Consider the following 125,943-nt stretch of genomic DNA (forward strand, 5'->3'; position numbering starts at 1 on the left):
AACAGGAGGCCCTATACACGCTCACTGGGGAGGATCCTGAAATGCACCCTTCACCCTGCAGTGCTCCGGAATGTGCCTGAATTTCCATCAGTAAAAGGTACTGAAGTGACTATCGTCTCTGTCCCTGTTCTTGCTCTGACCTGTCTGGGTCCCACCTGTCCTGCATCCCTTCTCCTACTCTGCCCTGAGGCCTAGCTCCACCTGTGGAGAGCTATACCACGCAAGCTGTCTTAACACCGGCCTCAGTGGGCAGCCGCAGCGCTGGTGATCCTCACCAGACACCACAGGTGGCGTCACGAACTTTTATCTAATTATTCACCCTTTTAAAAGAGAGGCCCAGAGTACGGGCCCGGGAGCCGACTACCGCGACATCCCCTGAAACTAACAACGAGGCCCGGGCGCCGAGTCCTCCCCATCCCCTGGGCTCAACATCTCATTAGAGCATATGTACGAACATCATGGTGGAGGATGTTCTTTTCAGGGTCTCCATTTATGAGACAGGACAGAGATCTGCTCTACCATGTAATGATATATGTTCGCTGCTGCTTTTGTTGCTGCTGCGGCTGCATGTAGTTAAAAGAGTGTCATACATGGATATTGTCAGACAGTGCTTGTAAATACAAGCAATTTTGCAATTTACAATGCATTAAAATATTCAGCCGTACTGTCCACTGATAAAGTGACAGTTAGTCAGCTAGTGGTCGTAACCATGGATACCTAAGGACCTGCAATGCCTGCACATGAGGAAACAGACATAGCGAATCAGAAAAACTAGACTACATTTCTAATTGGAGGTATTTGCTAATATTATTATTATTACACCTAGTACATATTGGGATAGGATCTTGGAGATGGGAATACCCCTTTAACTTAAAATTATTTTCATAATAGAACAATACATTTTATATTTTCAGAAATTAAAGAGATTATTTATTTTAAAGTGACCATTATCACAATCATTTTAGAATTTGCGAATTCTCCCACTAGTTCTGGGGTACAAATCAGATAATGTTGCCACTAATGAAAATAAGGTACAGTAACTATTTATGATAAGCTTAATGAAGAAGCTGGTAAATAATAATTTTGCAATGTTTACCCTAGGTTTTTTCCTCTTGCTTTTGCAGTGAAAAACGCAGCATTTTTCTGCCTCAGCAAAATAGATGAGATTTCTGAAATCTCATTCATACATTGCTTATTTTTTCTTTGCAGATTTGAAACAGTTTCAAATCTACTGCATGATAATTCTTTCAGTGTTGTTGCAGCATTTTTCACTCAGCCTAATGACTGGGGAAAAAACGCACGCAAAAACGCACATTTTTATATGCAGCATTTTTCCTGCCAAGAGACACATTTTTTTATACTGAAATGTCTCCAACAAATACATACAGTGTGCACATACTATTAGAGAAAATGATTTATTTTTAAAGCATCTAAATACTAAACATTGATTTGGGTTTAACAAGTACAGTCAGGGCTGAAAGTGTTGGCACCCTTGAAATTGTTCCAGAAAATTAAGTGTTTCTCCCAGAAAGTGACGGTAATTAACATGTGTTTTGTTATACACATGTTTATTTCCTTTGTGTGTATTGGAACACAAAAAACAGGCAAATTGGACATAATTTCTCACAAAACCCCAACAATTGTTGGCACCTTTCCAAAAATGTGGGTAAACAACTTTGTTTCAAGCTTGTGAAGCTCTTTCAAACTGACCTTTGGCAAGTTACAGGTGTGAGCTATATGAAAATCACACTTGAAACCAGATAAAAAGGGGAGAAGTTGACTCAATCTTTGCATTGTGTGTCTGTGTGTGCCACACTAAGCATGGACAACAGAAAGAGGAGAAGAGAGCTGTCTGAGGACTTGAGATCCAAAATTGTTGAAAAATATCAATAATCTCAAGGATACATGACTTTGATGTTCCTTTGTCGACAGTGCGCAACAAAATCAAATGTCTGAGGACTTGAGATCCAAAATTGTTGAAAAATATCAATAATCTCAAGGATACATGACTTTGATGTTCCTTTGTCGACAGTGCGCAACAAAATCAAGAAGTTACAAACCATGGTACTGCTAATCTCCCTAGACATGGATGGTGGAAAAAAATTGATGAAAGGTTGCAAATTGCAGGCTTAGGGTGCATCAGTGTCAGAGCGAACTATCTGTCGGAATTTTCTATTAAATTAAATGCTATCGCAGGAGACCCAGGAGGACTCCAATGCTGACACAGAGGCATAAAAAAGCTAGACTGCAGTTTGCCAAAATGTATGAGTAAGCCAAAATCCTTCTGGGAAAGCATCTTGTGGACAGATGAAATCAAGATAGAGCTTTTTGGTAAAGCACATCATTCTACTGTTTACTGAAAATGGAATGAGGCCTATAAAGAAAAGAACACCGTACCTACAGTCAAATATGGTGGAGATTCAAAGATGTTTTGGGGTTGTTTTGCTGCCTCTGGCACTGTGTGCAACGCATCATGAAATCTGAAGATTACCAAAGGATTTTGAGTCGCAATGTAATGCCCAGTGTCAGAAAGCTGGGTTTGTGTCCTAGGTCATGGGTCTTCCAGTAGGACAATGATCCCAAACATATTTCAAGAAGCACCCAAAAAATGGTTGGAAACAAAGTGCTGGAGAGTTCTGAAGTGGCCAGCAATGAGTTTGAATCTAAATTCCATTGAACACCTGTGGAGAGATCATTGCTGTTGGGAGAGGGCACCCTTCGAATATGAGAGACCTGGAGCAGTTTGCAAAAAAAGAATGGTCCAGAATTCAAATCGAGAGGTATAAGAAGCTTGTTGATGGGTATAGGAAGCGATTGATTTCAGTTATTTATTCCAAAGGGTGTGCAAACAAATATTAAATGGAGGATGCCAAAAATTTTGTCCGGCCCATTTTTGGGGTTTTGTGTGAAATTATGTCCAATTTGCCTCTTTTTCTCAGCTTTTTTTGTGTTGTTCCAATACACAAAGGAAATAAACATGTGTAATTGCAAAAATTTTCTGTCAAATATACTTCATTTTCTGGAACAATTTCAAGGGCGCCAAGACTTTCGGCCATGACTGTATATGCCAGTCACATGGCTGAATACATGCAAAAGTGTTAAAAGTAGTACTAATCTATGAGATAAAAATTGTATCTGATACTACAATTTGTTGCAAAATCTGCCCTGCAGACCAAAATCATAGCATTCAGAAACGTTCTAATAAGCCAGAATGTATAAGGATTCTGCATCACTGCAGAGGTCATGAGGCTTTGTATGGTGGATAATGTGGTGGTACTGGATAATGTGCCAAATTTGTATTTATTTAGGTTCTAATGAAGGAAGAAGCTATACTTTGTCTTTGTGGGGAACCTGAGGATTGGTGTGCCGTACTAAAGAATGCCGATTTGCACTTTGTTAAATTAATAGAAAAAATTATACACAGTACATGTTTTTTTAAAACACTTATTAAATGGTAGGTCATGTATATATTACCCCACAGTCTAGTCCTGTTCTGTGTTCCAGTAGTGTACATTTTGTTCCTCTATGGATAGTTATATTTGTATAAATCTATGTAAATTAATATAGTTGATATACAGTGCCTACAAGTAGTATTCAACCCCCTGCAGATTTAGCTGGTTTGATAAGATGCAAATAAGTTAGAGCCTTCAAACTGCAAATGAGAGTAGGTTTTATGAACAGAAGCATTAATCTTACAAACCAAAAAGTTATATTGCTCAGTTGAATTTTGTTAAATTTTAAACATAAAAGTGTGGGTCAATTATTATACAACCCCTATGTTTAATATTTTGTGGAATAACCCTTGTTTGCAATTACAGCTAATAATCGTCTTTTATAAGACCTGATCAGGCCGGCACAGGTCTGTGGAGTTATCTTGGCCCACTCCTCCATGCAGATCTTCTCCAAGTTATCTAGGTTCTTTGGGTGTCTCATGTGGACTTTATTCTTGAGCTCCTTCCACAAGTTTTCAATTGGGTTAAGGTCAGGAGACTGACTAGGCCACTTCAACACCTTGACTTTTTCCCTCTTGAACCAGGCCTTGGTTTTCTTGGCTGTGTGCTTTGGGTCGTTGTCTTGTTGGAAGATGAAATTACGACCCATCTTAAGATCCTTGATGGAGGAGCGGAGGTTCTTGGCCAAAATCTCCAGGTAGGCCGTGCTATCCATCTTCCCATGGATGCGGACCAGATGGCCAGGCCCCTTGGCAGAGAAACAGCCCCACAGCATGATGCTGCCACCACAATGCTTGACTGTAGGGATGGTATTCTTGGGGTCGTATGCAGTGCCATCCAGTCTCCAAACGTCACGTGTGTGGTTGGCACCAAAGATCTCGATCTTGGTCTCATCAGACCATAGAACCTTGAACCAGCCTGTCTCAGAGTCCTCCAAGTGATCATGAGCTAACTGTAGACGAGCCTTGACATGACGCTTTGAAAGTAAAGGTACCTTACGGGCTCGTCTGGAACGGAGACCATTGCGGTGGAGTACGTTACTTATGGTATTGACTGAAACCAATGTCCCCACTGCCATGAGATCTTCCCGGAGCTCCTTCCTTGTTGTCCTTGGGTTAGCCTTGACTCTTCGGACAAGCCTGGCCTCGGCACGGGAGGACACTTTCAAAGGCTGTCCTGGCCGTGGAAGGCTTACAGTAGTTCCATAAGCCTTCCACTTACGGATGATGCTCCCAACAGTGGAGACAGGTAGGCCCAACTCCTTGGAAAGGGTTTTGTACCCCTTGCCAGCCTTGTGACCCTCCACGATCTTGTCTCTGATGGCCTTGGAATGCTCCTTTGTCTTTCCCATGTTGACCATGTCTGAGTGCTGTTCACAAGTTTGGGGAGGGTCTTAAATAGTCAGAAAAGGCTGGCAAAAGAGATCTTTAATCCACACATGTGAAGCTCATTATTCTTGGTGCCTGAACTACTTCTTAATACTTTAGGGGGACCAAACAGAATTCTTGTGGTTTGAGGGGTTGAATAATAAATGACACTCTGAATTAACTTTTTACGTTTTTTTTTTAAAAAAAAAAAAAAAATTTGCTGCAGTGCATTTCCCACTTCCAGGCTGATCTACAGTACAAATGTCACAATGCCAAGTTAATTCCGCATGTGTCAACCAGCTAAATCTGCAGGGGGTTGAATACTACTTGTAGGCACTGTATATGCAGTACTTATGTACAAGAATTGGTGCTCCTGTAATTCAGCCTATATATTAGCTTATTACATTTAATACATCATTATTTTGCCTATTTATGGAGGTATTTGTATTTCAAACACACTCTGTGGTAAAGGCAAATGACAAGTCAATCCTTATATTTCCAGTTTTCACATTGTGAAAAATCTAGAAGACAAGAAGCTTCAGTATAGAACTCTAGCAGAATACAGACCAGTATATCAAGTTAAAAAATATAAATGAAGCTGGAAAAATCAGCCGGGAATATGTATCTATTGCATGAGTATGTTGCATCAATCGTGAACCAACATGGCCCTTTGCTCCTTTCTTCCGGGAGGCACTAGAATTTGGACTCATGGCTGGCTGCACCACCTGCTTCTCTACATCTTCTGCTACAATGTGAGTTTTGGTGTATCCAGCCAAACTGTTAGAATCAGGATCACCATAAATTCCATCCATCATCATTGTTTTTGTGTGCGACATTCCACATGTACAGGGAAACTGAAAAGCAAAAGTTAATATGTTATAATATACTATAGACAATTATAATATAATATAGACAATTTCTAATATCAGATTGTATATTATTAACATTCAATCGCAATGTATTAATGAGAGTAACTGCCCAGCTAGACATAACAGAGAAAGAGCATTGAGCTGTTGAAAAGTAACAAGTTTAGTTTAGTTTATTGCTAAAACAATTATGAGGAAAGAAAGAGAAGAGATACCAATAATTATCCTTTAATAGAGTGTGGGCTTCTGCAGTCCTTTCAGGATGCAGTGAGAAATTAAGTAAAAGGTCAATGGAATAGTTGTAACAATTAAAAAAAAAAATCCAATTTGACAAGCGATAAAAAAACTGCTTCAGGCCTCTTCATATGTCAGTGTTTCCAGTACGTGTGGTGACTGTTTTCATATGTACCGGAGACACTGATACACGTAAACCCATTCAAATGAATGTCCGTTGGCAAAACACGCTGACATGTCAGTTTTTTACACGCTGCACAGGCCGCAAAATGTCCCACAATGATTACACACAGATGACATGTGTGTGTCATCAGTGTGACATGTACTGGCACCTGGGAATCAGCGATACAGTTAGCGCTGTTCCCAAGCGCCGGGTGCTGAAGGCATCTGTCATCATTGTTCCCTGCTTGCACTGCGATCAGCACCAGCAGGGGACAATGTTGACAGTTGTATTGTGCTGTGTCTAGAAGGTGTATAAATAAGAATAAAATAAAATCCTTATACTCACCTGTCCGAAGTTGAAAAATACAGTGTCCCACGCTGCAATCCATCTGACCAAGAGGCGACAACACACGCTGAGGAGCAGAGAAGAGTGACTCCCTGCAGCGAGCGGGCCCCTGACCTGTGCTGAGCTCATTGAGTGATAAGACACCGCTCACTGAGTTCTGTGCAGCGAGTCATTCTCCTCTGCTCCTCAGCATATGCGGTCGCATCAAGCTACTACAGACGCAGATGCAGAATTGTCAGTCAGATGGATTACAGCGTAGGACAGTATATCGGACAGGTGTTTTTTATTTTATTCTTATTTTTACACTTTCTGGACATAGCGGGGGCACAATACAACAATCAACATTGTCCCCTGCTGGTGCTGATCTCAGTGCTAGCAGGGGACAAAGATAACATATGCTTTCAGCACCTGGCGCTGGGTTCATAACTGGCTCAGTGATGGTACTCAAAGAGTGGTAATTAATGGTTGCACATCCACTTGGAAGTGGGGTACCACAAGGCGCAGTCCTGGCTCCAGTGTTGTTCAACATTTTTAGAAATGATTTAGATAAAGGAACTGAAGGCAAACTAATCAAATTTGCAGACGATGCAAAGCTAGGAGGGATAGCTAACACTAGAAAAGACAGAAAGGATTCAGAAGGATCTAGATAAGCTTGAACAATGGGCGGCTAATAGAATCTTATTTAACAGGGAGAAATGCAAGATTCTACATCTGGACAAGAAAGATGAAAATGACACTTACAGAATGGGCAGAATAGAACTAAGCATACTAAGTATACTTGGGTATACTAAAGGATCACAGATTGCACATGAGTCAACAGTGTGATGCAGCAGCAAAAAAGGTAAACACAGTTCTGTGATGTATTAAGAGAGGCATAGAGACTAGATCACGTGAAATCATTATCCCCTCTACTCCCCCTTGGTCAGGCCTCATCTGGAATACTGTGTCCATTTCTGGGCATCACATTTTAAAAAATACATCGATAAACTGGAGCAAGTCCTGAGAAAAGCTACCAGGATGGTGAGCGGACTGCAAATTATGTCCTATGAGGAACGGTTAAAGGATCTGGGAATGTTTACCTTGCAAAAAAACAAAGCTAAGAGGAGACTTAATAGCCGTCTACAAATATCTGAAGGAATATCATAATGTAGAGGGATCATCCTTATTCTAATTTGTACATGGAAACATGAGAAGCAATGGAATGAAATTGAAAGGGAGAAAATACAGATTAGATATTAGAAAAAACTATTCGAAAGTAAGAGTGATCAATGAGTGTAACAGGCTGCCACAAGAAGTGGTGAGTTCTCCTTCAATGGAAGTCTTCAAACAGAGGCTGGACAGACATCTGTCTGAGATGGTTTAGTGAATCCTGCATTGAGCAGGGGATTGAACACGATGACCCTGGAGGTCCCTTCCAACTCTAATATTCTAGGATTCAATGTTATATCACTTACTGTATACACATTGTAATGCAGCGCCTTGCTGCATTGCTAAAATGTCCAGGGGGTGTGTTCCGGCTGACCATGTACCTCCCCTCAGGTGACTGATCACATGACTGTGACATCATCACAGGTCCTGTGTGCACAGACTGATATATAAACCCTGGTAGTTTTGAAACAGGTGTGAAAAGGCATGAGGCCTGATCCCTGTGTGTGGGACACCATTAGCCTGGAGAGGCTGGAAGAGAGAGGCCTGGAGAGGCCTGGTGAGGCCTGGTGAGGCAAGAGGCTAGATCCCTGTGTTTGGGACGCAGTAGCTGTGGAAGGCAAAAGGCTTGGAGACCACGGCTGGGGAGCCTTAAAGCCACAGCTGTGGCAGAACAGAGCTGAGAGAAGCAGCTAAGACCCGGCAAAGGTAAAAATGGTTCTTTATATGGACATTGATGTTGTACCTTGCTGAAGTCTGTATCTAAAGCCAAGCGGGCATAGCTGCCACTGAAAAGGCTCTAGGACATTACATGTGTAACATGCCTGCGAGCCACTGAGATGGACTATGTTATAAGCAGTTTATGACGTGTAATAAACTGCTGGACTTTAGTTTACTGGAAAACGTGGCTTGTGTGCTTGAATTGACCCGGTGAAATGAGTGCCCCCCAACATGATCAATACCGCTACCTTACAACATATATATATATATATATATATATATATATATATATCTATTTCAGGGGGTGGCATGCGCCATGCGCACTAGTGATCAGTACCTCTTGGCTTTGCCTGCCTTTGTTTGCATGTCATGAAGTTCAGATTTATATTACTAATACTCAAAGACAATGAAAACAAATACATTTATTTAATGAATATTTGCAACTACTGTATGTGCACTGCGTCATCAAAAAGGTAATATTCTTGTGAATTACATCTTTAATGTGGGTATATTAGCTAGAAATTTCTTCATACAGGTCATTGCACTTCAATGAAAAATGTCTATTGCTTAAAGCATAATCTTCAAATGTACAGTAAAAAAAATTACAGATATAAAAAAAGAAACCCACAGAATTTCAATCGTTACCTTCATTTGGGGTCACTAGTATTTATTTTATCTGTCATCTGTGCTTTCAGCAAGTTCACACATGTAGTAAAGCATAAAAAATATAATTTGATATTGCCATAATTGTACATAATTCTACTTGCCAAAAGAATTAGTAAGGGACACAATTTTTTGTATTATGTATTCAAAAGGGAGCCATAAAATACTACTGCTCATTCCGCAATAAGAGATACAGCTACATTGACAAAAAAAAAATGGAGAATGGTTATACAAAAGCAAGTGATATTTAAAAAATATTTGTTGCTTCCTGTGGTCTCTTGGTGCCAACAACCACCAACAAGCTCTACCTTGACCAATGTATCAAGATAAAAGCCCAAGGCAGAAAATTTAATTTTTACTGAAGGAAAGCTGTGACCCTGGATGAACGATCAGTACAAATGTGATAAATGACCTACCTTTTCCCTTAGTTTCCTTTCTTTCCGTTCTGCCACTGTAGTCAGGTAATTCACCGCAGCATACTCCAGCACCGATAGAAAGACGAACACAAAACTGACCCACAAGTAAATGTCCACAGCTTTGATGTATGATACGCGAGGCATAGAGGCATTGACTCCGGTAATGATGGTGGACATAGTCAGCACGGTGGTTATGCCTAGGTAATACCAAATAGGGCAAATTTATTTACTGTATAATCGACCTCTGCAATGACTAACTTTTGTCTAATTTTTTTTCAGTGTGTTTTTGCCATGAAAAAGCAGAGTTTGAAATTACCAGCAAAGTGAATACAGGAAAAATATATATCTTTGTACCGTGTTAGCCAGTAGATAGAAAAATATTTAGATTTGAGAGTTCTAAGTGGTTTGTACCTTTTAATGGCTAATTGAAAAAATCGTAACAAATTGCAAGCTTTTGAGACTAATAGGGTCTCTTCATCAGGCATAGTATAACACAAAATCTGAAGAGTCACATATTTATACACAACAATGCACAGAAATAAAGCAATAGATGAGACAAGTGACGTAAAGCAGAACTATTAGTATGGGAGAGTGATAAACAGTTGTGGCCGTAAATATCGGAATTGTTTATCGATAAGGACTGTGAAAGTTTTATTGTGCTGTGATTGAAGTCTGGTCCGGTGCTATGATGACCCCAGAGGTCTGAGGAGTACATTCCTTAGTTGATGTAGAATGACATAAATCCATGCGACACATTGATTCCTGCACTGAGTGTGTCAATCTGGTTCTCAGTTGCTCTTGGATGATAGCCCTGATTCAAAAAGGTTTTCTGAGGCAACCAAGTTATTTATCTCTATCCATAGGTTTGGAACATATCCGATTGTAACTGATGGCTTGGCTGTAGACAATACAAATTTTTATGTGTTTTGGATGGAAACTGTCCCATTTAAGGTATGTTGGACGGTTGATTGGCTTCCAATACAGGGATGTCTCTATTTCATTGTTCTGTAGCTTAATGATAGTGTTCAAAAAGTTAATTTCAGTACAAGAGTAGTTGAGTGTTAGGTTGATGGTGGGATGAAATTGATTAAAGTGTTCATGGAACATCTTTAACTGTTGCTCAGACTCCGTCCAGATGATTAAAATATCGTCAGTGTAACGATAGTAGGCCAGAGGCCTGATGGGACATGAGGACAAAAAGTCACTTTCAAGCTTGGCCATGAAAAGATTTGCGTACTGTGGAGCCATTTTACTTCCCATCGCTGTACCAGTCTTCTGTAGATATGTTGTTATTAAATTCAAAGTAATTGTGGGTGAGGATGAATTAGTTTCACCAAAGAATCAGCATCAATTCCTGTATTACAGAGTCACCAGAATATCAAGGAATCACCTCCTACTCCTACATTACAAAACTAAAAAAAAAGCAACACAGTGCCTCTAGAAGGCATCTACAATCCAAATCTGGAGGTGCTAAGGTGAGCTGCATGGAAACTACAACCTTTACTACAAAAAGATGCCTGATTACAATCCATATTTCCAGACTCCCCACTTCTGTGTTTTAGGCAGCCCCCAAATCTACGAAGCATCATTGTCAGAAGCTCCCTGTCCTCTCCACCAGCTACAGGAACCTTTCCCTGCAACCAGAAAAAAAATTAACACCTGTCCATTTATAAAAACCACAGACAAGATAAAGATCCCCAACTCACATCAGGACTACAAGATCTCAGGTACTTTCAGCTGCATCACATCTAATGTGGTGTACTTAATTATATGTACTAAATGTCCACTGGGGGTCTGTATGTATGGGAAACAGGGCAAAAACGTACAACAAGGATGAATTCTCATCGCCACACAATAAAAAAAAAGGATAAATCTACCTGTGGCCAAACATTTTTGTATCCCTGATCACAGCATCATGGATATGAAGTTACCAGTATTAAAAGGTCATTTCAAATCTCAGAGAGACAGAAAAGTCTGGGAATACAAACTAATGACAACCTTTGATACACTCAGTGCAGGAATCAATGTGTCGCATGGATTTATGTCATTCTACATCACCTAAGGAATGTGCTCCTCAGACCTCTGGGGGCATCACAGCCCCAGACCCGTGGGGACATCACAGCCCCAGACCAGACTTCAATCACAGGACAATAAAACTTTCACACTCCTTATCTATAAACGATTCCGATATTTATGGCCACAACTGTTTATCACTCTCCCATACTAATAGTTCTGCTTTACGTCACTTGTCTCATCTATTGCATTATTTCTGTTCCTTGTTGTGTATAAATATGTGACACTTCAGATTTTGTGTTATACTATGTCTGATGAAGAGACCCTAGTAGTCTCGAAAGCTTGCAATTTGTTACCATCTTTTCAGTTAGCCATTAAAAGGTATCAACCACTGAGGACTCTCAAATCTAAATATTTTTCCTGCAAAGTGAATGAAATTTCTGAAATCTCATGCACATGTTGCTTACTTTTCCTTGCAGACTTGAATCATCAATGTGTTTTTTAAATCTGCAGCATGTCAATTCATTCATGGTTTCTGCAGCACTTTTCACCCATTTACATGAATGAGAAAAAACACAAGCAAAAATGCATCAAAACTGCATGTAAAAATACATTACAAAATGGCGTTTTCCCTTCCAACACCCTGTTTTTTGCAGCATAAAAATCTACTACAAATAGCCAAATGGGTGGAACTAGATGGCTTATTATTTTATAACGTCACCAATCATCTAGATTTGCTTCAAACATTGATCACAGTTTATTGGTCAATAAAACCTTTTTTAAGTATTTGTATAACCAAGTCTAGGAGGGCATTGTCTTTGGAAACTCATATGTGTAAATTTCCTTTGAAATTACTAAATTTGTGATAAAAATTACCTAAAACCTTAGCCTATACTATGAATATTGTTCCATTTGTGTGACAGAGGGATGCATAGAATGTAACTCTGCTTTACACTGTATAGAGATATTTTTGCTGATTTAAAGAGGTTAGCCACCTTTTGGGACAATGTATGTAATTTGTGCTAACAATTGTTTTTGCAATTCTTTTCATTAAAAACTTTGCAACATTTGACTTTTACAGGCTATTTTTTTCCTGCACATTCGACTTTAATATAGTGTGGGGTCATAAATCAGCTGAGAGAAAAAAGACTGATAAAAAAGAGTTACGAATTCCTTGTTAGACTGTGGGTTAAGTGTCAGCAATAGACAGTGCAACACAGAAGCTATAGAAGGCTAATGATGCAAAATGTTTATTGAAACACAATTGTAAAAATGGTTTTGAGCCTCAAATACATGGCATTTAAGTAAAAAAAATCCTGAAAGGTGAACAACCCCTTTAGAGTGAACATTAATGGCTAAATATAATGTATTAGGGGAACTCTCATTGACCTTCAGATTACAAGCTATTATGAAATTCCCTATTCCAGCCTTGAGTGTTAAATGGAATCTGTCAGCAGAATTTCTCCCCCCAAACTATTTATATGCAAATATAATTATTTTAAAAACAAGCACAGCAATACTTTTGCATGGCCAGTCAGATGTTTTTGTCTTCTGCTCCCCTTTTTCCAAGAGCCATAACTTCCTTATTTTTCAATCCACATAGCTATGTGAGGCTTGTTTTTTGCAGGACAAGCTGTGCTTTTGTATGACACCAATGATTTTATTGTGTGATGCACTGGAAAGCGGAAAAAAAAATCCAAGTGCGTTGAAATTTAAAAAAAAAGTGCAATTCCACAGTTTCTGGGGCTTTTTTTAGTTACCATGTTCACTATACAGTAAAACTGACTTGACATGGCAATATTACTCTCCAGGTCAGAACAATAAGGCAGAAACCAAACATGTATAGTTTTCTTTTGTTTAAGTGGTGAAAAAATATTGTGAAATTTGTAAAAAAAAGAAAAAAAAAACTTTGCTTGTGTCATCATTTTCCAAGATATAATGCTGTGTGATGGCTTATTTTGTTTGAATGCAGATTGCACATTTTCTGTTAGTACAATAAACCTCATTTCAAGGCAGAAACATCACTGTGTCCAACAGTTATTACATATATCAAACTGAAATAGCTGTTGCAAAAACACCAATTTTAAGAAAACATTAAGCTTAAGATTAATAGGGGTGCCCAAACTTTTTCATATAACTGTACATCATATGTCATGAAGGAGTTAATGAAATGTTGCTATTGCTATAAGAAGTGATTCAGTTAATAACATTACATTGTAGAATATCTATTAAAGCAACTTTCTAATATATTTATGCAACTTGAACAAAGGTAAACCAATCTTTTAACACTTTATATACAGTTAGGTCCATATATATTTGGACAGAGACAACATTTTTCTAAGTTTGGTTCTAGACATTACCACAATGAATTTTAAACAAAACAATTCAGATGCAGTTGAAGTTCAGACTTTGAGCTTTCATTAAAATTGGATGAAGGGTTTAGGAGTTTCAGCACCTTAACATGTGCCACCCAGTTTTTAAAGGGACCAAAAGTAATTGGACAGATTAAATAATTGTAAATAAAATGTTCATTTCTAGTACTTGGTTGAAAACCCTTTGTTGGCAATGACTGCCTGAAGTCTTGAACTCATGGACATCACCAGACGCTGTGTTTCCTCCTTTTTGATGCTCTGCCAGGCCTTCACTGCGGTGGTTTTCAGTTGCTGTTTGTTTGTGGGCCTTTCTGTCTGAAGTTTAGTCTTTAACAAGTGAAATGCATGCTCAATTGGGTTGAGATCAGGTGACTGACTTGGCCATTCAAGAATATTCCACTTCCTTGCTTTAATAAACTCCTGGGTTGCTTTGGCTTTATGTTTTGGGTCATTGTCCATCTGTAGTATGAAACGACGACCAATCAGTTTGGCTGCATTTGGCTGGATCTGAGCACACAGTATGGCTCTGCATACATCAGAATTCATTTGGCTGCTTCTGTCCTGTGTCACATCATCAATAAACACTAGTAACCCAGTGCCACTGGCAGCCATGCATGCCCAAGCCATCACACTGCCTCCGCCGTGTTTTACAGATGATGTGGTATGCTTTGGATCATGAGCTGTACCACGCCTTCGCCATACTTTTCTCTTTCCATAATTCTGGTAGAGGTTGATCTTGGTTTCATCTGTCCAAAGAATGTTCTTCCAGAACTGTGCTGGCTTTTTTAGATGTTTTTTAGCAAAGTCCAGTCTAGCCTTTTTATTCTTGATGCTTATGAGTGGCTTGCACCGTGCAGTGAACCCTCTGTATTTACTTTCATGCAGTCTTCTCTTTATGGTAGATTTGGATATTGATACGCCTACCTCCTGGAGAGTGTTGTTCACTAGGTTGGCTGTTGTGAAGGGGTTTCTCTTCACCATGGAGATTATTCTGCGATCATCCACCACTGTTGTCTTCTGTGGGCGCCCAGGTCTTTTTGCATTGATGAGTTCACCAGTGCTTTCTTTCTTTCTCAGGATGTACCAAACTGTAGATTTTGCCACTCCTTGTAGCAATTTCTCGGATGGGTTTTTTCTGTGTTTGCAGCTTAAGGATGGCTTGTTTCACCTGCATGGAGAGCTCCTTTGACCACATGTTTACTTCACACCAAAACCTTCCAAATGCAAGCACCACACCTCAAATCAATTCCAGGCCTTTTATCTGCTTAATTGAGAATGACATAACAAAGGGATTGCCCACACCTGTCCATGAAATAGCCTTGGAGTCAATTGTCCAATTACTTTTGGTCCCTTTAAAAACAGGGTGGCACATGTTAAGGAGCTGAAACTCCTAAACCCTTCATCCAATTTTAATGTGGATATCCTCAAATGAAAGCTGAAAGTCTGAACTTCAACTGCATCTGAATTGTTTTGTTTAAAATTCATTGTGGTAATGTCTAGAACCAAAATTAGAAAAATGTTGTCTCTGTCCAAATATATATGGACCTAACTGTATTTAATGTGTGTTCCTAGTAGTGCAGGTCAAAATGACTGTTTTTTTATGATAATGCAACAATTGTCAGCAATTCTGTTTCTATTTTGTCTTACCCAAAGAGACTCTGGCAGGGACTGCTCTGCGATCTATCCAGAAAGAGACCCAGGAAAGCATGACCATTAGAGTCGCCGGAAAGTACGTTTGTAGGAGGAAGAAAAAGATGTGCCGTCTCAATGTGAAGTTAATGTACAAGCGATTGTACCATCCTGTGAGAAAGAAGAGAAATATTTTATTCAAAACGGGTGAGGTTGTTAGTTATTGCATTCACACTATAGCATAACATTGGGAGTGCACTAGAGGGAAAGCGCTCGTACAGAATCGATCTATTATACATGGTGGCATATTTGGAATAAGAATTAAAAATATCTCTTGAGAAATCACTTAAAAAAAGGAAACAAGCATGGCAGGGGATTTTGAGATCTCTATCAGAAAAAAAAAGTTTTGATGCTATTAAGAATTTTGGACAGATATGGTGATACAAAGTAAGCATTTGCTTTAAAGCATACCTGTCATTTCCTGTGACTGTCAAGTGTGATTGTACATGAGGAATAACACTTTCTTACTTTTGTTTGATGTTTATACTGCCTTTATAAGCAGTTCTCCTTTCTGCAGGCTGTATCTATAATTTTCTTTTATTTGTATGTGAACTAACCGGCTATGATTAGCTTTTATGAAGTCTCCCACATGCAGTTCACAAAAACATGAGGGATTCCTGCTCTATTGCGCCAATATGGAACATGTTTAGAAGAAGCAGCAGCAAAGAGGACATAATACAGCAGTACTGAGCAGCATAGATGAGAATTAAGCACTGGAGTGAGGTAAAACACAGCAGTACTGAGCAGCGTAGCTGTGAATTAAGCACTAGAGTGAGATAAAACACAGCAGTACTGAGCAGCGTAGCTGTGAATTAAGCACTAGAGTGAGATAAAACACAGCAGTACTGAGCAACATAGCTGTGAATTAGGCACTAGAGTGAGGTAAAACACAGCAGTACTGAGCAACATAGCTGTGAATTAGGCACTAGAGTGAGGTAAAACACAGCAGTACTAAGCAGCGTAGCTAGAGTGAGGAAAAACACCAGAAAGATGCAGACTCCCCTCTGTGTGTCTCTCTGCTGCCCTCTATCACTTTGTCCACGTCACCCTTGTATAGACTATATAGGCAGCTGTAATCTGATCCCTCATGGAGCAGGCAGCAATTGTCTTGAGCAAGCTATATTTCTGAGTGTACTATTTAATTATGCAGAGTTTGTGAATTGACAGTAACCATTTAAGAATAAAACAATACCCTTATCATTGTGGATCAATGTTGAAATAAATAAATTGATCTCATTCAATTCATCACTGACATTTTAGTTACCTGTACTGCTGTAGAATGCGAGTCTAGATGTGGTGTGAAATTTCTGAATCAAGAATTGAGATAATGAAATCTTCTCATCTGTTTTTAAGGACTCATTTCCCTTTTTCCAGTAAAGCATCAGATCTTCATCAGTATAGGCATCTATTAATAAAAAAAGACAATAGTTGTAAACAGTCCAGAACAGTCTCTTTTCCCTTTCATGAGTCACCCCACTCTTCAACTCCTGACCCAGCTGCTCCGCTCCTACCCCTTGTCAGGGAGTTTGCAGTGAGGTAGAATTGTACTTCTAATGATGACTCATTCAGGGGAAAGAGACTTCCTGTCTCTACATGTCATAGACCTAAATGGAAACAAAAGAATTAACTGGGTAGAAAGTCAAAATGAGCAATTGTAAGTACACAGTGCTATATAATATGATGACTGGAATATACTAAGAGTATAAAAACTTTGATGGGAGTGCTTTTTTATGTCAATTCTGAATGAAAGGATTAATATTTTATCTAATCAATACATGTGTGGTCAAATTGGGACTTACCCCTTTTAGAACATTGCAAATTAATTTATCAACATGATTTGAAACCAAACATATTGCAATCTCTGGTCAATTGTTTGTTTTTTATGTGGTCCAACATGGCAATCAAGACAATATAGATTTGCGCCTCACCAACCCAAACTTTCCTATCTAAAGAGGGCTTAGTTAATAGAATGATATTTCATTGAAAAGTGTTTTGTTAGGTGGTGTTTTTCTCAAAGATGGGTCTGTATGCATAGTATATAATGGTATTAAAAATCTGTGAAGGAAATCTGGTCTGCAGTGGTCTTTTTTAAGAATGAAGTATTTTGGCGAGATTTCACTGTTTTCGGTGTATATCAGTGTGAATTAACTCCTAAATTCCCACTACTGTGTATTACGTAAATTTGGGTGATGGTAAGATCGTAAATGTATTTAGATTATATAAAGATTAAGAACAAAATGTTATCAAAATGTGGATATTTACTTTTAGGTATTATCTTAAAGAATTGCCCAGTTTAGTGCAATACATAAGGCCCAATCAGGAGTTGGTCATGGGGGCTCCTTTTGCTAAGGACTCTTCATTTTTCCGGCAGCATTTAGAAAAACGAGCTATGTAATGTACAATGAACAAACATTCTAAGTTACAACTGCTTATCCACACACATGTTAATTGAGGGCAGATTTTTTAACACAATTACAGTTAGGTCCATATATATTTGGACAGAGACAACATTTTTCTCATTTTTGTTCTAGACATTACCACAATGAATTTTAAACAAAACAATTCAGATGCAGTTGAAGTTCAGACTTTCAGCTTTCATTTGAGGGTATAAACATTAAAATTGGATGAAGGGTTTAGGAGTTTCAGCTTCTTAACATGTGCCACCCTGTTTTTAAAGAGACCAAAAGTAATTGGACAGATTAAATAATTGTAAATAAAATGTTCATTTCTAGTACTTGGTTGAAAACCCTTTGTTGGCAATGACTGCCTGAAGTCTTGAACTCATGGACATCACCAGACTCTGTGTTTCCTCCTTTCTGATGCTCTGCCAGGCCTTCACTGCGGTGGTTTTCAGTTGCTGTTTGTTTGTGGGCCTTTCTGTCTGAAGTTTAGTCTTTAACAAGTAAAATGCATGCTCAATTGGGTTGAGATCAGGTGACTGACTTGGCCATTCAAGAATATTCCACTTCTTTGCTTTAATAAACTCCTGTGTTGCTTTGGCTTTATGTTTTGGGTCATTGTCCATCTGTAGTATGAAACGACGACCAATCAGTTTGGCTGCATTTGGCTGGATCTGAGCACACAGTATGGCTCTGAATACATCAGAATTCAGTCGGCTGCTTCTGTCCTGTGTCACATCATCAATAAACACTAGTGACCCAGTGCCACTGGCAGCCATGCATGCCCAAGCCATCACACTGCCTCCGCTGTGTTTTACAGATGATGTGGTATGCTTTGGATCATGAGCTGTACCACGCCTTCGCCATACTTTTCTCTTTCCATCATTCTGGTAGAGGTTGATCTTGGTTTCATCTGTCCAAAGAATGTTCTTCCAGAACTGTGCTGGCTTTTTTAGATGTTTTTTAGCAAAGTCCAGTCTAGCCTTTTTATTCTTGATGCTTATGAGTGGCTTGCACCGTGCAGTGAACCCTCTGTACTTACTCTCATGCAGTCTTCTCTTTATGGTAGATTTGGATATTGATACGCCTACCTCCTGGAGAGTGTTGTTCACTTGGTTGGCTGTTGTGAAGGGGTTTCTCTTCACCATGGAGATTATTCTGCGATCATCCACCACTGTTGTCTTCTGTGGGCGCCCAGGTCTTTTTGCATTGAAGAGTTCACCAGTGCTTTCTTTCTTTCTCAGGATGTACCAAACTGTAGATTTTGCCACTCCTAATATTGTAGCAATTTCTCGGATGGTTTTTTTCTGTTTTTGCAGCTTAAGGATGGCTTGTTTCAACTGCATGGAGTGCTCCTTTGACCGCATGTTTACTTCACAGCAAAACATTCCAAATGCAAGCACCACACCTCAAATCAACTCCAGGCCTTTTATCTGCTTAATTGAGAATGACATAACGAAGGGATTGCCCACACCTGTCCATGAAATAGCCTTGGAGTCAATTGTCCAATTACTTTTGGTCCCTTTAAAAACAGGGTGGCACATGTTAAGGAGCTGAAACTCCTAAACCCTTCATCCAATTTTAATGTGGATACCCTCAAATGAAAGCTGATAGTCTGAACTTCAACTGCATCTGAATTGTTTTCTATAAAATTCATTGTGGTAATGTCTAGAACCAAAATTAGAAAAATGTTGTCTCTGTCCAAATATATATGGACCTAACTGTATTTGTGAGTTGTTCTTGGCAGAAATATTAATGTATGGACAGCTGCCGTTATTCATTCTTTTGTTTAGCATTTAGTAGGTGTAATTATCCTGGATAGTTTAGTGTTATTGGGACTTATCCTGCTTTCCTTAAAATGACCAATAAAAGACCAGTAAACAGAATGGAAGGCAGAAGAATTTCAAAACTAACTGTACATTGCCCTGGATTACTCACAGCTCTCAAGCTCCAAGGAACAAGTTTGAGTATCCAGAGGGAAGCGACTGAAGTCCATGTTGCACATTGCAGTCACGGTGATTCTGAACAGGAATTATCAAGAAATTACATAATTTATCAAAAAGAATACTTCATAATAGTTTCACAGAAGACATTTTCAAATATTATATGCGGTTATAGTTAATCAGGACCTTTCACTTGACTTTTTATTTTAAGCCTCTTCCAATTGGTTTTGCTCAATTGATTCTGGAACAGTTTTTCTTTTATGTTTTGTGCCTCTCCGTTACAAAGTTCGATCCCGTAGTAATAATTATGTACATTTTCCCTTGAACCAACTGGGCGTATATGACAGAAGTTCTTTGTGGGCATTTGCTTTCTCTTCTGACCAATCAGAACATGGCCACACCCACAGAAAAGAAAGTTTTGTTGTTTAAGTCCAGTTGGTTTAAGAGAAAATTTGCATCTTTACTACCACAGGGCATAACTTTGGATTAATGAGCACAGAATAAAAGGAAAAACTTTTCCAGAATCAGAGCAGGGCCAGTTGGAGTGCGTACTCAGTGTAAATAATAAAATCCAGTGAAAACTCAATTTTAAAATACATTTTATTTGCAGAATCAACTTTTATCTTGTTAACAGTACATAAGCAACCCACAAGTAATTAGACACTCTGATCTTCGGACATTAACTTTTATTTCACAGTATCTTCTTGAAAATATGCCAAATATGCATGTTAAAACTAAGTTATCCTACTGCTTGCTTTCCGCAAGGCCTCCAATATTTTCAGGTGAGCTGCTGAGAGAAGCGTCCACTCTGTTCATAGTAGATGGAGCTCCTTGCCATACTGCTAAATGGACCCAAGAATGGCAAGCAAAAAAGGCATTTGGAAAGTTCTGTAGGTCAGTCATTTCTCTGTCATGAATCCCATAGAACATGTCTGATCCAGGGGCGTGCTGTGCCAGGGAGTAGAGACACATATGCCCCCCCAGGCTTATCCTCAAGCAGCTGATTAGAGCCACCAGGGGCTAGGCTGGCACTGCATCTTAAATTGTGTATTATGTGCCCACCAGTGGCAACTGGTCTCATGTGTGATGGGGGCCCATGGACGCCAGTACCTATTTCTGTTGGATGTGCGTACGAGAAGGCACATTCAGCTAAAATGTATTGTGGTGCAAAGGCTTCATTTAGAACAATACATGCCACAGGCCAATCTGAGGCTGGCAGCTGACATCTGTGTGCCCAGCATGGGCGACACATGGCAGTGACGTCATGAGCTGCCGTGGCAAACATGCAATCGTAAACTGCTGGCCTCTGTGCCAACTGTGGAAGAGGATGCTGCACGCCGTGGGAGTGGTGGAAGGTAAGAAGAATTGTTTTATTTTTTTTAAATGTCCTGGAGAAGAGTGGTGGGATGGCAGACATTAATAATAATAATTTTATTTATATAGTACCAATATATTCCGCAGAGTTTTAAAATTAAGCAGGGACATGTACAAACAATAAAGATATCACAAAATAACACATTGTTCAACAGTTACAAAAGGTGTGAGGGTCCAGCTTGCAAGCTTACAATCTATAAAGAAATGGGGGGGGGGGCAAAATAGGTAAAAATAGGTCCAGCCATCATTATAATAAATAGAGGTTTTCACATAAAACTGCATGAACCCGTCATCAGCCAGTATCTGTCTAAGTACAGTTACCAAGTGGTATTGGGTGCATTGAGGATATGGAGACATATGAATAGGAGGGACCAGATTCTAAGAAAAATTTAGAAAGAGGGAACAGGAAAAAATTAGGTTAGAGAACTGAGGCGATAGGCCTGTCTAAAGAGATGTTTTTTTTAAAGCATGATTAAAAACGTTGGAGCTAGTTATTTGTCGGATTGTCTGGGGTAGTGCTTTCCAGAAAGCTGGCGCAGCACGAGAGAGGTCTTGGAGACGGAATTGGGAGGTTCAAATTATGTAGGATGTTAGTCTTAGAACAGTTACGGAGTGGAAAATATGAATAGGGTGATAGACAGAGATGAGGGAGGAGATATAGGGAGGTGCAGAACTGTGGAAAGCTTTGCGGGTGAGAGAGATAAGTTTGTATTGTATTCTCTAGTGAATGGGCAACCACTGTAATGACGTGCACAAGGTGGAGGCATCGGTATAGCAATTGGACAAAAAGACAACCCTGGCTGCTGCATTCAGGACAGATTGGAGAGAATAATGTTTAGTTAGAGGGAGACTGATCAGTAGAGAGTTGAAGTAGTGCAAACAAGAATGAATAAGAACAGTAAGAGTTTTTGTAGTTTCAAAGGTGAGAAAAGGTCGAATTCATAAGATGTTTTTAAAATGCAGGTAACATGAGAAAGTGAGTGATTAGATATAGGTAATAAAGGAAAGTTCTGTGTCAAGAATAACCCCAAGACAGTGAGGGGGCTGAATGGGAGTTATGGTTGAACCACCCAAGGCAATTGAAATATTGGGCATAGGTCGGTTACTAGAGGAAGGAGATAAGAGAAGTTCAGTTTTGGAGATATTCAGTTTCACACAGAGTGAGGACATGTTGTTAGAAACAGCGGACAGAAAATCCCTGGTGTTTTGTATTAAGGTGGGGGTAATGTCAGGAGACGTGGTAAATAATTGGGTGTCATCAATATAAAGATGATACTGGAAACCAAATCATTATTACTAGAAGGGGCCCAGGATGGGTAACATTAATACTCTATGGGCGCAGAATGGTGGACATTACAGTGGGTACGGAAAGTATTCAGAACCCTTTAAATTTTTCACTCTTTGTTTCATTGCAGCCATTTGGTAAATTCTAAAAAGTTCATTTTTTTCTCATTAAAGTACACTTTGCACCCTATCTTGACTGAAAAAAACAGAAATGTAAAAATTTTTGCAAATTTATTAAAAAAGAAAAACTGAAATATCACATGGTCATAAGTATTCAGACCCTTTGCTCAGACACTCATATTTAAGTCACATGCTGTCCATTTCCTTGTGATCCTCCTTGAGATAGTTCTACTCCTTCATTGGAGTCCAGCTGTGTTTAATTAAACTGATAGGACTTGATTTGGAAAGGCACACACCTGTCTATATAAGACCTCACAGCTCACAGTGCATGTCAGACCAAATGAGAATCATGAGCTCAATGTTAGAACCTTGTTCTTAGGTTTTTTCCTTTGCTGGTCACATGACCTTGTTGGCCTATTTAATCCTGCTCCGCCCTTCTGGCTTTGCTGGACTTCATTGTTTAACTACTTTCTAGCTAGCCTGTGCTCTGTATCTAACTCTGTTAGTTTGCTTGGTCTACGGACCTCTATGTTCTATATATTTTGTTTGTTCGTCTGTCTGCTACTATTTCTGTTAGGAGGTGTCCCATTTTCCTCCCAGTCCTTAGTACTTGTAGGGATTCCTTCCCCACATCTATAGGTCTCCGTACAGACTAGCTTAGGACTTTAGCAGGTCTGATCGCAGGATCAGGTCCCCTGTTACATCGTAGGGATTAAGCTGAGTTCTATCGTAGGGACAGATCTCCTCTCTTTCCTTAGCTCTGGTAGCAGAACATAACACTCAAAGGAACTGCCCAAGGAGCTCAGAGACAGAATTGTGGCAAGGCACAGATCTGGCCAAGGTTACAAAAGAATTTCTGCATTACTCAAGGTTCCTAAGAGCACAGTGGCCTCCATAATCCTTAAATGGAAGAAGTTTGGGACCACCAGAAGTCTTCCTAGACCTGGCCGTCCAGCCAAACTGAGCAATCGTGGGAAAAGAGCCTTGGTGAGAGAGGTAAAGAAGAACCCCAAGATCACTGTGGCTGAGCTCCTGAGAGGCAGTAGGGAGATGGGAGAAAGTTCCACAAAGTCAACTATCACTGCAGCCCTCCACCAGTCAGGCCTTTATGGTAGAGTGGCCCGATGGAAGCCTCTTCTCAGTGCAAGACATATGAAAGCCCACATACACTTTGCTTAAAAACACATGAAGGACTCCCAGACTATGAGAAACAAGATTCTCTGGTCTGATGAGACGAAGAAAGCCAGGCACTGCTCATCACCTGCCCAATATAATCCCAACAGTTATACTGCTGGTGGTGGAAGCATCATGCTATGGGGGTGTTTTTCAGCTGCAGGGACAAAACAACTGGCTGCAATTGAAGGAAACATGAATGCGGCCAAGTACAGAGATATCTTGGATGAAAACCTCTTCCAGAGTGCTCTGGACCTCAGACTTGGCAAAAGGTTCACCTTCCAACAAGACAATGACCTTAAGCACATAGCTAAAATAGCAAAGGAGTGGCTTCAGAACAACTCTGTGACCATTCTTGACTGGCCCAGCCAGAGCCCCAACCTAAACCCAATTGAGCATCTCTAGAGAGACCTGAAAATGGCTGTCCACCAATGTTCACCATCCAACCTTACGGAACTGGAAAGGATCTGCAAGGAAGAATGGCAGAGCATCCCCAAATCCAGGTGTGAAAAACTTGTTGCATCATTCCCAAGAAGACTCATGGCTGTACTAGCTCAAAAGGGTGCTTCTACTCAATACTGAGCAAAGGGTCTGAATACTTATGACTATGTGATAGTTCAGTTTTTCTTTTTTAATAAATTTGCAAAAATGTCTACATTTCTGTTTTTTTTCAGTCAAGTTGGGGTGCAGAGTGTATTTTAATGAAAAAAAAACAACTTTTAAGAATTTACCAAATGGCTGCAATGAAACAAAGAGTGAAAAATTTAAAGGGGTCTGAATACTTGACGTACCCACTGTATTTCTAGAAGGATGGGGTACATACCAGGAAGTGTCACAGGATGGGAAACATAATTACTGGAAGGGGCCCAAGATTGACGACATTATTATAGGAAGGTGTCCAGGATGGGGGACTTCATTAATGGAAGGGGCCCAGTATGGGGGACATTATTACAGAAAGGCGCCCAGGACAGGGGACATTATTACATGATGGGGCCAGGACAGAGGACATTATTACTGAAAGGGGCCAGGATGGGGGACATTATTACAGTAAAGCGACATACCAAGAATGGACCCAGGATGGAGCACATTTTTACAGGAAAGGGGCCAGGATGGAGGACATTATTACAGGAAGGGGACAGGATTAGTCATTATTAAAGGAAGGAGCCAGGATGAGGGAGATTATTACACGGAGGGGTAAAAACACATATGCCTTTATAGGATCCAGAACTTGACAAGTGCCCATACATCTGATCAACATGTAATTGTGGTCCCAGGTCCAAATTTTGCACCACGAACAATCGGATTCTAGCCTAGTTATGCCACTGGTGCCGGCCCTGCAGCATCAAAGTAATGCAGACAAGCCCTCACTGCACCCTATGTTACATCCGTCTGTTTAAGTGGAGGGAGCATGGGAGATATCAGTAAGTATGAGCTACAAATAGTATTGAGGGCAGGAAACCTCTGCTCTTTGTGTGGTGGAGGGGATGGCAGGATGCTGTTCACCTCCTGTTAAGTCCAGGGTCAGATACTATATTGTGTCAGTGGCTGCTCTGCAAAGGCTCAGAGAGATTTGTTGCAGCAGCTTGAACTTTCATACTGATAAGGATGAGCTGCCAGTGTGAGGTCAGCAGATCAGAAATGATGACCTCAAATCTGTAGGAAAGTTTAATCTGCAGCAATAAGTCATCCCATACCTCAGACTGACCACAGACACAATAAGGAATTCTGCACTGAAGTGATCAACCCTGAATGGCATCACATGTTATGCTATAACCGTAGCTTGTTATATATAATATGTATATCCTGTAGCCAGGTGCAGAGTTGATCAGTCCAGTGTATACACAGTGGGGAAAATAAGCATTTGATACACTGTTGATTTTGCAAGTTTTCCCACCTACAAAGAATCGAGAGGTCTGTAATTTTTATTGTACGTTCACTTAAACTGTGAGAGACAAAATCTAAAAATAAAAAACAGAAAATCATATAGTATGACTTTTACATAATTAATTTGTATTTTATTGCATGAAATAAGTATTTGATCACCTAGCAACCAACAAGAATTCTGGCTGTCACAGACATGTTAGTTTTTCTTTAAGAAGCCCTCCTACGCTGCACTCATTACCTGGATTAATTGCCCCTGTTTGAACTCATTACCTGTATAAAAGACACCTGTCCACACACTCAATGAATCACACTCCAACCTCTTCACCATGGTCAAGGCCCCTGTGGCAAGTAACAGGTGTGGGCAATATGAAAATAACACCTAAAACCAGATAAAGCAGATAAAAAGGGGAGCGGTTGACTCAATCTTTGTATTGAGTGTCTGTGTGTGCCACACTAAGCATGGAGAAAAGAAAGAGGAGAAGAGAACTGTCTGAGGACAATCTCAAGGTTACAAGTCCATCTCCAGAGATCTAGATGTTCCACTGTCCATGATGCACAACATAATCAAGAAGTTTACAACCCATGGCACTGTAGCTAATCTCCCTGGAAGTGGACGGCAGAGAAAAATTGATGAAAGATTGCAATGCAGGCTAGTCCGTATGGTGGATAAGCAACCCTAATCAAGTTTCAAAATTCCAGTTATAAGGTGGAAGAAGCTGATTGATGGTTATATGAAGCGATTGATTGCAGCTATTTATTCCAAAGGCTGTGCAGCCAAATATTAGGTTGAAGGTGCCAACAATTTTATCCAGCTCATATTTGGGGTTTTATGTGAAATGATGTCCAATTTACCTTTTTTTCTCTGCTTTGTTCCAATACACACAAAGGATGTAAACGTGTATAAAAAATGTGTAATTTCAATAATTTTCTGGGAGAAATACTTCATTTTCTGGAACAATTTCAAGGGTGACAACACTTTTGGCCATGACTGTATTATCATTTACACTGGATGTTATATACTATGTGTACCTACATCCAATGGTATATACAGAATAATATGTATTGCGACTGGTGTAATATCTGATGTTCTGTAGTCATAGTATAATATATACCATCACATATTATCCTGTATATAATACCTGATGTCTGTAGTCACAGTATATCATATACCAGTCACATATTATCCGGTACACTGAATGTGGTATTCTGTGGGCACAGACATCAAATGATATACAGTGGTGGCCAAAAGTATTGGCACCCCTGCAATTCTGTCAGATAATACTCAGTTTCTTCCTGAAAATGATTGCAATCACAAATTCTTTGGTATTATTATCTTTATTTAATTTGTCTTCAATGAAAAAACACAAAAAGAATTGTCCTAAAGCCAAATTGGATACAATTCCACACCAAACCTAAAAAAGGGGGTGGACAAAAGTATTGGCACTGTTTGAAAAATCATGTGATGCTTCTCTAATTCGTGTAATTAACAGCACCTGTAACTTACCTGTGGCACCTAACAGGTGTTGGCAATAACTAAATCAAATTTGCAGCCAGTTAACATGGATTAAAGTTGACTCAACCTCTGTCCTGTGTCCTTGTGTGTACCACATTGAGCATGGAGAAAAGAAAGAAGACCAAAGAACTGTCTGAGGACTTGAGAAACCAAATTGTGAGGAAGCATGAGCAATCTCAAGGCTACAAGTCCATCTCCAAAGACCTGAATGTTCCTGTGTCTTCTGTGCGCAGTGTCATCAAGAAGTTTAAAGCCCATGGCACTGTGGCTAACCTCCCTAGATGTGGACGGAAAAGAAAAATTGACGAGAGATTTCAACGCAAGATTGTGCGGATGGTGGATAAAGAACCTCGACTAACATCCAAACAAGTTCAAGCTGCCCTGCAGTCCTAGGGTACAACAGTGTCAACCCGTACTATCCGTCGGCGTCTGAATGAAAAGGGACTGTATGGTAGGATACCCAGGAAGACCCCACTTCTTACCCCGAGACATAAAAAAGCCAGGCTGGAGTTTGCCAAAACTTACCTGAGAAAGCCTAAAACGTTTTGTAAGAATGTTCTCTGGTCAGATGAGACAAAAGTAGAGCTTTTTGGCAAAAAGCATCAACATAGAGTGTACAGGAAAAAAAAAGAGGCATTCAAAGAAAAGAACACGGTCCCTACAGTCAAACATGGCGGAGGTTCCCTGATGTTTTGGGTTGCTTTGCTGCCTCTGGCACTGGACTGCTTGACCATGTGCATGGCATTATGAAGTCTGAAGACTACCAACAAATTTTGCAGCATAATGTAGGGCCCAGTGTGAGAAAGCTGGGTCTCCCTCAGAGGTCTTGGGTCTTCCAGCAGGACAATGACCCAAAACACACTTCCAAAAGCACTATAAAATGGTTTGAGAGAAAGCACTGGAGACTTCTAAGGTGGCCAGCAATGAGTCCAGACCTGAATCCCAAAGAACACCTGTGGAGAGATCTCAAAATGGCAGTTCGGAGAAGGCACCCTTCAAATATCAGGGACCTGGAGCAGTTTGCCAAAGAAGAATGGTCTACAATTCCAGCAGAGCATTGTAAGAAACTCATTGATGGTTACCGGAAGCGGTTGTTCGCAGTTATTTTGGCTAAAGGTTGTGCAACCAAGTATTAGGCTGAGGGTGCCAATACTTTTGTCTGGCCCATTTTTGGAGTTTTGTGTGAAATGATCAATGATTTGATTTTTGCTTCATTATCTTTTCTGTTTTTTCCTTGCAAGCAAATTAAATGAAGATAATAATACCAAAGAATTTGTGATTGCAATCATTTTCAGAAAGAAACTGAGTATTATCTGACAGAATTGCAGGGATGCCAATACTTTTAGCCACCACTGTATACAGGATAATATGTGGCTGATATATTCCATATCTGTACTCATATTGTAATATATATCATCACATATACAAGTGCTTCTTGCTAAATTAGAATATCATCAAAAAGTTAATTTATTTCAGTTCTTCAATACAAAAAGTGAAACTCATATATTATATAGCATCATTACAAACAGAGTGATCTATTTCAAGTGTTTATTTCTGTTAATGTTGATGATTATGGCTTACAGCTAATGAAACCACAAAAGTCATTATCTTAGTAAATTAGAATACTTTATAAAACAGCTTGAAAAATGTTTTTAAAATCCAAAATGTTGGCCTACTGAAATGTATGTTCAGTAAATGCACTCAATACTTGATCGGGGCTCCTTTTGCATCAATTACTGCATCAATGCGACGTGGCATGGAGGTGATCAGCCTGTGGCACTGCTGAGGTGTTATGGAAGCCAAGGTTGCTTTGATAGCAGCCTTCAGCTCGTCTGCATTGTTGGGTCTGGTGTCTCTCAGCTTCCTCTTGACAATACCCAATAGATTCTCTGTGATGTTAAGGTCAGGCGAGTTTGCTGGCCAATCAAGCACAGTGATACTGCTGTTTTTAAACCAGGTATTGGAACTTTTGGCAGTGTGGACACGTGCCAAGTACTGCTGGAGAATGAAATTTCCATCTCCAAAAATCTTGTCAGCAGAGGGAAGCATGAAGTGCTCTAAAATTTCCTGGTAGACGGCTGCGCTGACTTTGGTCTTGATAAAACACAGTGGACCTACACCAGCAGATGACATGGCTCCCCAAACCATCACTGATTGTGGAAACTTCACACTGGACCTCAAGCAGCTTGGATTGTGAGCCTCTGCATTCTTTCTCCAGACTCTGGGACCTTGATTTCCAAATGAAATGCAAAATTTACTTTCATCTGAAAACAACACCTCGGACCACTGAGCAACAGTCCAGGTCTTTTTCTCCTTGACCCAGGTAAGACGCTTCTGGCGTCTATTGGTCATGAGTGGCTTGACACAAGGAATGCGACACGTGTAGCCCATGTCCTGGATACGTCTGTGTGTGGTGGCTCTTGAAGCAATGACTCCAGCAACAGTCCCCTCCTTGTGAATCTCCCTAAAATTTTTGAATGGCCTTTTCTTAACAATCCTTTCAAGGCTGCAGTTATCCCGGTTGCTTGTGTACCTTTTTCTACCACACTTTTTCCTTCCACTCAACTTTTCATTAATATGCTTGGATAAAGCACTCTGTGAACAGATGAACAACCAGCTTCTTTAGCAATAACCTTTTGTGGCTTACCCTCCTTGTGGAGTGTGTCAATGACTGCCTTCTGAACATCTCTCAAGTCAGCAGTCTTCCCATGATTGTGGAGCCTACTGAAACAGACTAAGGGACCTTTTTAAATGCTTAGGAAGCCTTTGCAGGAGGTTTTTGTTAATGATTCTAATTTACTTAGATAATGACTTTTGTGTTTTCATTGGCTGTAAGCCATAATCATCAACATTAACAGAAATAAACACTTGAAATAGATCACTCTGTTTGTAAAGACTCTATATAATATATGAGTTTCACTTTTTGTTTTGAAGAACTGAAATAAATTAACTTTTTGATGATATTCTAATTTACTGAGAAGCACTTGTATATTAAGTGGCATGCAACTCTTAAGGAATTAGGTGCATCTTACTCCAACATGGCTCTTCATTAAGACTGGTGTGATACAGGTCAGTCTTAATGAATTGGGGTCAATAAGTATAGGCCTCTAATCGTGGGCAACTGCTTTGTGCTTGCCACCCCAGGCCAAAACTTGCTAGCCAGCCCGTAGTCTGGTCTATGCTCAATTGTGCAGTGAGACACTGATCATAAAAACCTACTTCCTATGGAGATCTTTTACAGGTTTTGCATGCCGAGTAGGCCAACAATGCACAGGTCAAGATAACAAAAAACTTTTTAACCTGGTAAAAGTTTTGACAAGGAAGAAGTTGAACAACTAAGCCTTAATAAGCATATTTGGCATCTGTATCCCGTGTACACTGTGGAATAAAAGACTATGTACAACAATCAGAGTGTATATTGTTAATGAGTTGTCTCTGTATAAACAGAATGAAATATTCAAGTATAATATACATAGTCATGATAAACATGACTGCAAAATGCAGAAATGTGTTTCTAAACTTTATCTATCTGGTACCACTTTTTTTTCTAAATTTACAGTAATAGACTGTATGAGTACAGTAATGACATGAATTCTATTTAAAAAAAAACAAGCAACGCTTTATACTAACCTTGCCCGGGTCCAGCGCTAAGTCTCTGCCGCTTCTCCGAGGATCTGATATTTTCTGCAGCACTGATATCATATTGGCAGCACTGTAGCCAATCAGAGAGCTCAGCAGCTCGGAGTAGCTAGTGCCGTCAACTTCGGCAGAGCCGCTGAGCTTAGTCTTTGGCTCCAGTCCGGTTGACGCGACATCAGCGCTACAGACAATAGACACTAGGAGCAGCGATGAAGCCCTAACACTCGACCTGAGGAAGCCCAGTTTGTTTGTCTTTAAAACACACTACAGCCTGAGCATGTGGGTTTACCAAAACCGGAAAACCCCTTTAAGCCACATAGCCCCACACATGTCTCTGTAGTAGCCAGCCATTGGAATTCTAGCACTGTGTCTCCATTTTTAACTATATAACAGAGATCGTGAGGTACATTCACTTTTGACTACAGTATGTCATCTAATAAAGTATGCCACGTAAACAATCTGTATACAAAGGTACAGTGAGGTCTCAGAGCATGCTGAAGATCCTGTAGTAAAGCTCCATATGAATTGAAGATTGTACAGAGCCATAATGTGACTAGTTAATTCTGGAGTAGTATGTAGAGATCCTCAACAGGACAGGAGGTAGTGATACCATGAGACTAGGCATCTCATGGTTTAGGTACTCTCATCACCTTCTGAATGACAACGTTACATGCCATAACTCCCCTTGGCAGTAAGGACTAACCTCATGCTGTAAAGTACTTGGCCATCAGGATAAACTCGCAGCATGATGTTGTCTGTAGTTGTATCATGAATGAAGGATCGCTTCGAATGCACAAAAAACACGTCAGGAACCCAGATCTTCTTTACTAGTCGACTATCAAAGGTCATACTCTTATTTGTGGTACTAGGGAATGACAGGCGTTCATCCTTCCAGTAATGTCTCAGATACAGAGTCATTGTAAAGTCCTGCATAGAGAAGAGAGAAAAATAAGTCAGTCACCATAAAGCAATAAACTGATACTGAACATTAAATAGTCTTTGGCGACAAAAACAACTTTTGCTGGAAATCTTCTCTAGTATCTGAAATCCCATTGTACCAAGTGCTGGAGCTTTACAGTATTTCACATTCTTGTATAAGTAGTTTGGTAAATTTAAAGAGGAAAAAAGTAGAGATGAGCAGATCACTTCGTGCAACCACGGTCCACAGTCTTGGTCAGTGCTCTCTGACCATGGACATGAGTGCCATGAATTTCCTCACCCCAGTGTCCCAGGCTCGAAGTATGATTTGCCGGGCTGGTGCCGCACAGGGTTATAAGGAGTAATGTTTTTCCTTAATGAGAGTGACATGCCTGACATGCCAGGGTAAGGAGGCTTATATGCCATGCAATGCCCCTCTGTGAGTAAATATGCAAATTGCCTCTTCAGAGACGAAGAGGACTTGAACTCTAGCTCCACCTTTTGGAAGTAGCAATCCTAAAAGTCAAGTTCAACCCTTTAACAAGCATTGCCACTGTAATGCTGATAGGTGTGGGCCCAATGCGCCATGGACTGGGTTTACCCTGGAGGGGCATGACTACGTGGCTACCAGGTATTAACTAGAGCCTCTGATGGTGAGGATAGGCTGAGCCGCTGGTAAACATCAGGCACCACTCCAGGGCAGTCCCCGGGACTGCAGCAGCTGACCCACGGGTCAGAGCAGGTATACAAGGTACAGTAGGGGAGAGAGAATCTTATTCAGATGGTCCAGGGTAGGGGCAGGCACCACGTGTTCAGAATACAAAGCCGAGGTCAGAGGTGGAGAGGTCAGACAGAACGGGTAAACGAGCCTGGTCGGTAACTGGTGAGAGGAGAAGAAATAACACAGGACTGCTTGCTGAGACTGACAGGATTCTAAGCTCATGCAAAGATGAGGAGGGCAGTGCTACCTAATATAGCACAAGCTGGATGGTGATTGACTGGGGAATCCAAACCCTGCAGGACACAGCAGGGTTAAATTCCCGCAGGATCTGGCCGCGCCGCCCTAAAGCCATGTGGAGACATTATGGGACATGCAGCAGAGCTCGAAGAGCTGCATGGACTCAGCGCAGTGGACAGTAAGAGTGGCGAACCCAGTGAGTAGCACGGCGGCGATGCATGTGAGTTACCGCCGTGACAGCCACATGACTTAGGATAAAAGCCAAAACAGAATCTCAATTTGTAGACACATGTTTCGGGGTGTTGCACCTCAGTGCAAAGCATGCCGCACAGATGATGTCACGCCAGGCTGGCAAATAAATGCCAACACTCTGGTACCTGGAAACTCAGGAAATTCATACAGCTCCAAACGATGTCCTGAGAACACTGAACAGGACAATGGACCGGTTTGACTGAAGTTATCCGCTTATCTCTGACAACAGTAAATTTGTCAATTTTTAATCTATGGTTTGTTACTAGCACAGTTACAGTACAGGCCCTGATACCATACAGCTGTCCAACAGCTGATAATGGCCTTAACATACAATGATCTTTTGGAGACCATTGTAACAGACCAACACTCATTGTACAATGCCACAGACACTACTGTACGGCAGCACGTGTGATACGCTGGAAGATCCAACAAACCAGCACTGGTAAAGCACTTGTATTTCTTAAGTGCCTGCACTGCTGCCATCTATTAGTATTACACGTCATGTACCACTATCTACCGGGGTCAAAGTTATTTGCTTCTTTGGACACCAGAAGAAATCAGTTCCATTTTTGTTTTGTCTTGTACAATAGGGGAGATTTAATAAAGAAGCACTCCCATTTATATATATTTTTATTAAATCTGTGTATATGTGCATGTAATGTAGTGTGAGTGTATTAATAAACTCACCCACTGCTGCTCCCTCCGGTGTCCAGCGCCGTTCTGTTCTGCTTCTCAGTAACATCACCGCTCTGCAGACGCTCCGGGTGACCCAGAAGTGGCTTTTACAATGTAAGTCTATGTAGCGTCAGAACAAGGTTCCGTAGGTTTATATTGTAAAAGAGCGTTTCCCGTCATGCATAGAGCATAGACTGGCTGGTTTCAATTGCAGTGACGCCACTGAGAAGAAGAGCAGAATGGCGCTGGACACCGGAGAGAGTGGCGGTAGGTGGTTATATTAATACACTCACACTACACAACATGTATATATACACATTTAATTAAAAGAAATCTAGATGGGAGACTTCTTTACATTAAATGAATTCTGGTGCAATTTGCTCCAAAAAACGGCCTTTCATGACTTACACTATATTTATTATGTGGTTTAGATACTTTCTGTACCTTGTCTGACAAACGTGTGTGGCCTTGCTTGGCAACAGGGGGTGGAGAGGGAATGTACAAGAAATGCACCAGGATTGTGCTGCACATGTCTAGTACAAAGTATGCCAATGAAAAAGTGGTGTAAACTTAGACTAAACAGTCTTGATATACATTAGATTTTTCAGACAGTTCGAATCATTTCGATAAATCTGGCAGATTTAGAAACTGTCAAGTCTAGGTTTTCACCCCTATCAAGCCTCCATACCACTGGTGGACATAGACAGATGTGGGCCCCTGGGCAAGAACAATAAATGGGCCCTTTGCAGTCCAATAGTTCATCATAATGCAAAATTACACCTGCTTTGGAGGTAGTTGTGGCCCCCTTACCTCTTCAACCCAGTTGTGGCTGCACAGGTTGCACCAATGATATCTCTGCCCCTGCCCCATACACTTTAGGTTGAGCAATGCTTTTGGACAATCATTCGGCCAACAGCTACTTCCCCCGACTCTCCCATACATGGGAGCGCTGTCTCTGTAGAGCGCTCTTGTGTTCTCTATCAAAGAGCCGCTGTCAGACATCTCTTAAAGAATATAAAGATCAATGACCACTCATTTGGCTAACAGCCATCTACCCTGACTCCCCCATACACTTGTATGTTTTGCTCTGCCATGCGCTTGTGCTCTCTATGGGCAGGGAAGAGAAAGTTACTACCAGGTTCCTCTAGCAGTGTCTTATCTCTGGGGAAAACATAAGGTTTACATTCAAACCAGATTTTTCTAATTCTGACACCACCTTCGAGAGTGGGAAGTCCTCTATTCACATCTTATAGTCAACTTCTGCCTAAATTAGGTTTGCTAAATGCTATTCTAATATGTAAGGAGGCCTAATGTCAAGTTACAATTTTTTTACCTTGCAGTAATCATCACCAACAAACTGATATTGTAACTTGAACAACCCCCATGTCCTGCATATTATTACCAACCTATTGGGGTAGTTTCAGCTGTTATAGTCAATGATACTTATAAGTACCTAGTGTTCTAGTGAGTACACAATGCAAAGGGATATATCTATATATAACATCTTATTATATCATGTAACATTCTTTACCAAAAGCAAAATCAATTACAGCTTACCATATCAACTTCGGATATGCTGTCCAGACTCTCAACTTGCACATCAACTCCAACGGGGATTGCAGGACCTGCCGTCAAGAAGATTAAATGTAACCTGTAATCTGTAACCTACAATGAACTGTCAAAATGCACTAAAAATGCTATAGCCCTAGGAGAGAAATAGAATCTAAGAAGTCTATAAGTCAAGGCAGAAGAGCATAAAATGAATAGAAATACAATTCATATTTGTAGGTATATTTACTAACACTTACTCCCTTTATGTTAACACAATTTTAACATTGCCATGAACTTTGCATAGAAACATGTTGGCCATAAATTTTTAGGCACTATATAAATACAATACGCCATATTTCCTTTTATAGGTCATGGAGAAGTCTTATAAATAAATATATTTAATCATCCATGCAGGTTTATAGACAGTAACACACAATTTGCTTCATACAGTAGATGGTAATAATGCTACGGGCGCACAAAAGACTACAGCCAATTTACTGCAGGGGATGGATGGCAGAAGCCGGAATATCTAGTACTAGAAGCGGAGGCTACTTTTTATGACATCTCCCAGCTTCACAGTTACATTGCCCTTCTTCTATCTGTGACTCAATGTTATTTACTTTTATGTACTCAACAAATGATGGGTACAAATATTAAGGTCATTTTCCTCTTTCAGCGGAATCACCGAAGCAGAAAGACAATTGTTCTAATGGTCTATCTTATTACTGTAAAGCATGTCATTCCTGTACATTCTGCACAGCTAGTTTACACTGGAATACACAGATACCAAAGCTCTTGAAGCAAGTTGGTACTAGACATCTAAAAAGACATGTTGATACATTGTGAATGCTATCCTTGTATCAACCACATCAGTGTAATAATACTGAGACATTACCCTCCTCCACCTGATGTGTGGAGGAGGGTAATGTCTCAGTATTATTACACTGTACCCCAGTACATAGAAGCAATTAGATAATGAACTACGCTGAGAGCTATAACAATGGCTACTTTACTGGGATTAGATTCCATGTACCTGTAACAGTAGTGAAGAATTACAAAAGGTAAGATTATGATTCACATGAAATATTCATATGACAAAACATTAAATAAAAAAAAGTCCAGAATTAAAAAAAATCAAAAACATTGATACTTTATTCCAAAAACAGCGCCAAGCCTGACCACAGGTTGTGCGTGGTATTGCAGCTCAGTTCTATGCACTACAATAGAAGTAAAAGCTGTAATAACAAACACAAGAATTGGTGCTGAGCGGTTTTCCTAATCCTAAGCTAAATTCCCACAACAAACTTTTGGTGACTTTTTGATGTTACAGATTTTCTGCACCATTTCTGCATCTATTATGTAAATGTGGTGTTTCATTGCATTTTGTGTGCATTTTTTTTTCTCTTTTTAGTGTGTCAAGCTTTAATTAAAGCTGCTTTGTTTCTGATACTTCCCGGTAACTGGCCTTGACAAAACTTTATTGAAATACTTTGGTGCGGATTACATGTATTTTTGATTCATTTCAGCTGTGGAAACACACATGCTTTTTTTACCTACGCATTTTCCACATCTAATGCAAGTCAATGGGGAAAATCCGCACAGAAAACTCAGCGTACCCGCAAGAGAAATTGACATGCTGCAGATTTGAAATGTGCACCGCAGATCAGTGTACACTGAGTAAAAAAAGCACAGGGCGCATGAGATTTCATTAAAACCCATCCACTTTGCTGGAACTGTAAGGCCATGTTCACACGTTCTGTGATTGGTCAGTATTTTACATCAGTATTTGTAAGCCAAATCCAGGAGGGGAACAATCAGAAGAAAAGTATAATAGAAACATGTCACCACTTCTTCATTTTTCACCCACGCATGGTTTTGGATGGGGGACATACAGTACAGACCAAAAGTTTGGACACATCTTCTCATTTAAAGATTTTTCTGTATTTTCATGACTTTGAAAATTGTACATTCACACAGAAGGCATCAAAACTATGAATTAACACATGTGGAATTATATACTTAACAAAAAAGTGTGAAACAACTGAAAATATGTCTTATATTCTAGGTTCTTCAAAGTAGCCACCTTTTGCTTTGATGACTGCTTTGCACACTCTTGGCATTCCCTTGATGAGCCCATCAAACTCTAATTATGCCACTGAGATAGGTCATCAATATCATAGTGGTGGGGGTCCAACACCCAACACCTCCTCCAATCTGAAACATACATTGAAATATAAGGCCTACTGACAGAATGTCTTGTGTATGAAGTCCCTTTTTCTGGCATATGTTTAAGAAAATTATGGACAAAGTCAGAGAAATTAAGCTCATTTTCCTGCAGCAATAAATAAAACTGAATGGCTAAGTTATAAACTATGGTTATTAGGATGCAGCGATGCACACATGAAAATTTGAGTCAAATACTGCAATAAACGGGTTGGTGAGAGCTACTGTTCTTGTGCAGCTCCTAAGTCCTAAGAATAGGCTATCGCAATAAAATAGCAGAACACCCCTTTAAATATTCTCAGTATAGGACTGTATAATGGGATTTATAAATACTACAGAATAATTTAATATTAATTGCTACTATGCTTCATAATACATTTACTCTTTAATTTTTGTAAAATATGATAGCACAGTACTGCTGAGTGACCGAATCTCCTTTTGATATATTGTTTTAGCTAATCTGTGATTTGGAGGCTTCTCATGACAAGTTTTTTATATTGCCAGCATCAAAGAGGATTCAAGTAATCAGAGCACCGTTCCCCACTGTTGCCTGCTCCTGTTTCTAAGCTTTCCAATAACTGCTTGGTAATGAGATATACTTACTCTTCATTCTCATTTTGTAAATTATTTCAAACTCTTAATCTCTTTTTGCATCTCAACAAACTGATTTGATATCTGCTTTAATCCCGGCCTTCCCCAGCACAATACATACATTGCCGTATTTTATGCTGAATACATAAAAAGGTAGCCCACAGCCGCAGCTCCTGGTATTATGCATGACAATATGACATTGGAGAAGTTACATACAGAGTTCGAAAACAAATATATTTAAGGAAACTAAACAGGGATTATTTTAAAATAGTGCATGATCTAACAAGTTTGTGTGAGAGCAGGCTGACAGTTGTAATGCATTGCAATGCCAGTCTGACTGCTGAAAGTGAAAGTCCCATACTGGGACTAAGTAAAAATAAGTAAAAAAAAAATCAAAAAATTGTAAAAATATTTAAAAAAAATCACAAAATGATAAAAAATAAATAAATAAAAAATATATTGTACCCATAAATAAATATTTTTATGAAAAAAAAGTACACATATTTGATATCACCACGTCTGGAACGACCTAACGACCTGAGCTATAAAACTGTCCCACCAGTTAACCCCTTCAGTGAACACCATAAAACCATAAAAAAAATGTGGCAAAAATGATGTTTTTTCATCATACCGCTGAACAAGAAGTTGAATAAAATACAATCAAAAAGACGAAATGTAAGTGAAAATGGTATCGCTGAAAATGTCATCTTGTCCTGCAAAAAAACAAGCCATGATAAATCTCTATCAACAGAAAAATAAAAAAGTTATAGCTCTCAGAACAAAGCGATGCAAAAATATTTTTTTTCTATAAAATAGTATTTATTGCATAAAAGCAAAAAAACACACAAAAAATATAAATGTGGTATAGCTGTAATCGTACTGATCCAAAGAATAAAGCTGCCTTATCAATTTTACCACACGCGGAACGACATAAAAAAAAAAAAAAAAAATCCTAAATTGCTGGTTTTTGTTCATTCTGCCTCCTAAAAAACAGAATAGAAAGCGATCAAAAATATGCGCTCCAGGAGGCAAATAGCACTCCGTTCCATCCTAGTCTTGCTGTATGGCGAAGCAGTACTATACATATGGGGTATTTCTACATTCAGCAGAAATTGTGGGACACATTTTGGTGCCATTTTTACCGATTCCCAGTGTGAAAATGTAAAATCTGGGGCTAAAACAAAACTTTTGTGGTAAAAATGTAATTCTTTTTTTCTTCACTGCCCAATGGTATAAAATTCTGTAACCTACCTGTGGTGTCAATATGATCACTGCACCCCTAGATGAATTCATTGAGAGGTGTAGTTTGTAAAATGGGGTCTCTTATGGGTGGTTCTCCTGTTCTGGCATGTCAGAGGCTCTGCCAATGTGACATGGCACCCTCAAACCATTCCAGCAAAATCTGAACTCCAACATGGCGCTTCTTCCCTTCTGAGCTTTGCACTGTGCCTCAAAAGTAGTTTTCAACCACGTATGGGGTATCAGCGTACTCAGGAGAAATTAGAAATTACACAACACATTTTGGGGACTATTTTCTCCTGCTATCCTTGGGAAAATTAAAAAATTTGGGGCTAAAAACATTTTTGTGGGAAAAATATATATTTTTTCATTTTCACAGATCAACGTTGTAAAATTCTGTGACGCACCTGTGGTTTCAAGTTTCTCACCACACATCTAGATAAATTCATTGAGGGGTCTAGCTTCCAAAATGGGGTCACTTGTGGGGGGTTTCCACTGTTTAGGCACATCAGGGGCTCTCCAAATGCAACATGTCGTCCGCTAACTACTCCACCAGATTTTGCATTCAAAAAGTCAAATGGAACTCCTTTCCTTCCAAGCCCTGCTGTGCGCCCAAACAGTAGTTTTCCTCCACATATTGGGTATCGGCGTACTCAGGTGAAATTGCACAACAAATTGTACCATGGAATTTCTCCTGTTACCCTTAAGAAAATGCAAAATTTGGGGCTGAAAAATATTTTTGTGGGAAAAATTTGATCTTTTTTTTTTCACAGATCAATGTCATAAACTTCTGTGAAGCACCTAGGGGTTCAAAGTACTAACCACACATCTAGATAAGTTCTCTGAGGGGTCTAGTTTCCAAAATGTTGTCACTTGTGGGGGGTATCTGTGGCACCCCAGGGGTCTGGTTTCCACAGTAATAGCAATATTACGTCTGAGAGCAGGTGGGAGGTCTCCTGGTCAGGAATCCTATGCATGCCACACCTCCTGCCCAGTCCTGGGAGGGGAAGAACTTCCCCTATATAAAACTAGGGCTGAGGCAGGGTTAGAGAAGAAGAAGAAGAGGAGTCCCAGATGTAGACATAGTCTAGTCTGGAGAGGAGCGGCTATAGGAAAGAAAGATCAGGAGCTCAGTGGGAGCAGTGCTAAAATGAACCAGGGGCTGGAAGCTGTAGAGCTCGCCCTGATTGAAGAGTTCTTACCGGACCCGGAGTCCGAGGCTGTGGGGACTAATCCTTACCCAGCAGCGGAAGCCGCCCGGCAGGGGATTTCAGGTCCTCTGGCCAAGAAGCCCGAAGGCACGGTCACACGCAAGGGACCAGCACCGCCGTCGTGGAGCGGAGGCTACCAGAGGGCCCCGAGTCACCGGCCATACGGGTGAGCACCGCACGGTACACTCAGGGACGTGGGCTACTTTTATCAGCCTCTAGCAAGGTAGCCAGAAGAGTACGATTAGTTGGGGAGGCCTACAACTCCACCTGGCCAGGGGAGATTCCATCTGCTCACGGACTGACCAGGCCCCGATCGCTAGCCAGTACTCCGGGAGGGTCTGCCTTTGCCACCAGTAAAGACCCTGAACTACACCGCACCGTCTCTGAGTGTTTCATCATCCACGTCCGCTGCCCTGAGGCCATACCCCTCCCGTTGGGGGTTATACCATCCCCGCTGCACAACCGTATCACCGGCCTCAGCGGTCTGTCCTGCAGCGGCGGTCTCATGACCGCATTCAACGGGTGGCGTAGTCGAACATTCTAACATCTACTGCTAAATACTGCCGCTCAGTTTGACTCCCTGGGCACGGACCGGGTCACCGCCACGAAACTACTACCCCTCTCAGATCCGGCTCCGGGTAGGCCCCCGCGTGCGCAACGCTACTCAGCACAGGCCCAGGGGTGCGTCATATCCACTGTTTAGGCACACCAGGGATTCTCCAAACGCGAAATTTCATCTGCTAATTATTCCACCAAATTTTGCATTCAAAAAGTCAAATGGCGTTCCTTCCATTCCAAGCCTTGTTGTGCCCCCAAACAGTATTGTTCCTCCAAATATTGGGTATCGGCATACTCAAGAAAAATTGCACAACAAATTGCATGGTGCAATTTCTCCTGATACCCTTGTAAAAATGCAAAATTTGGGGCTAAAATACATTTTTGTGGGAAAATGTGATTTTTCTATTTTCACGGCTCAACGTTATAAACTTCTGTGAAGCACCTGGGGGTTCAAGGTGCTCACCACACATTTAGATAAGTTCCCTGAGGGGTATAGTTTCCAAAATGGTGTCTCTCGTGGGCAATTTCCACTGTTTAGGCACATCAAAGCCTCTCAAAACGAAACATGGTATCCGCTAATTGTTCCAGTAAATTTTACATTCAAATTATCAAATGGCGCCCCATCCCTTTTGAGCCCTTCTATGGGGTATCAGCATGCTCAGGAGAAATCGCACAACAAATTTTGTGGTCCATTTTTTCCTGTTACCCTTGAAAAAAGAAAAAAAATTGGGTTTCAATTAAAATTTTGTGAAAAAAAGTTAAATGTTCATTTTTTTCTTCCACATTCCAAAAATTCCTGTGAAGCACCTGAAGGGTTAATAAACTTCTTGAATGTGGTTTTGAGCACCTTGAGGGGAGCAGTTTTTAGAATGGTGTCACTTTCAGGTATTTTCTGTCATATCGGTCCCTCAAAGTCACTTCTAATGTGATGTGGTCCCTAAAAAAATGTTTTTGTGAATATTGTTGAAAAACAAGAAATCGCTGGTCAACTTTTAACCCTTGCAACTTCCCAAACAAAAAAAATATGTTTTAAAAATTGTGCTGATGTAAAGAAGACATGTGGGAAATGATATTTAACTATTTTGTGTGACATAACTCTCTGATTTAACGGTATAAAAATTAAAAGTTTGAAAATTGCAAAATTTCCATTTTTTTCACAAATAAACGCAAGTCATATCGAAGAAATTTTACTACTATCATGGAGTACAATATGTCAAGAAAATACAATCTCAGAATCAGTGGGATATGTTAAAGCATTCCAGAGTTATTACCTCAAAGTGACATTGGTCAGAATTGTAAAATTTGGCCTGGTCATGAAGGTGAAAACAGGCTTGGGGGGTAAAGGGGTTAAGTAAGACTCATACGTCTCCTATTTCGAATATCCATACCTATGTTGGACTAAATATGCAAATTGTCTATTCAGAAAGGAAGAGGACTTGAACTCTAGCACCACATATTGGAAGCAGTGGCTCTAGAGTTCAAGTCCTCTTCTTCTCTGAAGAGACAATTTGCATATTTAATTTCTCAGAGGAGCATGCATGGCTTTTAAGTCTCCTCACCCTCACATGCCAGGCTTGACATGTCACACTCCACAAGGAGAATCATTACCCCTTATGTTGGACTGAAATATATATATATGTATTTTCGACCCCACAAAGACTTAGAAAAGAAGCTAAGTAAAGAACAATGGTTGTGGTGAGAAGGGATTAAGTACAGTTTTGCATGTGCTATGTAGTATAATGGCCAGTTGCACTTATATATATTCATATTTATAGTGGTATCTATCTCAGACGTATAGCTTCTTTACAATATTGTAAGCTGCACTAAAGTAAATTAACATGACAGTATTTCTATTGTGCATTTTGTGCCATTATGCAACATTTGCTCCAGACTTACAGTACAGACCAAAAGTTTGGACCCACCTTCTCATTTAAAGATTTTTCTGTATTTTCTTGACTATGAAAATTGTACATTCACACTGAAGGCATCAAAACTATGAATTAACACATGTGGAATTATATACTTAACAAAAAAGTGTTAAACAACTGAAAATATGTCTTATATTCTAGGTTCTTCAAAGTAGCCACCTTCTGCTTTGATGACTGCTTTGCACACTCTTGGCATTCTCTTGAATCTTTAAATGAGAAGGTGTGTCTAAACTTTTGGTCTGTACTGTACATCCAACATATGTTTTTGAAATAAGATTTATACTGTATTTTACTGCAGATTTGAGCTGCTGCTTCTGATTGTCCCTGCGCTATTACTTGGCATTTGATCTCTCTCCCAAGCTATAGAATAAAGCCTCTGTCTTCATATATCCCTCACTTACATGCCGAAAAAGCCTCTAGCTCTCCATACAGCCGACTAAGCCAAAAGCCTGCTGTGACCTCTCTGTTCTTGTTATGAGATTGTATCATGTCTCCAAGCTGCCTGCCAACCTGACAGCCTCAGATTACTGGCATGGTGTCATATGTCATAACAATGCACTGGGAAATACAGTCAATGACTTCTATAAAGCATATAACGCAGGTAATTTTTAAAGGGAGTCTGTCACCCCCAAAATTACAACTAAACTGCCTAAGCATCTATATGGGGAAACTAGCTCCTATTTAAATAATACTAGCCGTGTATAGTTAACCTAATATTTTATTAAAAGTAATTTTTATTTGATATGCAAATAAGGGTGCTTTGATGCACCCTGGGCGTAGCCTATTATTTGTTGCACAGCCACGCCCTTTTATTTGCATAATAAAGCTGATATCTTATAGTGATTGGTCTCTGTAGCTGAGAGTGGATGCTGTGTCATATCATTTCAGGTGCCTGCGTCCTGACACTGAACGAGCATAGCAGCGCTCTCACACTATCAGTGCGTGCACACAACGTGGCTGTGGGCGCACTCTGACGCATCATTCCTGCCTGTCTGTGGCTGTCGCTCTCTGCACCCGCAAGTGTAGCAAGCAAGTGGCTTCAGTGAGGAGGAGACGGCGTTCTGACATGCAGCAGATGTGTGCTCGCATCAACCATCAGAACACGCCCACATCAACTGTCAGAGCATGCCCACATCAACTGTCAGAGCGTGCTCACATCAACCGTCAGAGCGTGCTCACATCAAGCGTCAGAGCACGCCCACATCAAGCGTCAGAGCATGCCCACATCAACTGTCAGAGCATGCCCACATTAACCACCAGAGCACGCCCACATCAACCATCAGAGCACGCCCACATCAACCGTCAGAGCGTGCTCACATCAAGCGTCAGAGCACGCCCACATCAAGCGTCAGAGCACGCCCACATCAACTGTCAGAGCATGCCCACATTAACCACCAGAGCACGCCCACATCAACCATCAGAGCACGCCCACATCAACCGTCAGAGCGTGCTCACATCAACCGTCAGAGCACGCCCACATCAACCGTCAGAGCGTGCTCATGCTCACATCAACCGTCAGAGAAATCCCACATCAACAGTCAGATCACGCCCACAACCACATCACGTGCTCATCTGCACTGTGTGCCGCCGTACTCATCCAGTGTCAGTGTGCAGGTGCAGACACATGAAATGATATGACACAGCATTCACTCTCATCTTCAGAGACAAATCAATCACTATAAGGTACGGACTTTATCATGCAAATAAAAGGGCATGATGGTGCACCAAAGAATAAGCCACGCCAAGGGTGCACTGAAGCGCCCTCATTTGTATATCAAATAAAAGTTGATTTTGAATAAAACATTAAGTGAAACTACACATGCCTAGTATGATTTAAAAAGGGGATAGGTCCCCCATATAGATGTTTAGGCAGTTTAGCTGCCATTTTGAGGTTGACAGGCTCCCTTTAATTTCTGTGTGGAGATATTATGATCCTTCGTGCTCCATGCTTCATTTTAAGTGTCCTGTGTAAACTACTGATTAGTTATTCCCATTGAAATTAATAGATAAGTAGATAAAAGTCTATGATTAACTGATTAAATTTAAAAGCTGTAAACCAGAATAATAGAATAAAGAAAGAAGCAGCTTCACCGGAAATACTGTCAGACTTATTTTCACTTTTGCATTTATTGAATAAAAATTGCTCCACTCTTCAAAATTGAAGTTATTTTCAAAATAAAAAGTCATGTATGTGAACCTGAGAAAAAAATAGTATTTCTGACCACAATAACAACTATGCTGTGTTTCAGTAGTTTATTCCCACTGGGATTGTACCACTCCCAAGGGTCTATGTAAAATTTGAGGGTGTATTCTGATTTGAGGTATGTATTGACAGTACTATATATGCCATGATCTAATAGGTGGGAGTTACATTTCTGAAACTTCCACTATTGTAGACAATGGGGGATTGCTCCTCAGCTTAGCATTTCAGAAAAAAAAGAGTCAAGATGACCATACATTGAGAGCAGGTATCCCCATAGTTTATGAGATGAGAATACTGGGGAGCAAAACAAGCGCAAAACAGGGTCTTAATTGGTAACACAAAAGAAGAAAAGGGGAGTATTACGCTCACCTGACAAAGTTGCACATTTGCAACATTTTAACGCATGAGACAGCTGCTGCAGAACACGGGTCGAAGAGACCAAAGAGCTTGTTGATCCAGGTGTGGTGTGTCTGTATCTGCGCTGCTGATCGAAATTCCAGGACATCTAAAAATTTTTAGGAGAATTTTATTTTATTTGCACAAATAAAATAGAATTCTGGTAAGAATTTTTCGATGTCCTGGAATTTCCATCAGCAGCGCAGATACAAACACACCACACCTGGATCAACATAGTTTATGAGGGTTACTTGAACACAGAGGACTCAATCAAGAGATGGTTGGGGGCCAGACATAAGGCACTGTGGGCCGCATGTGGTCCTTGGGCCACAGGTTGTGCACCCTAGTTTTATATCTAATTATTAGTCTTTCCTGAGATTTACTTCAGAAAGTCAAGGATATAAATGCTGAGGTGTTCTCCCACATCCAGGACTCAGGAGCACTGTACCCTGTCCCTGTCCTGGTTGAGCTCATTGGGTTCTCCCTGCTTCAATACCATGATTAATCATGAAACATCAACCTGTCTGCGGAAACCACTCCTTCCCACCTAGACAGACAAACAATGTGTTTAGCACACTTATAAGTAAGATTTTGAAATGACGACTGACTAGTACTGCTCTGAATTAGACACTGGCATGTATCTACTCAAAGGGAATCTGTCATAAGGTTTTGGCACCTAATTTGAGTGCAGTGTAATGTACAGATGGAGAACATGATTCCAGTGATGTGTGATCTACTGGGCCTCTTGCGGTAGTTTTGATTAAAATCACAGTTTTAACAACTGGAGATTATCATTAAACACAATCTTTAAACACGATCTATCCATTCAGTTACAAACTAGCACTCCACAATGAATTTATGTGTGTGAGAGCAGGCAGTCTGTCAATGATGATTGGATATTCCAGATAAATCAGAAACATTCAGAGTAGCTTGGAATTTATGTGCTACACTATTCCCTTGAACTCATTTTTCTCGTTATTGACATTTTCTCCTTTTTAAATACCAAGTGAGAGGCTCAATAAATTATGCAATACTAAACTTTGCAAGGTATATAGTGTAATTATTGCTATGGCTGAATTCACATATTGTTAGAACCCTCCTGTTTGTTTTTTCCATCTTGTGTTTTGTGGTCACGTGACCATCTGCCTTTATTTTCCAGCTCCACCCTTTTGGCTGTGCTGGACTTCAGTGTTTGACTGTTTCTTTAGCCAGGTGCTTCTGTGCCTTTCTTTGTCAGTTCGTTTGGTCCTTTTGGGACCTCTAGTACTCTTTTGTCTGTTTGTCTTTTTGTGTTCTGCAACAACTTCTCTGTTTAGGAGGTGTCCCATTTTTGTCCCAGTCCTTAGTTCTTTTAGGGACCCCTCCCCTTATGCTATAGGTCTTCGTTCAGACAAGCCGAGGACTAAGGCTGGTCTGTTCACTAGGAACAGGCAGCCCGCTACATCGTAGGGATTCAGCTTAGTCTTACTGTAGGGACAGTTTTCCCTTATCTTTCATTAGTACATATTGCAGATCATAACAGTAAGTCCAGCCCAAAAAAAACTAAAAGGAAAGAAATTCGGGGATCAGTATGGTTTCCGTCCAGGATTTGGCTCAACGCCTGCAGGGATAGTCTCTGGAGGTGGCGGAGCTCCAGCAACATGTGAGTAGCTGTTCTGAAGCGCATTTTGTGGAACCAAAGGTAGTACTGCCTGATGTTTTTTATGGTAAACAGCAAGATTTTTTTTCCTTTAAAAATGCTTGTTTGTTATATTTTCATTTGAGACCAAGGTCCTCTGGGAATGAATCACAGCGCATTGGTTTTATTATGTCACTTTTGCGCAAAGAACCACAGGGGTGGGCCTTTTCTCTCCAACCTAATGATCCATGTTTAAGGTCTGTAGAAGAATTTTTTTCTGCTATGCAGCTATTAGATGACGATCCTGATCGAATCTCATCTGCTGAGGCAGAACTCAGGCGTTTGAATCAGGGGTCAGGTGATGTTGAAAATTATTGCACACAATTCAGAAGATGGGCCTCAGAGGTTAAATGGAATGATCCAGCTCTGAAATGTCAATTTCTTGCTGGTCTGAGTGAAAGGGTTAAGGATTTACTAATTGCATTCCCCACACCTTAGACTCTGCAGGATGCCATGCAATTAGCTGTTCGTGTGGATAGGAGACTGAGATTTTGACAGAATGAGGTAAAGACTCCTGTAATGCCAGGTTCTAGTCCCCAGATAATCTGCTCTGACGGCAGAGAACTGATGGAGGTTGGGGCGAAGTCGCTCCCCTCTCAGGAAAGAGACCGGAGGTTCGCCGAGGGATTGTGTCTTTATTGTGGTAAAGCTGACCATTTGATTAAGTATTGTGAGCTTCGTTTAAGTAAAGAAAAAAAAAAGGTCAGTTAGGCCCGTATTGCTTGTTTACCCTCTGCAGGAGTATTTCTTTCTGGGAGTACTACTTTGCAGGAAAATTTGATTGAATTTCAGGTATTTGTAGATTGTGGTTCAACACTTAATGTGATTGATAAAGGGTTTTTGGAAAACCTTAAATTGAAATCCAAACCTTTGTCATCACCTATTTCTGTGATTGCAATTGATAACACTCCCTTGAAATGTATTACTCACAAGGTTGCTGCATTTCCCCTCACTATCAATGGAGTTCACCAAGAAATTTTGGACTTGGTTGTACTAGATAATTTACCCTCTCCGGTCGTTCTAGGATTGCCTTGGTTAAAACTGCACAATCCTTTGCTGGACTGGTCTACTAATGTGATTAAGTCTTGGAGTCCGAAGTGCTATAATAAATGTTGTAATGGTCGCATTGCGGCTGTGGAAAAAGGGGAATTACCTGTACCCATTCAAGATTTTTGGAGGTTTTTTTCAGAGGAGGAGTCGCAAGTTTTACCTCCTCATAAGGATTATGATTGCACCATTGAGTTTGCTCCTGGAGCTACTCTTCCCAAGAGTCGCTTGTTTAATCTGACTATCCCTTAAAGAAAGGCCTTGGAGTAGTACATACAGACTAGCCTGGCTGCTGGTCACATTAGACCTTCTAAGTCGCCTGTGGCAGTTGGATTTTTCTTTGTTAAAAAAAACGACGCTGGTTTACGTCCAATGTCTGGATTTTCGTGAAATCAGTAAGATTACCGTACGCAATTCCTACCCATTGCCGTTAATTCCTGACTTGTATAACCAGTTGGTGGGGGCCAAGTGGTTCTCTAAAATTGATCTCCGGGGGGCATACAATTTGTTACGAGTGAAGGAGGGTGATGAATGGAAAACTGCTTTTAACACTCCGGTAGGTCATTTTGAGAATCTGGTGATGCCTTTTGGTCTTACCAATGCACCTGTATTTTTTCAGAACCTTATTAATGACATCCTGAGACCTTTGATTGGTAAGAATGTGGTTGTGTATTTGGATGACATTTTGATTTATTCACCAGATCTAGAGTCCCATTGGCAGAGTGTACGTGAAGTTTTGCAGTTATTGGGTGATAATTCACTCTTTGCTAAGCTGGAGAAATGTGAGTTCGCTGTGCAGAAAATTCATTTTTTGGGCTACATTGTCTCCAGCGAGGGCTTTGAGATGGAACAGGTGAAGGTTCAGGCTGTGCAGGAATGGCCTAGGCCTATTGGTTTGAAATCTATACAGAGATTTTTGGGTTTTGCCAATTATTACAGGAAATTCATTAAGAATTTTTCTGTAATTGTTAAGCCTCTGACCGATCTCACCAGAAAAGGTGCGAATACGGTCTAGTGGACTACTGAGGCCATTGAAGCGTTTGAGTATCTCAAAGAGAGGTTCAGTTCTGCCCCTATCCTTATGCAGCCTGATGAGACCAAGCCTTTTTTGGTCGAGGTCGATGCTTCATCGGTGGGGGTCAGAGCAGTTTTGTCTCAGGAGAACAAGGATGGAGTACATCCTTGTGCCTTTTCAAAAAAATTTTTGGAAACCGAACTGAATTATGATGTTGGAAATCGGGAGTTGCTGGCTATTAAACTCGCATTTGAACATTGGCATCATTTTTTGGAAGGCACTAGGTTTCCTATTCAGGTTTTCACAGATCATAAGAATTTGATCTATCTGGATGCTGCCAAGCGCTTGAATGCCCGTCAAGCTAGGTGAGCACTTTTTTTTTCTCGGTTTCATTTTTCTGTTACCTATATCCCTGGTACTAAGAACGTTAAAGCCAATGCATTATCTCGCAGCTTCTCTCCTAAGGTCGGTGCCGAGGAGGAGGAGAGCATTTTACAGAAAGGAGTTGTGGTGGTGGCATTGGACTCCATTTTGGAGAATGGGATTCTGAAAGCTCAAGATGATGCTCCATCTAACACTCCCCATGGGAGGTTATTCGTGCCTAGAGCCTTTAGGAGAGATTTGTTTGTGGAGTGTCATGAGTCTCGGTTGGCAGGTCATCCAGGAATTTTGGAGACTAAGAGACTTATCAGTCGCAGTTTTTGGTGGCCTGGATGGCAGAAGGAAGTCATCAAGTGGGTGCGTCAATATACTGTGTGTGCTAGGTCAAAGGCTTCACATACTCCTGCTGCGGGGTTGCTTTGCCCTCTGGAGGTTCCTAGTGCGCCTTGGACGCATCTCACAATGGATTTTATTACTGATCTTCCTGTGTCCGAGGGTTTTACTGTCATCTGGGTGGTCGTGGACCGTTTTAGTAAGATGTGTCATTTGGTTCCATTCATTAAGTTGCCCTGCGCCAAGACACTCGCTAAGGCGTTTGTTAAGGAGATTGTCAAGCTCCATGGCGTTCCCACGGATATTGTTTCAAATAGAGGACCTCAGTTTGTGGCTTGCTTTTGGCGTGCTTTTTGTGACAGGTTGGGAGTCCATTTGTCATTTTCGTCTGGGTATCATCCTGAGTCTAATGGACAGACTGAAAGAAAGAACCAGGATGTTGAACAGTTTTTGCATTGTTTTGTGGCGGACAATCAAGAAGTGTGGTCTGAGTTTCTGCCTCTCGCAGAATTTGCTCTTAACAATCATACATCCTCCTCTGCTGGGTGTTCTCCTTTTTTTTGTTGTACTGTGAGACATCCGTCTTTTGGTTCGTTCTCCAAATTGGGGTCGGCGGTGCCGGAGGAGGAGAATTTTTCCGGTGATTTGGAGAGAGTTTGGACTAATGTACGTTGCAATCTACAAGAGGCTAACAAGAAGTCGAAGAAGTATTTTGACTAGAAACGTAAGGAGGTTTTGTTTACTGTGGGTGACATGGTTTGGTTGTCCTCAAAGAACCTGCGGTTGAGGATTCCCTCTAAAAAACTAGGTCCTACGTTTGTGGGTCCATTTAAAGTGCTTCAGGTTGTTAACCCGTCTGCTGTTAGGTTGGATGTCCCTACTTCCTGGAAGATTAATCCTGTGTTTCATGTTTCCTTGTTGAAAAAGGTTGATGTATCAGATAGGGATGCCCCTGTCTCAGTTCCTCCTGTGGTAGAAGACGGCGAATATGAAATTTCTCGCATCTTGAATTCTAGATGGCATAGAGGGAGAATACAGTATCTTGTCTCCTGGAAGGGTTTCGGTCCCAAAGACAACTCCTGGGTAAGGAAGGATGATGTCTCTGCTCCTAGGCTTGTTAAAGCTTTCCACAAGAGGTTTCCAGATAGGCCTGGGCCTGGAGGATCCGGAGGATCCTCATAAAAGAGGGGGTACTGTTAGAACCCTCCTGTTTGTTTTTTCCATCTTGTGTTTTGTGGTCACGTGTCCATCTGCCTTTATTTTCCAGCTCCGCCCTTTTGGCTGTGCTGGACTTCAGTGTTTGACTGTTTCTCTAGCCAGGTGCTTCTGTGCCTTTCTCTGTCAGTTCGTTTGGTCCTTTTGGGACTTCTAGTACTTTTTTGTCTGTTTGTCTTTTTGTGTTCTGCAACAACTTCTCTGTTTAGGAGGTGTCTCATTTTTGTCCCAGTCCTTAGTTCTTTTAGGGACCCCTCCCCTTATGCTATAGGTCTTCGTTCAGACAAGCTGAGGACTAAGGCGGGTCTGTTCGCTAGGAACAGGCAGCCCGCTACATCGTAGGGATTCAGCTTAGTCTTACTGTAGGGACAGTTTTCCCTTATCTTTCCTTAGTACATATTGCAGATCATAACACATATGGCCAGATGGAAACTAATGGAGGAACTGAATATCCCAATTACACCACTCAAGGTGTCCTTAGGACACTGTAAGTGATAGTTCAGCCACCCTATAGGATCAAGGGCGTGCTAGGCTGTCAGTATTGTGAGTGACAGCCCAGTCATCCAATCTGAGGCAGGAATGTGCTGGCCAGTCAGTATTATGAATACCAGTCCAGCTGTCCAACCTGGCCGGGCCTGTGGGGTTTCCTCCAGATGTCACCCTTCCATTACCTGGCTATTTACCTGGCTGGCAATGATCAGAACATTGCCAGTTGTAGCCTTGCTCTGTGGTGTGTTTGCTCTGTGTTCTGATTTTCTGATTTTTGTTGCCAGACCTTGGATTTGCCTTTTGACTACTTGTTTGTATTACCTCTTTTGCCTTTGACACACTCTGACCTTAGTTACCTGACCCCAGACTTTGCCTCTGACTATGAGCTTGTCTTATCCCTTTGTCTTTGAGGTAGCCTCCTGGCTTTTCACCTCGGACTCCCTGACTTCCCCACCTCACAGCTTGTCCGTGAGAAGTGACTCAGTGTCACACTGAATGCATTGTTTGCAATCGGATTGTTCCCACCTCTCCGGCACATCAGTTTTATAGCCTGTCCGCAGGCTATACAACATTTCATCTCACACTACAAAGATATACTACAAAGAAAAAACCTGGGAGTCTGAACTGAAACGTAAATTGATGTACATGCAAAATGTAAATGCATGTTCACATAAGGCCATTAGACTGAAAAAAACAAAGGACAAAAGCTAAAGATATACTAATAGGGAATTTAGATTCTGAGCCCCAATGAAGATAGTGATGATAATGTCTATAAGGTGCTGCAGAATATGTTGGACATATACTGTAAAAGTAAGCATCATAAAATAAACAAATTTGGTCCTGCTCCCTATGGTATATTGTTCAAATGCCTGAAGTATATTTCAAGTTAATGCACAGCGCTGCATGGTACAAGCTTGCTCCATGCCTCTATTTACATTCTATGCTATGCCCTATTGCACGTTCATTTGAAATTTAGCATGGCCAAAGAAAGGGGCTTACACTAGAGAGGAGCGAACCTTTTGAAATTCGAATTCACCAGCTTGAAAAAATATTTCCCAAAAATTTTATTTGCAGAGAATGAATTTACATTAAATCACAAGTACTTCAATTGACCTGAAAAGACAGGTACAGTATGACACTTTGAGGTTTCCTCAGGGCCAGCGCTAGGGGCAGGCAAAGTAGGCATTTGCCTAGGGACCCCACTCCCCCAGGGGCACCCCGAATTGCGCATCAAACTGTATCGACATCATAGATGTGACGCAGCGGGCACGATGACGCCACTTCATAGTGGAGCTACTGTGGTGAAGAGATGCGCTGCAGAGACTGGAGCAGTTGGGGAAGGGTGAGTATTGTATTATTTTTTTAATCAGTGAGTACGTGGTGGCCAAAATACTTTATACTCTATGGGGCTGCATTATACTCTATGGGGCTGCATTTTACTCTATGGGGCTGCATTTGACTCTATGGGGGCTGCATTGTACTATATGTGACTGCATTTTACTATATGGGGTTGCATTTTACTATATGGGGTTGCATTTTACTCTATGGGGCTGCATTATACTCTATGGGGGCTGCATTATGCTCTATGGGGGCTGCATTATACCCTATGGGGATTGCATTATACCCAATGGGGGCTACATTATACCCTATCAAGGACTATGTGGAGTGCATTATACTATATGTACTATATGGGGAGTGCATTATACTATATTTACTATATGGGGAGTGCATTATACTATATTTACTACTGAGGAGTGCATTATACTCTATGGAGAACTATGGGGTGCATTATACTTATAGATGCCTATGGGGAGTGCATTATACTGTATACATGCCTATGGGGAGTGCATTATACTGTATGCAGGCCTATGGGGAGTGCATTATACTGTATGGATGCCTATGGGGAGTGCAGTATACTGTATAGAGGCCTATGAGGTGTGCATTATGCTGTATGGAGAACTATTTGGTGTGTGCATTATACTATATGGAGGACTATGGTGAGTGTATTACACTATATGGAGGACTATGGGGAGTGCAGTATACTGTATAGTTGACTAAGAGGTGTGCATTATACTGTATGGAGAACTATGTGGTGTGTGCATTTTACTATATGGAGGACTATGGGAGTGTATTACACTATATGGAGGACTATGGGGTGCATTATACTATATGGAGGACTATGGGGAGTGTATTATACTATATGGAGGACTATGGGGAGTGTATTACACTATTTGGAGGACTATGGGGTGCATTATACTATATGGAGTACTATGGGGAGTGCATTATACTGTATGGAGACCTGTGGGGAGTGCATTACACTGTAAGGATGCCTATGGGGAGTGCATTATACTGTATAGAGGCCAATGAGGTGTGCATTATACTGTATGGAGGACTATGTGGTGTGTGCATTATACTATTTGGAGGACTATATGGAGTGTATTACACTATATGGAGGACTATGGGGAGTGCAGTCTACTGTATGGAGAACTATGTGGTGTGTGCATTATACTATATGGAGGACTATGGGGAGTGTATTACACTATATGAAGGGTTATGTGGAGTGTATTATACTATATGGAGGACTATGGGGAGTGTATTATACTATATGGAGAACTATAGGGAGTGCAGTATACTGTATGGAGGACTATGGGGAGTATTATACTGTATGGAGGATTATGGAGAGTGTATTATACTATATGGAGGCCTATGGGGAGTGTATTATACTATATGGAGGACAACGGGGCACATTATACTGTGTGGAGGACTATGGGGTGCGCATATACTATATGGAGGACTATGGGGTGCATTATACTATGTAGAGGACTATAGGGTGCATTATACTGAATGAGCAATTTGCTGCCTATGCATTGGGTGATTGGATTGTTTATGCCGGAAAAAAAATCATTGTTCTCATCAGCACGTCACCCGGTGAAAACTGCAGATATGCTGCTGATAACATGATATTGTATGGGACAGATTGATCTTTTAGTGATTGTTCTGTGCCCATCTTTCTTCCTCAGCCGGTAAGAAGAGGCCGGGAAACAAGTGTCGAACGACTTCAATATTGTCAATTGCGCTCATTTAACGGCCTGTACTCAGCGCATGTAAATACAACTGAAATGTTTCTGTGTGATGGTGCAATATGTTAGTATTTGGGGTCCCACTATAAACTTTTGCCCAGGGCCCCACTTTGTCTAAAACTGGCCCTGGGTCTCCTAGGACTGTATCAAACCCATTTCAGGCTCTTTAACGCAAATAAGGACTTAGTAATGTCGTAGTGACATCAACATACAAGGCTATGGGGAAAAGGATGGTTCTTCACTGGCAATATTATGGGCGTCACTAGAGATCTTACACAAATGATATGAATTACAGTGCTCTGATGTGCTCTCATGTCCTCAGAGAGTCCCATAAGTTATCAAACTAAAATAAACGACACTTGTACATCCATCTAAAATGTACAATTTTTAATTAACTCATCTTTATAAATATAAATAGTAATGAGATATACATTAAAAACAAAAATTTGAAATTAAAAACACAAAAATGTAATATTGATATTAATAGTATTGCAACATAAATCTGATACGGAGGAATTAATTCCACGGGGCACCAAATTGCCAATTTTTCTATATTGTGTTTATATTGCTGTTTTTATGCATTTCTGCATCCCAATGCATTATTTTGTTTTTTAAATCGGACTAGATTATTTCATAAACTCTGTAAAAAAACTTATTTGTCAAAACAATGTCATAAGTTGTAGAGTATAAAGAATATATAGTTATGTGGCCACTGTATTTAATGTCCCACTAATTTGTAAATGTGCTCACATTAACAAGTAAAAGATTTGGCAAACCAGCATCTCATCATACTGTAGTTACTCTAGTATCGTGGAACAGAGGTTTTCTCTCGAAGAAAGCCGGAAGAAAAACTCCGTATAAATTGACTGCACAATAAATGCTGAATACAGACACGAGCACATAGAGATCAAAGATGATGCTGGAGTAATTACAGTGTGGTGAGAAGCCGGAGTGCCAAGTCTTATACTTGTTACTGTACAAATCAGTGAGACATTAAATACATTGTATATGGCCATATAACTATGGTATATATTCTTTATGATCTACGATTTATTTCATTTTACAAATACTTTTATACAGAGTTTTTGTGCAACAACCTACAGTACAGACCAAAAATTTGGACACACCTTTTCATTTAAAGATTTTTCTGTATTTTCATGACTTTGAAAATTGTACATTCACACTGAAGGCATCAAAACTATGAATTAACACATGTGGAATTATATACTTAACAAAAAAGTGTGAAACAACTGAAAATATGTCTTATATTCTAGGTTCTTCAAAGTAGCCACCTTTTGCTTTGTTGACTGCTTTGCACACTCTTGGCATTCATTCTCTTGATGAGCTTCAAGAGGTAGTCACTGGAAATGGTTTTCCCTTCACAGGTGTGCCCTGTCAGGTTTAATAAGTGGGATTTCTTGCCTTATAAATGGGGTTGGGACCATCAGTTGTGTTGTGCAGAAGTCTGGTGGATACACAGCTGATAGTCTTACTGAATAGACTGTTAGAATTTGTATTATGGCAAGAAAAAAGCAGCTAAGTAAAGATAAACGAGTGGCCATCATTACTTTAAGAAATGAAGGTCAGTCAGTGCGAAAAATTGGGAAAACTTTGAATGTGTCCCCAAGTGCAGTTGCAAAAACCCTCAAGTGCTACAAAGAAACTGGCTCACATGAGGACCGCCCCAGGAAAGGAAGACCAAGAGGCACCTCTGCTTTTGAGGATAAGTTTATCCGAGTCACCTGCCTCAGAAATCGCAGGTTAACAGCAGCTCAGATTAGAGACCAGGTCAATGCCACACAGAGTTCTAGCAGCAGACACATCTCTACAACAACTGTTAAGAGGAGACTTTGTGCAGCAGGCCTTCATGGTAAAATAGCTGCTAGGAAATCACTGCTAAGGACAGGCAACAAGCAGAAGAGACTTGTTTGGGCTAAAGAACACAAGGAATGGACATTAGACCAGTGGAAATCTGTGCTTTGGTCTGATGAGTCCAAATTTGAGATCTTTCCAATCACCGTGTCTTTGTGCGACGCAGAAAAGGTGAACGGATGGACTCTACATGCCTGGTTCCCACCGTGAAGCATGGAGGAGGAGGTGTGATGGTGTGGGGGTGCTTTGCTGGTGACACTGTTGGGGATTTCTTCAAAATTGAAGGCATACTGAACCAGCATGGCTACCACAGCATCTTGCAGCGGCATGTTATTCCATCCGGTTTGCGTTTAGTTGGACCATCATTTATTTTTCAACAGGACAATGACCCCAAACACACCTCCAGGCTGTGTAAGGGCTATTTGACCAAGAAGGAGAGTGATGGGGTGCTACGCCAGATGACCTGTCCTCCACAGTCACCAGACCTGAACCCAATCGAGATGGTTTGGGGTGAGCTGGACCGCAGAGTGAAGGCAAAGGGCCAACAAGTGCTAAGCATCTCTGGGAACTCCTTCAAGATTGTTGGAAGACCATTTCGGGTGACTACCTCTTGAAGCTCATCAAGAGAATGCCAAGAGTGTGCAAAGCAGTCATCAAAGCAAAAGGTGGTTACTTTGAAGAACCAAGAATATAAGACATATTTTCAGTTGTTTCACACTTTTTTGTTAAGTATATAATTCCACATGTGTTGATTCATAGTTTTGATGCCTTCAGTGTGAATGTACAATTTTCAAAGTCATGAAAATACAGAAAAATCTTTAAATGAGAAGGTGTGTCCAAACTTTTGGTCTGTACTATATAGCGATTTATTAAAAAAAATATCCTGATTGTGTACACCTTGTCATGGTCGGATGACTTTTACGCTTTTTTGCTCAAAATAGTGTCAACTAAGTACCCAATTGTTATTTACATGAACTACTATTATTTATTTACTTATGCGAGGTATTTGATCAATGTTTTTATCCTAGATTTTGTCTGTTAATGGCCACAGTGTGAATGTGCACCTACATATTGCACTTATCTCAACAGGTGAGCCTGCCCATTTCTTCCGTTTTACCATTAATTTGTTCTTTAAGGGATCATCTAGACATCTTTTTTTTCATACAAGTGCTATTTGTGTCTTTCATGGACAGCACCATGCATATGATAATCTATGTGGTAGTTCACATGTCTGATTTTTTTTCTCGGACCAAGTGGGTCACCTAATAACACAAAGACTTGTCTGATACTGATCCAAATGTCGGATCAAACTCGCCAATGCAAGTTTACAGATCCATGAAAAAAAGCAGACAGTGCTCAGCACTCCATTTTTCATGTCCCTTTTTTACGTACACGAAAAATCACTGATGTGTGAAGGTTTCCTTAGGGCTCATGCACACATTAATGATTTTCTTATACGAGAAAATAAGTCGGCGTTTCATCAGAGTTTCATCAGATTTTCATTAGTGTCATCAGAGTTTGGTCAGAGTTTCATCAGTTTTTCTCAAATTAAAAAAAAATCTGATTGAGGATTCTCAAGCTTCTGCTATCAAACAGACTGTGAAAAATGGAGAGCACATGGATGGCATCCAAGTGCAGTGCGATTTTTTCATGCATCCATAGACTTGCATTGTCAAGTTTGATCCAACACTTAGATCAATATCAGACAACTCAATCAATTTCGCTGATAAGTAAAAAAAAAAATGTTTGTCCACCTTCTCCTATCTATCAGTCTGTGAAAAACCGACAGCACTCAGATGGCATCTGAGTCCTGTCTGATTTTTTCATAGACTCATAAACTTTCATTGCCGAGTTTGATCTGATACTTGGATCAACATCAGACAAGTCTCAGCGATTCAGCACAGACCACTCAGTCCGCAAAAAATCACAGACATGTGAACAGCTCCATAGACTATCGTAGGTATGAGTGCCTTACGTAAAAAACACAGATAGCAGTCATACGAGGAAAAACTGACGTGTGAATGAGCACTTAGTACAGGTACGTGCAACACGGTCATATGAATGAGGCCTATCTGTTTTTTTTCACAGATACAACACATACCCTTTATAATCTATGGTGCTATTCACATGTCTATGTTTTTCACAGACCATGTGTCAGTGCAAAACCCACTGAAACATGTCCATATTTTTCCGGCAGCAAGGAAAAAAAGGGCCAAAACAAATCTATGGTCCATGAAAAATATGACCATGTACTGTACGTATTTAACATTATAAAGTATAGGAGAAGCTTTCTTATTTATTTGTCCATCAGTGAAAAACACTGATGACACACTGATGGTAAAAATGGACACATGGACCATATACTGATGACACACTGATCCAAAACACTGATGACACTGGTACATTTTTTCACATTTGTTTTTAAACACAAATGTGTGAATGAGGCCTTAGTCAAGTTTTCAAACCAGTTTGCCGCGCTTTATCCTTTGCTTCTGGTCATGTGAAATGCCTTCATGACAGAGCTGCTGAAGTGATTCTGATCTGGCCCTTCCTAATCCCAGTACTATATGCACTGAAGGCAGAAGCCTAATTCCTAATTAAACTCAAGGAGTAGATTCTGTGTATTTAAGGTTTTAATACTCTGCTTTGTTGTACAGAATACTGTATGTTGCTTTTACAGCATTGCTGTAAATGAGGACGTCCGATAGAATCCGTTCTGATTATCACTTTTTAATCTTCTTTAGTGCCTCTTACAAGAAAGCTCTGGCTAAGATTTCTAGTCTCGCAAACACCCATCTTAATATTTTTCTGATGAAGAAGCTTGCGTCCTTCATTCTGAAATTGTATCAGTGGAACATTTTACTAATAAAATGAAATAACCAGAAGATGTTCTGAGTATAAATCATTTTGCCATGATAACTGCAGTATATAAAGTGATTTTCATGAATAAAGTTTTTGACCCCATAATCTTGTCCAATATAAATTATCAGCGGCTATACTGATCCATGCTTCAGCGCCAGCTCTCCGCCCCGCCCTGGTGTTTGACTGACTGCAGAGGAGGTATCATCATGACTACAGTGCATTTGACTCCTGCATCCAATCACTGGGTCTAGAGGCTCCGACTGTCCACATCGGCATCACAGCTGAACCCAGTAATTAGCTTCAGCGGTCACAAGCAATGTATTTGTAAAGAGGTGGACATATTGTGTTGTCCACGTTCCCTCTTGAAGAGCAAGTGTAATGTTGTATTGTGTAATGTGAATAGTGATATGCGTTAAAGATGTTTGTATGAGTAATAATCTGTATTGTTAGTGATGAAGCTGTATTCTGCCCAGCAACAGGTAGTTAACAGAGAGAGTTTCCTGTCAGAACATGAGAGAGGGCCCAGTGCAGACCTAAGGTCTGAAGTGAGCAGTGCGGCATGACGTGGGTGTCGCTAACGTGAGAGGAGACCGAGACAGTGGATAGCAAAATCCTTCAGGGAAGTAGGAGATAAGTGATCGAAAGCCAGAGTGATTGATTGGAGACGGGTCCAGGGGAAGGATGCCTAGCATTAAGGCCCAGAGGTAATAACTCCAAGAGGTAATGGGCCAGAATATGTGAGACGAAGAGAGTGCCCCTTGCGGGAGTTTCAGAGCGTCAGGGACAGAGAAGTTAAGTATGGCTATACTGGCAACATAGTTCCATTGAGGGGAAATAAGATGTGGAACTGTGGGTTAAGTAAAGGACTCTTAAAAACAGGACTGTAATACAGATCTGGGTTATGGTGAGGAATGGTGAAGATAGAGGACTGGCGAATAAAGAGAAAGGAATTGAAACTGTGTGTGGAAAATTCTACGTATTGTGAAGGAAACGTTCATCAAGCTATGTACCCGCTATCTAGCGTATATAATCCCCGCCAAGTTCATTCGGTAAAAAGTTTATTTTTGACTGGTGATCTCCCCCACTGAAGTCCTCAAAATCCGGTCCTGGCCAACCAAAGTCGTCGGTTACATGCGGCCTGCTAGGGTGTAGCGCCCCCATAGCACAAGTCCCACCGGAGCCAAAGAGACCAGTATCTCGCCCACGGCTACTGCTCCGCGCCATGTTACATATTCATTACATCCCCACAGCAGTCTGTAAACAAAGACTGGGTGCAGGGGCAGAGAGCCGTACTGGAGCATGGTCAGTGAATGTTGCAGATTTTATTATTTTTTGTAGACGATGGGGTTAAAAACTACAGTATATTCATGAAAACCCACTTTAACATAATTCAAGACGAATTTGATTGTACTGTAGACTATGATATGTTTTACCTTGTGCACATATTATTTGTTCATAAGCCATCACAATCACAGTCATTGAGTGTTAACATTGTCTCAATGTGCAGATTAACCAATATATTGTAGAAATGTGTAAGTAGTGCTTATAGAAATCTATGAATGTGCTGCATAAAGAACCCAATTCAATAAATGATTCGAATTTTCAGTCACAGAATTTATTGCAACAAACTGGCCACTTGTCAAAATCCTAGCATAGCCTTACATTACCACTGGTGGGGCCCCTGTGCAAGAAATGAGGCTGGGCCCCCCTCCCTACCCAACACATCGCTTATGATTAGGGCAATGGGACTCCTGGAGCCTTGGGCTACGTGCAACAGGACAGATTGCCTTCATTATTACCTCCCTGCAAGCAGGGGTGAACATAGAAATCACAGGCCCCATAACAAAAGTTCTATTTGGGCCTCCCCACACCTCTAAAAAATATTTATATTTTTTCACTGAGACGGCGATATATACAGTGCTGGCCAAAAGTATTGGCACCCCTGCAATTCTGTCAGATAATACTCAGTTTCTTTCTGAAAATGATTGCAATCACAAATTCTTTGGTATTATTCTCTTCATTTAATTTGTCTTCAATGAAAAAAACACAAAAAGAATTGTCCTAAAGCCAAATTGAATATATTTCCATACCAAACCTAAAAAAAGGGGGTGGACAAAAGTATTGGCACCCTTTGAAAAATCATGTGATGCTTCTCTAATTCGTGTAATTAACAGCACCTGTAACTTACCTGTGGCACCTAACAGGTGTTGGCAATAACTAAATCACACTTGCAGCCAGTTAACATGGATTAAAGTTGACTCAACCTCTGTCCTGTGTCCTTGTGTGTACCACATTGAGCATGGAGAAAAGAAAGAAGAACAAAGAACTGTCTGAGGACTTGAGAAACCAAATTGTGAGGAAGCATGAGTAATCTCAAGGCTACAAGTCCATCTCCAAAGACCTGAATGTTACTGTGTCTTCTGTGCGCAGTGTCATCAAGAAGTTTAAAGCCCATGGCACTGTGGCTAACCTCCCTAGATGTGGACGGAAAAGAAAAATTGATGAGAGATTTCAACGCAAGATTGTGCGGATGGTGGATAAAGAACCTCGACTAACATCCAAACAAGTTCAAGCTGCCGTGCAGTCCGAGGGTACAACAGTGTCAACCCGTACTATCCGTCGGCGTCTGAATGAAAAGGGACTGTATGGTAGGATACCCAGGAAGACCCCACTTCTTACCCCGAGACATAAAAAAGCCAGGCTGGAGTTTGCCAAAACTTACCTGAGAAAGCCTAAAACGTTTTGTAAGAATGTTCTCTGGTCAGATGAGACAAAAGTAGAGCATTTTGGGAAAAAGCATCAACATAGAGTGTACAGGAAAAAAAAAGAGGCATTCAAAGAAAAGAACACGGTCCCTACAGTCAAACATGGCGGAGGTTCCCTGATGTTTTGGGGTGCTTTGCTGCCTCTGGCACTGGACTGCTTGACCGTGTGCATGGCATTATGAAGTCTGAAGACTACCAACAAATTTTGCAGCATAATGTAGGGCCCAGTGTGAGAAAGCTGGGTCTCCCTCAGAGGTCATGGGTCTTCCAGCAGGACAATGACCCAAAACACACTTCCAAAAGCACTATAAAATGGTTTGAGAGAAAGCACTGGAGACTTCTAAGGTGGCCAGCAATGAGTCCAGACCTAAATCCCATAGAACACCTGTGGAGAGATCTCAAAATGGCAGTTTGGAGAAGGCACCCTTCAAATATCAGGGACCTGGAGCAGTTTGCCAAAGAAGAATGGTCTACAATTCCAGCAGAGCATTGTAAGAAACTCATTGATGGTTACCGGAAGCGGTTGTTCGCAGTTATTTTGGCTAAAGGTTGTGCAACCAAGTATTAGGCTGAGGGTGCCAATACTTTTGTCTGGCCCATTTTTGGAGTTTTGTGTGAAATGATCAATGATTTGATTTTTGCTTCATTCACTTTTGTGTTTTTTCCTTGCAAGCAAATTAAATGAAGATAATAATACCAAAGAATTTGTGATTGCAATCATTTTCAGGAAGAAACTGAGTATTATCTGACAGAATTGCAGGGGTGCCAATACTTTTGGCCAGCACTGTACACTATGTGTATATATATAATATAAATCCGTTAGGAATTGTTTCCAGCACAGCCATACTTGCAGTCAAGTGACAAGTGGAGTGTCAGCTATGTCAGTGAATTAAACACTGCAAGACGTGGCTGACTCTCTAGTTGACACATGACAGCAAGCAGAACACAACCATGTATATATTATATTACATTATACGTCTGCTATCTGTATCATCTGGTATGTACTACGGTACTTTATTCATTGTCTGTGGAATTTATGGAAATAGCCATGCGCAGGGCTCAGCAGCTCGATAGATACTGAATAGAGCAGAGACAAAGCAGGCACAACTCTACTCCATTCAGGACGAGACTGTAGAACGCTGTTCTCAGAATCTCTGGGGGGTCCAAGTGGTTGAATCCCCAATGATCAGCAAGTTATCCACGAGCCGATGGATCAGGGATAACTTGATTATTTGAATAACCCTTTAAAGAGCAATCTTGATTCTAATATTCTTTACGATTACAGTATCATACATGAATTGAAAACAAATATGTTCACACACACAAACATATACATAAACACACACACATATACATAAACATATACCATACATACATACACACATATACATACACATACAGGTGCATCTCACTAAATTAGAATATCATCAAAAAGTTAATTTATTTCAGTTCTTCAATACAAAAAGTGAAACTCATATATTATATAGAGTCATTACAAACAGAGTGATCTATTTCAAGTGTTTATTTCTGTTAATGTTGATGATTATGGCTTACAGCCAATGAAAATACAAAAGTCATTATCTCAGTAAATTACAATAATTAACAAAAAACACCCGCAAAGGCTTCCTAAGTGTTTAAAAGGGTCCGTTATTTTCAGTAGGCTCCACAATCATGGGGAAGACAGCTGACTTGACAGATGTCCAGACAGAGGCTGCAGCCAGTGAGCGCGCTCACCAGTCTGGTGGGCAAAGCGTTTTGTTGGCCAGCATCTCTCTCATTCCTGCACTCTGAGCACCACTCTCTCCCTAGCTCTTGGTAATGGGTATCAGAATGATTACAGGTGTGAGTGAGAGGGACCCCGTGCTGCATGACACCGAGCCCCTTTCACTCCCACCTGTAATCTTGACACACAGCGGCTGTGTGGGCTGCTGTTATGTGCAGTACGTGCCTGCCTGCAAGGGCCCCTCTCCACCTCCGGGCCCTGGTGCAATTGCATCGGCTGCACCGGCGGTATGTCCACCCCTGAGTGGTGCGTCGTAGACATTGTTAATGTATTTGGAGTTGGAACTATATTTTAATCAAAAAGTATCTGATTATCATTTCTTAATTTGTGGCAATAATAAAATACTCTGGTTCTCAAGTATCAATTATCAGTAATGACGTATGAATTGTCATGGTACATTAAAAATAAATCAAATAGAAATAGTAAAAATTTCATTATATCATATGAAAAATAAATAGACAGACAGACAGATAAATACAGAGGGTGAAATTATTATTGAACACGTTAATGAGAAATGACACAGGGAAAAAGTATTGAATAAGTGAAGAAAGAGAGGTGCAAAAAGCCGTGGAAAGTCATGACACCACCTGAAATCTATCAGTAATTAGAAAGCAACCCTGACAGTTAGAGAAAAATAATATCAGCTGGTTGGCCTACAAAAAGGTGTCTCATTACCAAGGTGCCAGACAAGAAACATCTCATGATGGGAAAAACCAGTGAGCAGTCTCAAGACCTTCGCAACCTTATTGTTGAAAAACATACTGATGCCATTGGTTACAGAAGAATTTCTAAACTATTGAAGGTTCCAGTGAGCATTGTTGGGGCTATAATCTGGAAGTGGAAAGAACATCATTTCACCATAAACTGGCCATGACCAGGTGCTCTCCACAAGATTTCAGACAGAGAAGCGAAAACAACTATCAGAAGAGTTGTCCAAGAGGCAAAGACCACCTGTGGAAAGCTACTGAAAGACCTGGAATCAGCCCGTACAATTGTTTCAAAGGAAACAATAAGTCATAGACTGAAATTCCAAGGCCTGTATGCATGCTCCCCAAGCAGAAAGATAGATGAGCTGAATAGTGTATAGTATATGTGGTCTGCTTTCCTATGCTGTACTTCCAGTTTTCATTGCATTTTTCAGAGTTTCAGCATTAGACGATGAGGATAACCACATAATTGGAAGCAAGTAGAGATTTGTTATATAATATGATGGACATACACATTGATTCCAACAATCCTATATGTGGAAATGTAAGGATGACAGGAGGGATTGGGGATGAAGTATAAATCCCTCTTGTTGTTCTTCTTTGAGCTTTCAGATATTTAATGCCAATTAAATGGAATTATATGATGATCGCAATGGACTGAAGACCACTAAGCCAAATGACTCTCAATGCCTGAAGTTATTCTTCAGCAGTTTAACCAGTTAATGGAAGCATGAATTTGCTTTTTAATGTGAAGATCTTTCCTGTATCAGATATTAAGTAATTAATGTATTCATTTATTAAGTGAAAAAGAGTGGCGTATAAATAGATTTTGCATCAGTAGCAACAGAGAGCTTAGCCTTTTGCATACAGGGCCCTGAAGTCAGCATATCTGCCAACGGTCACAATTTTGCAGTGCTATTAAAGAGGTAACCAATGGCTCCATGTTGACCCAATTGTGTCTATCATAATAAAATAAAGATAATATAGATAGCCAATTTAAGGTAGGCACAATAATGGAATTGAATGTATGCACTGGCGGACACAGACAGAAAGGGGCCCCTGTGAAAGAACAATATAGGGTCCTTTGCAGCCCAAGAGCTCCTAAAAAAGCAAAATTGCACCTGCCTTTGAGGTAGAAATGGGCCCCCTTACCTCTTGGGCCCCTGTGCAGTCGCACAGGTTGAACCAATGATATGTCCGCCCCTGAATGTATGAGTTACTGACAAATTGTATTTGGTTGTGGCGGCTCCTATTTTTTCTCAACAAAATTAAGAAAAGTTAGGGTTATATGTGGAGTCCCTTTACATCTACACACAATTTTTACTCTATAAAACTTAGGGTCTATTTCCATCAGTCACATACAATGGGCACTTAGGGAAACAGTAGGGTACATGTTCATCAGCCCCTATATTTGTACTCCTGCCCATGTGATCAGGAGAAATGGGGAACCCATTTCTAGTTCTTGGTAAGATGAGTTTTTAAATGCCCAAGCAACCTCTCCAAGGATCAGAACTGTTTATGAAATATATAACAAAGGTCATAATAAGTACTATTATTTCTAGCTAATATAATCACAAATGGATGAAACCTGGAGAAAAGACCAATGCTGTATCAAAACTCTGCATATTAAAAAAGGTACGATATCACTACTTTTTCTCGATCTACAAATAACGGCTAACAGCTCAGGCTATGTTCACACCTTTGATGTTCCGGTTGATACGTTTTTAGGAATAGACACACGGAATAATGTAAAAATTGGATTTACTAAATAGCTGATGAAGATGGAAGCAGTAAGACCCCATTGATTATTACGGTGGCAAACTGGGTTCTGTTATGTGTTCATTTTTAGAACAGAAAGAAAAGTTCTACATGATGCATTTCTCATTCCTAAAACTGACACATAACAAAACCCTGACAGACCCCATGATGATCAATGGACCCCAGTGGATATGTTTGCAGATGTTATGCAACAGATTTGTCTTTGACACTATTCCATTTGTCAGTTCCTAAGAATAGAACAGTCGAGCAGAATTTCAAAATGTGACTGTAGCCCAACATAGACAAGCAATCTTATAATGAAATATTAAGATATGAAATTCTTTGTGTGTTAGTGTGTACAGAGCCAAACAAATTTGGCATTAATGGGGATGGATCCTTTCAATGAATCTCTGAATCCCCATAAACTGACATGTACGTGCCTAAAAAGCGCTAATCCCCTTAATATTTACATCTGCGCCCCAGTTCTAGGCCTCCGGCTATCAACAACAATCTGGTTTGAAAATAGTGGACGGCACCACCGACGTGTCTGTGGCACTCTAGATAATGGTGGTCATGTGCACTGCTTACATGATCGCTTGCCCGCCTGTGTATTTTACTTTACCGATGCTGAAATCATTTAGCACATGTTCAGATGTAGGAGATTTTCCCTTCTCATATATGTGCATGTCCTAAGAGTTTTGCAGAAGAAGACACCGTCAAGGAAAAAGATAAGTAAGAACCAATAACATCAGCATTCCACCATTTGAATCGCTATGGATGCATCAGATCTAGGGGAAGCAGGGGAACTAGAACTAAGGACAGGGAATTAGGAGTTTCTATACAAGTACGTGGCAGTTTATGGGATTTTAGAGATTCTATTAGGTATTATCCAACATTTATTTAAAAAAATAGACAGCTGAAAATGTTGCAAAACAAAAAAATAAACTATATTTTCCTAAATAAACTATTATTTGGAATCATGATTTTACTGGTCAGTACAATTACAGCGATACTAAATATGTATAGGTTTTATTTCAGTCTAGTGAAGAAAAACAATTAAAAAAATTGTAAAACAAAATGTTTTGGCTTGTGCAGCCATTTTCCAAGACCCATTACATTTTTATTTTTCTGTCAAAGAAGCTTGGTCTGTCTTTTGCATGATGAGCTGATGGTTTAATTGATACCATTTTGTGGTAGATAGAATGTTTTGATCTGTTTTTATTGGATTTATTTAGGGATGATTTGTGTCCGCAATCCTGCTGTTTTCATTTTTTTTTCTCATTACAGCGTTTACCAATCGGGTTATTTAATATTATATTTTGATAGATCGGACCATTTAGAATGCAGCAATACCAGACAAGTTTATTTTTTTATTTCTTTTATGAGGGAAAGTGGGGATGATTTAAACATATATACACTGCTCAAAAAATAAAGGGAACACTTAAACAACAGAATATAACTCCAAGTAAATCAAACTTCTGTGAAATCAAACTGTCCACTTAGGAAGCAACACTGATTGTCAATCAATTTCACATGCTGTTGTGCAAATGGAATAGACAATAGATGGAAATTATTGGTAATTATCAAGACACCCTCAATAAAGGAGTGGTTCTCCAGGTGGGGACCACAGACCACATCTCAGTACCAATGCTTTCTGGCTGATGTTTTGGTCACTTTTGAATGTTGGTTGTGCTTTCACACTCGTGGTCTCATGAGACTGACTCTACAACCCTCAGAAGTTGCTCAGGTAGTACAGCTCATCCAGGATGGCACATCAATGCGAGCTGTGGCAAGAAGGTTTGCTGTGTCTGTCAGCGTAGAGTCCAGAGGCAAGAGGCGCTACCAGGAGATAGGCCAGTACACCAGGAGACGTGGAGGGGGCCGTAGGAACAACCCAGCAGCAGGACCACTACCTCCACCTTTGTGCAAGGAGGAACAGGAGGAGCACTGCCAGAGCCCTGCAAAATGACCTCCCGCAGGCCACAAATGTGCATGTGTCAGCACAAACGGTTAGTAACTGACTCCATGAGGGTGGTATGAGGGCCCGACGTCCACAGATGGGGGTTGTGCTCACAGCCCAACACCGTGCAGGACGCTTGACATTTGCCACAGAACACCAGGATTGGCAAAGTTGCCACTGGCACCCTGTGCTCTTCACAGATGAAAGCAGATTCACACTGAGCACATGTGACAGACGTGACAGAGTCTGGAGACGCCGTGGAGAGTGATCTACTGCCTGCAACATCCTTCAGCATGACCGGTTTGGCAGTGGGTCAGTAATGGTGTGGGGTGGCATTTCTTTGGAGGGCCACACAGCCCTCCATGTGCTCGCCAGAGGTAGCCTGACTGCCATTAGGTACCGAGATGAGATCCTCAGACCCCTTGTGAGACCATATGCTGGTGCGGTTTGCCCTGGGTTCCTCCTAATGCAAGACAATGCCAGACCTCTTGTGGCTGGAGTGTGTCAGCAGTTCCTGCAAGATGAAGGCATTGAAGCTATGGACTGGCCCGCCCGTTCCCCAGATCTGAATCTGACTGAGCACATCTGGGACATCATGTCACGCTCCATCCACCAACGTCACGTTGCACCACAGACTGTCCAGGAGTTGGCGGATGCTTTAGTCCAGGTCTGGGAGGAGATTCCACAGGAGACCATCCGCAACCTCATCAGGAGCATGCGCAGGCGTTGTAGGGAGGTCATAGAGGCACGTGGAGGCCACACACAATACTGAGCATCATTTTGACTTGTTTTAAGGACATTACATCAATGTTGGATCAGCCTGTAGTGTGTTTTTCCACATTAATTTTGGGGGTGACTCCAAATCCAGGCCTCCATTGGTTAATAAATTTGATTCCCATTGATGATTTTTGCCTGATTTTGCTAACAGCACATTCAACTTTGTACAGAACACAGTATTCAATGAGAATATCTCATTCAATCAGATTTAGGATGTGTTATTTGAGTGTTCTCTTTATTTTTTGAGCAGTGTATATAAATATATATATATATATATATATATATATATATATATATACGCACAGTACAGACTAAAAGTTTGGACACACCTTCTCATTTAAAGATTTTTCTGTATTTTCTTGACTATGGAAATTGTACATTCACACTGAAGGCATCAAAACTATGAATTAACACATGTGGAATTATATACTTAACAAAAAAGTGTGAAACAACTGAAAATATGTCTTATATTCTAGGTTCTTCAAAGTAGCCACCTTTTGCTTTGATGACTGCTTTGCACACTCTTGGCATTCTCTTGATGAGCTTCAAGAGGTAGTCACTGGAAATGGATTTCACTTCACAGGTGTGCCCTGTCAGGTTTAATAAGTGGGATTTCTTTATATAAGTGGGATTTCTTTTCATAGGTATTTCTCTTGAAGCTCATCAAGAGAATGCCAAGAGTGTGCAAAGCAGTCATCAAAGCAAAAGGTGGCTACTTTGAAGAACCTAGAATATAAGACATATTTTCAGTTGTTTCACACTTTTTTGTTAAGTATATAATTCCACATGTGTTAATTCATAGTTGTGATGCCTTCAGTGTGAATGTACAATTTTCATAGTCATGAAAATACAGAAAAATCTTTAAATGAGGTGTGTCCAAACTTTTGGTCTGTACTGTACACATCTACGTATATGAGTACAGGAACCCAGTATTTAGTTTAAACAAGCAATAGGAGATTAGTTGCAACCTCCATCGCTAGAGCAGTCAACCGAATTCTAGAGTAATGCCCAAATGCAAACAAAACCTAACATAGTAACAAACCTAGAGGTTGTATTTATTGTAAGGTCTGTAAGGCAGGGCACATGGTTCTCCAACAGTTAACAAGCAATGACAGCGGGTTACTAAGCAGACTTTGAGAACCGGCCAATCACCTTTGATTCTCAAGCTAAAACCACTTACCTACCCTGCTGGGAAACATCTATATAATCCATCTCTCTTTACATCCTAATACCTAGCATCTTTTTCCTGATTGCTTATTTAAGATTGATGACATAAATATGTAAAGTAATTAACAAACATTACAATAGGTATTTATCACCTTACAGAGAGCCATATGCACAGAATATAAACTAAATACTCCATAGGCATTAGATGATATATGCATTAATGACAGGACGGACAGTGACCGGCACAATTACATTATCCACTGCTTTGTATAAAGACAAATAATGTAGTAGTAAAATTTTAAATGGGGAATTCCATAAAATAATGCATGAGGGGGCAGAGCAGAAAGGGGTTAAGCAGCTGTTGATCACTCTCACAAAGATGCCATGCTGTGTTTGGCTCCATAATCCTTCTGATCATTAGGAAGCTTCTCTAGTTAATCCTGATGCCCTGCAAAGACACCCACACATGCTGTACGCTTCCAGATGTTTATTGCCCACGTGAAGCATCAAAGTCATCTGAAAAGATGTGGATACTGACCTCCGTGAAATTTCTTCTTCTAGTCGCAAATAACACTCTGACATTTTGGCTATGATTTTGATTATGTAGATTTTTCACAGAACCCACAGAAAATAATAGTTTGAGCCGCTAAGTATGAATGTGGAAAATAAAGTAATCCGGTAAAATAATGTAATTCTTTCCAAATAATAGTAGTATTTATTCAATATGGCTCATGGTTAGTAAATAATTGGTACTTTGTGTAGGTTAAAGGAGTGGGCCACCATAGGGCAAACCAAGGGCTGAAAGTTTGCCCTTGGATAGAAAATCACCATGAAGGAGTTGGTGCAAAGTGCAGCCCCAAGTAAAGAAGCTGATCTCAACAAAACTACTCATGGTCCCTCAGCTGATTTAGCTCAAGGAAGTCACAACCAGTCAAGCATTTCTCTGCAGGGAAAATGTGGTAATGTAGTATTACATGACCTCTATTCAGATGACCTCCATAACTGAAACCACTTTCATAGGTATTTTTCAGTTCTGCCTCTGTTCTCGACCCCCATCTATGAAGTCCATTTGCCATAATAGGTCAAAATAAATAGGGTATTCTTCATCAGACAACCCTTTCAATAACATACCATACAAATAAAACAATTTTACTGTGGACAAATCATATTGCCATAAGGTGCACAAAAAGACCGCCAGTCAATAAACTACAGTAGGTATTTTATTTGGGTCCTCTGCGGCTTCCTTTTCATAGTACCTGATGTAGGAATAAGGATTTAAGCATTTTATCCCCCTTTAATGATGTGATGCGCAGAATTACACAGAAGGCACAACAGAACTGTTGATGAGTTAATCCAGAGGAGGCAACAGTGGTATGAGAACAATATGGCCTAGTTTACTAAAACATTCACATACGATAAAAGGATATGAAAAAAAAAATAAATTTTTGTTAAAACGGTTGTCTTATGTTCTTTACTGATTAGAATTGAAATTGCTTGCAAAAATAAGCAACTTTGCAATTTACTTGTTATTCAAAATCTCTTCCATTCTCAAGAACTGAGTGATTTCTCATTTTATTGTTTACTACTTATTGCCTCGATGCAATCTAGCAGTGGAGTACTTAAAAGTCCTTATCAGACGGGCTTGTAAGCGCTGCTTTGAAGCTGACACATCACTGAAACACACTCATAGTTCCCAATCTGGTTAGCCTCATTGCAACTGCAATACTAAAATGTTACCGAGGCAAAGCTACCTTTCTTTGAAAGATTGGAGAATGCACAGTTTGGGCCAGCTGCTTGACAATGCTGCTTGTCTTAAATATCAATCAAGCATTAGTGCACCAATTACCATCGAAAAGGAAGCTGGGAGGCTGGTGAGCAGTGCGCTCCTGTAGAACAAGTTTAGAACAACCCTTTAACTACTTCTGGAACACCCATAGGCTATAAACGTTTGAGAAGTCCACCCTTTACTCTACACTGACGTTCTAAAATGTCAATGCAGAGTAAAAAGCCTGTACAAGATTGTGCAGCTGTGGGGCAGGAAGCCAGCTGTCAGACACAGCCAGACCCATCGAATAGAAGATAAACATGGTTTATTACCATATTTGCCTTCTCAATCAAGATGAACCAGTGTTTGTGTATACAGCTTAGCAAGCACTGATAGTGCTCCCTCCTATAAACCCAGTGATCATGAAAATGCTGGGTTCTTGCTTATATGTACAAATTAGGAAGCATTGACAGTGTTCCCTCCTATAAGCCAAGTGATTATGTGATTGCTGGGTTCTAAGAGACTTAGTCAGCTCTGCTATGCATGCAGGAGGCCAAACTTCCAGTGTAACTGGGGCTAATATACCAGCCCTAGTTACATGGGAAATCATCAATAAAAAGAATGTATTAATATGTAAAATGCATACCGAGGTTCAAAGTGGGAAATAAATGGAAAAAAAAAAGTAAAACAAAACTAAGAAGAAAAAAAGAGACACCGCAATTGTAAATCGTTCTATATAGCCCCACTCCCGTAAAAAAATATGTTCTAAATATGAAAATTTTTCTATGAAAACGTGAATATAATTTAAAATGTTTTTAGTGATTCTTTGTGGTCTTAAAAAAAATGAAAAGTAAAAAAATTTGAAAAGTAGACAAGCATTTCCTATTTTTCTTTACATTTTCCAATATTAGCAAAAGAAAAAAAGCAAGATAGCAAAAAAGAGGCAAAAATTATTTTTATTCTGGTTAATTTCACTTAAACATAACCTCAGACTCAGCCTTCTAGATATAAAACGCATTTGTCATATGACAGATGTGCTTTAAGCAGGGTTAACCTAGGGGGGCTCAGAAAGTGCACACTGTATTGACAACCCAAGACTAAACGGATAAGGCTGAATTTACATATTTTTGTTTCACAGGCCAGGTATGGATGTCAAGGCACAGACAATTCACAGATCTCTTGACCCAAACCAACAGACTCATGTATACAGACAATGAACTTATATACAGACCAATGCATTTTGAATTCCTGGTCCTAAAATAGCTAAAACTATTGAGCTAAAGATTTAATTCAGTTGCAAATTACAAGTTGTTGCAAATCCCCAAAATATTACTGAATTTAATAGCTGAGCATTCAAAAAACAGCAACTGTTTAAATTAATTTGTGGTTTTGGGTGACTGACTGTAAACCGCATGAATATTTTTTCATATATGGATGTGTCACTCACAAGTAATGGGTAAAATCTGTATTCAGTGATGACTGATTTTCACATTACTGAGATAGGAAATGACAGATGGTGCTTTAAAAATTGTATGGAGAAGGGAGGAGGAGCTAGAGGCAGACATAGACAATCTACAGCAAAATCTCCTGAAACAACAGTAACAATTCACCATAGAACTTTATGAGCACCAATTGCCATCTCCTATCTCAGTAGTAAGAAAATCTTTATTCACTGAAAACAGATTTTATCCCTGAATTGAGAATTTTGAGAATGACTGACCAACCTGAAGGAGAAAGATGCAGACTTCGCTAATAAAGATATATTACAAAGTTTCTTATTTTCACGTATACTAATGATTTATGAAAAAAAAGACGATTACTCTTTAAACACTAGTTCTAATCTGTTAGGTAAAGATGACCTGTCACTTACCATAAATATGTAAATTTTTTTACCTGATCCATATGTTGTTGCTCTCCCAAATCTGTTTTTTCTCCCTATGCCTGCCTGTTCTGGAGATATGCCCCCCTTCTTCCCTATATGTAAATTCAGACTTGTTAGCCAAGAGGGTGAAATCCTCAAGTCTTCTTTGCAGGCTCTATATGATGATTACTCCCCTCTGGTTAACAAGAATACATTTACATAAGTAAAAGTAAGCCATAGCTCAGGACAGAGAGCCGCAGGAGCAAAAGAAAAACAATGCAATATTCAGGAGAACTTAAAAAAATTTGTTGATAATTCTTCCCAATTGCTAGCAGTATTGCTTTTCATTATTAATTCAGTTATTGAAACTGTTATTGAATATTATTCAATTTATTAAACTTCTAAGTCTCCAGAACCTATGTGTATCACTGTACATAGCTGAATGCAAAATGAGTTAAAGTGTTTCTGTCATCAAATTTCACATACAAACTGTATACATTAATAAACAGATCACTTAGACCTGATGAAGCCAATGTACTTCATGTAAAAATCCATGTCAGAATAGTTATATATTAGTAATATTAAAATCAGCATTTTATGAGTCCAGACAATAAGACTGGAATCATAAAACAGTAATTTTAACAGCACAGGAGAAAAACATTAAAACAGAATAACAGTGGTTGAAATAAGTATTGAACATGTCACCAATTTTCTAAGTAAATACAGCCCTGCTCATCGTTACTGGCAGTATATAATGTGGAATTTCTCCTGAAAATAATGAATCAGGTGAAACAGTTTTTTTGTATCACTCGTGATAAATACAAAAGAGCAAATGATAAACAATAATTTAAAACAAAAAAACAATGGTAGGGAAAAATAGAAAAACCTAAAGCTTGCTGTGTCACTGGTATAGGCACCCTTTACATTAATTTAGTATGGAAACACATTTTGACTCGCCAGTGGAAAATCACAAAAGAATTTCACCTGTGATTAATTGTCAGTGCTCATGTGACATGAATTAGCCAATGAATGATGACTTCAGTGTTTTAAAAAGCCACCTGGTAGGCCCTATTCCTTTGTCACAATGGTGAAGACAAATGAGCTGTCTGAAGACATCAGAACTGCTATTATTAGCAAACACAAGACTTCCAAAGAGTATAAGGCCATCTCCAAAGACCTTGGAATCCCATTTTCAACAGTGCGCAATGTTATTAAGAAGTTTGCCAAGCATGGAACCATCAAGAACCTCCCTGGACGTGGTGGAAAGAGGAAAATTGACAAGAGATGTCTTCAAAGGTTGATGCGAATGGTGGAAAAAACACCACGTCAAACATCCAAAGACCTGAAGGCCAAGCTGGAACAGTCTGGGATCATGGTTTCAACAAGTACCTCATGCCGCACACTAAACCAAGAAGAGCTTTATGGGCGAAGGCCAAGGAAGAAACCATTGCTGAAGAAAAGGCATAAAAGGAACGACTGATCTTTGCCAAAGAGTACCTTGACAAACCACAATCCTTCCGAGAAAATGTTCTGTGGACAGATAAAACAAAAATAGAGCTTTTTGGCAATGCAAAGCAACAGTTTGTTTACAGATGGCGCAATGAAGCTTATAAGGAAAAGAACATATTACCAACAGTTAAGCATGGTGGAGGATCCATAATGCTCTGGGGTTGCTTTGCTGTGTCTGGTACTGGAGCCCTTGACAGTATCACAGGAATCATGAAATCAGAGAATTATCAAGATATTTTAGAGCGACATGTCCTACCCAGTGTAAGAAAACTTGGTCTGAGTCAAAGGTCATGGGTCCTCCAGCAAGACAATGACCCAAAGCACACATCCAAAAGTACACAGGAATGGTTGATAAAGGAAAAATGGACAGTTTTAAAATGGCCAGCAATGAATCCTGACCTCAATCCCATTGAAAATCTTTGGGGTGAGCTGAAATCTGCCATTGGGAAAAAGAACAGTGTAAACATTCAAGAGCTTGAACAAACTGCAAAGGAAGAATGGGAGAAAATTCCAGCTGAGCAGTGCAAGAAGCTTATAGATGGCTGCAAAAACGTTTAGAGGCTGTCATCAATGCCAAAGGGTGTGCAACCAAGTATTAATTAGGGGTGGCTTTATTGCAGCACATGCTGTTTATTCTGTTTTTATTTTGAAATTGCAACATGGAAGTTGAAATACAATGTTTTATTGTTGTATTACTTTGGATCACTAATTAAAAAATCCTAAGAATGTAACTTTGATACATTTCAATTTATTTCTGAAGATATTGTACTGTCTACAAAAAAATGAAGGGGTGCCAATAATGGTGAGCAGCACTGTATATTGTACTAGTACAAGCCTTGTACTAACCAGTATTTCAAATGCTAAATAGAGTGTAAAATTGCAGGGCTGCTCACCAGACAAACTGAATACTTGAGCATAGTAAGACTTAAAACAATCATATAATTCTCAATTCATCAACACTGACGTTTTAATAGGGAAGAGTGTACATTAACCGGCGTGTGACTCTTAATGAATTGTGCGCATTTTTCAGATGCTGTGTACCACTGTAAGATGCTGGTATACATTTGCGCCAATTTTGCGGTTTAATTTACGGTGAATTTGATGGAGGAGGCGCTCAGGCACTCTGTCACTCCCTTATTCAGCTATACTCCGATCACTTTTCAAAAAGTTGGCTTAGATTAATGAAACTGGTATAAAAACTCCAAAAGTCACAACATTTTTCAGTACTACAAATTCTAGCGAAAACTGATGGGCTGTTATAGATTTTATATCTGAGAGATAGTGAAAATGATATTCAGTCTGGTAAATCCAAAAGAATTTGGAAGGTCCAACTGATTAGTTAATTTCCTAGCAAAAAATATACCATGAAAACAACACATTCTAAATAATGCCATAATAGTGTTATAAAAAATCAACAAGGGGACAGAAAACCAATTCTAAACCACAATATATAAGATACAGCAAAATATATGACATAAACGTCTTACAGGTGGGGGGTTCTTCATTTCTTGGACTCCCTTGTAACGTGTACAGGGGTTATGTTATTCAGCTTCCTAAGAACTGTCATAATACCCTTGTTCTTACAACAAGCAAGACTTAAAGCACCACTCCAGCATTTATTTTTTATTTTTCAGTGCTGGAGTAGTGCTTTAAACCTAAGGTCGGTGCCGCTAGTATTATACTCTGCCTCTAGTGTCCTCACCTTTTTCCGGTGCCGCTGCAGTCCTGTGGCACCATCTTGTGACCGCAGCTGCTGACTAGCCGGAAGTCAGAAGCTACGTCATAAGCGCTCAATGCAAATCAATGAGAGCCAGAACAAGGCTTTCATAGACTTGTATTGAGTCGTGACCTCGGGCTCACTCCTTGAAACACTGGAGCAGCCGGGAGGTCACAAACTGACAGAGACTGACGGGAGCAGCAGCAGATGAAGATGTTGGAAGGCAAGTATAAGACAAGGGGCAGGGCACTTAGATTTGAAGCACCACACCAGCATTAAAATTAAAAAAATAGCTGGAGTGGTGCTTTAAGAAGAGAAAAAAGTAGAGAATTGCAAAATAACTGCACTCAGGTTTATTGGGCGGTGAGGCATACACATTGCCTGGTCAGGACTTTGGTTTGATGTGTCAGATCTGAAGGGGCTACTGCTTGCAACTACTACTGTAGCATCGTATGGAAAGCGTTCCAGCCAACATGTATTTATATAGTAGTAAATGGAAGAAGGTATATACACTATGAGCAGTGTTTATTGATAACTAAAGAATTGGGTTCAAGACCAGGAATATGAAGTCCCTTAGCCTGGAATTGAGTTAATTTTTACTTTAAAGGGAGTCGTCAGCTCAAACTACCAGTATAAACTAAGCACATGACTTTGTAAGGGGTATACCCACTATGAAAATCGCACCTTTATTGCTGTAATTGCTGCCTCTGTTCTAACAATAGCCTTTTCAGAGAGGAATGGAACTGGAACTCCAGTTTTACTTATTGGAAATAGCAATCTTAATAGTCAATATCAATCCTTAAGAGCGCCTTACCACATGATTTAAGATGAGAAGCCAAACCAAAAACTCAATTTTCAAAAAGATGTTTCGGATCTTTGCTCTTCATCAGTGCAAATCAAGAGAACTGATTTTGGCTAGAGGAGATTCCTCTAACCGATGGTCTAAGTGTAAACTTTCTCGTTGTGGAGAGTGCCAAGTCGGCATAGGGAGGCTTATAAGCCATTCAATGCTCCGCTAAGAATTTAAATATGTGAATAGCCTCTTAAGAGAGGAAGAGGACAGTGTAACCTATTGGAGTTAGCAATTCTAAAAGTTAATATTGACCCTTTAACCTCTTCAGGACCTAGCAATTTTTGATCTTTGCACTTTCACTTTTTCCTCTCCTTCTTCTAAGAGCCATATATTTTTTTAATTTTCCATCCACATAGTTGTTTAAAGTCTTGTTTTTTTATGAACGAGTTGTACTGTTGAATAAAACCATCCATTTTACCATGCAATGTAGTAGAAAACATGAAAACTATTCCAAGTGTGATGAAATTGTGAAAAAAATGCAATTCAACAATGTTTTTGGGGGGTTTATATTTATTGTGTTCATTGTGCAGCAAAATGGCCTGGCAACTTGATTCTCCAGGGCAATACAATTACGGCAATATCAAGCATGCATTTTTTCCTATTTAAGTGGTGAAAAAAAATCTGAAATTTGAATTAAAAAAAAGATCCTTTGCTTGGGCCACCATTTTGCAAGACTCATAACTTTTGTATTTTTTGTGCATTGAGCAGTATAAGAGCTTGTTTTTTGAGTGGCAAGCTGTTTTTTATTGATATTATTTTGGGGTAGAGATGACCCCAAAATCATATCAATAAAAGTTGGTTTGTATTGCATTTTTTGTGGAGTTGCGATGATCGACAAAACCGCAATTTCGCTTTTTCAATTTTTTTCCCTTTTCTCTTTATACCAGTCAGGTTAATTAATTTTATATCTTGCTAGATCAAGCTTTTATAGATGCAGCAACACCAAAAATGTTATTTTTTACATCTTTATTTTTAATAGGGGAATAGGAAATGATTACAATTTTTTTAATTGTTTAAATATTTTTTAAAACTTATTTTTAATCCCTAGAGACTTGAACCTGCGATCGTCTGATCGCTTATACTAAATATTGCAATACAATATTTGCAATACAATAATTGTATTGCTTATACTAAATATTGCAATACAATTTTATTGTAATACAATATATAGTACAAATCACTGTCTCCTATAAAGCCCAGCTGCACACTGGTCTTTTTAGAAGCACCATCATGTCAAGCATGGGGTTTTCAGCAGCCCTATGGCTACCAGGGAAAACCATCGGCACCACATATATCGCATGAAGGGGGGTCGATGGGAGCTTAGAATGGCGCCCCGTGGTTTTGCACGTAAATACCACTGTCACAGATTGACAATGGCATTTAACAGGTAAACGTCAGCAGGCAATGCTTGGCTCTACTTGCTTGAGGGAGATGGCTAAATAACACAATTATCACACAGGCGAGGAGTCCTGAGGAGATAATTTACATATTCCCACAGCATTTTGGGATAAGTGAAGAGTCTCTGCGAGCTCAAAGAACACTGGATTTTGGCCGTTGGAGCTGAAAGGAGGACATCGGTAAACCAGGGGAGGAGTCCTGAGGAGATAATTTGCATATTTCCACTGCATTTTGGGATAAGTGAAGAGTCCGCGAGCTTTTTTGGAGCATTTTTCACTGTTTTCATAACACATTAACAATAAGAACATGGAAGAGTCCAGGAGCCATTTGGTGAGCTGCGTATCCTGCTACATGTTCACAGACTTGCCAGTGGAAAAGCCAAACTTCACATGCCAGAAATGCAAGTGACGCGCCCCTGGGCCTGTGTCGCGCTGCGGTGCGCACGCGGGAGCTTACCCGGAGCCGGATCCGTGGAGGGTTGTAGTCTCGTGGCGGTGACCCGGTCCGTGCCCAGGGAGTCAAACTGGACGGCAGTCTACTAGTAGTAAATAGTTGATGACTACGCCACCCGTTGAGTGCAGCCAGGGAGCTGCTGCTGCGGGGCAGACCGCTGAGGCCGATGGTAGGATTATGCAGCGTGATAGTATAACCCCCAACGGGAGGGGTATGGTCTCAGGGCAGCCGACGTGGATGATGGGGGTAGCAGGAACCACTCAGAGACGGTACGGTGTAGTTCAGGGTCTTTACTGGTAACAACGATAGACCCTCCCGGAGTACTTGCTAGCGAACGGGGCCTGGTCAGTCCTTGAGCAGATGGGATCTCCCCTGGCCAGGCGTAGTTGTAGGCCTCCCAAACTGACTGTACTCTTCTGGCTACCTTGCTAGAAGCTGATGTAAGTAGCCCACGTCCCTGAGTGTACCGTGTGGTGCTCACCCGTATGGCCGGTGACTCGGGGCCTTCTAATGGCTTCCGCTCCACGATGGCGGTGCTGGTCCCACGCGTGTGACCGTGCCTTCGGGCTTCTGGGCCAGAGGACCTGAAATCCCCTGCCTGACGGATTCTGCTGCTGGGTAGGAGTTAGTCCCCACAGCCTCGGACTCCGGGTCCGGTAAGAAGTCTTCTTAGTCAGGGCGAGCTCTGCAGCTGCCAGCCCCTGACTCCTTGTAACTCTGCTGTTTCCTATGCTGCTTCTTGTCTCTACTCCACTTGTCTCCAGGCTCAGGCCCCTGGACAGGGCCTGCCTGTGGAGCAGAGCCCATAGAGCAGCTCTGCTCCCTGTCTTCTCCTCTCAGAACTCCCTACCCTGCCTCAGCCCCTGGTTTATATAGGGGAAGTCCTTCCCCTCCCAAGACTGGGCAGGAGGTGTGGCATGCACAGGATCCCTGACCAAAGGACCTCCCACCTGCTCTCAGACGTAATATCTCTATCACTGTGGCAACCAGACCCCTGGGGTGTCACATTCCCCCCTAGTGAAATTTAGTACTCCGGGACTAAACATATTTTAGAAAAAAAACATAACAAGATATAACATTAATAATACAATAAGAAAACATATAAAGATGGTTACGGCGTGTCCGCAACCGGGTGCAGTTTTGAAAAGCAAGGTGTCCATTTCACCAAAACAGGGAGACGTAACCAGGTAGGGGTCTGTCCTACCCCGAGTCCTTAACAGTCTTTTAGTCCATCCTGGGTTACGCTCCACTAACTGTACAAAGGATTCCCGGTAAATCCACCAAGGACTCCTATAAATAACTGGAAACACATAATATTTACAAGATATGGCCGCTCTCAGTCCTCGGCCAGTGGGGATAAGGATTGGCTGCTCACAGTCCTCAGCCTGTGGGGAGATGGGATGGCTGCTCACAGTCCTCAGCCTGGTTAAGGATAGGGGACACACGGGAACAGTTCACACTTGTCCCAACGGGGACCATATTTTAATTAGCAACACAAGTACCCCTACGGGTAACTATGTACAGTTCCACTTTACCGTACTTCAGTAACGGCATCCTCCTGCTCCTTCTTGTGTGTAGGCTTCAGACCCGTCCGGGTCCTCTTGGCTTTCCTCGTATTGGTAGTACTGCAGCTCCTCCTTGGTTAACGTGGAGGGCGTACAGTCCTTTTGCACCTGGGGAGTTCAGGCCTTGCGACCAGGCATGGAGAGGGTCGCCGTTGATGACGCCCGGGGTCAGAGGGTGCAACTTTGGGCCTGGGCGCGGGCTGGTGGTGGTAGTGCCCAGGGCTGGAGAGCTTGGCCGCAGGGCTTGTTGCGGGGGCTGGAGCAGGTCGGTGTCTGCAGCGCCCGGAATCGGCGGCTCCACCAGGGGGCCCGGGAGCAGGCTGACGCTGGCAGCGTCCGGGACAGGGAGACTCCTCTTACCTGCTCCCGCGACCGCTCCTGCGTCACGCGTCTTCTCCCGGCGCTGGTCGGGGCCGGCGACGACTGGGGCACTGCCGATGCTGGGCAGCTTAGTCTGCTGCCGGTCCGCCATCTTGCTGTCCGTTCCTGGTGTCCTCCTCCCCCCTAGTGGACCGTGGCCTACCTTCCGGAGATCCTCTTCCGTAGGCCGCGGCTCCGCAGTCAATCGTCGGGGTAGAGGACCTGGCGTCGCGCTCCTGTGACGTCGGCGTCTGCTGGGCTCCTTCCAGGACCTTACGCAACGTCCGGACGTGAGGCGGGGCTTCAGTTCTCGCGCGCTTTCGGAGTCCACGCCCCTCTTCTTCCCGCGCGGCGTCTCCAAGATGGCGCCGGATGGTGGGAAAACTCCTCGGATGGCGGGAAGAAGGCAGAAGATGGCGCCGGATGGCGGGAAAACTCCACGGATGGCGGGAATCTTCACAGATGGCGGGAATCTTCACCACTGGTAAGTTTGAAAAGTCTCTTTTTCAGGCACGCAGTACCCGGTGGTTGCGGGCACGAAATCCTGCCGACTACGCCAAAGTTGACGCGCCCCTGGGCCTGTGTCGCGCTGCGGTGCGCACGCGGGAGCTTACCCGGAGCCGGATCCGTGGAGGGTTGTAGTCTCGTGGCGGTGACCCGGTCCGTGCCCAGGGAGTCAAACTGGACGGCAGTCTACTAGTAGTAAATAGTTGATGACTACGCCACCCGTTGAGTGCAGCCAGGGAGCTGCTGCTGCGGGGCAGACCGCTGAGGCCGATGGTAGGATTATGCAGCGTGATAGTATAACCCCCAACGGGAGGGGTATGGTCTCAGGGCAGCCGACGTGGATGATGGGGGTAGCAGGAACCACTCAGAGACGGTACGGTGTAGTTCAGGGTCTTTACTGGTAACAACGATAGACCCTCCCGGAGTACTTGCTAGCGAACGGGGCCTGGTCAGTCCTTGAGCAGATGGGATCTCCCCTGGCCAGGCGTAGTTGTAGGCCTCCCAAACTGACTGTACTCTTCTGGCTACCTTGCTAGAAGCTGATGTAAGTAGCCCACGTCCCTGAGTGTACCGTGTGGTGCTCACCCGTATGGCCGGTGACTCGGGGCCTTCTAATGGCTTCCGCTCCACGATGGCGGTGCTGGTCCCACGCGTGTGACCGTGCCTTCGGGCTTCTGGGCCAGAGGACCTGAAATCCCCTGCCTGACGGATTCTGCTGCTGGGTAGGAGTTAGTCCCCACAGCCTCGGACTCCGGGTCCGGTAAGAAGTCTTCTTAGTCAGGGCGAGCTCTGCAGCTGCCAGCCCCTGACTCCTTGTAACTCTGCTGTTTCCTATGCTGCTTCTTGTCTCTACTCCACTTGTCTCCAGGCTCAGGCCCCTGGACAGGGCCTGCCTGTGGAGCAGAGCCCATAGAGCAGCTCTGCTCCCTGTCTTCTCCTCTCAGAAATCCCTACCCTGCCTCAGCCCCTGGTTTATATAGGGGAAGTCCTTCCCCTCCCAAGACTGGGCAGGAGGTGTGGCATGCACAGGATCCCTGACCAAAGGACCTCCCACCTGGTCTCAGACGTAATATCTCTATCACTGTGGCAACCAGACCCCTGGGGTGTCACACAAGCTTGTGTCCCTGTTGGAGGAAAAGTTGCGAAATCTAGAAGAGAGGTTAACTACCTTGAAAATCATTAAGGAAGGTGAAGAGTTCTTAGACAGAGCAGAATTATCTCTCCATGATACAGAAAGAGAAGAAATTCGAACTGCACCTGACAAAACAGAGGAATGGAAGCATGTGACCCAGAGAAGCAGGAGGATCGAGAGGCAATCAGCACCCATACTGCTCAGGAACCAGTACCAGGCTCTCACGCAGGAGAACCACGAAGAAATACAGCAAAATAAGATTTTGCCCACAATGAATAACCTTGTAAGCCCTCAGAATCCTCCTGGATTGAGAAAGAAAAATGTTGTGAAGAAAAAACGGAGAGTGGTGGTCATGGGGGATTCCCTGTTGAGAGAGGTACAGAGGTAGCTATCTGCAGACCAGACATAACCTCAAGAGAAAGTACTGTCTTCCAGGTGCAAAAATTAAAGATGTGTCTGACAGGATATCAAGACTCTTCAGACCTACAGATCACTACCCATTCCTGCTAATGCATGTGGGGACAAATGACACCGCAAGAAAGGACCTGGAAAACATCTGCAGTGACTTTGAAAACTTATGCAAGAAAGTGAAAGAATTGGAAGCGCAGGTGGTCTTCTCATCCATCCTCCCAGTGGATGGCCATGGAACAATGAGGTGGAATAAGATTCTACAGGTGAACAACTGGCTACGTCGATGGTGCCGTCAACAGGATTTGGATTTCTGGATCACGGAATGAATTACCTATACGATGGACTACTTGCTAGAGATGGGGTGCACCTTACGAAGACTGGAAAATGTGTATTTGGAAGTCGCCTTGCTACACTCATCAGAAGAGCTTTAAACAAGAACAATGTGGGAAGGGAAGCAAAAGGCCAGAAAAAGCCATACAGCTGACAAATACTATTGAGATCTCTGCTATTGGAAGTGGAAAGAAAGAACAAAGACAAAAAAATCTAAATAATAAAAATATGGGAGGAAGAGAAACCAATCGCAAACTAAAATGTTTTTATACAAATGCACAAAGCATGGGCAACAAACAAGGAGAATTGGAACTACTAACGCAGGAAAAGGAATATGATGTCATTGGAATCACTGAAACTTGGTTGGACGATACACATGATTGGGATAAAAGGCTAAAAGGATACAACTTATTTGCAAGAAACAGACTTGATAAACGAGGAGGAGGTGTCGCTTTGTATGTTAGAAAAGCGTATATCTGCACAGAGATTGAAGCTTAAGAGACTGGGAGTTCTGTGGAAACTGTTTGGGTAAGAATACAAGGAGAGAACAAAGGAAAGGACACCATTGTAGGCATTTACTACAGGCCACCTGGGCAAACTGAAGATATGGATGAACTCTTTATGTTTCAAATGACCAAGTTCCCAAAAAAATATGACGTAGTGGTCATGGGAGATTTCAACTATCCACACATTTGTTGGGAATCTCTCTCAAGTAAAACTAACAGGTTAAGCAAATTCTTATCCTCTCTTGCTGACAACTTTATCTTCCAAAAGGTAGGGGAAAACAAGGGGATCTGCTTTGGATCAAATCCTTATAAACAGGGAGGAAATGGTTGAGGAGGTAAAAGTGGCTGGGACCCTAGGAGGCAGCGATCATGCTATTATAGAATTTTGGATAACTAGAGGAGGAAGACATGTGAAGACTCAAACTTCAAGGTTAGATTTCAGAAAGGCACATTTTAAGTGACTCAGAAAGAGAATAGGAGGGATCCAATGGCTGGATGTCCTTAAGGACAAAAATGTCCAGGAAGGATGGGAAATTTTTAAAAATGAGATTCTCAAAGCACAATCGTTATCAATCCCGAAAAGTAGGAAGAATGGGAAGCATTTAAGGAAACCAGGATGGATTAACACAGAACTTAAACACATGCTAAAAAGAAAGAAAGCAATGTTAATCAAATGGAAAGAGGGAGGCATATCTAAAGAATATTATAATGCAGTCTGCAGAACCTGTAGGGCACGTATCAGGTTAGCTAAAGCTGACAATGAATTAAGGCTTACAAGAGATGTCAAAAGCAATAAAAAAGGATTTTCGGGGTATGTCACAAGTAAAAGAAAAGTCAAAGATGCTATAGGATTTTTACAGGATGAAAATGGTGAAATGGTAAGAAAGGATGTTGAGAAGGCCGAACTTTTTAATTCCTATTTTGCATCAGTTTTCTCTCAGAAAGAAAATGTAACATCAACTGATCTTCACTGTCCTATTAAAGGAATAGAAGAATCCAGGTTATCTGTAAACAGAAAGATTGTGAGGGAATATTTAGCTAACTTAAATGAGTTCAAGTCTCCAGGTCCAGATGAATTACTCCCCAGAGTACTGAAGGAGATCGTAGAAGAAATTTTAGAACCACTCTCCATAATCTTTGAAAATCCTTGGAGAACAGGAGAAGTCCCAGAAGACTGGAGAAGAGCAAATGTTGTTCCTATCTTCAAAAAGGGGAGAAGGTGGACCCAGGGAACTATAGGTCGGTGAGTCTGACTTCTATACCAGGAAAGATCTTTGAACAAATTATTAAACAACATGTATGTAAGTACCTGGATAAGAATGACGTGATTAACCAGAGTCAGCATGGGTTTGTAACTAACAAGTCATGTCAGACTAACTTAATTTCCTTCTATGACAGAATCACTGACTGGGTGGATTAGGGAAATGCTGTAGATATAGTATATCTTGACTTCAGCAAAGCATTTGACAAAGTATCTCACACCATCCTTATTGAAAAAATGACCAAGTATGGAATGGACAAGGCAACTGTTAGGTGGATTCATAACTGGCTTAGTGATAGGACTCAAAGAGTGGTCGTAAATGGCTTCACATCCAGTTGGATGAATGTCTCAAGTGGGGTACCACAAGGCTCTGTCCTGGGACCTGTATTTTTCAACATCTTTATCAATGATTTAGATGAAGGAATTGAGGGTAAACTGATGAAATTTGCTGATGACACAAAGCTAGGAGGGATAGCTAACACTAGAGAAGAGAGAGAGAGGCTTCAAAATGACCTAAATAAACTGGAGCAGTGGGCAGCAACTAACAGAATGGTTCTTAACAGGGAAACATGCAAAGTACTGCATCTGGGCAATAAAAATGAAAAAAGGCATATACAGAATGGGAGGAATAGAGCTAAGCAACAGTACATGTGAAAAAGACTTAGGTATACTAATAGATCATAGACTGAACATGAGTCAACAGTGTGATGAAGCAGCAAAAAAGGCAAATACAATTCTGGGATGTATTAACAGAAGCATACAGTCTAGATCACGTGAAGTCATTATCGCACTTTACTCCTCTTTGGTCAGACCTCATCTGGAATACTGTGTCCAGTTTTGGGCACCACATTTTAAAAAAGACATTGACAAACTGGAGTAAGTTCAGAGAAGAGCGACCAGAATGGTGACCGGTCTGCAAACCATGTCCTATGAGGAACGGTTACAGGATTTGGGAATGTTTAGCTTGCAAAAAAGATGACTGAGAGGAGACTTAATAGCTGTCTACAAATATCTCAAGGGCTGTCACATTGTAGAAGGATCATCTTTATTCTCATTTGCACAAGGAAAGACTAGAAGCAATGGGATGAAACTGAATGGGAGAAGACACAGTTAGATATTAGAAAAAACTTTTTGACAGTTAGGGTGATCAATGAGTGGAACAGGCTGCCACGAGAGGTGGTGAGTTCTCCTTCAATGGACGTCTTCAAACAGAGGCTGGACAGACATCTGTCTGAGATGATTTAGTGAATCCTGCTTTGAGCAGGTGGTTGGACCAGATGACCCAGGAGGTCCCTTCCAACTCTACCATTCTATGATTCTATGATTCTATAATCATATGCCGGGAATGGGGCGGACTCATCTCCTGAGCCAGCTTGATACATCCACTCCCAACCAACCCCCTTTACATATATAGCGCTTGACATTATTGGATTATAGAGACTAGACACATGACACAGGATAAGAAGCCAAACTAAAAACTCTATTTGCAGACTCCTGTTTTGGGGTGTTTGCGCCTCATCAGTGCAAAGCAGGAGAACTGATTTGGTTGAGTGAGAGGCCTTTGAAAGGGGTTTAAAAGGTAAAGTTTCTCTCTGTGGAGATTGTCAAGTCAGTATAGGAGACTTAACTGAAGTCTAATGCTAATTAGGGAACTTAGGGGCACCCTGAGCATGGTTAAGAGGCTCAGAGCACTATTCCATCCACTAGTTTTATATGTCTTGGCCTCACTCAGAAGTGATTGCCTGGGCTGAGCAATGTCTGCAAAGAAAGCTCAGGCAAGCCAGTGCTGTCAATCACTGGCGAGGACATGTGAAACCAGTGGTTGTGCGATCACAGTTGAACCAAGCACCCTAATTAGCGTATCTAATTAAACTTCAGTTTCCACCGAATGGCAGCTGTGATTAGAACAGTAAAAGTGAAATTTTTATTGTTGCTATATCTCCTACAAGGCTATATGCTTAGTTTATACTGTCAGTTTGGGCTTACAGACTTCATTAAGAGCAGTTTTTAGCCACTTGGTCAATTACCCATAACTCATTGAATATAGTCATGGAAAGAAGTTAAATATTATTATCTTTCATATATTGTATTAATTTTATTTTTTTCCTTTAAATATTTTTGATTAATTTCTTTTACTAAACTTTAAGATTATTAAAAAAACAAATGTCCTACTCTCGGATCAAAATCAAACAGGAGGACAAAAAATAACCTTGGAGGGATGTACAATCAATTATTATCCAGATGAGTAGAACCCCATATACATATTCCTCTCTATTAGGCTATAAAACTTAACTTTTATTCTTATATTCTATTAAAATGCATAGAGGGTATTAAAATGTTGTCCCTAATCTTCCTAAATCATTTTGTCAGGGAAATATCAATGTCAGGAAAATTTTCTTCCATATTTGCCTGACACAGATGTTCACCCCCAGGGTGATCGGAAAGCTGGACCCTCAGGTTGGTGGGCAAGTGGGTCTGCGGCTTGTCGGATCAGAAGGAAGGGTGGGCCAGGAGATGGTCTTAAAGGGGCGATCTGTAAATCACCCCTTACGCCACCTCAAAGAGGGGGATATGTCAGGGAAATATTAATGTCAGGAAAATGTTCTTCCATATTTGCCTGACATAGATGTTCACCCCCCTCCCTTATCCCCCTTTTGCTCAGCACAAAAGCCCCAATTAACACACACCTGAGAAATAGCTTACACAAACAAATGCCAGCCAAGGAGTGTTATAACTTTGTTAGGAAGCAAGCTCTTGTCCCTGGCACACTCAAATGGGTAATTACTGGCAGGATAGCACTAATTTGCTTGTAACTGGGAAAGTTGCTTTCCCTAGCTTAACAAAGAAATCTCCAGACAATTCGACTATGAAACGAAATATGAAATATTGTAAGTTCCATGTGTCTGACAATAACGGGATGTAACATACCTGGTGGCGGGCTTGCATGGTGCACCATCTCTCACTATGCAAGATCGCAAACCTGATCTCCATTCCAGTCTGCTAGCCTGGCTTCTTTCCATGCTGTCTGTTTGTCTCTGTTCTGACTGCTTAGGGCAGCGGCCCAGTCACTTCCTGTTTCTTGTAGCTGCTGTCGGCACACCCCTAATGCGTCCTCAGCCTATTGCTGTCAGTCACTGGATATTTATTCCCAGACTGGCTCCTGTATCTCTTTCAGTAGCAGTTCCTGTCTGAACTGTCTCCTAGCCTGTTCGTCCCGCCTTCTAGGGGCTGCATACCTAGACCTGTTGTCTGTGTTTTCTTGCCTGTCTGTCCGCCTTCCTGGAGGCTGTATTTCCAGGCCAGTCTGAACATGCTCCTAGCCTGTTTGTTCCACCTTTTCTGGGGGCCGCATACCCAGACTCGCTCCTGTAGCTCGCTGCAGTGTCAGTTTCTGTCTGAACACTCTCCTAGCCTGTTACTTGTCTTTCTCTATGTCCGTACCTTCTCTTTTTCTGCAGAGTCTGAACCTGCACCTAACTCCTACTTGTTGTCGCTGTACTTCCGTTTGTGAGTTTAGAGTCCACTCGCTACTTCATTGCAAGTATCTTGCGTGTATCTGGTTCTGCCTTTCCCTTCCAGTCTGTTCCGTGTAAACAGAGCCCTGTCCCTTCTGCTCTGCCTTGCTCACCGCTCCGGTGGCTCTTGCCTGCTCTACCTTGCTCACCGCTCCGGCGGTTCCTGCCTGCTCTGCCTTGCTCACCGCTCCGGCGGCTCTTGCCTGCTCTACCTTGCTCACCGCTCCGGCGGTTCTTGCCTGCTCTGCCTTGCTCACCGCTCCGGCGGTTTCTCTCTGCTCTGCCTTGCTCACCGCTCCGGCGGTTCCTGCCTGCTCTGCCTTGCTCACCGCTCCGGCGGTTCTCGCTCTGCTCTGCCTTTGCTCGCCGCTCTAGGCGGTTTTGCTCTGCTCTGCCTTTGCTCGCCGCTCCAGGCGGTTTTGCTCTGCTCTGCCTTTGCTCACCGCTCCAGGCGGTCTCGCCCTGCTCTGCTCTTGCTCACCGCCCCGACGGTCTCGCCCTGCTCTGCTCTTGCTCACCGCTCCAGGCGGTCTCGCTCTGCTCTGCCTTTGTTCACCGCTCCAGGCGGCCTCGCTCTGCTCTGCCTTTGCTCACCGCTCCAGGCGGCCTCGCTCTGCTCTGCCTTTGCTCACCGCTCCAGGCGGTCTCGCTCTGCCTTTGCTCACCGCTCCAGGCGGTCTCACCCTGCCCTGCTCTTGCTCACCGCTCCGGCGGCCTCGCCCTGCTCTGCTCCTGTTCACCGCTCCGGTGGTCTCGCTCTGCTCTGCTTGTCTACCGCATCTGCGGTTCTGTCCCTGAGTCCCAGTCTGTACTGGACCTTATCCAGTCTGTGCTCCAACCTGCTAGTGCCTCCCTGTTAGCACTCCAGCCGTGCTTGCCAGTACCCCCTGCCTGCATACCAGTCGTGCTTACCAGTGCCCACCTGTCTGCATACCAGACGTGCCTGCCTATACCCACCAGTCAGTGTGCCAGCCTAACCTGCCTGTTCCTGTATTCTCCCGTGTGGGTCAAGAGCCGTGTCCGGGGTCTGACCTGGAGTAGCACCTGGTCCCTCTGCTTGGTTCCACCCTGGTGCATTGGCGTCGCTAGCCGTCGTGCGACCTTGGTCGGATCGGGTAGATACTTAGTTATGCCCCTCCAGGCACTCTCCGGTTCATGGTCCAGTGGGATCACTAAACACGCACACGCCAGTCAGTCCGGGCGTCTGCATAACATGGGACCCATATTTTTAGTGACCAAATCAGCCCAGGAATGTATGCTCAATTTTTCATAGGCGTAGGCCCTTCTGGAGAGTTGTATAGCAAAAACACCAGAATAGCAGACTGCAACTATGCGATGTGTTGTCTCTAACTGAAGATAAAATCATAAGGGAAAAAATGGTGTCGTTTGCAAGCTTCTGCGATCAACGAGCGATGAGTTATCGCAGAAGTTAGCGCTTTTAATAAAAATGTACAGGCTGGAGACCAGCCCACATGATGTCACCACAAGGGGCTTGTGGCCAGATCTCCCCTTAGGTATAAGAGAACTCATGGACAGTACAGACTCACTCATTGCCAGGGGAGTATAAGGATTATAAGAAACGGGTCCTGTTCGATAACAGCATAATGAAACTGGGGAGCCCCTCCTCCACCTATATTGAATCGTCTCTGCGATCGTATAGTGTAAGTTTTTCTTATTTTATCTTTTTTATTTTATGTAACTGCTTATGTATTTTTAATGCCTCCTTTGAAACATCCTTGTATATATTTTTTCTTAAACACTGCCTCCCTTTTGGATTAAATATAAAATTTATTAGTTCTGTTTCTTTTGTTCTGTAATTGTTCCCTTCCCCGAAGCCATACGCTACCAAAACGTAGGCGTCCGGCCAGGCCTGTATTATATTTCAAACTTGGCAGGTGGTGGCAGAGGATAATAATAATTGGGCTATCGTGAAGCTGACAGTGACCATACGGGGGCGTAAACACGGATTCCAGGCTTTGGAACCCAGAGGTGTGACGCCATACGCTCACTGGTCGCTTGCCGATATCCACGTAGCAAGCAGTCTGGATCGCGTGCTCGCGATTCCGGATGAAATACTGACAGTGTGACGGCATGGTGAGATATCGCGTGATCTCCCTTGTGTCGTCCCTGTGTGTTGGAATCCCTGACAGTTTTGTTTAAATAACCACTTATATATTGCTGTGATGGCAATGCACGGTGCCACCATTTATGGTAGAATAGGACAATAGTTATTATAGCACACTTTCCCCCAACATTTTTCACCGCAAAAGTGGTGTAATCAGGGGATGGGACTCTGGCATGCCTATTCTACCATAAATGGTGGCACCCTCTGGTGCCATCAGAACAATATATAAGTGGTTATTTAAACAAAATGATTTAGGAAAATTAGGGACAACATTTTAATACCCTCTATGCATTTTAATAGAATATAAGAATAAAAGTTAAGTTTTATAGCCTAATAGAGAAGGATATTTATATGGGTTTCCCCCCATCTGGATAATAAGTGGCCCTACTCTGGGACTTGACTGTGCTATCTTAAAGAGACCATCTCAGAAGCTTTAGGGTCATCTTACTAATTACTGTGTAGGAAAGTAAAAATCGAACTCAAACATATCTTCCAGGATTTACAGTGCATTAGTGCTGAGCCGGCTGTCAGTCAGTTCCGTGGTGTGATTACAGCCTGAAGCCTTTATGACTGAAAGCCCAACAACAACTGTTTGGTCGAACAATTGTTTGGCTGATCATTGTGGCCAACAGCTATCTTCCCAGAGATAGCATAAACAGGAGCGCTCAGCTGGCCAAGTGCTCAGGTGTTTTCAATGAGAGACCTGCTGCCAGACATTCCTGGTGGTGGCTTATCTCTTAAAGCACAAAAGGATTGACAATCTGAAATTGGACATGCCGGATCCTTTTCTACTCCAACATCATCTATCGGAGGGACAGTTAGGAGGCCCCCATACATATTAGGCTGCTGGTCGAACCCATTGATATTGGCGGGTTCTGCCGACATTTGTCTAATGCGTGTGGGGGCCAAAACTGCTATGACAAGCAGTTGGCATAACGGGCATTTATGATGTGATAGATGGAGCCCTAGCTACCTAGGTGTCGCAGCTGCTATTGACACCATATCCAAGGGGTTATCTCCTATCCCAGCCATTACAGTTGGGTGTTGCCGGTGATGGTATAATAGTATATTATTAGGGAATTAACAGCCTCCCACTCATCTATAACATGTTAGAGAAGTTTGTATTTTGTTCTTTGCAAGTTAGCATGCCTGATGTATGATCAGATACCAAACTGCTTAGATAGCATTAACACTCCCTGGAGATTAGTCTAGTCTATCACTGTTCTTGGTAATGCATATTGAGGGTGTGCCACTAGCACCTCTCCATGTAGCCCCCAGAAGAAGAAGGTAAATATCAGTTTGCAGCACTGAACCATGGCTTGTAATTATTATTATTTCTTTTCAATTAGTGGGTATTAACGGACTCTACAGTACTCTATATAACTTTGTAACTATCTTTATTTCAGTGACCATTATTTTTTTTGATAATTTTAGAAAGATACAGATGCTGACTCATAAAATAATGAAAATGCACAACAGAAATTCATACATTAAAGAGGTTGTCCACTACTTTTATATTGATGGTCTATCCTTAGGATATTCAATATCATTGAAGATTTTAAGATTCATTTGAAGATTCAAATCAATAGGAGGCAGATGTGCAGTACCCTGTGGCAGCCTCTACAAGTAGACGGAGCAGCTCGGCAAGCAAGTACTTCTGGCCGGCGGCGACTGATAACAGCTGATGAGTGGGGGTGCCGGGTGTCAGACCCCTCCCGATCAGACATTGATGACCTATCCTAAGAATAGGTCATCAATGTAAAAGTAGTGGACAACCTCTTTAATCAAACACATTACATATTGTAATAATTATTTTCTAATTATCTTTTTAATATTATTAAAAATCTATCAGAACCTACCTCCAAATGCTGGCCTCATAGTAAAATCATGCTCATCAACTCTGATCAGTTGATCATTTTTCTGTTTTCGAAGTTTGGTGAGATCTTGATTCTTTTTATATACATGGCTGAAAAATGAAAATGGAAACACATTCATACATTTGCAAAGATATTCTTACTTGTGTGAAACAAGTCATATCATCTTGGTGGCTTAGTGTACGGCTCTCTGCCTGTGCCTCTGCCTGTGCTCCTATGGTCATCAGATGAGGCAGCTCAATTTTATCTTTCTGGTATACTGTGTGTACTGTACGCGATCTTAAAGATAGTCCTGTCCTTATCCTATATTGTGATTTAGAGCAGCTGTTTTATCTTTTATTTGTAAGGACTTGTTTACTTGTTTTATTTTTTTCTCATTTTTGGATGAAATTTTGGAGCTGTGGAACCAATAACTGCTTTTTTTTCATAGAATTATGGTCTCATGCTTTCAAATTACAATGGTAGCCCCTGAATGAGTTAATATTGTAATTTGATGGACCATTGTAATATCCATTTGAAAAAAAAAAGAGGAAAGACACATACAAAAGATTGGTTGCACTTTCTAAATTTTAACAATGTAAATCTGTATTATACAGAAAAAAACAAAAGCATGGAAAAAAAAAATTAAAAAATACATAAATTGTGCCATAACCTGTTTTCTAGGCTAAAATTTGGCACTGGGAAACAACCCATATGACCAGCATGATAAACAATAGAAAAATAAAATGAAATACAGTACAGACCAAAAGTATGGACACACCTTTTCATTTAAAGATTTTTCTGTATTTTCATGCCTATGAAAATTGTACATTCACACTGAAGGCATCAAAACTATGAATTAACACATGTGGAATTATATGCTTAACAAAAAAAGTGTGAAACAACTGAAAATATGTCTTATATTCTAGGTTCTTCAAAGTAGCCACCTTTTGCTTTGATGACTGTTTTGCACACTCTTGGCATTCTCTTGATGAGCTTCAAGAGGTAGTCACCGGAAATGGTCTTCACTTCACAGGTGTGCCCTGTCAGGTTTAATAAGTGGGATTTCTTGCCTTATAAATGGGGTTGGGACCATCAGTTGTGTTGTGCAGAAGTCTGGCGGATACACAGATGATAGTCCTACTGAATAAACTGTTAGAATTTGTATTATGGCAAGAAAAAAGCAGCTAAGTAAAGAAAAATGAGTGGCCATCATTACTTTAAGAAATGAAGGTCAGTCAGTCCGAAAAATTGGGCAAACTTTGAATGTGTCGCCAAGTGCAGTTGCAAAAACCATCAAGCGCTACAAAGAAACTGGCTCACATGAGGACTGCCCCAGGAAAGGAAGACCAAGAGTCACCTCTGCTTCTGAGGATAAGATTATCCGAGTCACCAGCCTCAGAAATCACAGGTTAACAGCAGCTCAGATTAGAGACCAGGTCAATGCCACACAGAGTTCTAGCAGCAGACACATCTCTTCAACAACTGTTAAGAGGAGACTTTGTTCAGCAGGCCTTCATGGTAAAATAGCTGCTAGGAAACCACTGCGTTGGACAGTCAACAAGCAGAAGAGACTTGTTTGGGCTAAAGAACACAAGGAATGGACATTAGACCAGTGGAAATCTGTGCTTTGGTCTGATGAGTCCAAATTTGAGATCTTTGGTTCCAACCACCGTGTCTTTGTGCGACGCAGAAAAGGTGAACGGATGGACTCTACGTACCTGGTTCCCACCGTGAAGCATGGAGGAGGTGTGATGGTGTGGGGGTGCTTTGCTGGTGACACTGTTGGGGATTTATTCAAAATTGAAGGCATACTGAACCAGCATGGCTACCACAGCATCTTGCAGCGGCATGCTATTCCATCCGGTTTGCGTTTAGTTGGACCATCATTTATTTTTCAACAGGACAATGACCCCAAACACACCTCCAGGCTGTATAAGGGCAATTTGACCAAGAAGGAGAGTGATGGGGTGCTACGCCAGATGACCTGGCCTCCACAGTCACAAGACCTGAACCCAATCGAGATGGTTTGGGGTGAGCTGGACCGCAGAGTGAAGGCAAAAGGGCCAACAAGTGCTAAGCATCTCTGGGAACTCTTTCAAGATTGTTAGAAGACCATTTCCGGTGACGATCTCTTGAAGCTCATCAAGAGAATGCCAAGAGTGTGCAAAGCAGTCATCAAAGCAAAAGGTGGCTACTTTGAAGAACCTAGAATACAAGATATATTTTCAGTTGTTTCACACTTTTTTGTTAAGTATATAATTCCACATGTGTTAATTCATAGTTTTGATGCCTTCAGTGTGAATGTACAATTTTCATAGTCATGAAAATACAGAAAAATCTTTAAATGAGAAGGTGTGTCCAAACTTTTGGTCTGTACTGTACATATAAAAAGACGCTGCCTCTAGAATGATGTCAAATAGTATTCAATAATGAAAATGGTACAACACACAGGTTCAAATAATAATACATAAATAATGCAGTAGAGTATAAAAGAGGTAAGCAGTGACAGTGTGCAATAAAATGCCATGTGCAGTCACCCAGTGAATAGGTTTATAGGAAAAGCATCATGTGGCAATGAGGACCCCATGCGTATCGCCACAGGAGGAAGCTTCATTATGAGTATTCTTCTGATATTGCATTATTTATGTATTATTATCTGTACCTTTGTGGTGGAGGTCTCTTCATTATTGAAAAGTACCTGACATCATTTTAGGGCTAGTGTCTATTTAGCGTATATTTATTTCAGATATTCATGATATTTTTATTTCGCAATTGGTTATCATGCAGCTCATACGGGTTATATCACAGTGCCAGATTTTGGCCTAAGAAAACGGTTCTGGCACAATGTGCGCATTTTTAATTGTTTTTGTTTTGTCTATGCTTTTGTATTTGCTATATAACAAAGATTTTAATTGGTAAAATCTAGGAAGTAACCAATCTTTTTTAGCTATTATTCCTCGTTTTTTAATTGCTTATGTTTTACATGTATTTTGCTCAGCACTTCATTAATATACAGGTGGTGCCCACTCCATTTGGGATATCTCGGTCCTTGTAACGTCAATTCTAAACATTCTGCTTAGTTTGGGTTTTTTTCACTAACAATTTAAACATTTTATAAATGACAATAATTTTTAAGCAGGACTTACAACTTATCTCTTGCTTGCACAATACATAAAGCCTATATTTTAGAGTCTCAGTGCTTACACCATGTTAGTTAATCTGCAGAGAATTATAAACTTGGCTTGCTACAAGGCATTAGGGAAGCTTTAAATTATTCCTAGATGTTGCTATTAATGAACTTTCAAACTGTAACAAATCCCTATGTCAGACGTCAGGCTAAGTATAACATCATGGTCGGAGATGCGCACATGAGCATCCTTAGGGAAGAAAATGCAAATGTTTCTTTTTGAGGCTAATATATTGCATAATCCATTTGTGCTTCTGTAGATCAGGGACATTTTTTATATCATGACATAACCACAGGGCACATGGAGACCCCTAACAGATTGTAGGAATGGTTTAAAAGATTTAGTTTCTGATGTAACCCTGAGTACACCGAGCTGGATAACATTTCAAGATTATATCATCCTACCATCAATAAAGGAAAATATATACTACAGTATGTGATAATGAAGTTATTGAAAGCTTATGTATGGCTACAATGTTCATTTTTAGAGAACATCTTAGTATTTTCCAGTTAAATACAAGATAAATTAAATTATGAACTTCATGCAATAATCCAGATTTGTGGTATTATGGAATCATTATACCGATGTCTGCCTGACAATCTATCAAGCTGTGTTCTACGCTTCTCAAGATGTCCATAGACGTCCTATAGAATTATTAAACCTAAAAATCACAACTGGTTTCCATGGTCTTCTAACAAACCCAAGATCCGTCCATTAATATTTTGCATTCTAAAACTAACGTATACACTGTTATCCTTCACCCGCACACTTTTCCATGCACGGCACTGTAAGGTCATACGTCCAAATCAGTTTATTTTAGGCAACAGCAATGAGTTATGACATGGCAACATTATTAACATTACAGTTCATAAATTAATAAGATCATATAAAGTTCTTAAAATAACACTTTGCCAATTGTCCGGCTTTCTGATCCTAGATGATGACGCAGTAGTGAATTTCTTTTTACCTGCCATAATGACCCCCTTGTCTAAACCAAAAAAGAGTAATATATATACATAAAAGTCCTTATATGACATACAAATTAACTAAGTAGCTCAAAATATATCACACTAGGATCAGAATATTAAAGTTCCTATTTCTGTGATTTTATATATATATATATATATATATATATATATATATATATATATATATATAAGTGTATGTATGATTCACCATGCACCATGCATTGTATGTACAAATATTCTTTCCAAGGTTCTGTTCAAGTAAGAAACACAAATCAATCTGCATTCTGTGTCCCTAAATTACATAATACAATAGGTTTCCCTGCAGTCCTATGTTAAACCATCAGTAAAATTACTGTAAGCAAAGATTACGGATGTGAAGGCACAGATGTAGAACAATCTCCCAGATGACATTATGTCCAGTTCTCCGGATGCTTACCCTATTTGTTTTTGCACATCCATCTGATTTGTCCATCTTCTCCTCCTATGCTTCCTGCTTTCTGTGAGGAGGATGAGGCAGAAGATAAGCAGAAGGAGTTTAAATGAATGAGGCATCTTCAGAATAGTGAATAGAAAATGATCTGCACTGTAGTTTCTCCCAGCAGTGGCAGTGCCTACTGGTGCACACATTGAGTCAGCTGTTGGTCCCAGCAAACATACTGGCAGGGCAGATCAGTGTGCAGGCTGCGCTTCGGGTTCCTACAAAGTGCTGCTGAGATCACAGGCTATCCTTACATGAATGATAGGCACTGGCCATTTCTGAGGGTCAGAAGAAGTTGGCTGTGCTTTACTACATATCCCCTGGGGTCCTAGAACAGAGATTTCACTAAACCGTTACATAATAGGCATGTGGTTCACAATGCAATTATGGGCACACTGGATGATTCATCAGAGCACTAATCTGGGTTAGATTTTCATAAACCGCAGAATCTTTCCAAACATTTTAAAATGCAGTTTTAAGATTTAGATTTGGTCGTTTTAGCTAATAATGCAGATTTAAGTATCGCATAATCTAAAGCTTTACAAAGACGTATCCAAAGAGAAACCGTACAGCCATTATAGAGATAGAAGCCAGACAGTCAAATCAGTTTTACATTTTTATAATGGCAGCATATTCCAAAAAGTACTAAAACTAGAATTTAGTTTTCTTCTGTTTTTAAAGGATTTACCATGAATACTGATGTGTACTGCTAAATTACTTATTTCTGTAACCACTTAGCAACACAGCATTGAAAGTTATTTAATTTTTCAAATCACTTTATTAAGGGATTTTGTTTCAGTCCTGTAAAAAGTGTACATCTAAGTGGCCTCCAAACCACTGCTTACTCCTTAGTCTACTTGTCTGGCTTTTCTGCACTCCAATAGTATGCACAGGGAGTACGAACTATGGCAGTGGAGGGGGAGGCACCTTGGGAGTGTCCATGCTCCCCTCCAAGGTGTTAAGGGAAAGTTTCCTCCTCTCATCACTTATTGCTGTGTGTCCTGCATAACCTCTACTATATCTTGCATCTCCTGCAAAGTGTCACGATCAGTATCTCCTCCAGCATGGGTGTTCCCAGCGCTAGTGAGATTAGACATTGGTACTGTGCTGGATAAAGACCCCCAGCACAATCCTCCTGAGTGCTGAGAGGAGAATACCTGCCCTGAACACCCTGCAGGGGAATACACACTCCTAAGGTCCCTCCTCCTCCACTGCCAGAGTTTGTACTCCCAGTGCATAGTAATGGAGAATAGAAAAGTCAGACAAGTAAACTAAGGATAAACCACAATATTAGGATATATACGCCTTCCCAAGAAAAGAAGAGAACAATTAAGTAGTATTAAAAGATATAATATTATTGGAGAGAAAAAATCTAAAAACATTAAAATATAACAGGAGTGCATTACTGTAAGGGATACTATAAATGCCTGGATAGACAAAGATGATATATGAGACAACCAACATAGCCAAAAGCGGGTGACAAGTAAGAAGCACAAATGTGTACATGTGAAAAAAATCACTTCACTTCACTCTAAGTATAAGCTTGCCAAGACCTAAAAATCACCACATGCACAGTGCAGCCAATACAAATGCTAGTGTAGACAGAAATAAAATCATTGCTCCACACCAGGCACCGTGTCCCTTTACCCGATGCGCGTTTCGCCTTGCTTCTTCCAGGGGCGTGTCAGGGGAGGGATAGTTGCCTTGATATACAGCTCGCCTGCCAATGTGGAGAAGATACGTCATCTTTTGCTGACGTGAGAGAGTAAGCAGTGGAAAGGAGGCCACTTAGATGCCTAGAAGACATTTAAAAGTGTTTCTTTACAGGATTGAAGCTAAATCGCTTAATAAAGTTAATTAACTTTCAACACTGGAGAGAATTAGCAAAAAAAATGTGAAAGTTTAGTTACTCTTTAAAGGGTCTGCCTCATAAAGAGAACTCCGTTTCAGATTTAATTTGGCCCAGAAATCAACTGTTCACCCGATATCTAACTTCCGAACACAATAAACTACTAGTGATGGGAAAACTTGAGATATCAAAGAGGAAGTCTACTCTTGAAACTGACAACGTTCTTAAAAACTTTATTTTTTATTTTGACCTCTCTGCATTTTGTCATTCACAAGTACTAGTATAGATTGTTATGGTTATGGACATACCAAATTTGTCCATTTTTTTTACCTTGCGTCTTATATTTGAGAAAAAAAATTGTGTTTGTTACATGTTTTTCTTTGTGCTGTTATTATTCAAGTTTATTTTTAATACATAATTTTTAAGTCCCACAACTAGAATACTAGATTTAAACATTTTTTAAATTATAAAATAATCTTATTTTTATACCTGTGTTTTGGTGCTTAACGGGTTAAACAGTTAAGAAAACAGAAAACTGATGATCAAATTGTCTGAGTTTAAGTAGTGTACAAGAGGTCATTGTAAACAGGGAAATATTGACCTATAAGCAGGGGATGCCAGTGCCTAGTGGCAACGGCGCTTAAAGGGCACAGCCGCAAGACAGAAGTGTTGGCAGTAGTAATTTGTAATAGCCTGCCCCTGCCAAGCTCACTGCCTCTTTTCCAGTAACATCTTGTAATCATGGAAATTTGGACAGAAACAGGAAAGATGCTAGTTTGCATACCATGTGTGTATGTACAGTTAGGTCCATATATATTTGGACAGAGACAACATTTTTCTAATTTTGGTTCTAGACATTACCACAATGAATTTTAAACAAAACAATTCAGATGCAGTTGAAGTTCAGACTTTCAGCTTTCATTTGAGGGTATCCACATTAAAATTGGATGAAGGGTTTAGGAATTTCAGCTCCTTAACATGTGCCACCCTGTTTTTAAAGGGACCAAAAGTAATTGGACAATTGACTCCAAGGCTATTTCATGGACAGGTGTGGGCAATCCCTTCATTATGTCATTCTCAATTAAGCAGATAAAAGGCCTGGAGTTGATTTGAGGTGTGGTACTTGCATTTGGAAGGTTTTGCTGTGAAGTAAACATGCGGACAAAGGAGCTCTCCATGCCGGTGAAACAAGTCATTCTTAAACTGCAAAAACAGAAAAAACCCATCCAAGAAATTGCTACAATATTAGGAGTGGCAAAATCTACAGTTTGGTACATCCTGAGAAAGAAAGAAAGCACTGGTGAACTCATCAATGCAAAAAGACCTGGGCGTCCACGGAAGACAACAGTGGTGGATGATCGCAGAATAATCTCCGTGGTGAAGAGAAACCCCTTCACAACAGCCAATCAAGTGAACAACACTCTCCAGGAGGTAGGCGTATCAATATCCAAATCTACTATAAAGAGAAGACTGCATGAAAGTAAATACAGAGGGTTCACTGCACGGTGCAAGCCACTCATAAGCATCAAGAATAAAAAGGCTAGACTGGACTTTGCTAAAAAACATCTAAAAAAGCCAGCACAGTTCTGGAAGAACATTCTTTGGACAGATGAAACCAAGATCAACCTCTACCAGAATGATGGAAAGAGAAAAGTATGGCGAAGGCGTGGTACAGCTCATGATCCAAAGCATTCCACATCATCTGTAAAACACGACGGAGGCAGTGTGATGGCTTGGGCATGCATGGCTGCCAGTGGCACTGGGTCACTAGTGTTTATTGATGATGTGACACAGGACAGAAGCAGCCGAATGAATTCTGATGTATTCAGAGCCATACTGTGTGCTCAGATCCAGCCAAATGCAGCCAAACTGATTGGTCGTCGTTTCATACTACAGGTGGACAATGACCCAAAACATAAAGCCAAAGCAACCCAGGAGTTTATTAAAGCAAAGAAGTGGAATATTCTTGAATGGCCAAGTCAGTCACCTGATATCAACCCAATTGAGCATGCATTTCACTTGTTAAAGACTAAACTTCAGACAGAAAGGCCCACAAACAAACAGCAACTGAAAACCACCGCATTGAAGGCCTTGCAGAGCATCAAAAAGGAGGAAACCCAGCGTCTGGTGATGTCCATGAGTTCAAGACTTCAGGCAGTCATTGCCAACAAAGGATTTTCAACCAAGTGCTAGAAATGAACATTTTATTTACAATTATTTAATCTGTCCAATTACTTTTGGTCCCTTTAAAAAAACGGTGGCACATGTTAAGGAGCTGAAACTCCTAAACCCTTCATCCAATTTTAATGTGGATACCCTCAAATGAAAGCTGAAAGTCTGATTTCAACTGCATCTGAATTGTTTTGTTTTAAAATTCATTGTGGTAATGTTTAGAACCAAAATTAGAAAAATGTTGTCTCTGTCCAAATATATATATGGACCTAACTGTATGTGCCGTATATACACATACACACACACACACAATAGGAAAATGTAGCAAATCTATCCGGAGTCTAAAAAACGGTACCTTTTTAATATTCACCATGACAGATTTTAAAAAAAAATCACCAAAAATGCCAGCTAGTGTCCCATAGGCGACGCATTTCAAACAATAATGCTAAACAAGCCTGATTCATGAATGAAGTCACTCACCTGATTCAGACAGAATATCAATAAAATCATTATAAATGCATTGCAATATTGCATATATAGTAATCTTATACAAAAATTTATAACATTAACAATAACACATAATATACCAACATAATCTAGAAAGATGGAAAAGCAGTGAGTCACCATATAAATTTCACCAAACATCACATGAAAATAATAATTATAGACGCACTCCTGGCTCAAAATATGTACATTTTGATTGTCACATACTAATTACATAATCTTAATTAGTATATGAAGATTTTTTTAAAATACAGAATGTCATGGTGAATGCTAATATAGGTACAGTTTTTTGAAAAGTTGAAAAGATTCTGGATAGATACCCTGAATTTTCATTGTATTGTGGATTATGTATAGGTGATTGTACACTTTTCCGGGTAACTAGGAAAGCACTTGACATTGCAGATCTACATTATATATAATGCAAAAATGGCAGCACTGAAAAAAATATATGCCTTTATAAGTGCATATCGGAGGAGCGCTGCTATATTTGGATATTATTTATTGTGGTGCTGCTTCTATCTATAGATAGATAGAGAATAGCTTGAAAAAATTGTAAGCATATGTGAGAAAAATGCTGCAAAAGAAGAATGCTTTCAAAATTAGATGTGCCAATAGTTAATTTTTATCAATTACAAAAAGGCAAAATGAATGAATTTCTAGAGAAATCTAAACAAAATCAATATTTTGTATGAGCACCCTTTGTCTTCAAAAAATCATCAAAGCATTCATTTTTCTAGGAACACTTGCACACAATTTTGGAATAAATGAAGCAGGGAGGTTGGTCCAAACATCTTGGAGAACTAACCACAGATCTGTGGATGTAGGCTTGTGACTCGCCCCCTGGTCCGTGGGGCACGCGGATCCGGGCGATAGGGGAACGATGGGGGTAGTAGTAGTGGCGGCCCGGTCCCGCGGCTCAGGGTGGTCAGGCCAATGGTAGTCTGCTAAGTGCTTCAGATAACGTCCGACTACGCCACCCGTGGATTGCGGTTATTAGGAACTGCCGCTGCAAGGCAGTCCGCTGGGGCTGATGATGGGTGCAGCTGAGGTGATGTGACTCCCCACGGGAAGAGTGCGGCCCCAGGGCAGTGTAGTGGATGGTGGGAGTGATGGTAGTGTGAGTCCCGGTGCTAATAGTGCTGGAGGCGCGAAGGAGCACACAGACAACAAGTTACAGTCCAGGGTCTTTACTCACAGTTCGTTTGTTCCAGGTCACTTCGGCCAGCAGTGACCGCCCGAGCCGTGCTGCGTCCACCAGGTGAGGGGCTCGGTCAACTCCCAGGCAGTTCAGGAGCATGGCACAGGACCCCCTTTTATCCTTTCTCTGGCCTGCCTCACCAGTGACCCACTTTTGTCCAGCTGCCGCGGACCTGTGCGGTTAAGCGTGGGCCCCGTCCTCCGCTGTCCTATATGGTGCCTTCCTAGCAGGTTTGATGAGGTGTCGCACCAATATATGATCACGACGACCGGTCTTTGGCTGAGGGTTGTTTCTCCTCCACCAACTTGGGATCCGGTACCCTTAATCTGCCTGACCCTGCACCCTGGATTCTCGTGGGTTCTTAGGGTCCCTTCCACCTTCTTGTTCCTGAGCCCTTCTGTTTCTCTGTCTCTCCTTCTTTGCAGTTCCTTTCTGTTTCTGTTCCTTTCTCTTGGAGCTGAGATGAGCCAGAATCTCAGCTCCCCTTCACCTCCTCCTCGGCCTCTTCTCCAGGCCCACTTCTCCTTCTCCTCTCAGGCCCCGGCCTCTTCCCTAGGCCTGCCTCTGGAGCAGCACTCAGCCTGAGCTGCTGCTCCCTGTCTTCTCCTCTCCACAGAACAGAACCTAGATCTAAGATGGTGCTCACCTTTTATACCTCCCTCTAGCCATGAGCCCAGGTGACCAGCAACCAATGGGCTCCTACCTACGCTCAGAAACCGCCCCCTATCTGCCCCTACAGCACTGGGTGTTCCACCCCTCCCTCCCCACTCCAGCAGGGACATGGTCGGTCGTGCCTGCACTTCTGTCTAGTGGGAGCACCGTTGAGCTGTCCCTTGGAAATGGGGTGTGTGTGCTGTATGCAGCTAACTGAGCCCTGGTCCATACTCCATCCTTACCTGGGAGTGGAATATCACACCTCTGGCAGAGGTGCAATACCCCTGTAGCGGCCGAACCCTCGGGGCGCTACACTTGCACAAATCCTTTTGTCTCTTTTATGTTATCCCAAACAGTCTCAATGATTTTAAGATCAGTGCTCTATTGAGCCGATATTATCACTTTCAGGACTCAATGTTTTCTTTTCTTTACGCTGAAGCTAGTTCTCAATTATATTGGCTGTATGTTTAAGGGTGATTGTCCTGCTGCAGAATACATTTTTAGCAATTTAGAGGCCTGACTTAGGGCACTGCATGAAGGATAAGTAACTGCCTATATTCCTCAGCACTGAAGACACTATTAATCCTGACCAAATCCCCAACTCCATTTTCTGAAATGCAGCCTCAAACTGGCATGTAACCTCCACCATGATTCACTGTTGCCTCCAGAAACTTATTTTTGTACCGGTCTCTAACCCTTCATTGAATAAACTGTCTTCTATTACTGCCAAATATTTGAAATTTTGACTCCTAAGTCCAGAGCACCTGCTTCAATTTTTTCTGGGTCCCAATTTCTGTCATTAATTATAAATTGTTTCTATAATAAAAGTATGGCTTTTTGTACACAAATCTTCCATGAAGAACACTTCTCAAAACAGTAGAATGGTGTAGCTAGTTGCTGCCAGTTTGACTGATGGCGCTGCTGGACATTGTCTTATTTCAAAGGAAAGTAGGCATAATGTGTGTTTCATATGCTGCACCAAGATTACTTGGCCGATTGCTGTGTCTACAGTCTAAAGGTTGCCCTTTTGTTGGTGCTTCTTCAAGACCTTGAGCAGCAACACTTGAAATCTCAGTATGTTTTGAAATCTTATCCTGGTAGATACCTTGCTGATGCAGTATAACTACCTAGTGTCTTTTTGCTGTGCTCAGCCTTGCCGTGGTGTATGACCTTTAACATTAAACTGCCTCCCACAACCTCTTTTGTAGCATCGGCGTCTCTGCCCCCTGACAGGCAGAGACGAAGTCCCCCTTACCGCCGCGCTCCTGGCCCGGCGTCTTCCAGCTCTCCTGCTGCTGCTGCTCCCAGCGCGCGCAGCTTCCCGGGCACCGTGCTTAGGGCGTACGCGCTCCCTCCCTCTTAAAGGGGCCGCGCGCACCGTCCTAAGGAGTCCCCGGCCAATGGCAGGAGGACTTCTCATATAAAAGGCACCTCCTCCAAAATGGAGGTGTCCGTGCAAGGTTGTAGCTCTGTGTTCTAACTCTGCTTCAGTCCTCAGTCCAGTCCGCCAGCCTGACTATCAGTCCAGTCCGCCAGCCTGACTACCAGTCCAGTCCGCCAGCGTGACTACCAGTCCAGTCCGTCAGCCTGATTACCAGTCCAGTCCGCCAGCCTGACTACCAGACCAGTCCGCCAGCCTGACTACCTGTCTCCGCCAGCCAAGTACACTTTCCTGCCCGACGGTCTGCCTATGGTCCAAACCCGCCAGTCTGTCTATGGGCCAGGCTTGCCTAACTACCCGGAGAATGTACCAGTTACCTGCCGTGCCTACCAGCCAGCCTACCTGGAGGCTCCTGCCAGTTACCTGTGGTGTCTGCCAGTCCGTCTACCCGGATCACCCGTCAGCCTGCCTGCCGTGCTCATCTGCTGTACCGGTCAGTCCCTGCCTTCTGACCAGTGGGAGTCACCTGCTCTCATACAAGGACTGGCCCAGAGTAGCACCTGGTCCCTCTGCTCGGTCCTTCCCTGGTTCACGGAGTCGATTGAGCTGCCGTGCGACCTTGGTCAGTCCGAGTTGATACCTAGTTATGCCACTCTGGTCCCTCCTTGCACCGCAGCACTGAGGTTCCACCACCCGGATCCGTAACACCTTTGTAGCAGTTTGGCTGTTCCTTATCCAGTTTAAGCCTCCTACATATGAAAATAATGATCATTATTTTCTGAATGGTATAATTGGATACTTGTACTTCTGAGTATAATCCTACAAAATCCCCAACTTTGTGAAAGGCAAGTACCTAGAACACTTGACGCTGTTTTGAAGGCAAAGGGTGGACATACAAAATAATTTTGCTTATTATTTACTATTATTTCTATTTTTGAAAGCATTCTCATTGTGTAACATTTTTTTCACACCTTCCTGAAACTTTTTCACAGTAGTTTTATATATATATATATATATATATATATATATATATATATATATATATATATATACAGTGGGTACGGCAAGTATTCAGACACCTTTACATTTTTCACTCTTTGTTTCATTGCAGCCATTTGGTAAATTCTAAAAAGTTATCTTTTTTCTCATTAAAGTACACTCTGCACCCCATCTTGACTGAAAAAAAACAAATGGACAGGTTGATTTCACAGAAGTGTGATTGACTTGGAGTTACATTGTGTTGTTTAAGTGTTCCCTTTATTTTTTTGAGCAGTGTATATTGTGGCAAGACGACTCACTCGACTGCGGACGGAAGTAGACACAGGAACGGTTTCGGCTGCAGGTTTATTTTAACAACATAAAGCCCTGCAGACTTCAGCAGAATAAAACTTAGCCTTGCTGGCATAAAGGTAAAACAAAAAAATAAAGGATAACATAGTCCATGTGTGTACAGTATGGCTGCACCACTTTGCAGCAAACTTCAGCTCCTCCTAAGCTGAGACTCAACAGCCTGGAGATTTCCCTCTCCAGACTCACCAACACAGAAAAAAAACAGGACTGAGCATTTAAACTTGCTCAGCCACACCCTGACGGGAGGTATGGTGAATGACATCCCTCCCGTCTCAATGTCATCCCTCCCGTCTCAATGTTATTCACACCAAACCACTCCCTTCACAATGGTGAGTTAAACACCCAACATATAACATGCTGGAGAATAGTTGTAAGTTCAGTTCACTAAGGCTAGTAGCCATAACGAAACATACCTCCCCTCACATATAACACCAGTGACTCTGTCACAATGTATACACAATGGGTAAAAGTGTTGAACACATCACCAATTTTCTACACAAATATATTTCTAAATGTGCTTTTGACATTAAAATCTGACCAGATGTCGGTAATGTGAGAGAACAGATTCCATTTTGTGACTGTGGTATCCTTCTTGTCTTGTAACCCCTATGTAATGGTGAACACTGAAGGGGGGGTAGTTTCACATTTCTATTCACGCCCATAAAGTTCCTATTGGCTCATAGTTCAGAGGGAAATTTTCCTTTGTCTGTGACCCTATTTAAAGAGCCTACATGTGCTAATAAACTAGAAGTCCTTAGTAGAGATGAACGAATATGTTCGGGAAACGATCGCCAATATCAAATTCAGCACGAATATGGCACATTCGGATTCGTGTTCGGGTTACCGAGCTTTTTGTGCAAAAATTGGTCCAAAAACACAAACATCCCTGGTTTCTCACACTGTCATCTGCGTGACAGGTTGAGAATCAGGGGCTGTGACTGGCGGTAAGATCGCTACCTCCGGTCACAGCGCTGTGAGATCATGCTGATAGGTGTCAGCGTGATCCCGCAGCTGTGACAGTGACTCGCGGTAAAAAGCTTACCGAGGGTGACAAGCGCCGGCTGATGGGACTACTAGCCCCATCATCCGGCGCCTGCTGTCACTAAACACAAGCTGCGCAAGTGACGCTGATGGGAGAAGTAATCTCTCATCAGCAGCGCATGCGAACTGAAACTGAAAGTAAAAAAGAAAAGTTAAAATAAATAATTATTTAAATAAAAATAATAAACACATTATACTCATCTTCCACTTACCTGCACCTTGACCGCAATGTTCTCGTCCCCTGTAAAAAATAAAAAATAAAAAAACACCATATACTCACCTTACAGCTAATCCCCGATGCCCATGTCCCCTGCAATAAAAGGTAAAATAATAAACCACCATAATTCTCACCTGTTCGCTGCAGTCCATATACCGAATGTCCCACATTGATCTCACTGATAGCACAGCCACATCCGGAGATGTGACCGTCCTATCAGGCAGCCAGCGCTACACTGACAGGAGCGTTATGGCTCTGCCGAGATGCTGCCGGCACTGAGGTCACCGAGTTCAAACAGCTGAAGATCAGCTGAGCGCTCTGGTGATCTCACTTACGGCATTGGTGCTGTGTGAGAATTTCCTATGCAGCACTAATGCCGTGAGATCACTGGAGCTCTCAGCTGATCTTCAGCTGTTTGAACTCAAGTGACCTCACTCCTGCAGCACAGCGATGTACACTGACAGGAGTGATTACACTCCTGTCAGTGTATACATTGCTGTCTTCTACAGCACTGACATCAGTGATAGCTGATGTGGCTGCTGTAGAAGTGACCCGGATCGCCATGGAACACTGGGATTTCGTCATGACGGCGGACAGGTGAGGGATATTGTTGTTTTTTATTTTTGGTTTCTTACAGGAGACAAGGGCTTCGGGGACTGGGAGTTAGGTGAGTATACAATATTTTTTAATTTTCAATAAATTATTAAAACCGTGTGGAATTTTATTTAAACAAAAGACTTTATTCTAGCCGTGTCTTTATTGAAAAAACGTCAAAAACCTTACTACGGGGTCGGTAATGGGGGTGTCTTATAGACGCCTCTCCATTACTAACCTGGGCTTCAAAGCAAACAGATGTGAGCTGTTATTAATAGCCAGGGAACAACTTTGGCTAATGGCCTCTTGCCCGGCTAGTAATATCAGCCCCCAGCGGTCAACTTTCCCTTTGCTGGTTATGAAAATGATGCAGGAACCCACTCCATTTTTTTAATTTTATTCTTCATTTTATTTCATTTATAAGAAATCCCATGCCCACTGTGCTTGCTTTAGACGCTGCGTAAACTCACCCGCAGCATCTCAATTTCTGTAGCGGAGATGCAAGTCTCCGCTGCAGATTTTGATCGATTGAAATGTCATTACATGCGGTGGATCCGCATGTACTGCCAAATCAAGTGTGGCATTAGAACGCAGTGTTTCGGATGCAGCGAAAATACTCACCCCTGGTCCGACGGTAAGCCAAGGGTTAGGGTATGTGAACTAATTCGGACAGGCAGTGTTTTGGACACAACATACTTTATGCTGCATCCAAAGCGCTGTGTTCTATTGAACACAGGTGAATCCATATGTTTTCATTGAACCATGCGGATTCACCGCATTCAGTACATTGTGCGGATCAAATTTCTCTTGCGGAGACTAGCGACTCAGCAAGAGAAATTGACATGATGCGGCCTTGAAAGATGCGCCGCGTGTCCGTGTCTGTAGGTGATCCGCAGATACAGATGAGCACATAGTGGACATGGTATTTCTACAAATCCCATCCTCTATGTTGTAACATCTGGCCTCTGCGGGTTTGACGCTGCTTAAGCACGCAGCGTCAAACCCGCAGCGGCTCCTGATCGTGTGCACATACCCTTAAAGCGATGTCCCACGTTTCTTTTTTCAAATATCTTTAGCTCCAAAAAGCATTCATTGCTGTACAAAAACGCATGAAAAAAATGCATGCAAAAAACGCACCAAAAATTCTGCAGCAAAGTGAATGAGAAATGTGAAGTGTCATGCACACGTTGAGTATTTTTTTACTTGCAGATTTGGTGCAGAAAATAATCATCAGCATGTCAATTCTCTGTGCGTTTCTGCGTTTTTTCAGTGCATTTAATGGGTGAAAAATGCATCAAAAACGCACGGAGAATTGACATGCTGAAGATTATTTTCTTCACCACATCTGCAAGTCAAAAATACTCAACTTGTGCATGACACTTCATGTTTTTCATTCACATTGCTGCAGAGTTTTTGGTGTGTTTTGCATGCATTTTTTGCATGCGTTTTTTGATACGTTTTTGCAATGAATGCTTTTTGGAGATAATTAAAGATTCGCTTTAAGGGCTCATACTCATATGCGAAAAAAACGGACAAATGCAATCTGATAAAAAATCGGATTGCACTCTGACCAATGTGATTCTATGAGGCACATCTCATCTGCGATTTTTCTCAGCTGAAATTTGACTGATAAAAAAATTGCATAGCATGCTTCATTTTGCCACATATCTCAGATGAGACTCGCCAATGCAAGTCAATCGGTGCGTTAAAAAAATTGCACGGTACTCGGACTATGCGAGTGCCGTCCAATTTTTACGCACCCATCTCCTTGAAAATCGCCAATTCATCATCCACATACTGTAAAATCACAGCGGTACCTGACATTATAGAATAGAGAAAATAGCTATACTGTAGCGCCGGCGTCTCTGCCTCCTACCCGGCAGAGACGCCGACCCCCTTACCGCCGCGGCCACCGGCTGGTGTCTCCCGTGCCGCCGGTTTCCCACGCTGGCTGTGCCCGGGGTGCAGATTCCCGGGCACTGTGCTTAGGGTGCGCATGCGTGTGCTCCCTGTCTCTTAAAGGGGCCACGCACGCCGTCCTAAGATGTCCCCGGCAAATGGCCAGAGGACAGCTATTATATAAGGCACCTCCCCCAACATGGAGGTGCCTGTACAATGTTGTGAGTTTGGTTCCTAACCTTCTAATTAGTTCTCAGGTGCCAGTGGTGTCCGCCAGCCTGTCTATCAGCTGTGCCCACCAGCCTATCAGCCGTGCCCGCCAGCTTGTCTATAAGCCGTGCCCGCCAGCCTATCAGCCGTGCCCGCCTGCCTGTCTATCAGCTGTGCCCGCCAGCCTGTCTATCAGCCAAGCCCGCCAGTCTGCCTACCAGCTGTGCCCAACCTGCCTACCAGCCGTGCCTACCTGCCTGCCCACCAGCCAAGTCCATCTGCCTACTTACCAGCCGTGCCTGTCTGCCTGCCCATCTGTCGTGCCAGTCGGCACCTCTCATCTATCCTGTGGGAGTCGCCTGCTCTCACACGAGGTTGGTTCCGGAGTGGCACCTGGTCCACCTTCCAGGTCCCTCCTTGGTTCACGGAGTCGTAAAGCCACTGTCGAGCCAGGGTCGGTACAGATGAGGCCCCTAGTTGCACCCCTCCGGTCCCTCCTTGTACCACAGCACAGTGGTTCCACGACCCGGCATCGTAACATATACATACATAGAATAGTTAGATAGAAAGATGTCAGTAACATATAATTAGTACAGTGACTGTGTTGCTTACTGTACATGTAATTTATAGCTAAATTTAAAAAAAAATGGCGCGGGGTCCCCAGTAATTTTACACACCAGCAGAGGTTAAGCAGACAGCTGTATGCAGATATTTGTATAATAAGAGATACAGTAAGTTTTTTTCAGTTTCAAATTTGAGAAAAGGTTGGATTCTGGAGATGTTTATAACGTGCAGGTAACATGAGCCAGTGAGTGATTGGATATAGGGAATAAAGGAAAGTTCTGTGTCAAATATGACCCCAAGACAGCTAGCATTATGCTTGGGGGTTATGGTTGAACCACCCAAGGCAATTTCAATATTGGGTATAGGTCAGTTACTAGAGGGAGGAAACACGAGAAATTCAGTTTTCGAGAGACTCAGTTTCAGATAGAGTGAGGACATGATGTTAGAGACAGTGGATAGACAATCTGGGGTATTTTGTATTAAGGTGGGGGTGATGCCAGGAGAAGATCTGTATAATTGGGAGTCTTCAGCATAGAGATGATACTGGAAACCAAACCAACTGAAGGTTTGTCCAATATGGGTGGTGTATAGACAGAAGAGGCGGGGGCCTAGGAATGAGCCTTGAGGAACCACGATAAGTAAGTGGAAGAGGAGGGGAAGAGGGGTTAGCAAAAGATACAGTGAAAGAGTGGTCAGACAGGTAGGAGGAGAAAGAGAATGGTATCCTTGAGGCCAATAGAGTGGAGCATAATGAGGAGGAGTTAGTGATTCACAGTGTCAAAAGCAGCAGAGAGATCCAGGAGAATCAGCAGGGAGTAATGGCCATTAGATTTCACCGTGAGTAGATCGTTGCAGACTTTAGTGACAGCAGGTTCAGTAGAATGTAAAGAGCGGAAACCAGATTGTAAGGGGTCAAGAAGAGCGTTATCTGGGAGATAGTGGATCAGATGAGAGTAGACTAAGTGTTCCAGCAGTTTACAAATGAAGGGAAGATTAGAGACAGGCCTGTAGTTAGCAGTGCAGTTCTGGTTATGGGATGTTTTTTTTTTTTAAGTAAAGAGGTTTTGAAAGCATTTTTGAACGAGGAGGGAAAGATAACGAAAGGGAGGGAGGAGGATGAGGACGAGAGCACGGTCAGTCGTCCTCTTGGTGAGGAAATGGAAGTCTTGCCTGTTAGCAGTCTGACACACATGGCTGAGTTTATGTTACGCTGCCTTTCCCATGACCCTCGTGTTGTCCAAATTTTGGGTGACAGTCATTACTGGTTGGTGACACTTCTAGACCCACACTACAAGGAGAACTTTCTGTCTCTTATTCCCATGCCAGACAATCCTAATAAAATGGGACAGTACCAGAAGGCCCTTGTTGTAGAATTATTAAAAAAATTCCCACCTGAAAATGCTGGCGGCAGAGGTCACAGTTCGTTGGACAACCAAGGAGTACAGGCGAGAGAGACACAACTTCAATCCAGCAGAGGCAGGGGAACACTGTCAAAGTTTTGGGACAGTTTTCTCAGACCCTCCCATCACACAGGCCTTGATGTGCGGAATACTCTCACAAGGAGGGAAAGTTTGGGAAGATGCTGAAGGAGTACCTTGCCGACCGTACCAATGTCCTCCGTGATTCCTCTGTGCCTTATAATTACTGGGTATCCAAGCTTGACACGTGGCATGAACTGGCTCTCTATGCCTTGGAGGTCCTGGCCTGCCCTGCCACTAGTGTTTCGTCAGAGCAGGTTTTTAGTGCCGCTGGTGGAATTATAACGGATAGGCGCATCCGCCTGTCAACTGAAAATGCTGACAGACTGACTCTTATAAAAATGAACAAGGGCTGGATTGGGCCAGACTTCTCAACGTCACTGAATGATAGCAGCATAACAAACTCAAATACAGTGTCTTTTTTTTGGGAGGTCTAACTCTATTCCCATGCACCTCTGTCTTCAAACCCAGACATGGGTATACGGTTCCTAATTTTGTCTATTTGCTCTTGTCCTCCTCCTTCTCCTCATCTTTATCCTCCACCACCATATCTACGTCTCTTGCAAGGGGCATTGGAGTGCCTCTAAGTTTTTGGCAGCCATTGCATTCACTGCATACGCAAATAGTATGGAAGACCCACTTCCTAATAATGGGAACATTTTTTTCAGGAGGCCCTCCTCTACATCTCTTGCAAGGGGAATTGGAGTGCCTCCAAATTTTTGGCAGCCGTTCCAGTCACTGCATATGCAAGAACAGTATGGGAGACTTGCTCCTTTCTAATGGGAACATGTCATTACAGAGGCCCACCTCTATGTGTCTTGAAATTGTTATTGGGGTTTTTCCTAAATTTTGGCAGCCATTGTACTTACTGCATACCCTATAACTGGCTAGTAGACCTGCTCCTTTCTAATGGGAACATGTCATTACTGAGGCCCATCTCTATGTGTCATGAAATTGTTATTGGGGTCTTTCCTAAATTTTGGCAGCCGTTCTACTCACTGCATACTCTATAACTGTATAGCAGAACCGCTCCTTACTAATGGGAACATGTCATTACTGTGGCCCACCTCTATGTGTCTTTAAATTGTTATTGGGGTTTTTCCCAAATTTTGGCAGCCGTTGTACTCACTGCATACCCTATAACTATATAGCAGAACCGCTCTTTCTAGGAACATGTCGTAACTGAGGCCCACCTCTATGTGTCTTTAAATTGGTATTGGGGTTTTTCCCAAATTTTGGCAGCCCTTGCAGTCACTGCATGGGCATTACCACTATAGGAAGCCCACTCCTTTATAATGGGAACATCTTTTTACTGAGGCCTTCCTCTATGTCTCTTCAAAGGAATATTGGGGTGCGTCCAAATTTTTGGCAGCCCTTGCAGTCACTGCAAACACAATAACAGTATAGGAGACCCACTTCTTAATAATAGGAACAACAAAGCATAGCCGGCTGATGGCTTTCTAACAATAGCAAGGGCCGACTGCTGGCCCTTTAAGAATAGTAAGGGTCGCCTGATGGCCCTATAAAAATAGGCTTTGTGACTTTCAGTGCCTCCTTCATAAATGAAAGAGGATGTGTCTGATGATGTCGTGCATACCACATGGCCAGATAAGGTAGCAAAATGTTAAAATGACATTTACCAATTAATTTATTTTTCACCGTTGAATGCAATGCAAAAGTGCTAAAACGCATCAAAAACGCTACGTGTGAAAATAACCCAAGGTGTGGAGAAGCATTTTTGTTTTTGTATATATATTTTGCCTTATATACAAGACATTACCCTGGAAAGGATGTTCCTTAACATTTTTCCCAAGAAAATCCATTTTGGTTTCATTTTTGTATGTTTTATTGTGAGTCCGTAAAAGTGGCGTAATACTCTGACAACATTGTTGACAGCAGTGACCTGGGAGTCAGAGATGCTTCCAGGGGTTTTACCCATGCTGCTCCCATGTCATTTGAGCACTGTTCCCATCAATTTGGGCAATTTTTAGGCCCTCTGCAGACCGCCGGGGGGGCCCATTGGAAAAATGATCGAGTTTCCAATAGACTTACATTGGGCTCGTTGCTCGGATCGAGCACTGGAGCAATCAGTACCCGAGCATTTTAGTGCTCGCTCATCATTACTCAGGAGGGAATGGAAGGTTTTGAAAAGTAGTTTTGGATTGAAGGCTAGTGATATGATGAGGATAGTGAAGCAGACTTGTTTTGCCAGATGGAGAGCAGAGTTAGGGTATGTGCCCACGTAGCGTTTTACAAGCGTATATGCTGCGGATTTTCCGCAGCGTAAACGCTTGGGAAACGCTTGGTAATCCGCCCCCCATGGTCCCCAATGACAAGCTGCAATGTCAATGCCCATGCTGCAGATTTTTCCGCAGCGTTTATGCTGCGCTCAAAAATCCTCATGTCCATTAATTTTGCGGACACGCAGCGTAATCGCCGCCATTGACTTGCATTGAAACACATAATATCCGTGTCAGTACATTTGTACACACGGATATTATGCGTTTCTATGTGCGGATGGTACCCAAGTCTGGAGGAGAGGAGACTCTCATCCAGACCTGGGTGCCATAGAAACTGTAAAAAAAAGAATTTAAAATAAAAAATAAAGCTTATACTCACCTTCTGATGTCCTCCCGGTGTTTTGTCTGCTCCGTCCGGTCTATTGCAATGCTCCCGCTGTTGTGAAGGACCTGCCATGACGTCACTGAGTCATGTGACCCATCACATGGCTCAATTACGTCACCGCAGGTCCTTCACACCACTGCGAGCCGCCCAACACAGCAGAGAACACCGGGAGGACAACGGAAGGTGAGTATAAACTTTATTTTTTTATTTTTTACCATTTTATTCTTTTTTTTTTTTAACTAACTTGGTCACACTACTATAAATCCATGCCGGTTGCATGGATTTATATAGTGTGAACAAGTTGTCAAGCAATTTTCCAAGTGATGCTAAAATCGCTTGGAAAAGCGCTTGATAACCCGCATGCAGAAATGCATGCAAAGACGCTTGACAAACGCTTCTACCTGGCGGGAAAAACGCATGTAAAAACGCATGCGTTTTTCCTGCCAGGGAGAAGAGTAAAAAATATGCAGCATTTCTGCATCGTGGGCACATAGCCTTATAAGTTTTGAGCATGAACTTATAGTAGATGAAGTCTTCTGCCGAAAGTGACTTTCTCCACTTATGCCAAGCACACCTAGAACAACGCTGGAGAAAACTTGTTTGTAGCATGTGCCAAGGTTGCCGTAGTCTGTGTAGGGTTGTTCTGTGTGTAGCAGGTGCTGCTTCATACAAGGCACTCTGCAAAGTATTATTATAATGTGACACTGCAGAGTCTAGACAGGAGAGGGAGATCAGTGGCAGACGTGGAGAGCTGATCATCAAGGGGATGTCAAAGTCCCCCATGATGAGAGTGGGAATGTCACAGGATAGAAAGTGTGGAAGCCAGGTGGCAAAGTGGTCCAGGAACTGGATGGTTTTCTTGGAAAGCGATACACAACCGCCACTTGCAGGGAGAAGGGTTTGAAGAGTCTAAGGGTGTGGACTTCAAAGGAGGGAAACACAAGTGAGGTTACTGGGGGGAAACCTGGAATGTACAATGTGATGAAAGGAGCACACCAACATCTCCACCTTGTCTGCTCTCAGGTCTGGGGGTATGTGAAAACTGTAGTCGACCATACGAGAGAGTAGCAGTAGCTCTGTTGAAGTATATTGATTTTACTTAATGGTAGTAATCGTAAGGTATAAGAGGGCCATAAATGGTGCTCATGCTCTATGTGTGCTTTCACACTTGTACTTTTAAGCACTGAAAACTGAGGATTAACCAACTGTTAAGCTGAACTGCAAATAGCCCAAAATGGGTCACTTCAGTCAGCGTCACATTTTATGCAAGCAAACAGCCTTTGAGGGTTTTTTTTAAACCATAAACCTTAGTTTTAATTCTGAAGGAAAACTGCCATCTACTGGTCTAAAAAAGGTAAGAATCATTACAATAGCTTGTTTATAGTATTTGACAAATTTATTCAGTAGTAATATAGAAAATAATGTGCAGTTAAAGGGAATCTATCACCAGTTTTTGCTACCACATCTGAGATCAGCATGATGTAAGGGCAGAGACCCTTATTCCAGCGATGTGTCACTTACCGACCTACTTGTAGTAGTTTTGATAAAATCAGTTTTCTCTGCTGCAGATCCAGCAGCTATCTGAATGTTTATCTGACGCGCCCCCTGGGCCTGTGTTGTGCAGGGGATACCCGGAGCCGGATCGCTGGGGGTTCGTAGTCCTCGTGGCGATGACCCGGTCCGTGCCCAAGGTGGTCAAATCAGAGGCAGTTTTAGTATTGTGATAATAAATGTCCGACTACGCCACCCGTGGATTGCGGTCAATGGGGACCGCCGCTGCAGGGCAGACCGCTGAGGCTGGTATTATGTGTGCAGCTTAGAATGGGATGTCTCCCCACGGGAGGAGTATAGCCTCAGGGCAGTTAGTGTGTATATGATGGGAGTGATGGTGCGCGAGTGTCACAGCACCAGTTGTGCTGGTGCGGTGAAGAAGCACAGAGACGTGGGGTTGCAGTTTCCAATGCTTTACTCACAGTTGTTATTCGTGTCAATCCTGCAGGCGATGACTGCCCAAGCCGTGCTACGTCCACCAGGCAGGGGACTCGACCAACTCCCAGGCAATTCCAGAGCGTGGCACAGGGCTCCCTTCTCTTCCCTTCTCTGGCCGTCCTCACCAGTGACCCACCTTTGTCCAGCTTCTCCGGTTTCCCTGACCCTACGTGGTATGCTTTCCTGGTGGATGTAGTGAGGGGTCGCACCAAGATGTGGTCACAACCTCTGGTCTTTGGCTGAGGAATCTGTTGCCTCCACCAATTTGGGTCCCGGTACCCTGCTCTGCCAACCCTTCACCCGCAATCTCCTGGGCCTTTGGGGTTCCTTCTGCCTTCGTGTCTCTGGGCCTTTCTTGATGTTCCAGTTCCTTGTTTCCTTTCTTACTTCCTTTGCTGTTCCTTCTCCTCTCTCTCTTTTGCTCCGGCCTCCTGACAAGGCCTGCCCGTGGAGCAGAGCCCCTGGAGCAGCTCTGCTCCCTGTCACTTCTCCTCGGACTGCACTCCTCTCTGAACTCACCCTGTCCTAAGATAGTGCCCACCTTATATACCTCCCTCTAGCACCCGAGCCCAGGTGACTAGCAATCAATGGGCTCCTACCTATGCCCAGAGACCCACCCCTATCTGCTCCTACACCACTGGGTTTTCCTCCCCCTCTCCACTCCAGCCAGGGACAGAAGCTGTCGTGCCTGCACTTCTGTGGGAGCACCGTTGAGCTGTCCCTCGGAAATGGGGTGTGTGTGGTGCATGCAGCCTAACGAGCCCTAGTCCACACTCCATCCTTACCCGGGAGTGGAATATCACACCTCTGGGTGAGGTGCAATACCCCTGTAGCAGCCGAGCCCTCGGGGTGCTACATATCTCTACACATGTAACCCAAAAACCTGATTTAAACAATAGGTAATTTTCTGATGATCTAGTCCCTTTAAAAGGAAACCTGTCACATTGTATATGGAGTCCAATCTGTAGATAGTACGGTATAAAGAAGGAGAAGCTAAGCGGAATGATACATAGGTTTTAATTTTATCTCAATAAAATTTAATATTTTAATATATCCTTAATACTCTTTTTGTTTTGTGTGTGGATGACTCATCCCCTATACAAATGTTTGATATAGGTTTGTTGGAAAAGATTTAATATAACTTGTATTTTATTCATTGAAATTCCTGGTCTCTGTATGCATACAAGTCAAGTGGGCCATCCTGCTAGTGTGACAGCTATATCCACATGCAGAGTCATACAGGGATGTCAATCACTGAATAGGACCGCCCACTGGACTCAAATGCATACAGGCACCAGGAATTTCAGTTAATAAAATACAAGGTTTACTGGCTCCTCCTGCTCCACACCATCCTGCGAGCAGAAACTGGTCCATGGTGCCTGGTTTGCGGTAAATGGGCCCAACTCCATAGTATGAGAAACCTCCCCAAACCTCCATGTTTTACAGTATACTATGGTTTGAATTCAGTGTTTATGGGTCATCTCACACACTTTCTGCGTCCTTTAGACCCAAGAAGAACAATCTTGCTCTCATCAGTCCATATATTGTTTCGTCACTTCTCTTTAGGCCAGTCAATGTGTTCTTTGGCAAACTAACCTTTTCAACAATGGTACTTTACGAGGGTTTCCTGCAAATAGTTTGGCTTCACATAGGCGTCTTCTGATGGTTGCAGGACTCTCAGGTAACTGAAGATCTTCTTTGATCTCCCTGGAGCCAATCATTGGACGCTTCTTTGCCATTCTTGTGATTCTATAATCGATGCGGATGGTAGTATTTATTTTCCTATCACATGTTTTGTTTGCCATTTTAAAGCAATGGAAATCTTTTTTGCTAAGCAGCCAATTATTTTCTGCACTTCCTTATGTTTCCCCCTCTCCAACTTCTTGATCAAAGTTCTTTCTCCTTTGGTCCAATGTCTAGAATGACCCATTGAGTAAGGGCTAAAACCAGCAGATACATTTGCTGCTTCCTTTAAATAAGGGTCATAATTTACACCTGTTTCTTCACAAAATGAATGACCTCACTAATTGAACTCTGCACTGCTATTAATTAGAACACCCCACTTTCATTAATTGAGTCAATTACACCAAATTAGCATTGTGCATGTCATGACTGTTGATTCTGTTGGTTGCCCATTACTCGTCTACATCTAGTCATGAATTTTTTCCTATGCTGTATGATCTTTTCTGCCAAAAACAGTAATTAATACACAATAGTAAAGCAGCACGGTGGCTCAGTGGTTAGCACTGCAGCGCTGGGTCCTGGGTTCAAATCCCACCAAGGACAACATCTGCAAGGAGTTTGTATGTTTTCCCCATGTTTGCGTGGGTTTCCTCCGCGTTCTCCGGTTTTGTCTCACATCCCAAAGACATACTAATAGGAAATTTAGATTGTGAGCCCCAATTGGGACAGTGCCGATAATGTCTGTAAAGCACTGTGGAATTAATGGCACTATATAAAAGTGAGTAAAATAAATATTAGTGACTGCTATTATTTTGCACATAACTGTACACATTCAGCCAAGCTGAGCATGCATTATAAAGGCGAGTTGTAAAACTAGCAGTCAGCCATCTAATGTGTATATGACTGACCTCATGATGCTTAATAAATGTATATTCTACTTAGAACAGTGACATTCAAGAAAAGGTATTTTAAGAAATAACTGTTGGAACCAATAGATAGGGACAACCAATAGGACTGTGTGTTTAATGAGTAGGTACACTTTTGCAAGAATGATTGTATAGCATAAATTTACAGAATGAAAATGCAAACAGCAAGATTGATTTATTGCTTATATTTTTTTTTCAGAGAACAATAATTTTAGGCCATTATGTACCGCACATTATAACAAGTGCCAAAAATGAAGAAACAGTTAAGTAACGCCTTTAAATTAAAAAGCAAGATATACAGTTAAACATAGTAAAAACCTACTGGATACTGATTATGTGACCTGCAAATATAACACAAAATACTGGCCCCCATCTAAAACAGAAGTGGATGAGATGGAGAGAGAGAATCCATGAGGTTTCAAAGAAAAATGGTAGTCATTATTCAACCACTCACCACGAAGACACCCAGGTAATACACGGGGTCACTTAATTTGCTTTATTTTTACCCTGGTTAGAACTTTGTTGGCAAAAGGAGGATTTGTAATGAAATAGTATAATTCGATGCCGACTCATTTTCTGGTGCAGAAAAATCTAACTAATCAAATGCCGTACTGTACGAGTGAATAAGGAAAGAACGATTTACAACGTAAGGCGTAGGAACACACACCAACACTGTATGATCTAAGTTTTCCTTTAAAGAAGGTATAATGTCTCCTACAAAATTGAAAGTGTTAAATAATTAAGAAAAAAATAAATGTGAAAATATCCAAATGACATTAAAAACCAAAATACTCAGATCTTTGAGTTGTGATGTCAATGCTTGCTATCTGAAGATGCAGGAAAAAGCAGATAATTATGATTTTTCCTGGTTTGTGTACAAATGAACCAGGACAAAACTAGACTAAGTACAATATGCTGTAAAGAAGGGTCGATCCAGCTATTTAAGGCAGAGGGGCAGGTAGGAATTTAAAAAGCTGGAGCAAAGATAGAGTAGAGTAATTGTTTAATACAACCAGTCAGTTTTATTGCCTTACTTTTTCAAAGAGCCTTCGAAAAATGAAAGGTTAGCATCTGATGGATTGCTATGAACAATTACTGCACTTTTGATAACTCTCCCAATAGTGTCTTCACTAAATACAGTATATGATGGCTATCTTGCATGGGCATTTTTGCAGTTGAGGAATCACTATGATAGATCTATTACAACAATTTTTTATTTTATGCCTTAATGCAACTGTACCACTTTACAGTCATTAATGTGCCAAAGAGAGTGGCCAAAAGAAAGCACCTCCCACATCTATGAAATCACATGATCTGCGCCATCCAATTAGTAGCTCTGGAAAGATTATAAACCGTTTTCTCTAACATAACAAGATCCTATACAGAGCTAACTGGCTGAGAAGGATCAGGTAACTCGTTTTAGTACTTTAGGTGATTTGGTGGAAGCAATTACATTGAATGGGATAGCTTTATTAGGGCATCCCAACTAAGGTCAAAGTGACAGGTACTATTTAAAATGTAAGTATAACTTTGCTGGGGTGCGATGGAAGAGCTTAATGCGGAGAAACTTTTAGGCCTTATTCACACATCTGTGTTTAAACACGTATGTGAAAACATGGTACTGGTGTCATCAGTGTGTACATATTTTTCACGGACCCGCAGACATATATTGACCTTTATCATCCGCTGCTGGAAAAAAAAGGACATGTCTTCGTGTGTTTTGCACGGACACACAGTCCATGAAAAACACAGACATGGGAATAGCACTGTAAAGTATAATGGATACGTCTTGTAGCCATGAGAAAAACGGATACAACACGTATGTGCAACACGGACGTCTGAATGAGGCCGTAGTTTGTTCTTAGACGTTAATCACCAGTAGTCAGATCTATGGATGTTATGCGGTTTAGTGATGGTCTGCTTACACTTTAAATCTGAAACAAAAAGAGAGCTATGATGTTAATTATATTGGTCAAACAAGTGTCCATCAGTCCACTGCCACAAGGTGCATATAAAACAACTAACCTGTATAAAAAAAACCCCCCCCCAAAAAAAAACCCTGTAATCACTAACAATATAGGAGCGTCCATTCTGTATATCAATGTTGTATGGTGCATTCTTTACCACTTGTATGGAAGATGATCTGTTACCAACACCCCGAGGACCAAATATTAATTGCAAATCTGGCCTCCTATATATGCTTATAGATTAAACTCTTATAGTAATCTTTACCAAACTATGGTGGAAAGTGAAGGGTGTGTGAGTCTTGCTGAGCTAGAACAAGTGATATGACACAGAATGATAGTTAGGGACATGTTGTTTGGCAGTGTATCCCAGTTACCAGGCTGTCTCATATGACTCAAGCTGTCAGAAGGTAGGAAAGGACAGTGTTGACAATAGAGAAAATGAACAAGCTGATTGTTAATAGATTAAGGGGTTAAAGAATAGTAAAACCCTTTTTGTGACCACCAATATGTCTTTTGCAGACCTGGGCTATAAGTGAATAGCATTCCCCGATGGGTGAAATGCAGCAGCTGTCAGCTGTACACTATAGCCGACACCCTGCTGCAACAGCCGCTATCGGTGTTGGCAATGACCATAGCTGTTTAACCCCTTAGACACTATTGTCAATAGTGTCAATTGCATCTAGATGGTTAACAGAGTATGGGGGCTCCGTCTAACCCTTATCGGCCCCCGGAAATCGTGATTGTGTGGTTTTGATTGTTGCCATGACAATGCAAGGCCAAATAACTGCTTTTTAGTCCGCCAACTACAAAGACCGGTTCAGATATTAGCTACTAGTGATGAGCAAGTGTGCTCGCCACTGCTCGGTACTCGCCCGAGCATCTCACTGCTCGAGATGCTTGGCAAGTACTTCCGGGATGCTCGGGCGGGAGCTCGTGTCCCTACCCCGCATGTTTGGTGCTCTTCAGCGAGCCAATTAATATGCAGGGATTGCCTGCCACTCACTGTAATGCCGTAGCCATGTTGGTTGTGGCATTACACTGATTGGCTGGCCGCTTAGCGTCATCAGGTCTATATAAGACCTGGTGACCCTATTGCTCATCACAGTCTACCCTGGAAACAGGCAGAGTAGGGACAGCTGCTGCTGAGTGAGGGAGAGAATTGGCGGTTTATTAGTTAGGTATAGGTATTCCACAGCAAGATATATATCCATCTGAACGAACAGTCCTTCAAAGGACTAATCCAGCTGCATATATTAATTCTAGTGATAGCAGGAATTAGGCAGGCAGGGTATATGAACACTGTATACAACAGAACAGGGTCCATTTAACGCTCTGCCTGCTGCTGTTAGCCCTACATATCTGGGCTAATTTTTTTATTTGATTATTTGCTTAAAAAGCAATACAGCACACAGTTTTTCTGCTCCATTTGCTTGTTAGAATACAGCCAGATTTTTTTGATTTTATTCGCATTGCTGTATTGTGGAAGCAGAGAAACTTTTCCATCATTAGACATGTTCTCATATTACTGCGGTAATAATCGTGACATTTTTTGGAGCATAACAAATATTACACTCCAGTTAAAGTCTGCCAGTTGTGTCTTGTTCAGCCTATTCACACTTGGTCGCTGACTAACACCATATCTCTAACGCCACTGCCTAAAACCGTGGTCATCACACATGATCCCATATTACTGCGGTAATAATCGTCACATTTTTTGGAGCGTGCCAGATATTACACTCCATTTAAAGTCTGCCAGTTGTGTGTTGTTCAAACCTATTTACACTTGATCGCTGATAACAGCATATCTGTTAACAATGTTGTCAGAGTATTACGCCACTTTTACGGACTGACAATAAAACATACAAAAACAAAGTTAAATGGATTTTCCTGGAAGAAATGTTAAGAAAAAGGTATACATGTTGTATACAAGGCCAAATAAATAACAAAAAAAAAAAGTTATGGACTGTGGAAGAGATTTATGAGACCAGAATGAACACTCATCTCGAGCTGATGATACCACCTAGCAGCACCTGTCCCTATTGTGAATGCATCTAACAGCAGCATCAATAGAGAATACAATAGATTTGCATTTTTTTCTGCAGCACACAGTATAAGGCAATAAAACCTGGCTGGACTGGTGTAATACGCTATCCATACTTTGATGGCTCACCCGTAAATGAATTTCGGATAAGACAGGTAATATTCTAGAATATAGAATCTATTTGAATTGTTCTTCCCATTATTAAGGAGTGGGTCTCCTATACTGTTATTGCGTATGTAGCAATTTCAAGGGCTGCCAAAAATTAGGACAAATTCCAATACACATTTGAAGGGACGTAAAAAAAATATATATATAAAACCACAGCGGGATCTTTAGTATGAAAACCAGACTCGCCAATGTAACCTCAATGTAATCACATTCTACAGCTCCTGCACCTCCTCCTCCTCTTCGACCTCCATCTCTGAAATGACCACATCAGTCGCAAGCTGGAAGTACAGCAGAACTGCCTCAGCCAAGTGGCGCCAGGCTGTGCTGAAGAGAATATGCTTAGGTGACACACCGCACACTGCTGCAGAGTTGTTGAAAGCTGTAACAGAGCAGACAGATCTGTGGCTCTCACCACTGAACATACAGCCAGGCATGGTCGTGAGTGACAATGGCCTGAACCTGGTGGCGGCTCTGGGGCCAGGCAACCTCACACATGTACAATGGCTGGTCCATGTGCTCAACTTAGTGGTTCAGCGGTTTCTTAAAACCTACCCAGATCTGCCAGAGCTGCTTGTGAAATTATGCAGCGTATGTGCCCATTTCAGAAAGTCAGCTACAGCTTCCGCCACCCTGGCTGAACTTTAGCAGCGTTTTACTGAAGATCTTTGTGTGTCGAAGCACCGAGAAGTGTGAGCTGATGTTGGATGGACTGCAATTCCTTATGGAACAAGCTGCATACTTCCTGGGAGAAATGACAGCCGGAGTAGATAAGGTTTCCCTCTATGCCAGTTCTTTCACTGACCTACAGAATATGGCTGTGGTGAAATACAACTCTCACAGAGAAGCAGCCATGGCTAAGAAAAGTCTGTGTGAAGGTTCCTGGACACTTTATGGCTGCTTTTTTTTTTTACTGTGGACTGGTTCCAGCAATCTATAAGACTTAAAGATCTGCAATCTGGCACCTTGGCAAAGCCCAATTCTGTTCTCCCTTGGATATCTAACAAACAGGTCATGCTGGAGAAACTTGCACTTACTGCCACTCAGTGTCTTCATTTCCTTTGTGAGAAACTAATGTTTAGGGCAGCCAGTCTACCAAATAATAATACCAAACCATGGCGTGCCATAATTCACTGGATATTCCTGGCTGGTTGGAGACAAGCTCATTCCCACAGAAAAGTACCAGCAGCAAGCTAAGGAGATGGTGACCTATCATCATCACAACCTGCAAGGTTTGCAATATGAACTCTCCTGAAGAAGCTGGTCTGGCTTCAACAGTGGTATTCCGCAGCCCCCTAGAAAGTAGGACAG

At 41.6% G+C, this 125,943-nt stretch overlaps 1 protein-coding gene across 1 annotated transcript; it reads right to left on the minus strand.

The window, feature by feature from the left end:
* Positions 1 to 4,026: 4,026 nt before the first annotated feature.
* Positions 4,027 to 98,329, minus strand: LOC141258157 (gamma-aminobutyric acid receptor subunit rho-2-like). Its single transcript, XM_073673167.1, has 9 exons — positions 98,084 to 98,329; positions 93,495 to 93,601; positions 35,136 to 35,203; positions 31,479 to 31,702; positions 19,784 to 19,866; positions 16,711 to 16,851; positions 15,405 to 15,557; positions 9,373 to 9,569; positions 4,027 to 5,673 (listed from the first exon to the last, which is right to left on the minus strand). The coding sequence occupies exons 1-9, from the start codon at positions 98,272 to 98,274 to the stop codon at positions 5,371 to 5,373; spliced, it is 1,467 nt and encodes a 488-aa protein (XP_073529268.1). The 5' UTR covers positions 98,275 to 98,329; the 3' UTR covers positions 4,027 to 5,370.
* Between the last annotated feature and the right edge of the window lie 27,614 nt (positions 98,330 to 125,943).

The sequence above is a fragment of the Phyllobates terribilis genome, unplaced genomic scaffold, assembly GCF_046119375.1.
Source record: "Phyllobates terribilis strain yellow unplaced genomic scaffold, ASM4611937v1 Scaffold_3__8_contigs__length_932513732, whole genome shotgun sequence".
Taxonomy (NCBI): domain Eukaryota; kingdom Metazoa; phylum Chordata; class Amphibia; order Anura; family Dendrobatidae; genus Phyllobates; species Phyllobates terribilis.

Bases quoted from the DNA above. Each gene is read 5' to 3' on its own strand.
- LOC141258157 (XM_073673167.1), bottom strand. From the start codon at position 98,274: ATGTGTGCACCAGTAGGCACTGCCACTGCTGGGAGAAACTACAGTGCA. The intron at 31,703-35,135 runs GTAAGCTGTAAT...TTCTCTATGCAG, and splicing joins GCATATCCGAAGTTGATATG to GACTTTACAATGACTCTGTA. The intron at 19,867-31,478 runs GTTAGTCCTTAC...ATTCCTGTTCAG, and splicing joins CAAGTACTTTACAGCATGAG to AATCACCGTGACTGCAATGT.